Source organism: Thunnus albacares, chromosome 21 (assembly GCF_914725855.1).
Source record: "Thunnus albacares chromosome 21, fThuAlb1.1, whole genome shotgun sequence".
NCBI lineage: Eukaryota > Metazoa > Chordata > Actinopteri > Scombriformes > Scombridae > Thunnus > Thunnus albacares.
The window spans coordinates 18,194,435-18,328,968 of NC_058126.1; the positions used below are offsets into that span (position 1 = coordinate 18,194,435).

Below are 134,534 nucleotides of genomic sequence, written 5' to 3' on the forward strand. Positions count from 1 at the left end.
CAGTTCTGATAGACACTGTCAATGAAGCGCGCTCCCATAATGAAGTGCTGCTTAGTATTAGCCATTCATAGCTTCAAGTGGGAAGCATAATATCCCACGGGTCGCTTTCACTCTTAAACCACAATAATGGCACTTTCATTTAACCCCTTAATATATGTTAATCCAGGGATGTCAATGGGTTCTCTTAACACTCATGCACAGGCCGTCGGGGGCCGAGAGGCCAGTGAGGAGAGAGCTGAACAGACAGACAAAGGCTGGCTTGAAAGACGGCCCTGATGTTTGATTTAATAAGAGAGTCTTCCTTAAAACAAAGGCACATTGTTGGCTCTTGGCTCTGCGTGCTATGTTTGGTGTGGTGTGTGTGATGAGTTGCATGTATGATTGCATGCATGAGCCTGTGTGTGAGTTTTATCCACCCACTTGCTGGTCTACCCAGACCCTCTGTTTGTTTCAGTTCTTCTGGCTGGGGTTGCCAGTTTGGGAGACTCTATGCCTCAAACGGCCAGCAGAAAGGTTTAAAGAAAGGGTGGGGAGAGAGAAAGTGATGAATATTTAGGGCCCATTGAAATGAAAATCCCAGCAGCCCCTGGAGATCAGGGCTTAGAAGTCATTGCCGAAGGGATCTCCATCTGCTTGTACCTTTAGCTTCTTATCTATCTATCTATCTATCTATCTATCTATCTATCTATCTATCTATCTATCTATCTATCTATCTATCTATCGTATCTATCTGCATGAGTCTATGCATAAACACTTTGTATGTATGTGCATGTGTATGCATGTGGGTGAATGTGTGTGTGTGTGTTTACGGTAGTACAGTATATATCGTATTGAGGCCTGAGTGGTGCCTAGCTTTGACACAGACAGCCCACAAATCAGGAGTAAATCAGGACCTGGGGGCATGCCGGCTGCACTGAGGGGGAAGTGAGACATATTCACTGAGACCAAATCAGCCTCAATCTGGCCTCAGAGAGCCCTGTGCACCACTGACCAATAACCAACAACCACCCCACCCATAAACACAGGTTCTGTTGATGTTCGGCCCTCAAAGTTGGGTACAAGGTTTATAGTCCAATTAATCGAGCTATGAGAGAATTAAAAATTCTCTACAAAACTCTCCAAAAGTGTCTGATTGCATAGATGTGAGGTTTGATTACAAACCAGTTCAAATAGGTAATCATAATGAGGCAGGTGCTTAAATCAAATCAAACCTCACAACAACTTCCCTCACTGAACAGACTGTACAGTAGTTTTTGTATTTGCTATTTTTTATGCTTTGTGCTGTAGTTTTGGTTTGGATTTCTTCTTTCTTAGTGATTCCATTTAAAAAGAAATACATAGAATCATCATACAGTGCAGGATTTTGTACAAACTACATATTAAGTAGTCATAAATCAGCTCCAATTCATTCAAACTTTGAGGACTGTTTGTGTCCCCTGTTTAGTTTAAGGTCATAAAACTACAAAAAAGAATGACTAAAACTGGTTCAGACTCTCTGTAATTTAAAAAAAACAGACATCCAGACGTGATGAAATAAGGATGAAACAAACGATATAAGAGGCTTTAGATTTCCCTCAATTCCTAAACACCTGCAATAATACCTGCTTTCTCTTCACAGTGTGGAGGTGTTTGCAAGAGCAGCATGGTTGCTTTGGACTGATATCTTTGTTCCTCCTCTCCTTAAACCATGGCACAGTTTGGAAGTAGACAGACAAGATCCACAGGCCTACGGATTGAGTTGTAAAGGATACATTTTGCTTTCAAAAGGAAATGAAGGGGATGGGTGGTTATGGAGGGACATACTGTGTAGGCTCATTGTACAGCTTAGTACTTGCTCAACTGCCAACTGAACAGGTTCTGCAGTTTCTATCCAGCAGCTTTTGAGTTTCCTTGGCACCAAATTATCAATGTATCATATCAAAACAATAATAGCCCCACATCCTTAGAAGTCCTTCGCTTCTCTTTGATGGCAAAATTCAGTGTTTGCTTTCTAAGATCTCATCACAGCCTTACATGAAATGAAAACACTCATCTTCAGGAGGCTGCATACAGTCAGGAAATGCAGAAAAACCCATCATGACTTAGTTTTATCATTAATACAATATTTTTGTTTTGCAAAGAAAGCCATAGCTTTCTCCTTCCTTTGAAAATGAGCAAAGGTTTTACACTTGGCTTGTCAATTTATGTGATTGACAAGCTGTTTATGTGAACCAGGCCATGAAACTTAGTTTTCATTTGATGTGAAAGAAACGTTTTGAAGGAGAACGTAGAGACATCTTGAATTAAAACAGTCAAACAGTCTCTTTCAAAAACAAAATTTCAATATAGGTTGAATCCTTTTAGGTGAAATATCATGTAGAAAATTAGATATCAGGCCTTTGAATTTGATAATAAAGCGTGTATCTATCTAAGAAGTCTGTGTCTGACCCACATTTGGTTTACTAGAAAAATAAAACACTACAAAATGCTGCTCCAAGTCAATATGATTGCTTTAGTACTTTGATAACCAGAGATCAGTGGGGATTTTGACATGTAGGTATTACCACTCTGATACTAAAGGGCATAGCATAACTCCTGACGTTGCAGTGCCAGTTTGTCGTTTCAGTTGGGTGTCAGTGGTTTTTCAGTGTGCCAGGGGGCATGTGGCAAATCTGAAGGGCCTTGTGTTTGTCTGCTACCTCTCTGCCAGACACAGGCCATCCCAGGTCACCGCCACTCCACAACCAATCTGTGTCATCACCACCACATTCTCCCACTTTCCTGACAATGTGTTACACCCCCCCCCCCACCCCCCCACCCCAATCCGTCCTCCATCTCTTGCTACCCCCCCCCCCCTTTGCTTTCCTTGCTTCCCTTGCCTCTATAAATCCCCCTCACTTTCTCCTTTCATCTATTATCTTACCCTATTCTATCCTCCTCCTCAGCCTGCTTTATTTTTCATAGACATTCTCTCCTCCTAAACCTCCTCGTCTTCTTTTTTCTCTTTCTAGTGTATCTCATCCCTCTTCCTGTTCTCATTACTCTCCCCCTTTCCTCACGCTTTTACTATCCTTCCTCTCTTTCTCTCCCCCCCTACTCTATCCCTCCCATTCTCCAGCACTCCTCACATCAGAAAGTGTTGGATTTTGACATCTGCCTGCAGGAGCAGTGACCCATGAAGTAATTAGAGGAGGAATCTCGCCTTCTCTTCCTCCCACCCTCCCTCCCCTCCATCTTCTCCACTCTCTGTCTGCTCTTAGCCGGGGATCATATAAAAAGCTGGTTATGTTTACTCCCTGATCCATCTAATTTCTGTAACGAGGGCCGAGCCGGCCTCATCTCCTTACCGCGCCACGCTTAAGCCAAGGCGTTGGGCTGGAGAGGCGCCCCAGGCCCCCGCAGGGCACAGTGGAGCTTCAACCACACCGCTCAGCCGCGAAGACGAGACTGGGACCTAACCGGATTAACTCTCAACCAGCACAGGTGGAGGATCCCTGCTTCAAACACACATACACACACACACACACAGACACACACACACACACACACACACACACATGTGCACACAGAGCAAGATGCAACTTTACACCATTTAATGTATCATCAAAAAAAGTGCTGGGATGAGACATCTATGTGATTATGTGTGTGTGTGTGTGTGTGTGTGTGTGTGTGTGTGTGTGTGCGTGTGTTTGTTTGTGCGGGTGTTACATGTGTGCTGCAGAGAAAATAAATAAAAAACTAAAAACTTCAGCTGCTGCAATAAGAGATGAGAGAACACAATTATGAATTGCTCCGGAGCTTACGGCCACTCTGATGATAACTCTCAAGTGCTGTGGTATCAAATTGCCAGAGCATAGAAATCAACCCCCCACCCCCTCCCCCTACCCCCCCACCCACAATTGAAAATATTTGCCCCTGGATTGCAAATGTAATATGTAGGGTAAGGGTTGATGTATAATGCAACAAAGTGAAGTCTGAAGGCCATTCCAAAACATGACAGGCTGGGATGTCAAATGTTTTGCTGGGCATCATTAGAGCTTTTTTCCATGTCCTAATTTACAGATTATTCACTTAGAAAAGTCTTGAGGGATTTTGCTGGTTACTTTATGTCAGTGCTGCTGGTAAACATGTCTCAGTATGCCTGATCTCACAGTGTGTTATAATGTATACAAGTATCGTGTTTGTCTATAAAAAAAGAAAGGATTAGTTATTGTCACTGTTGAATCAAATATTGTCATATAACAGCAAAACCTATTATTGTGTCGCTTGTTTTTTTATTACTTATGACAATTATGGTATACAGAGCTTAAGTAAAACCAGAACATCCAAATTCTGCTTTTCTAATAGTGTTCAGTTCATTTGTCAGGAGACTATGGTATTTTCTTAAAATATGTAATACCATTGTTCATGTAATATTTCTTTTTTAGCGTCTTTTAATGGGTATTTCCCACAAGCCTAAAACCATCACATGTCAGAAGTCAGACTGAGGACAGTGGAGTGAGGAACTATCAGAATGGAATATTTTTGCAGACAAAGGCAGAGATAGCAGCTAAAAAGCTGAACAGATAACATTGGAGGGAAATGTGAGTAGATATCATGAATAAGAGATAAACTAACGAGTACTGTATAATGATGTATTAGGCACACTGTCACCATGAAAAAAAATCCATGGGAGCTGTAGTTTTTTTTGTATCCTAACAAATTAATCTAAGTTTGTTTAAGTCATGGTGGGTTTCAAATGAAACTATGTACCTAACTATGTCCCTCTATCCTTGTCCCTCTTGCAAATGAAAAGTTGAATTCATTAACAATAAAACACACCCCTGTTCAATACAGTACACTAGCAGTTTTTCCAATACACCCTCACTTGGTCTGGTATGACCAGTAGTAATAAATAAACATTTCTGTGCACTGTTTTTGTTGATATGTGCTGTTATTATCAGTCATGTCACTATAATCTCAGTAAGGCTTACCTGGTTTAATTGAGGTAAATTTAAAAGTAAGTTTTGTTAATACCTACACTGCTACAGCTGCCTTCTATTACTACACACCTAACTGCTATTAGTACACAACATCATTACTACTGCCACCTCTTCAACAGCTACACATCTTGCACTAGAAGGCAGGGAACAAAGCTGTTTAAGGAGCATTACCAGTCACAGCATCTGACAGTGTCTCCACAAATTGCCATCATGTGGGTACAAGGTGTTCTGTTTCATCCTGCTGTGATCCAGAAACTATTTATGAAGCACTGGCGCAGCCAAAATGAGTGTGTGTCTTAGTCTGTCCGTTCCTCTGTCTGTCCCCCTGAAAGCTTCAGGCCAAAGACACTGGCCAGACCAAGGCCACTCTAACCCAATTGGACCATCAATTACTACTGATTAGCCTCAAAGAAGCATCTGTCCCAGGAAGCATTTAACCAATATATTCTCCATAATGACATACGGCAACAGAATTAACTGTCATATGTCAATGCGGTTTAATAGGGTTATTGGATTTTTGACATGTTCAAAAGCTCATGATTTGGCTAATGGAATGACAGACAGAATCCAACAGGGCACCTGACTGCTGCACTTCTGCATGTCTGTTTTACATTCAAGCTAAAAAATCTGAAGGAAATTTGAAATAATTTAGAAGGATGCTCCTTAAGAAGCAAACTAACATGTTTAAGTGTTTGTTTTTTTGTTTTTTGCACAGTAAGGATATTGTAACCAAATGACAGTTAAAAAGTAAAGAAGTTTTTAAGGCATGGTAGATGTAAAATTGTATATATATATATATCTGCCTGGATTTAGCAGTTACTGATAGTGTCATCTGAAAAAAAAAAGTCTGGTCTTTATTAAATAAAAAAAACTTGCAGTGCCAAATTGTTCGATTGTATTTACCTGGTAAAGCAGAGAGCTGGGAGGATACCCAGGAGAATATGTGTCAGTCAAGCCTATGGAGTTGGTAAAACAATCTGTCAGTGTGATTTTGTGTGTGTGTTTGCGCTTGTGTGCCGCTGTGTATGTGCATGCGTGCAGCTGTGTGTTTGTGTGTGGATGCGTGCACGTGTTGGTAAAACAATCCGTCAGTGTTTTGACAGCCATGTCACACGCCGGGGATCAGTCTCGGGGGATCCTGCGATGAGAACTCCTGATTACCCCTCTATGCATGATTCCTATATTTAACCCCGGCAACCGTGACTTACATGTATTACGGATGACTTGCTTTGCGGGGGGAAATTGTTTTGCAGCAGGTGTGAAGGGTCGTGTGGGGCATGAAAAAAAAAGTTTTCAAGGTGACACAAGGCACATTGGTGTAGCAATGAATTCCTTTGCCATCTGTCTATCATTAAGATAAGTTGTTTGGAAACAGCATTGCTCTGGCACAGAACAGTGGGTAAGTCACTTAATCAAACAAAGGTTTCAAGCTTTTGTGAGACAATAATGCTTGAATCATTTAGTTTCACACAGAGATGCTTTGATTTTAGATGTATTGCTAAAAGAGCCCAGATCCATATTAATACAAAACAGTCCTGATGTCATGTTGGTTCCTTTACAAAAATAAAATGAATTAAAAATAAAATAATAATAATAAAAAACATCCAGTTGCACATTTCATACCTGGGAGCTGAGCTGCCTTGTGCAACCACAATCTTAGACTACTGGCCAATGAGCAGTTTCACTTCAGCTACTGGAGGTCAAGTGCCTTGCTCAAGGGTACCTCATTGGTAATTGCTGGAGTGTTTCTTAATCTACAGGTTGGGAGCCGAAATGGGTCAGATGCCAGTTTCTTGTAGGTCCCCTGATGATAAGAGTGCTTGTAAGTTTTCTTGAGACTTGGACCCACCATAAAGATACATTTCTTAAATTTCTCTTACGGCCTGAGAATGAGCCCGTTGTAGAGTTTTAATGGTTCAATAGGGGATGCACACAGTAATATAAAGCCTATGTGCTGATGGAAAAAAAACAGTGGTGGTTTTCTCTTCTGTGTGTTAATGGCAGTGGCAGGGTGACATAACATAACTCTTGATTTATAAGGCTATTTGAAATGCCATCGCTCGCGGGGCTGTACCCATAGAGCAGGCAGGGAGGATCGCTGACAGCTCACTGACTACAGGATGGTGAGACAGAAACGCCTGGTGTGTCTGTCTGTCGGGCTCTCTCTCCTTATCTCTCTGTCTACCATCTTTTGTTCTGTCTCATCTGTTTAGTACAATCTTCTGTGCGCCTCTCCTCTTGCTCTCCTACTTGCTTTCCACGCACAGACCCCCATCTTTCTTTCATCTATTGTGGTGGCAAAGGGTCGTAGCACCGTGAGACATTTACAGCTCAAACAGTTACACTCCTCAGCGCCCATTAAGTTCAAAAGACACACTGCGCTGGGAACCTTTACACCAGGTGGAAACTAATACTTTTTGTCACCAAAGATGTTCGGGGGAGAAAAAAAAAATGTGGGCAGCTTAATAGCGATATTAATTTCTCCACCTTCACCTTTCACGTCACCTGCTGGCCGTCAGCTACGGGGCATTTCTGAAAATTTTGTAATATATAAGCCTGACATTAGGATGATTGAATGTGACATGTTCATATACGCAATTTGGGTATTGTTAGCTAAATACGCCCAGTAATGGCTGAGGTGGGGGTGTAGGCTGAGGTCAACAGCTTAAGGTCTGTGCAGGTATGAGAGTAATGCATTTGGAGACACACACCTGCTTAGCCCTCAGGACTTAAAGTATAGTGGAGACAAGAGCGACAGCAGTCCTTTTAGAGTATTTCAAATGCTCTGTAATCATCTGTGTATGTGTATGGGAGTGTACTTGTTTTCCAGCAAACTTCCAGTAGCTGTGTGCCTGTTTGTGGGCGTATTTCCACAGAAAGCTGTGGTAAAAGCATGGATAGGGGAATTTTCAAAGAACGATACATGAGAAGCACTGTGAGACGCCAAATCTCTGTAGCAGCTAAGACAAAAGCCCAGGTGGGGTCACCCATTGTCATGTCCATAAGTGGACATATATGATACCTATTTGTAAGCATGTTCACAATACCAAAAGACATTTTGGAAACCAACTGGTGTAACATGATCATTGAAATATAGTTAAGGCACAAGCAGGTTTGACTGGGTAAGAGCATCAGTGCTCAGTAGGGGAATTCCTGGATGAAAACAAATCCCTGTCTTGGGTGTTTCTGTATTTAGGTATGTTTGAAGAATGTTGCCACTGTATATTGTCATCGTCGAAGGGGAAACTGAACACAGCATTAAACAGCAAGGGAACATTAGCAAAGGAAAACAGATAGGATTGCCATTGCATTAGGAATGTGGCTCCTGAAAGAAAACCACGAGGGCACCCGAAGTGATACTGTTTCACCGCAGCTCTTTAATTTCTGCCACAACATCACTAAGTCAGATTGGGAAGTTGTCAGGTGATCTACATGCTCCTTGAAGCCTCCAAGGGCATTTCTGTGGAACCATTAGAGGTATTCACAGATTCACACAAGATTCTGCTGAGATTTAACCAAAGTATTAGCCAGTCAATCAGTGTCTTGATTGAGATTCTTTCCCACCCATGATTACAAATAGTCTGTAAAGTCTGCTGTAATGAATTATTTTATATGAAATTTGATTTAGTTTGTCTTTTCTGATTTAATTATTTAACCAATTTAATTTAAGGCATTTATTACTGCATAATCAGGCACAAAAGGACAGATCACCAATTGTATTGATATTTTTGGTGTTTGGGTGTCATCTTGCTTAAAGTAAATAAAGTTGTAGTTCTTTTCATTTTGAAAAATAACAAATACAACCGTGGGCGAAACATCAAAATATTATATATGAAAATGGTCAAACAAAACATTTTGTGCATTGAGAAAAAATGGACCCCATCTAAAAATACACTACTATAATTGTAATTTATTCTGTTGTTGACACGAGACAAAAACAAACTTTTTTTTTTTTATTATGATTATGACTGATGTGGTTTTCTTGCATTCTTCAATACAAGCAGCGGTGGGGAAACAATACTAGTGTTGGTTATATTGGTTAGAGATGTTTGTTCTGTACAAACATGAGGAAAATACACCAGTCCAAGACTTCACTGAAGTAGCAACCTGTGGGAACAGAGAGTGTTGCCTGTAACTGTGACTCATGCAGTCTACCATTTCTGTGGTTAGGCTAAATGCTCTGACCCCAGCATCAGTCACCATCAGCCCACAGACAGGCTCACATTTTACTGTCTGAGGAATTTACCACCCTATCCAGTGCTAGAACTGCTGTAAGACTATACATCAATGATCCTAATCAACAGTAATCCTGTTTATTAATAATTATTTGAATAAAGAATTATGTGAGCTGTGCTTTAAGGAATATGTACAGTATAATTCTGTAACATATCGTAGTCTCTGGCCTGTCTGAGTATTTAATTATTGTTTGAACTGGAAGCCACAGCCAAATCACAGTGATGAAAACAAATCCCTACACAGCCAAACATTGTTGGGGGACTTTACTGAAAGCTGTTGGCGGATAAAGAAAAGAAGTGTAAATAACACACATCCTAGATAAATATGGTAAATCCGTGCCAGTTGCTTGCAACATCTTAATGTTAGCCTATGCCATGAGTCATCGCTGTCTGGGAGGTCATATTTCAGTCAGATTAGCATGCAGTCACCTCATGAATGTCTGTTTTCTCAGTGATTAAGCCCTTTAGCTCTTGACTTTTACAGACTTAATGAAACCTACATGATCTCTCCTGATTAACTTGAACTCACACTCTCTCTCTCTCTGTCTGTTTCTGTGCCTTTGAAGAAACACAACAAACTATCGAGCCAAATCCATACGAACCCAAGTAACATCAACTCTGACTTCTCAGCTTGTGGCCCTCCCAAATCTTCTCGTATCCAAACATCTCTTCCCCTTTGCTTTCTCTTTAAACACAAGGCCGTGTTATCACCCTTGCTTCCTCTTCCCTCCTTCCCACTCCCTCCTTTTTTTTTTTCAAAGCATGAGAACAGGGCCGGTGCGATTAAGGAATCCTAGCCCTGGCTAATCACCCCGGACTGGAGCACTTCCGCTGCGCTGATTACCAAGGAAACCATTAAGGAGAAGAAAGTGGCTGGATCTTTCATCCTGGTCGGCCGGGCTCAGGGGAGGTCAGAGAGGGGTGTGTTTGATAGGCCATTTACCCTTCCTGTTCTTATTATTCCAGCATTTCCTCTATCTGGACTCAACACGACTACAACAAGCGGACCCCGGGCCCGTCTTGCCCTCCCTCCCAAAGGGCTGTAATCATTGCCATACTGGTGTCCTGGACTCACTGGTACGTATGCATGACACAGTGTGCATATGGAGAGTTGATTCGCTAACACACGTAAATGCACACGTGCACCCCTAATCACACATTCTCACTTTCACACCCTCACACACACGTTGCACTGGTACCTTGGGTTCACTCACCCCTCCTCCATGAATACAAGGTCTAGTTGAGCAGCAGTGACCCTGGAATAAACAGGGTACACACATAACCAAGTAGTACCCCTTCCTCTCTCATTTTCCACCCCCTTCCCAGAAGAACAAAACCAGTGTATTTGCGCGCACCAGGGCCTCATGGGTACTGTCACAGATGGTGCTAATGACGTGTGCCCCAGCAGAGGCAGCGCCCTCGTTCGTGCTAGACTGGTGACATATGCTCAGTCGCAGGACTATCAGCAGAGCACAGCAGCCCCCAGTGTCCGAGAGACACCCCCGTAACCCCTCTGCCACAGCGACACAATGACAGAGACAGACCCTAAACAAACACAGAGCTTGGCTCTGCCTCTGTCTCTCTCTTCATTGTATTTCAATCTGTTTCTTTCTCAATCCCCCCCCTCCTCCCATTGTCCATTTCTGTCTCTCCCTGTTACTTCTCCCTCCCCTATGTTGTTCATCCCTCCTCTGCCTTTTCCCCTAATGTCCCCACTGAGCCTAACTTGATGGATGACCCTTTGCTTTAGCGATTAGGGTCCCCATGGGGGCCCCTTCTCTCCTCTGTAGGAATCCGGGTACGACGGAGTGACAGAGCAAGTTTAGGCTGCCGCCTGCCTCTGAGTGTAAGCGTGTGTGTTGCAGATATCAGGGGGATTTGTATAGAAGGGTGACAGGACGTATCAGCCAAGTGGAGTCTCATGGTTGGTAATGGGCAGAGCACTAGCTTGTCTCTGTGTCCTGTGGTCTTCCCCTTCACTTGAGCCCCTTGTGCCCATACTGTCGCAGAGGAAATGAGATGAAACCAGATGTGTTGCGCTGTTCTGATTTTATTTCTCCTCCAGGATAAATAAAATATCTATTATAAAGGCATATATACAACAAAAAATAGTCAATAATAGTAAAGAATATGAAAATTGAATGAGGTGATTATTAAATTTGGTACTAAATTACATAATCTCCTATAATTTTCTAGTTAATTTTCATGCATTTCAATACAGTATATTGTTACGGTATCCAAAGGTGACACCAATGCACTGACACTTCAATAAAAAGCCCAGAATGGGGGAATTCCTTGAACATGAGGGCTACCAAACAGACCATTGGCTGTCATTATCCCTGAAACTCAACCTTCTCAGTATTACTGTAACTCCACACTGATGCACCAACCTCCAGAGACTTTTTGTACTGTATAGTGATGCCACACCGGCCTTTTGTACAACTGCATTCCTTCAAAAAGTTGTAAAAATGCTAAAAGGTAACTGTGGACAAATTACTAAATTACACTTGAGCCCCTTGGGGAACACAATCTGGAATCAGTCGAAAGTGTTGGAGTAAAAACACTGTGTCATGTTTCTGTAACCAAGAAGATGTAACCATAGACACCTTTTGTTCAAGATAAAGCAGAAAGGCAGTTGTCTCACCATTTGTTTAGAGGGGATGTTTTGGTGATGAGCTCATGCCGAGATTCACTTTTCCACATTAATGGATTAGCTATAGGACGGGTGCAGTGATTCTAACTCAGCAATAATAGAAAAATATGAATACTATAATATGCATGCACAGCAAGGAATGTGTGTTAAAAGTTTGGAGTAGAAATATTATCATTGATAATTGTTCATTTAGTCTTAATTGCCTAAATTATTTATTGATAGCTCTGCATTTTCAAAGTGCTGTGCTTTGCCTTTGGTCTCAGAGCAGAGTTGCACTGACAAGAAACGAAATGTGACAGACTGCATGAATATTAATCCACAATCAACAACAAAACAAGAAATGAGTGACATTTGGAAATCAATTAATTTATTTGGCAAAATGCAGATTTGATGAATTTATTGATATGATCTTTGAAAGCTGAAATGTATACTGGAAGATTTCTTTTGTAATTAGTTGAATCCCTTTGCAAACAAAGGTATCCATTTTTTTTTACTGTGGCACAATTGCTCCTATCCCGACTTAATAAACATACAATCCAAAGCACATGGAGGACCAGAAATTGTGTACTCTCTGATTCCAGAGGGTTATTCTTTTCATATCCTTGTTGTTTTGTCATTAGTATTTGTGTTTTCTTCAGAGAAAAAGGACAGCATTTACTCACAGCAAAACAAAGTTAGATGGCCGAAGCAAGAGACGAGACATTCTTTACAAATCAAGCTTCATCAGCACATTAAACACATTTAAGTAATATTAGATTGATAATAGATTGATTCATATTTATAATAGAAAATATGCTTTGCACAAAAAAAATCCACATCATACAATCACATAGTATTATAATGGCAAACAGTAATGAAGTGGTTAAAATATGGCTTTTCAGGCAATGCCAAGTAGCCTAATCTCTTATGTAACCTGTAGTATGATAACCACTTCAGTTCAATGGTAATATGAGAGAAAACTGAAAGTAAATAAATAACTTAATAAAAAATAAATAAAAATAAATGTCCACAATAAGGGTAATGTCAAGAAATTCCCCTGATTTAAAAGGATTGGATTCACAAGATCCTCAACAACAAATGACTGTAGGATGGGTGGAATGGGTTGAATTTACACTGCAGATTGAAATGTATTTTTCACCTACTGTCATGTAGACATTTTCTATTTCACTTTATCCAAACAAAGAACAATCAGATTCTGAGTGTTTGCATGCTCATGTTTAAAGCATGGAAATTGAAATTCCAGATCTGCAAAAACTTGATGAAGAAAAAAAAGAAATCCAAATTCTGCTGGCAGTATTAAAAGAAAAAAACTGCTCTGGTGGTCTTAACCGGCCATCATTTTCTTACTTAACAATAATGGACACCATGTGAGGAACCCTTGGTCCCACAGTCAAAACCAGCGGGCTGAATGAAAAAGAGGAAAGAAGAGGTCGAATATTTATGTTTCCCAAAGAGCTCACATCCGGAGATAATCTGCTGTATCTTTAGATAATCATTAGTAGCTTATACGCACCGGCTGAGCTGTAATTAATGGCAGGGAAGCTATGACATGGTGACCCAGGGATGTTTGTCCTATCACTGTATGGCCTGTTCATTAGCAAAAGCTGGAGCCAGTCACATCTTCTGCTTCTGATTTAAAGTTGGTACAGTTTAGCAAGAGATATACTAGCAGACAGTGCTCACTGTGAACACTAGATCATCTTTTTCTAAATGCAGGGTCTTAATAGCTTCTGTCAACCTGAGATAATGTAAACATTAATTTCATTTTGAGTTGTATCTCACTACACAGACCTGTACTGATCTATTCCCTCTATAGATATAAAATGAACTACAAATAATGTAGTACAAATAACGTGAAAAGTCAATGAAAGCATGCGTATAGACACAGCTAGAAATATGCAGTCGTTTAGCACTGAAATGGTGTTTTGGAAAATCTGTGTAACCTGGTTTTGGTGTTGAATGGGTTACATCCAACAGTAAGTAACTCAGCTCCCATTTTATTTTCAGCAAAATATTTTCTTATGATTAAAACCTTACTTTAACAAAAACCGCTTTTGAAGCCAAACTTTAAATGTTTACTGAAATCTTGTAGCTTAAAATAACATGAAAAATAGTTGGCATGTGTGTGTTGTTAACACATATTATCACATAATATATTCTTATTCTTATCCCATGTTTTTATTCTAAATTCCAGATTTAAGCTTATAAACTTTTACTGTTTATTTATTTATTTATTTTTGTTAACAGTATTTTCTTTTTTTCTTATCTATTGTGTGTGTATCTGCATACATTTCCTAACATGGATAAATAAAGTTATATTGAATTTAATTAAACTGAAAAATCATTTTGTAGTGGAGATATGTAACGCTGGTATTACTGTGGTCCACATGAAACCTAAGGTAAGAAAAAATATTGTTATTGTACAAAGAAAAAATGTGCTGCATCACAACCCAAATGTCATGAACATCTCTGACCATTGAGTGAACCATGTGATTTACAGTATGTGATCATCTTTCCTATAAGAAGCTGCTTATAGACATCCCCCGCTTACTGATATCACTCATGCTCTAAAACATCATCAGTAAGAGAGCCAGAAGACTATGGACTCTCAGTCTATGAACAGTATGCACGTATGTTCATCCCTCCACTGTGAGATGTGTGGGAACTCTTCACTTCAGCCGCACAAATTCTCTGTCATGCCGGCTCCAGTGTCTGGTCTTGTCATTTTTCACCCCACCACCGACACCGCTGTGCAAGGGGAGAGGATGTGTGTGTTTGTGTGAAAAGCACACCTGGCAGAGAGGGGGACCTATAACCCCACCCCTCCACCAACCCGACCTCAGATCCCCCCCCTCTTCTTTCTCCGCCCTCCATCCCACCTTCTTCCCTTCCCTCCTTCCCGGCCCCCGAGGGGAGAGATGGATCTGTGTCTGGGGCTGCTGATGTCACTCTTGGCAACCTGAGGTTTAAGAGTTCAGAAGCTTGAACTGGAGGAACTATCTCACTTTGTTTACAATGAATGCAGACTCGGGTATATGCATGAGAAAGCTGTAATACTTTCTGTTTACAGCTTGTGGTCAAGTCCTTTTATCATTTGCTTTGTCTTCAAATGTATGTAATTACATTCTTTAATGGTATACAATTTTTTGTACCTCTTGTAGAAAAAGTTTTTGCTGTTTATGGCATTTCTTTTCTTCATTCACTTGAACAGTGGGGCTGATGAGGAGGGCACTGTGGAAAAAATACAGGCAAACAAAACTTAATAGAGACCAGGAAAGACATGTGTTTCCAGAGGTGGGGATTAAACAATTGAGAATGAAATCTGTCAGCCTAGCCAAATCATCAGAGCCAGAATATAAAAAATATGGCCCATAAAGTCAAATAAAATTGCATGGGAGAGAAGGTCCAATATCACCAGTTTGTAAAGAAAATCATATGTTTTCTTAGAGATCTTGAAAAGCTAGCAAGGATAGCAAAATTAATCGATTCAAGATATCTCAAAGTGAGCACCCTCCCTGAGAGGAATCCTAAAGAGATACCGTATGTGGTTTACATGTATGCTCACTATATGTAAACACAGACATGAAGACAAACAGTCGCAGAATGCCCAAGATGCTTTATGTGGCTGGATTCACTTTTGAGGATTTAGGCCTTGTTCTGTACTGTCAAGTGAAGACACGCAAGAGAAGACAGCAGAGCACATGTCATGGAAGTCAGTCTGGATGAAAAGACTTGTCTCTCTTTCCTCAGTCAAGTCGTCATACTGTGCAGTCATGCTGCAGAAGTTTACGGATTTTTAGAAGTCTTGACATTGTCCCATCAATTACAGGACACTGATGTCACGGGCCTCCATGAATACTTTCAATATACGCAGTCAAAGACAGAGCAGTGAAAACATATCCCAAGCACATCTTTTGGCATCTTCACTTTTTCCATAGAAGTGTCAGTGGCTCTGCTAGACATGGATGTATCAGCGTTCATACGTGTGTGCATGTGTGTGTGTGTCTGTGAGAGAGACGGAGTGTGCATATGCATGTGCATGTGTGTGCACGTTAAGTGATTAACACTCCCTTCTTGATGTCAGATAAAAGCATGAAAAATGGTGCAGAGTAAAAAAAAAAAAAAAAGGGCGTCTCCTTTGCCAGTTGTAGCTTTAGTTATCTGATCGATACCGTGCAATTACGGAGATTTATGTCGTTCAGCATTCCAGGGTGAGTTCGTCTCACAGCCACCTGTGGAAATATGATCTGTTTTTAACTCATCGAACAACAGGAGAGGAGAGGAGACGAGTGTTAGCTCATTCACCTAAGTTTCCACTATAAATACATCTGATTACACTTACACTTCATGGTATGCCATCCAGTATGCACTTCCAAACCAACATATTATTATAGTTTGATTGATATAGTGTAACTGTCCCTTCTGTTTGGGTCAGGTTTGACTGGTATCTCAAAACCCATTATTTTACCTGTGACTTAAGTGTTCAGGTTTAAAGGGGTTTGGAAACCTTTCTCCCCCTCTCCTCTGTTAAACTATTTCAAACGCTGACAGTAAACAAAGCTTAAAGGCCAATTTATAGTTTTGCAATGTGGCCGCGAGGCTCTGCATGACATACATTTCATAAATCGTGCAGCCCAAAATTTGTGACCGCGCACACTGAACACACTACAAGCGCACCCACTGCGCATGCACAAGAAAAACTAATTGGACACTTGTTTCATGTATTGTATCTATGTACTGTATTCCTCATCCTTAGTCCTATTCTCATTGAACTGGCGCACACACAACTTTCTTTTCTCAACCTTTTCTTATTGTTCTGCCAATACAAAAAAAGGAAGTTTTCCTCTTGCTGTCGTGAGATTGCCACCTTCTTTTTAAGTGTGAAATAGTGGAATGTGCCTATGCATGCACATCTCGATGTCGCCGTGCAATTCCACAAATGCCCGTGGATATGTACACGGTAACAATGAACTGGGCTTGAGAGTATTTTGACACTACTATTCAGGTCTCTGGTGTCAACATTTTATCTCAATCCAAATATCTAGGTAGAACAGAATTTGACATTCTTCATCTTTTAAGCCATATCTCAGATAGAGATTTGTAATGGAGTTACGATCATTGTATCCAACGTCCATGTTGGAAAATAATTTGGATCACTTATTAGCCATTTACTCACCACTTAGCTGCCTTGGCTTGATTGGAGTAGCTATACTGAACTGCAATCTTCACATGCTAAATGTTTATCAATTCTCAATATTTCTATTTGTATCTCGGTGCACAGTAATAAAGTATAAAGTAAAGTATACACCAGTAGTAGTAAGCTGCAATAAATTCAGTTCTATTGAATAAGGCCTGTACAATTCTGCAGTTGCAGCACAACCAACACTACAGAAGATTGAGGAAAGACTATTCAAAACTTCAAGGGTGGTTGCCACTATATAGTGTAGAATGCATGCACTCTCCAAAACAGCCCATGATAGTCTGAGGATAAATGTTGTCTCTGGTCAGTCCTGATGTCCCCTGAGGCAGCAGGTCATGCGCTAAGAACGATGGGCTTCTGTTTTAAGGCTCATCCACTGAGGCGCTGCTTGCTCCGTACGTGGTAACAGTGATTCTAGTTCCACTACATGATCTCTGTAGGAAACCACATGGTTGTAAAGCTCCAATTCAAGGATCTGACTGTGAGGCCTCTAACACTCACAGCTGCAATGGAGGACGGATTGTTGTCCATTTAACATCCATCATTTTTTTCTCTCATTCTGTGTTACCCCTCACTGACTTTGGTCCCTTCTCTTATTTTTTCCACCTTCTTTCCGTTTTTTTTTTCTTTCCTTCCTTCTCCATAATGACTCACACAGAAGGAATGAACAAAACTCTTCAGCCCCCACCAGCTCTCATAAACTCCATTTTACAGACAAGTTTTATGGCTGCGCGATCTAGGAACCTTGAAATCGCACTGCATTCTCCTCTTGCAGAGGACCGCATCCTACCGCTCAGACAATAAGTCCAAACTGCATTGTTTTGCTCAGTATTTCAGTCCAGATAAGTTCTGTCAAAGCAGGTTTGCTGTGTAATTACCTGAAGTGCTCAAGTTTGATCAGATTAATTTGCAAAAGGTCAAAGCATCAGGCTTTGCTCTAGTTCCAAAGGGAATAATGGTCAAAGTAGTTTTACCTCCAGTAAACAAAGTGATCTGTCAAGATTTTAAAGAGCCTGTCTCCTCCACAATAAAACATAACCTTCAGTCTCACAGAGAAGTATTTATCCCTACCTCACACTAAACTGGACTGAAAAGGCCACCCAATCTAGAGAAGGCTCCTGCACCAAATTTGATGATTCTTCTTACTTGGGTTTGAAAGTGTCATGTGTTTATACATGCTGTTTCAAAGGGTTTTCTTTCCTGCACGAAGAAAAATGTCTGGGATAAAACACTGTCCTGAAGCCTGTTTCAGATCTCGTAAGTGGAAAATTTCACTGTAATAAATTACCAATGCTGACACACTAAAGGGCTTTGTGGATCTGTCATATTCAAACATTTCATTAGACAATGGCATCAGTACATGATGACACAGCTTAGGTCAAACCATTCCAGACCTGGTAACTGTATCTCTTATTTTCTCTCCCCACAGAGCTTCGTAACTGGATTTACTGCAATGCGATACAGGAGCAAGTACTGACTGTGGAGATGGTGGTTTGTGGTGTGTGTAAGTGTGCGTATGAGCATATGTGTGTCACTGTGTTTTTGCGTTTGCGTGAGTGTGTTTGCGCATATGTTTCTGTGTACGCGTACATTTGCGCATATACCGACACACTACTGTGTTTAGGAAAGAGATCAGATGTTTGCATGGTCCATCTCCTGGATGGTGGAGGAGCAGAGGACGCTAGGATATGCCCGGCCCGAGGGGATCCTCTTGTGTGCTGAATGGAATTGAGGAATGCCACCATAGACAAACACGCTGCAAGCTATGAAACAACCGCCATACAACTGAAATCTACACTGTGCGTCCCTGCTATCCAGCACAAAAGGGAAGTCAATCCAAGAAACTAAAGGAGAGAGAGAGAGAGGGAAAGAGAGAAAGAAAAGAAAAACAAACATTACAAGGGTGCCTCAGTATAGCCCAGAGGGGTTTCAATGTAATGTCACAGTAATGCTTAATATGGAACACAGCATGTAATGAGTTGATGTAATAATAACACATGCATTTCTCTTTTTTTAATTTTATCATCTAACAAGATCTATCCATAGTCTTACAAGACACATGTGTGGTCAAGACTATATCACTACCGCAAGCTAGAAACTCATGCAATGCAGTTTGAAATGATACCGTCAACATCCAAGCTAAGATCCTTTGTTTCCATGTAGTTACATAATGAAGTTTGATAAGACACAAGGTAAAACAGGTCAGGTGTGTTGGTGACTGCAAGTGTAACACACAAATCTACCTTTACCCAATTTATTTTTCTGGATTATTCACTTATTTTTACTTAGTTATAGTTCATAAATTGACTTTGTCCATCCAGAAATCAGGTGATATTCTCCTGTGCGATAGCATATGCAGTTGACATGCAAAAAAATATATTGTTTTCAAGTCTTCACATGGGTCAGCCATTGATCTTTGAGCCTTATATGTTAAATTGCTCTTGAGTGAAACACTGGACTATGAATTGCTCCCAATATATGTGTAAAAACTATTTTAAGTTTATATTGCTCTGGGCAAAAACATCTGCCGAAAATGAGCAAACGTATATGAGTATTTTATGTTATACTTGGAAAAGCCTTAAAACTTTTTAAGAACAGCAGTTTGAGTTTCACAAAGCTGGCAAATTTTCAACCACTTATAAACATTTCTGGTTTTCATGATACACTGTATTTATTCCTTAAGGCCCATCCTTGCATTCAATATTTTTAGACCTCTTTAAAACACTATCCACGCTGAAGGCAACTGTGCTATCTCAATTGATTTAGAGGAACTGTTGATGGATAATTAATATATTGAGTTTCTAGTATTCTGTGCATGATAAAAGGCCCAAGCACTCCAAAAAGTCCATGAATGATTCCATAATGAAGCTGCATGCTCCTAAGAATGGTTTATGGACTTGTTGCACACATAGAGAGCAAAGACCTTGGATAATAGGACTGGAGGAGCTCTCTGGTTTTGGTTCTTCCTCAATGTTGTTTGCCACATTTGCTTTATGTAGAACACCCACAATTTAAAAAAAAAAGCTTCCTGCACTGGCAAGGGGTTTATGAGGTGAGGGAGCTTTTTCTTTTTCAACATTCAGACAGATAGCATTATCATACCCGTGCGTGTGGATCCGCAACATTGGCTGACAATTGTCACTCATGTACTTTCTAATAATTTGTGCATGCTTGGCAGGATATTAAGCAGGCTTACGATCATGTGAGACGAAACGATTTGAACTCGTGTTTGTGATAGAAGGCGTGCGTGTGTGAGGGAATGTAATTGATTTATTTATTTTATGACAAAGATGCAAAGCAAGTGTGAGATTTCCTACTGTAATGCAGCTTCGGAGAGAGACACGGAGCCATTGTGGGATGAAGGTGGGGGGAAGGTAGCTTCTCGTCTGTGGCAGGCCCTCGCAATCCTTCCAAACCTTCCAAGAACGTTGATAAGCAGATCCCTGAAATGAAATCTTCCCCAGCACCCGGCTGGATCTGCCCCTAATCGTTTTATTTACAGTCACTATAAAAGACGCCTCCCTTTTAATGGCGCTGTGAAATAATAGGCAGCCAAGGAACAATCGGTACAGTCCTAAGCGCATTCCCCCCTTCCATTTTCACATTAGGCTAATCGAGGCGAGGGGAAGGATATAAAGACATCAGTTGGATGAAATGAGTGTAATTGGAGAATAATGTAGTTAGTTTGCTCTAATCTTCTGCATAATATTAAAATGTTCTCAATGCACCCCAGCTGCAAGCAATCACCCCGCTCTGAGGGGAAACCTGGGCGACGATGTTTGGAGTGAGGAAGGAGTGTTTGAGTGAGAGATTTGGGAAGAGATATATGAGAGAGCAGGAAAAGGAAAGTGGGAGAAACAACTGAGAGCTTCAGTAGGAAGCCCAAGCAACTGTCTATGAAGGCCTTTGCCTGGATAAACTGAGCCTTCATCTATCTTGTCCCTGTCATGGAAAAGCAATCCTTGCACCCTGCTGACGGCTGGCTAATTTGTACTGAGGGCTTGTTGGTTGCCAAGAATGGTTATGGTGCTGTTGAAATCAGGAACAGTCGGGACCAAAACTGTCAGCATGGGTTTCAGAGGTTCATTTTCTCCATGCTGAGTGCAGCCTGGTACAGCCTGACTGTTTTTATTTATTTATTTATTTATTTGCTGCCAAAAAGCATCCTCCAGTACACCAGCTTACAATGTAACCAAACTGTTCTGAGCACACAGATGCATTTTGGGAATTAACAAGTTTTCTCTGTGACTGGAGTAGAACAACTTGCTTTGTGTACACAGAGAACCATTATTTGAAATGATTAAAGATCTACTCGGGGTGTGAAAACATCTTCGGCTACATCTATTAAATTTTGTGCAACTTTAATGGCCTTGAGATTGGATATTGAGAGGTCATCAGTCATTCTGTTCAATATGGTCTCTTATACCTCTTTAGTTTTAAAAAATGACTGTTGCCTCTAACGCCTCCAACGCTGGGCCAAAGAGGCTAAATGAAGTTTTGATCATCCCGCTCTATACAATTAGGACTGTAGGGAAGTTGTAGTGTGAGCAGGCACAGCAGTAGCCTCACAGTGGAATTAAGGGTGAGGTTTATTAGTCCCCCTTTGGCTTAGCCTTGTCTGTGATTTCAAGGCAAAAAAAAAAAAAAAAAACTCGCTCTGAGGCGGCTCTTTAACTGGTGTTATTGTGCAAGAAAATTGTCATTAGACAGTGGAACAAATAACCTCGAAACGTCATGGGTGTCTTCACTAGGGATCTAAAACAACAACAAAGAATTAATCAAATTAAAAGGAAGCCTTGTTATGCGATTTCAGTTTAATTTCCACAACCAAGCCCTCTATTTAGTGTTTCACAAAACCTAAAAAAAAGGGCAAGTCACAGTTTAGGGGCTCAGTAACAGTTTTATATTAGTGAAGAATTATCAATCCTTTAAGCTAATTTGGATAAGTTGGGGAGCCATAAAGTGGGCTATGAAAATGGAGTAGCCTATTTGTTAAGCTCCCACCCCCTTCCACACTCTTTTTATGCCACTGGAGCACTAATGCACTTTTGTTTTCCCTTGTTGATCATCTGCCATTTAAGGCACATTAAATCCTGCAAATTAATATAAATCTATGAAAGCTATTAGTGATTACCGCCCGGTATCAGGCACCCACACAGGCCTTGAGTAGGTCCTAAATAATTACCATAAAAGGCGTAAAGCCCTGTCGTCTACTCTATGGAAACAAACTATGGTGAACTTTTTTAGTGTTGTTTCACAGATACTGCAACTTCTAAAACTCCTCTAATTCCTCGTTACTCTCTTCTCCCCTCCTATTGTCCCTTCTGCACTTTTTCTTCATTTAAGTAGACCTTCCTCTGCAGTCCCTTCTCCACTTTCTCCCAAATCTTTTCCTCTCCTCTCTCTGTTCCTCATAGCCAAGCAGTTTAGGCAAGTGCCATATGCCCTGATTAAAGCTAGCGGCAGGCCAAGGAGCACAGGGAGGCTGTTTTGTCATTAGCCCCTCACGCGGCTGAGGTGGAAACTCATTTAGCCCCATGCTGGACCTTCATTATGATAGACTTGTATCAGATGGCATCTCTGGCTGGGATCTCTGGCTTCTGGCTAACGGATGGGGAGATGCTGCGGCTTCGGCCCCTCTCCAGCCCCAGCAGGGAAAGAGAAAGGGCTTTAAATGGGGATAGGGCTGGAGGAGAGTAGTTGTGGCTTGGTAATGGGAAGTGAATAGGGATGGGAGGAGTGGCTGAGAGTGGTGCAGGGGGAGAAGAGCAGGAGTTGGGGTCAGACCTGAGGTTAAAGGTTAAGGGTCCTCGAGGTGGGACTGGAAAAGTATGCAGCTATGGATGAGAGAGGAAGAAAATATTAAGGATAAGGAATTTTTTTTGTACTCTTATACTAATCTGAGTTGCACTGAGTTTGAACAGGTGCTTCTGCCTACCTCCAAAGCATGTTTTTCAATCTTAAACTGTAAGTTTTTGCATAGTGCCTTCTTCACCTGCAGATCACCTGTCAGTTATCAGGGTGTCCAGTACTGTGATGTCTTTCTCTAGGCTCAAGTAAAGTTTCTACTCTTGTAAGTGGAGCTCTCTTCTTATTCTCAAATTCTCGTTATTCTAGACACATATTGGATACTAGCTGGTCCTTATATTTAGTATTAAAAATCGTTACATCAGATGTTACCGAATGTTTGTAAATCACCATTGCACTATAGTACTGTGAGTGCTGATATAGGTAGCAAAAAAGATTTAGTTATAGGTAGACTTTACTGTCCCTCTGAATGAATGTATGGTGAAGTGAATTGGCATTTTGATGGGAAAAGGCTGGAGAAGAGATATGAGGTGGGGGTGTCTTGATCGGTAGAGGTTGTTTCTGCAGCAGAGGAATAGGCCTATGAGGGGATGGGGATGGGGCTGGAGGGAGCTGAGGCCGAGGCCGCATAGAATGAATAGATATGGGCCTGAGGGTCCAGATTCAGAGTTACTAACATGGTGACTGTGAAGACAGTGGGGCAGGAAGAGTAGGAGAAGACAGCTGGGCCTGGAGGAGAAGGCAGTTGATGGGGCTCTGGTCTTGAGATGGGGCCGTGGAAGGATCTGGGTCTTGCTCAGCCTGGTGCCTCTCTGGCAGATGCTGTAGCAGACTGGATGAGGGGACCACCACTGACAGACTGCTGGCGGCTAGAGCTGTGTGTTCCTGGTAGACCGAAACCACCTCTCTGTCTGGCTGTCTCTCTCTGCCTTAGTCTCCCTGACTCTACCCCTCCCTCTCTCTATCTTTCTCTCTGTCTCCAATTCCTCTTCTTCCTCCCTCTTTTCATTGTACCCACTACCATCAATGCTTACAGCTGTACCTCCTACACACAAATCCACACACACACACACACACACAGCAAAAACATGCTTGCTGCTGACACACACAAAATACCCTGCATACAGTGCGTACATGGAGTACAAAAATTATCAGCTTCAAATGTTCCAAAGCAAATGGCTGAAACAAATTTCTCCCTATTTGCTGACAGTTGTGCTACCTCCTGTAATAAAAAGTCAATGAACCAAGAGCAGTCAATATATTCCAATAACAAAGAGAGAGATTTGTCATTTTCTCACTCTCTGCTTTTTTTCTTTTTTCTTTTTTTTTTTTGATGAAAATATGATTTTCTTCCTTAGCATGAGAAGAATGGGGGTGGTGGGAGAACCACACATGCACACAAACACAGTCACACTGTCTCTTAAAAAAAGAGAAATCCAGGGAAATATGCCTGCACCCCCCACTAAACACAACCTGAAGAGAAGGCATCTGACTGTGACAAACCAAATACACTCTGTAATAGAATTTTCCATCTCTGCAAAACTGATAAGGAAGAGAAAACATAACAACAGCGAGTGGCACATATCTGAAGTAGATGATTTCAAAGAACAACACCAAGGCACTCCAGATGCCTCCTCCCGCTGAGTTCTTACATAAATATGCCGTTAAGCAATATGATGTATTATTATTACCTGAAAACATGCTATGAGCCGGAGTAGGCAGCATATGAGCCAAGCGCCTTAGCTCCCCAAAGGAGATTGTCTCGACACCACATATCAGCCTGTGCTATTGGATTCCCTGACTTTTAACTGGGTTAACCCACTTCCTGGTGAATACAAATTCAATTTTAACTGCCGCAGTTTTTTATTTGCCATGCGTGCCCCCCCCCCCCCCTCCCTCCTTCCCTTTTCACTTGCCTTGCTCTCAATAGACTGGCATAACCGCGTAGAAACAATTTTCCTCTATTGAGTATACACAAACTATAAAATTAAAATGAAGTGCTATTACAAGTGAGCAAAAAGGAGAGGGGGGAACTGGAAATCTCCTCTAGTTTCTTTTATTTCTGCCATCCATCTATCTTCGCCCATAGCTCTCTTTCTCCCCCTTCTCCTGCCATCCATACTGGTAGATGTTGATAATCTTACATGTCCTGTTTCCTGGTTCAGGATGGAGCAGCCATTTACAGTGGATACAGACTCAACTTTAGCCACACTGTAAAAAAAAAAAAACAATATTTCTGCAAATTTTAAGGCTTTAATGAGATACAGTTTATAAAGTTTACTCGATGAATATCCATTCTAAAAGAATTTCTCAGGAATTATTTGCTGAAAGTCTGTCATTCCAGATTTATATTGCAAAAATTGAAAGCAAATTGACTCTGATGGAAACTGATTAATCTATCAAGTTAACAACCAGTATGTTACATCAGAATTGAAGCATTTTATACTCTATGTTTATGATAATTGTTTTGCATTATTCATAAAGCACTTCATAAGCTAATTTCTTTGTAGTATTGTTTGCCTGAATGTATTAAGAGGCTATACTTTACTGTAATTGCATAATATAATATGAAAGAAAAACAGGGGGCACACAAACGTATGATGGCTACACATCTTATAAAAACATAACTATCAGAAATATAAATGTCCATTTTAGATGATCTCAGAACATTTAAAGCTCCCCAAAGAGGCTTCCAAGACAGTACTTGATGGAAAACAGTGGTCCTTACAAGCACCTCTGAGCACTTTTTAAGGCACACTGAAGGTCTTCAAAACACCACTTTTTTAACAGTGCAGGCCTGTCTTCCAGGGCCTGTGTGACTGTCTTCTCAATGGGCTAATGGCTTTCCTCAAGCAAAGGGAGGGTGAGCGGGGCCTAAACAAAGCCAGATGAGAGAGTCAGGAAGCCTTTCAGGACTTCATTAGGTCTTCTCTCTGAGAGGGGAGGTTAAGAGCCCAGCAAGCTGGTACTGTTTAGCTGCTTAACATCAACAGGAATGCTCACGCAGCTGCCCCATAGACCCACCGACGAGCACACACAGGACACAGCAACGTGAGGCAAACACACACATTTGCAGATATGTGCGCCCCGTCTCACAACATACTACATGCGCACATGGAGACAGATAGACGGCCGCAAACACACACACACGCACATACATGCGCACACACAGACTGTCCCCATGTAGCCCCTGGTTCAGACAACACACACCACTAAACATGGGCTGGTTAGCATGAGAAAAAGGCCACACAAGGACTCAAGCAGTCTCTCTCCTTGGTACAATCATGTTGTTGCTACGGGCACCAACCACCCACACACACACACACACATGTACACACACACACACACACACACACACACACACAGATACTGTAAGGACATTAGATCTTTCTTTCTTTTTGAAGTTCACTGACATGTTTATTTCATTTGTTCACTTCTGCCGATGACATGCTCCACAAACTGTGGGCAAGGTAATACATTATTGGACTCTATCATTTATCATTTACTGTATAAGTTGCATAAGTAAGAATGTACTGCAGCATAAAACAGAACAAGAACAGCATGTGTGCCTACAGTATGCATCTCTATCTTTCCTTTTTCTCTCTTGTTTTTCAGTGATATGGTGTCATATGTATCAGCAATATAAACATTTCTATGTAAGTAAATTAACTATATAGTAAAGTAGTAGGAAGTGTGGTTTTGGAATTATTTGTAAAGTATAGCTAATTTGAATGTTTGGACATTCAGAGTGGAAATGTGTCTAGGATGTTTAAAGTATTTGTGAAATTAGTAGTGTCCTACTTTCTGATAAGCGTGGTAATAATAGAAGATAATCAGTGCTGTTCAAGTTACAGTACTATCAGCTACCAGATCATTTTTACAGATTTTAATTAATTTCCCTGTGATTGACCTGCCTGGCCTTAAATCCTGTCTGTGGAAGGTCACAGGTTCCTGCACACAGAAATTAAATAAAATATTGCTGTTCAAGATGTTTGCTGCACTTGTTTCAGGACATTCACGAGGGCCTATTTTAGCCTAACAAATCCACACCATCAGAACACTCACAAACAAAAATCTCTTTATAGCAATTACTGTATTTATAGCTTACACAGACACATAAATGCGCACACACGTGCACCCAAACACACACATCCTGTACTGTAGGTCATCAGAGCATTTGGCCAAGAGAGTTGAATCACTGTTACAGTACGTGGGGAAACTGTGTGTGTGTGTGTGTGTGATTATATGTGTGTGTATGTGCTTTCACAGGTATTGTGTTGCAACTGGTCGCCTGCCCCTGAAACACTGAGCATGGTACAACACCTTCCTGGTAAAAAAGAAGGAAAACAGAGGAGAAAAGGCCAGATGATTAGCTGGATATCATAGCTTTAGACACGTGTAGCTGAGACTTGATGAGTAAGGTAGGAAGAAGTGTATGTGTGTGTGTTTGTGTGAAAGGCAAGGAGGGAGGGGTGAAAAGGAAGCTGATGAATATCAAATGAACAGAGGTCTGTAAGTTGAGCCTTGCATCTTTTCGCCTGCTTTGTGTGTGTGTGTGTGTATATGTGTGTCTGAGCATGAGTGCGTGTGCATGGTTGTGTGTAAGGGCAGGGGTGGGGGGTGTTTTGTTATTGTCTTAGAGTGAATAGAATGGGAGTTGATGATCGTGCGTGTAAAGAAAGGAAAAGAGGTGTGTGTGTGTGCTTGTGTGTGTGTGTGTGTGTGTGTGTGTGTGTGTGTAGGTGTGCGTGTAAGTGTGTGAGGCCTGTGTTCAAGCACCACCTAGTGCTCGAGTGTGGCACCTCACCTGTAAAGTATAAGCATAACACCTCAACTGTTACAATAAGAAGTTAAACCTTGCAACAGACTTATTGCATAATACATTAAATATGAGCACAAATACTTGATATATTTGGATGTCATTAATTTTATACTGTTTAAATGTCAAAAATTGTATTAGAGTAATAATATTGAGATAAACAAACATGTTTTGTCACACTGACATTATATTAGTTGTGAACCTTTTATATTATATCTCAAAAGTTTGGCTGTTTAGCACCATCATGATGCTACAGAATAGAAATATGCAGTCATATACACATGTTTGAAAAATTAATATGGTAATAACATACAAAATGTATTTATTTTTATAGTATTCAAATGCAATACAAACATTAATGATATGACATGGCCTGTAGAGAGAAAAAAATTACAGAAATTGCTACCACATAACACCTCCTCACTATTGTAAGATTTAGGGGCTATTGTGAGACAGAGATAATGTCACAGTCGATTCTTCACTCATCTGACAATCACCACCAGCCACCAGATAAGAGGCACTAGAAGAACCCGGGATAATTATGGCACACATGGCTTAGCAAACTTTCCCCCATTTCGCCAGCTCATTTCAATGTGCCCTTGAATACAGTATACTGTCAACACACATCCATCGCAGTCGGCTTACTCCAAGTTAGCACCACAGCCCCATCAAGCCCTTCCAAACAGGCTGGTGACAGTGATGTGAGGCTGTCGTGCTGGATCAAGGTAATTCAGTCTGAGCCCCCGCCCCAACCCCCCACCTCCCCACCCTCCACCCCCCGTTGTCAGTCGAGCGCGCTGTGACCCTCGGGCATCCAGATTCAGCTCCCCAGACCTGTTTATTTTTATCACAACAATGAAAATTAGCATGATGCTGAACGCCTATGCACACTGCACGCCTCCGAGGCTGTTTGTGTGCATGTGTATAAATGTGTGTGTATGTATATTTATGTGATCAGGCTGTGTGTTTGTGCGTGTGTGTGTGTGGGCGTGACAGTGTCACCTTCTTATCATGGGGCCAATGTTGTGTAGACAGGGAGATTTAGCTGAGAGATTGAGGGGGCTTGGTGGTTACTACTGTGTGCTGTGACAGGTATCACCAATACAAGGATTATCAAAACAAAGATTCCATAAAACTGTCAGAATGAGTGAAGTGTCCCATGGCGGTTTTAGAGAGGAAATGTCAAAATTACTGATCACGCCGTTTCTCTGCACCTTATCTCATTTGGTTTTAATGTCAAACGGATTTCATTCTCATTCAGATATGCATCATGGGCTGAGTTTGTTTTGGTGCGCACATTTTAAAAAGTTAACTTACATTTTAGTTTGTATCTACATTTTTAAGTTTAATTTTGATGGATGTGTTCACAGCAACACTTTATTGAAAAGTAGGTTTTATAGGACAGAGACAGACACAAGACAACATCAGATGCACACTGCATGTAATGCAACATGTAACTGAAAAACGCATAGAAGCAATAGTGGTGGGATTGGACACAGAAAAGACATTTGACTCTGTTAGACGGGACTTTTTATATAGGGTGTTGGAGCGGTTTAATTTCAATGAGACGCTCATCAAAACCATACAGGCTCTATATAATAAACCAACAGTTAGGATCGAATTAATGGGAGTCTGTTGAATTGTATCATGCTTGAACATAGCTGTCGACAGGGATGCTCAGCGAGTCCTCTTCTCTTCTCCATTTTTCTGGAACCTCTGAACCAGAGGATAAAACAAAATGGAAATATAAAAGGTATAGACATGGAGGGGGGTGCAGAAAATAGCACTATTTGCAGATGATGTCCTGGTATACCTATCAAGACCCATTACATACTGCCTGCACTTATGTCAACTCTTACAGACTATGGTCTACTATCTGACTATAAATTAAATGTACAAAAGACACAGACACAGGCCACACCAAACTACCAGAGTAAGATATGGAATATAGTGGGAACTGAAATAAATGAAGTATCAAAGTATCAAAATTAAACTCCATCATTTACAACCCATTACTCTCTAGAATAAAATCTGATATTGGAAGGTGGAGTCTAATTCCTATTATGAGCATCACCTCAAGAGTTGAGGTGATTAAAATGAATATACTTCCAAGGTTACTATACCTGTTCCAGACTCTGCCAGTGGAGGTAACAGACAAAGATTTCATGGAATGGGTTTAAAATGATTTTGAGATACATTTGGCAAGCAACAAGACTGAGGACAAGGTACAGGACTTTGAGAAATTAAGGGAGAAATTACCTTGATTAAAGAGCTATTATCAAGCCACAGAAATAAAAACACAGTGCAGTCCTTCCTACTCAGCAAGATGGAAAGAAATAAAGAAATTGAAGGTAGTACAACCGATGGTGTTCCTATAGAGACTATAAATGGTGATAATTAACTAAGAAAACTTAGAGAAGAGATGAATCCATGGTTGGGCATATCTTCTAAGATCCAGTTCGAAATAATCACAAAGAATAGCCTGAAAGCACATAGTAGGGTATTACAATGGATTGCATATGACTCAGAATTTATACTAAATAGAACAGATAAGAAGTTTAAAACTTGGGAAAGAGGGCCTACAATATACTGGGAGCTCCTAAAGAAGAAGGAAATCAAAAACTTTCAAGAATTAAAGGATAAATATGGCTTAACCAATCATGACTTTTATAGATACTTGCAACTGACACATTACTTCGAACAAACAATAAGAAGGGAGAATCTAGATGGGCTAGGTAGAAATTAGTTAGAAACTAACTAGTTAGAAATTATTGAAATGTTTACCTCAGCATATAAATCAGATTCAAGTAGGAATTTAATCTCAAAATTATATACAGGAGTGGAAAATTTGTGGAAAAGGAAATGATACACTATATATAAAAGAGAAGTGGGAGAAAGAGGCTAATATTGTGTTATCAGTGGATGAATGGGAAAAAGATTGATGAACAACAGTGGAAAACAACTTGCTCCTTATCTTTAAGTGAATACAGATGGAAAAATATGACAACATTTTTCTATAACACCGGCACAGAAAAATATCAAGATACAAGGTGCTGGAGATTATGCGGAGCAAATAAAGCCGATCACTTCCATGTCTTCTGGGATTGCCCCTCTATTAGCCTTTACTGGCAGGAGCTAAAGAAATGTATGGAGAAAACATTGAGGGTAGAATTTCCACTTACCTTTAAGGTATTATACTTGGGGAAAACAAACGTGTGTATGGATACATGGGTATGTATAGATATATGTGTCAATGTATATACAGTATCTTGAAATCAGTCCTTTTATTTTATTCAATTTTTGGGATATTTTCATGTTTAAAAAAAGAAAAATGTATAAGAGAAGACAATGTTTGGCAGATATATGAATATCTATCTCCATAGAAAGAGAAAATAATAAAATGTAGGTTTTATTATAATTTAGTATTAAGGCATTTCCTTATTTAATGCTGTTAAATCGTTTCAGGATTTTCATCACAGAAATAAAATCTAACCAAAAAATCAAGACTAATTAGAACTTAAAAGAACCTGGAATTGATTTGTTATACATTTCACATTTCACTTTAATACAATTGAATTCCGTTTCTTCAGTGAACTATGACATATGTTTTTTGTTTGTTTGTTTTTTTGGTTTATTACACACTGATGTTTGTACTTAGCCTGTAAGGCTAGCAAGTCCAAACGTTATACATTATAAACTATTTCTGTTATTTAGGGTATAAATTTATTGATCACACACAACAATGGCTACAAGATTGTCAGTTTTTCATTGGGTCTTTACAATGAGCATGGCTGCAGGAAGTTTAAGTGATACAGTTTTAAAGCCTTTGCACAGGGGCGAAGAAATGCATTACTGGTCTGTCCGGCCTAGTGGATGGAACTGAGACAGATGTTCAATGCTTTGCCTGCCTGCACACACACATACCAACTATACTGGTCCCACACATAGATGTACGTGAGCTCATAGATGTATGCTCTATCTCTCATTCCACTTTACACACACACATACATACACTCACCAGTGAAAGCGTTTTCCAGTGTGACTGACAGCAGTGATGGAGGTGAAGATAAGCCTGATTAATTGGGAGGATGGGTGGGAGTGGGAGTCTACACAGAGGCTACGCTGCAGTGCTTCAGCAATGCCTTTGTGGCATCGCATGCCACTACTCAAACGATTTGTCAACACCGCTGAACGACATTTATTTGAGTGCACCCATGGTCTCCATTTTGCAAAGTGGTATTTTGTCATGGCTGAAAAATGGCCTTCCCGAATCAACTTTGACACCCAGCTCTGAAGTTTTTTTTTGTTTTTTTTCTTTTTTTCTCTTTACTATCCCCAGTGTAATGATTGGAGATGAGTATGGCAGTTCAAATCCTCAGACAGCCAAAGGTCTACTCAACAGACTGTCCTTCTAATGAAAAACACATGTGCCTTTTGCTCATAATACATGGAAACAATTTCTCAAACTCTTTCTACAGGAACCCGTGATAGCCCTTGACATTAATGCCACAACCCATTGGGACCTCACACAACCTGGTGAATCTCAATAGGACCAATTACGCTTGAGTTAGACACGGATGATTTTACAATGAATTTCAGACACAAGTTAAAAAATATTTGTACAAAAAAATGTACTGTATCATTTGTTAGATCTTAGTACTTGTGGGCTTTAGTCATGTTTTTCTCAAAAGGCTTTTGTAAAATTCATGACACAGAAAGCAAGATTTTTTGAATGAATGTTTGAATAAAGCTTGTCTTAATTCTATAGACCCAAAGCTCTTATCAAGATGGGATGATGAATAAAGTAAAGTCTAATTCAACAATATAATGGACTCCCTCTGTATTAAAGCCATACTGTACATGTGGCTAAATCTATGCGATATTATTCTGTAACTGGAGTCCTACATTTGGAAATCAGAATCACAATATTTATAATTAATGAAGTCCATTACAAATTAAACAGCTATGTGCTTAACTTATCCCACTCCCTAAAATCCCAAAAACTCAACACTATTTTTTTTTTTTTCAGGCTGACTGCAAAGACATATCTTGGTTGACAAACACAATCAATCACTATCACAATCAAGAAGATGAAATGGCAACCTCAACACATCTCCATATAATCATTAAGAAGCAAGTGATTTTGCAATATAACATGTAACTTAATCTGGTCTGATATGATTACCTCACACTTTAACATGCAGCATAATTGCCCTCTGTGTTTTGAAATTGGGCTTTCTGAAACTGATTTCCTCTGTGATATGATTGCTGTCTCTTCACTGTCAATCCTGTCAATTTAGGATTTTGTTAATGCAATCAGCATTGTAGAAAACTTTCCCCTCTAAACATATGTTCAACAAACACAATCCAGTTGTGTGGTTTCACTGTGATTCAAGAATCCCTGAGTGCACTCATTCAAAACTGCAGGGAGAAAGACTGATATGGCAGAGCAGTGAGGATCCATTCAAATATGATTATAACTGAATTAATAGACATTGACGTTTGTGTTTGTTCCAATGTGGTGAACAGCCCAGCCTTTCCTGCCAATGGGCCCATGGATGACACTAATACCTTGTAATCAAAGGAAATGTGTATAGCTCCACAACCATTACATTCAGATTTTGTCTCTCTCGTTTTCTTACTTCACTCTTGTTTGTTTCGGTGTAATGCAGATCAGTTCTGGGTTTATTTTCTACCCTCAAAGCTGAATCTTTTATTTGATTTGCGGTAGAAAAAAAATCTTCCTGGTGAAATTACATCCACATGGCAGAGCCTCTGAGCTCATACTGTAGCTGGGTTGGCATTGACAACAGCCATGCCATGATGACAAGACAAGGTTAGCAACAACTGAGGAGTTGTTTTCCAAAACACTAAGCTTCTATTTTAGGTAATAAATTATTAAATGAAGGCCATTACTGATTATGTTTAAAATATAGAAACATCAAGAGCAGGAGTGTTTGATTCACTAATTCACAAATTTCTTAACTCCAACTGGTAATTCATGCTTGTTTGGGAAGCAGTTAAGATTGTAATGGCATAACTGACTGTTGCTAAAAGAAAAATCTTAGAAAGTATAAAAATTAATTCACCGTTTGTAAGGCTTTGCAAGCATACCATCAAAATTGCTTTTTGGCTAACTAAATATTTATACATTTTTACAAAGAAGATAGCACTGACATTACAAAGTTGCAAGGCACTCCCACTTAATCATTCATTGTGTCCTCTTCACCTCAGGATGTGGTTGACATGGCATGAAGGGATCTAGATGCGCTCTCATATCTATCACTGAGCGACTTTTCTTCCTTTTTCTTCTCTAATGCCTGTGAAGACAGTTCACCCTCAGGAAAGAGGCGGCTACGTTTTCACCTCTTCCGAAAGCACAGAAGGGAATTAACCAGTTGAAAGGTTATGTGGTAAGTCAATATTAGCTTTTCGGCTTACCTCAATGATTGAGCCCTGTAATTATACGACACAGTTCTGAACCCTTATTGGTGGAATCCTTGTCTCTCCTTATCCTTTAACTTTGACAAAATACACCTCTGAAGCTTCTCATATATACATGGTACTTTTGTTTGAGCTTGTAACTGCAAATTTTTGGGATCCGTTAAGTAATAATATACAGAATTTGCATTTAGGGGTGTGCTGGTAAAGACTGGGGTACATTTTGTCTCCGCTTGCAACACTGCGGTTTTTTGACTTAAGCTTTTGTATTCCCTGTTACTGTCACTGTTTAGCATTTAATCACACATAAATACCCCTAGGGTAATCTTTCAAAAATATATAACTATATAGGGGATGACTGGCAAGCCATAGTAACAGCTTAAAATGTATAATGTTAATGGGGCCATCTCTGAGGTAAAGCCCCTGTAATAGAAATTTTAGTGGATTTACCTTATGACAATGTAGCGTAACTATACAGCCTGTAGAGAGCTCTTAATCCTTGAGAAAACAATCTTTGTACAAACTGAGTCTGTACTATTGCTAATATTCACTATTTACCTTAGAACAGGGACATGATGTCCCCCACTGACACTAATCCACAATAAATTAGGGTCTTTACTGTTAATATTTACAAAGTCACGAAATGAATAGGCTGGTATCCATCTGGATTTCATAGAGACAGAATTTCCTTGCTAAGGACACACTGTAGGATGACACAAACCAGCCCTGCACATACCATTAAAAAAAACCAAAACATTTGTTTGTTACACTATTTCACATGATGAAGGTACGTGGGATATTCTTTCAGCTCAGTGTTTACAGCAAAGTCAAAGATGGTATGCTCTCTGGATTTTTTTTAGTATTTTGACACAAATGCCCGGTCAAGTGGGTATGTACTAGTATGTTTGTGTATATCTGTTTATCCAGAGGACCTTGAGGTGATGTTGCCTTGAAATCCAGTAGTCAAATATAAACTAAATACATTTTTTTCTGTAGTGGAAGACAAGATTCATCCACAATCCAAGTGGGAACCTATCCCAGCATGCAATTAGTGAGAGTCAGGGTACAGCCTGTACAAGTTGCTAATCTATTACTCATTCCAATATAAAAACTTTAAACAGAACACTGTCAAACAAAACACACAGCATGATGAGGTAAAACAGCACATAATTGTCATCTTGTATGTTACCATCATAATGGCAGTAAGTGTCAATAAATATGGTACATGTGTCAATACAAACTTAAGCAAACTGTTTTTTATTTTATTCTTGTGTTAAGGCTCACTCCAGTTCAGATTTGCCACAGCAGACACTAAACAGTCCATCAACTACCATATCATTGTCTGTCAGAGACTTCCGCTTGTACTATATTACCTTCTTGCTGTTGAACATAGCTCATTAAATCTCACTTTTCCATACCACTTGTCCCAGTAAATAAAGTTGTTGTTGTTGGCGCATGCTGCTTTCACAGTCATGCTCTCTCTCTCTTTCTCTCTCCCTCTCTCTCTCACTATGCGCAGTGTTCGAAGGTAATTGAAAATGTGATCCATGAAGTCACAAGTGCAATTTAACTCAAAGCCTACCCATGTTAGCGCTTCCACTCGTAACAGGTCAAAGAATGAAATTAATTTTTAAAAAGGCGACCCATGAAATTGCACTCATGATAGATGGGGGGTAAAAAGCAATATTTTAATACATTTATGGCTATATATTTTCTAGCCACCTTGACATGGAAACACCGCTTCTCTGTGTTAAAAGATAGTGTTATATGAGTTCATTTGGAGAATGAGGGGAAGTGTAGTAAATGGTAAACTTTAAGTAAATGAATATGTTCTTGTGAATGAAGAACTCTTCAGGAGCATTTGAACTCCTACAGTCTTCACTCACGCAAGCCTTTACATTCATTACTATATTACACAAAATGTGCGCTATTAATTGTCAATATAAAGTGCAAATTTATATTGCAGCCTTGGACATAGTTTGAGCTGAAGTAATGAAATAATTTAGCACCCATACAATGCATATAGCAATGATTGAGTTTTGGTACTATTTTCACAGGTTTTCAAGTTGGGTACCTTTCATCATATTCTTCATCTTATTCAAAATGTTTGCTGACTAGCTGGATTTTATTTTACGCTTAGCTTTTTACTAAATTCAAAACATCTGTGCAACCCTCTACATGGGAGAAAGTCAAATGTCAGATGGTACAGAGCAGAGGGAAAAAGTACCGATTGGTCAGTCGCGTCTGTTGGGAATAAAAAGGCTCAAGTACGTCAGTAAGTAAGTATGACATACGTATCTTAGAATAGTTGTCTACGTCTGAGACCATTTAAACCTCTATAGTTCACTTGACCTGCCCACAGAGAGTGCTCCAAAGCAGTGTTCCTATTCTTAGAAACATTTTTACATGCAGGACCTGGCTAGTACAGTAGCATCAGAGCCAATCTGCAAGCCTCTCAAAGGTCCCTCACCAACTGTCACCTCCATACTCCACAGAGGGAACAGGGGCGATGTGGACGATTCTGGAGGAAGACTGAGGTGCTGAAGGGGCAGCTGCCTTCGCTTCGGTCTGAGTCCTCTGACCCACTTTCCCACCTTTTCCACCTCACACGAAATCCCCTTCGCCATCTCCTCTCCCGCGTTCTCGCTCAAGATTAATGGTGTGAACCCAAACCTGCTGGCAAACTGGATGTAAGGATGATGTCTGAGGTGAGGCCTGACAGAAGTTTGGAGTGCAGGATAGGAGTACTGTGTGGTTGTGTATGACCACTCCGTGCTCAAATAAATATGGCAGGTCCGTGGGGACGGTCCTTATGGTGAAGACATCTTGTTGCAGGAGTAAGCGAGGAGCTGTAGCTCATATTTCACTCTCTCTGAGCTGCCCGAGTTCTCCGTCTTTCACTCTTTCTGTCTCTCTACCTTGTTGCCTTGAGGGTGAAAAGGCAAATTCTCAAGGCCTGAAAGTATGTGAGAAGACTTGGTTGGACAGAAGTTCAAGATGTCATAGGAGAGAAGTTGTGTTTCGACACGAAGCCTTGTTTGTGCTCATCAGCAAACCTGTCAGGAGGCCGTTTGATGTTGTATTTGGGTGATGTCCTCGGGCACTGTGTTTGTGTTAGCTTCCATATGGATTAGCTTCATATAACTCGGCCTTGCCTTAGATTATCCATCAATAGGAGACACAGCGATGCTCGAGTCAAACTCATCCACTATCGCTTATATTCACATATACCCCCTTCCACAGGAAAAAAGTGCCCTCACCGGGATTTGAATTAATGACAAGGTCCAAGAGGAATTCTTCAATATAATTACTCCAGGGGGGAAAAGTTTTCTACAGAGCTGAAATTTTCTCAAATCACCACCATACCTCCACCTGCATAATTGATAGAGTCCTCATGATTAAGCTAATGAGGCTCAGAGCTTAAGCCCTATCCAACAGCCCCTAATTACAAATATGTAATATCCCCCCTCTGCTTCAATTAGCATTAGAACAGAAGGTTAAGAATCATTCAATATTCATGCGGACGGTGAACTTCAAGGTTAAGGAGACTGGTCATTTAACCTCAGCTTTAAAATAAAAGTCATTTTCTTTAATTGTCTTTGATGAGAGCCACTAAGTATATAGCTGTGGGAGATGCTTCATCAAGTTTTACCAAGGTACAAGCGAAATGTTATTGCATTACCTTCGTCTACTTTTCGTGTCCGGGGGATGCTTTTGATGAGTCGTTTTGGTGTTTTAGATGTTTAAACAACTTACAGACCTGATGCTGTTCCTCGCATTTCTTTGTTCTCTATCGGTTCACATATTTTCTTTTAGAATACCTGAGCCAAACAGGTGTGTGACGTAAGGTAGCCGAGCTGTCAGACCTGTGGAGAGATGGCTTCTGACTGACACCCCTGGAGGCAATAGGCCTAATCATGGGAAAGCTCTCTGCAGACTTGTAAGGACCGCTCTCTTATGTGATGAAGGCTCAATGAAAAAGGGATCAGATGGCAAGGTGTGCATGTGTAAGGACTCTTGCTTTGTGCAAAATATACTGAACTTCCTTTTACACAGTTGGCACACTTTGTCCTACATCTGCTTTGTCTGTTGCTTTTCAAGAGTCAGGGTACATTAAAATAGGTAAAAAGAGTATAACATATGAGTATAAGGTCATGTATGAATTTCTTCTCATATATTTACAATATATAAATATTATTGCACTATATTGAGGAGAGACATGGGAGTTACATGGAACGGGAGTTTTAACTTTGGTCTTGCTTGAGTCCACCTCCTCCAGAATGTGTCTGACCATTGACTCGGGGTTTGACGGGGGACTGCATTGGCGTTGTGTCAGCAGTAGAGACCACAAAGCAGGGCCTGGGACTCAGAGACTGGGCTTGGAGCCTATAGCCTGGAGGCTGTAGGCCCAGCACTGCACCCGCTAGCCTAGGCCAGCCCAGTCCAGCACAGCCTAGACCAGCCCAGCCCATCGCAGCTCTGCTCAGCCCCCTCCTCCCTGTGGCCTCCCTGCACCTTCACCAGCTGCGCTTTTCTGGCTCCAGCTGCTAGGTGTATATGTGTGTATGCTGTCCGCCCCCTCTAAACCCCCTTTTTTCCCCCTGCATCTTTTGTTTTTCCCTTTTCTGGTTTTCCCTCGTTCTCTCGTTCTCTTATTTTTTCATTTCTGATTTGTCCTCTCACCGTGTGCCTGCCTCATCGTCTCTTTTTTTATCCTCTCTGCCTCTCATCCTACCCTCCCTTGCCAGACACAGGGGTTGTAATAGTGCCCAGCAATTACTGAGTTGGCATGTGCTGCATTGTTTACTCACAGTCCTATTCCTACTGGACTTTATTAAAACACCATCTGCCGTCAGCTCTGGAATGGTAGAAGAGGTGGTGGAGGAGGAGATGGAGGAGGAAGGCAACGGGAGAAAAGCGATAGATTTGGCTGCAGAATGGAAGGAGAATGGCTGGACTCACGTGGAGAGCGCGGGCTGCCACGGTGGTCTCTTGTCAGAGGGACATCGATGGTACATGAGATAGAGGAGGCTAAATGAGATTTTTGGTGCAAGCGAAAGGGTCTGGTAATGGGAACAAACTAAGTGAGTGTGAGCTCCAGGAGACATGGATCCAAGTTTTTGGAGAAATTATCAGTATTTCAAAAGTGTGTATAAATATCTGTAATCTAGTATGAAAAAAAGTAATCTTAATAAAGTGTCGATTACCACTTTTTACAGATTTGACCAAAAGACGTGAAGGCAGAGATGACAGAGATCCTTCATCAGGCCTGTCGGTCACACAGAGCGACTCAGGTGCTAAATAGCATGTGGGATAATAACAGCATGGCCACGGCTGTTTATCAACACTCACATAACCTCTTTCTCTCTTACACACACACACACACACACATACACACACACTATAGAGCCATGCTGGGTAATAATGCTGTGGCCCGCCCATGTAATGACATTCTGATGGTTATTTCATTAGCTGTAATTTGTTACGGGACGTGTCATTTCGGACGAGAGTCTGGATTGATTGGAGAAGTCATTGAGAGGAGGCGGGCTGGACCCACTACAAGCTGGATCAATTAGTCAATTATTGCAGAGGCTTGGCTTCAACAGTTCTGGCATACCATGTGTGTGTGTGTGTGTGTGTGTGTGTGTGTGTGTGTGTGTGTGTTATGGAGTGTTTCTCTACTGCATTATCTATATACTCGAAATGAAAAAAATTCCCAATCTTTAAACCAGAAGACTGACTGTCTTCTGGTTCAGCAACAAGTCCAGTTTTCCAACTGCAATTGAATGTTTTTCTCTAAACTCTTACAAAATCCATTTCAAAGTATGATTTCTTGGGCTTCACATGATCAGTTTAGAACAGAAAGAACCTGAATCACAGTACTATTCATAAGAATGCATAAATATTTTTAGAATAAATAATTGTATATTGTAATTGTATAATAATAAATAAGGTGCGGTCCTTAGGGATGTCTCCATGTTGTAATGCCAGATTTTTTGCACATGTTGACATTTGTGGAGGATCAAAACTGAATTCCTAAAATAATTTCTTTGATAATCTCACTGTGAAATGTTTGTCTTCCACTTCCAGTGTCTACATCTGTAGCTTTTACTAAATGGGGCCCATCATAATACAAAGCAATGTCTCGTTATGTTGTGTAATTTATACCAGGCACTGGAGCAATCATTGTCAGGCTATTAAAATAATAACATGCTGATCGTTTAACAGCCAAGGCTTATCCTTCATGCTGTCCAGACTGAGGCGAGTCTAGTGGTTGTTTATTTGTGCTCCGGAAATGTCTGTAGGGATCAATGAGGTGGAAGACACAAGCACACTCACACAGATACATGTGCAAACACAACACGCAATTATTAGGTCTTTCGAGATGCTCTGTGGTCAGTCTGTTCCACAGAACCCAGTCATCATAATTGGATGCATATTCGGTAGGAAAGTAAAGGCTGGCTGAGGGAAGATAAGGTGAGGTAAAAGAAGGGCACTTGTTTAGGGCAGTTTTACCTCAGCTGGGCTGGACAGTGAGCATGAGGCCTCATTTGTACGTTGTCTACCTAAATCAGCTGTCTGTCTCTGCTGATGTCTGCAACAGATAGAATTATCCGGCAGCATGAGAAACACTGGAGACTAATGAGAGTAAAGAGGTGCATCCCGGCCATTGTAGGACAAATCAAACCAGCACAGATTCTGTATAGTCACGCGGCAATCATAATGTCGCAAGCTACAGTTAGCTAGCTCATATGACATAATGCTTGTCAGACATGTGGCGAAAATATCCCACATGCCTTTCCTTTAGTTCTATTTTGCTTCTATATATCTTAAAAGACAGTCAGTATTTTGAGACAGTATCTGATTCCTGTGAAAACTAAGCTATAAAAACTGATCATGAATGTTAATTTGTCATTTATCATTCAATTTATATCCCTTTTATAAGGTTAAATTAATGACTGCCAATTTTCTCAACTGTATGGAAACGTATACATGAATACAGTTTTAATACATTCACCATATCATGCTGAAACTATCAGTTAACTGCAATGTACAAATATTTTCTTGAGCTAAATATAATATCTATCAGGTTTTAATAGTATTTAACATTTTGTTATGGTTATATTAGAAATATTCAGTACTGTACAGCATGTACACATTTGCCATATTTTACAGTAGAGGGGATTATCATATTCTGTTTTTATTGGTATGGATATATTCAGTTGCAAATGAGGTAAAATAGATACAAAATGGGCATGATATGGAAACAAAAATCTCATTTGAGGCAAAGACAGCAGATATCACACTTGCAGTCATGAGTTATTCATGCATTAGAGATATTGTAGATTGACAGCACAATTATGTCAGATGGTATTACGCATCAGCAACCATGTCGTGCCCCCTGGATGGGCACATACACCACACTACAGATTGAAAAATAGAGGGCATCTGAGGGGAATTCACTCTAACTGCAGTAAACTGAATACTCAGATAAGCTAACAGATGAAACCATGAGAGTTTAAGAATAGGGGAGGGCAACTTGGATGTGTTTGCGTGTGTGTGTGTGTGTGTGCCATACCACACAAGCAGATCCTCTGTGGCAGCCCTCAGCTGCTGATGTTGTCGGGGGTGGGAGGTCAAAGGTCGGACCAAGGTTCATTATGGCCTGCCATCTTTCAGCCTGTCCAGACGCCAACACCCCACTGTCAGCAGCACTGACACAAAAAGATTAAGAAATTAAGGATTATTGTCATTCAAACACAATACATGAAGACTTCAAATATCAAATGAAATGTGAAAACTACAGAAAAAATCTGCCTCTGTAGGTCTTGAAATATGGACATTTTTAATTATAAGATGTGTTTTGTGGAATCTTTGAAGTGTAGAGTAGCTATTCCACATTTGATGTTCCTTGACTTCCATATTGTAACAATGACTCACATTGTTTCATTCTGAACATACTTTGCAATTAAAGCTTAGTTCAAAGCACATTAAAGACAAACAAATAACATAAAATAATCCTGCAAAGTCATAAATAATTTCGGTGAATGAGATCCACCTGCTCCTCAAATAGATGCTTTTTTTTTTTTTTTAAATGAGCACACATGCCAGGAGAGGATACAGTAACTGTGCCATTAAACTCAGAGGTGTCGTGCACTCGTGTACAGTAGAGTGTAGTTATCTTTAACGAGAGTGAAATCACTGTCTCTTAAAACAACGCATACTGTTTTATAGGTCACATCAGAGCTGCGTTCAAAGCAAGCATCCTCCGCCACAACAGGATGGACCGCTCACCACTTCCTCCTCCGCTGCATTTCACTTCCTCTATTAATGCTTTTATTTACTATTAGGTCGCCATTGTGCATGATACTAGAAGATAAACAAACAAAGACATCTGTGCCAACACTGTGACAGTTTAATATGTAGCATTGACACAAACACTGATGATTCTTAAGTGTTGAAAAAGTCAGGAAAAATGGATTCTCAGTTGCATGACACAGTAGACTTCCAGTGGTTAGCCCCAAACTAGCAACAGCAATCAATAATAAATAGAATAATAAATCAGCATCATCATATGCAGCTTATATGAGATCAAATGGATTTCAGTATCCATTTGCTGTTAAACCATGAGATAAGATCCTGTCAGTCGTAGCAATCTGCGCTCTCTTAGCACGTCTTGTAAAAAGTAACTGTTTGCTGTAAAAAAAAAAAGTTTATCTCCATTCAAGTCCATCCGGGGCTTTAAAACACCACGTCAGCGTTTCTCCGACCTTAAGGAAATGGAGAAAGGCCATCTGGGGTGCTTTTTGTTACATTTTTATTTAATATTGTAAAGTGTTAGACGCAATTTTAGGTGAGAAACCTCGCTTTAAGCCCAGGCATTAAAAACAAATACACGAATTCAATTATCACTCAGCACAGTTCATCAACCGGTGCGACAGGGAGTTAAAAGTAACAAGACTGGGGTGTCTAGCGCGGTGTCAGCATGTCTCTATCACCTCAGTGATGGAGGGGCCAGCTGAGGATGGACTCTTATGGCCTGCGACATGTTCCTCCACCCCGTCGCTCCCTCCCCTTCGCCTCCGTTCGTCCCACATGCCCTGCCTCCTACAAGCACCTTTTGTGTGGGCTAAATGGGGCTGGATGCACCCCTTTAACTTTGATTTCCATTTTCCATTGTCCGCCTATTGACGGGGAGGGTGACTCCATCTGTGCCTGCCTTGCGTGGTGCCACCCTTTCAATAGGCATATGCTCCACATGTAAGAGCCCTAAACTTGCAAAAGAATGGGTGGAGGGAATAATGATATACAAGACGGGCCCCTCACTTCATAGAGGGAGAGAGAGAGAGAGATTGAGAGATTGAGGAAGAGAGAGAGAGAGAGAGAGAGAGAGAAAATACTCCATTCATCAATTTATTGTATAGCCCTTAAAACTCCACAGCCTTTTTATGTATATTCAAGAGCGCAGAAGAGATTACACAAAAGCCCCTGCTGAACTGATGGCGTTTTAAATTGCGGTCAAGCTGCTCCACTCGCCTCCTGAACTGTGCTCAAAATGTGCACGTGTGTTTTACACGAAGGGAGACGCAGCTTGCCCGCCACCGGCCCACAATGGAAGCCCCACAGAACAATTGATAACTGTTAACTGAGGTGGCGCGCCGGGTCAGTTTTGACTTGGAAATGTGCAATATGCTGTGAAAACAGCCCCTTGTGTTCGCTCTCCCCCTTCAGATCTTATCTCCGCATGTGATAACACCACTTAAGATCTCATACAGTAACACACATTAAGTCATTTCCCTCTCCAAACAAACTGAAGAGGAAAGTCAGTGAAAAAAATAAAAAAACGTGAAATTTGGTACTAGATCATTATTAGCCAGTGTTTTTTCTTTGAGATTCTTATCTGCAAGCCCAATTTTGATTTAAACTTTTTTCTCATGTTAGGATTATTTTCGTCTTGAAACCCAATTTAGCTGAAGAAAAGAGCCTCATACAGGGTGGGAAGAGGCGAAGCTCATGGCTTAATTTGCCTTCCATTCCACTTCATTCATTTACTTATTCATTCATTGCCTCTTTCTCCCTGTCCATCAACCTTACCCTAATCTCTCTCTTTATCCTTCTCCTCCTACTCCTTCCTTGACACCCATGACGCCCAGTGCCCCCACACTCACCCCAACGCTGTCTAGCCCCACCCCTCTCCGTTCCTCCTGTTCAGTTATAAGGCTCTATCGATTACAAGCCTGTCGTACAAAACGACCTAATGGAGGGTCAGCTTTAATGTGAGTGGCGGGGGGGCCCTGTCTTAGGTAGGAGCTGAGCCTGGCTTTAAACACCCCTTCTCCTTCCTTCTCCTCCTCCTGTGTCCCTTGCTCCCTCCTGCTGGGCTCCACCTTGTCCCTCTTAGCCCCTTTCCATTGGAGAGTGGGGGCCATGAAAAATCAACAGCGGAGCCATCAATCCCCCCCCCCCCCCCCCCCCCCCCCCCTCCTCTCTCTTTACAAGGCCCACCGCCGGCTGCAGCGGCTGCCCATGTGCGAGGGTATTTAGTGGGGGCCTGAAAGCTGAAAGGAGAAGCGCCTGGATCAAATGTGGAGGGCGGGGGGTGGGGGGGGAGTTGAGGGAACAGAAGGAGCCCTCTCAGGAGGGGTGCTGAGGCCCCGGCTCGTTTTATAGACTCCCCTGAAAGAACGTGATTACAGATCATTATCCAATTGAAGCAGATTGATGGGCCGGGGTCAAAGTAATATAGCTCATAGTAGCTCAGCGAAAGGGGAGGGGTGATAGGAAAGGACGGAGGGCAGCGCAGAAGTGTGGGGTGAGGTAGGGGGGTTTGCAGACAGGGTGAAGATGGTATAATGACCGGATTGTCACCACAGAATGGAGTACGGGAAAGGGGGGAGAGGAGCAGAGGAGGAGAGGGAGGAGGAGGAGGAAGACCCAAACTTGTCGAATGAAAGACTGGGGCTTTTCTTTTTCAGGAATGAGTTGAAGTAGCACAACAAGTCCTGATGGAGAGGAGAGATGCTGGATTGGCCTTGTCACTCCAGAGGGCAGATAAAGAGATCTTTATGTGGAGGGGAGGCAGGAGAATTTGTCCAGAGTGACTTGGCTGTGTGTCTCCTTGTAAATAATGTGGTTCATTCTCTTCTTTTTTTTTTTTACTGACAGAATCAAGATTGAATCAAGAGTTGTTATAAAATTAGACAGCTGTTGGATTTAAAAATGGTATTTTAATTCTTTTCAAGAATTTAGGAAAAGGCTATTTACTTATGTTAACTTAATTATATTAACTTATGTTATTATTTTGACTGAACTCAACAAATGGTAATTGCACAGAACCACTATAATTTGTGTATTTTTATGATAGATATTACAATATTTTTATGAGTTCCAGGAGAAAATAAAGTCCTTTTTTTCGGTTTCAGAAAGTTATTTTAAGCATAGGCGTGGACGGTGGCACCATTAGATTTATTTATTTTTTTCATTTTTCATATTTCACATTCAGTACGTCATTTGCTGCCGTCAGCTAATGCCCTGACCTCTTTTTATGATCTTTCGATAGCTTATTAGCCTGTGTACCATTTGCTTCAAACTGTTCTGTTACATAATACAATGCATTACAATGCATAATGTTCCTGACCTTTCCAATGCACTGGAAAGGTAGATCTCTGATGATTATCACTGTTCAAGTACCAAGAGCACAGATCCGGTTCTCCTGTCTCCTGTCCTCACAGAGCATATGCATGTAAACCAACATGAGAACACTACACTACAAAGGACTTGTGAAAAGGCCTATTTGTGAAAGGTCCAAGTGTGTTTTTAGAGGACAAGAAGAAACATCATAAATGAGATTCTTACTGAGTTGCATCATTCATTCACATCATGTCAAATTGCATTGTCTTGAATCAAATCATGTCAAATCACACTGCATCACAATGGTAGTTGCTTCATATGTACCTTAAATGTAATTGGATTGTTGGCAATGAATCGAGATGCGTATCGCATCAGTCACAGTGATGGAGATTCACATTCCTAGAATGTATATGATGATAGTGAGGCTGCATAGCTGTTCATAAAACCTTACGTGACATTGAGTGTAATTTTAAATGGATTAAACAATATCAGTAGCAATAATAGAACATGTTTAGCACTTGTTGGATGCCACAGTGTTAGTCATAGTTCAGATATGTACACTTATATTGCTGAGGGCAGATACATTTTGATAGTCAACATGACTGAGTTTGAGATTTTATCACTTGTTTTGTCAACCCACAACATGGCTTCTGCACGACAACAACTCAAGCGGCTTTCTCTACTCAAACACAACTCATACACACATTCATGCACATGAGAATCACGCCAACATGCCATGAGTTGGTATGTCATGGCGTTTTATGTTACATCTATGAATCTGATGCATTCATTAATGGTTTGTTTGCAGGACGGCGGTTCTGTAGATGGTGCCAGTGGACTGGAGTCTTGTGACAGGGAGCGTCTTCATCTACAATAGAGTGCTTATGGGTAATGGCTAAGGCACTGAATAGCCTTTTGATATTGGCTGAGACAAAGTGTCTCTAAATGTCCCTTGCTTTCCAGATTCACAGATGTAAAAAAAAAAAAGAAGAAAAAGACAGCACGAGCATGTTTTAGATCAAACTTGACATTTTTCATTTCATTCATTTTTTCGCATGGGATATTTTAAACAAAATGTATCCTAAATGATGCAGAACTTTGGGACTTAAATCGGACTTGACAGATGCACATGCTGTCCGTGTGCGCTCGGCATGCAGAAACAGGCACACAGCAATTACGGTGAGTGAGCGAGAGCGTAAAAAAACATCTTAAAGGTTCACAACTTTGCTCTGTGCAGCCTTTGCGTAATTATAGGATTAATGAAGAATACATTCATCATTGGCGGCTGCGGCGCATAAAAAGGGTCACATACTGCTGCACGTTTAGGAGGTGCTTTATTCAACTCTTGCTCATTTTCTGAGGAAGTGAATTTACGAGGTGACGCACGGGCAAATGCCATCACATGTGGTCAGGAACAGCACACACAACAGCTTCATTACACACACATTACTCATATTTGCACATGCCTAGACAACATACAAATAGCACTTACGTTGTACTATTATTCCATGTGTGTTCATGTTTGGCTTAACACGCTATGTGAAATAGTCACAAAATTTAATCTTTAGATTTGTGTACATGGAAATGAATTTTCCATTGTTTTCGTGACACTCAGCACAACTTTCAAACTAATGTATTTCAACGTTGAAGTGTTTTATTGGATAACGTGGCTCAATATTAATTGAGGAAGACTCCAAATATTCTTTGGAAATATAAAATTAAATGTGCAACTTCCCATTTTTACGATCACAGGCTATGAAACGCCTTTTCTTAACAGAGAAACAACAGCAGACAACCCAAAACAGTAGTCGAATGCACCAAGTCTGCCCACAACACAATGCTCTTCCTCAGTCTGCTATCAAAAACTGACAAAAAAACCCTTTATTTCTCAGAATCCAACTAAAAATAATTAAGGCGCATGGCCATAACATTAAGCTATTGTATTGTTGAGTTATCAAGGACAAAGATATCATTAAAAGAAAACCTTAACAGAGTGAGGAAAATACTTCCGGATGGGTCCTCCTGTCCACCCACTGGACTGATCCAGACCATTGACTATAGGCTACTGATTAAATTAAAATAAAGTAAAAACAAGGATAAATCTCATTAAATGTTGAGTAATGTAGCAGTTAAAGTAAAACAAAATAGCTTCTGTGTTCCTGAGTCCTAACTGACAGAGAAAAAACATGGAAAGATACTCCCAATTGAAATACATTAGTTTAAAACTAAAAATGGAAAACTGGTGTCCATTTACATGAATCTATAGAGTAAATTTCATGATTATTTCACAAACTGCTGTGAGACTGGGTCGGTTTCTCCACAGTTGTAAGCTGTGATTTGTGAGAAATCGCAACAAATGAGAACATCAGTCAGTCAAACGGGCAGACGGAGTTGTAGGCTTTTAAAGCGCAGGCTGCTAAAAGCCATGCTTCCTCTGTTTTCCAGCCAGTCTGGGAACTGACACTGAGCAGACTGACCCATGTGATTACATCCTCAGAGAGGGCATAGTGTATGTGTTTGCACGTGCAGGAGTCTGCAATCGGTTTGCCTGCGCTTTGGCTATTTACATCTATAAATATTCCGTCTAGATATTTTTGGTCCATATTCATGTGTGATTCTGTGTGTTTGTGCGTGGTGTGTGTGTGTGTGTGTGTGTGTGTGTGTGTGTGTGTGTGTGCGTGTGTGACTCAACCTAGCTTTGGGAACCAGCCACATGAGGTAGATCTCATTGAAACTTCATTCTGAAACAAACATCACTGACTGACTGGGAAGAAGGAAAGAGAAAATGCTGTCTTGATATTTGAAAACTTGCATAGAAGATTGACTACAGTTTTGAAGGAAAAGAAGTTACCTCATATGGATTACTCAATGCTAATAGCTCCTCATGTCATTCTTCAGTGAGCTAACGTCTCAAGAACAGGAAGAACTTCAGAAATGTCCCATAGTTTCTCTTTCATGTCTGCAACAATTTTCTTGGAAGTATTTGTAATTCTCTTCAGTCGGTGCCTATCTCACTCTGGCATGAAACCACTGATATGTGTTTGTGCTGGACATTCATACAAGCAGGGGGGGAAAAAAAGATCAAGCAGCAGGCATCGCTATAGGTCAGACTGTAATTGCAAATTCTTGTGGATTGAAGCAGTTGATCTTTGATTAAACCATACTGTTACATCTCACAAAAGTCTTTGATAATGACCTCTTTTTACAACATTCAAACAGAATCACCAAACACCAAATACTCCTGTTAATTATGAGCTTTGCAGCCGCTGTTGCTGTTCATTTACCTAAAACAAAGTGAGGAATATGATCTTGGAGGCCAGGGATTTTCAAACACACTTAGGTTTCTAGAGCTGTTTCTGTTCGAGACATAAAGGCCTGAAGCATCATCAAACAGCATACTGCATTCTGAAGTGCCAGAAACTGGATCACAGCAGCAACTACACTCTATATACTGTATCTGTCTCCCATTAACATGCAGGAGGACCATTAAAAATAAGAATTTGATCTTCATTCTTTAATCGCACCTCATTCATGCCAGGTTAAATAAAGTTATGATTTTTAAAAATGTCAGAATACAAAGTAAGTCAGTCTGGTAAGTCAATTAAACCATTGCGTAAACAAGTTGTCTTTGAAGACACCACACACTGTAGCTACAGCTCTGCGACCTGCATGCTAAACCCAGTTACAGGCAAGAGAAGAAGCTCTGACTCCCTCTGCGTTACACTTAGTCAGATAATTGGAAATGCGAGGGCATTAACTCCAACGGGATTAAGAAGGGGAATTAAATATGTTAATCCCCAAAATAGGTAAATAGCCTCAGTGATACAATAACCAATTTCTAGGGTTTTCCTCCCCCGAGGACACGTCTGCCTTTGAACGCAACACGCTCGCACACAACCCCACACACACACACACACGCGCGCACACAGTCACGAGCAGACACACAAGCTTCACTCGCAGCACACATTTCGCACATAAACATGAACACACGTTGCACACGGTGAGCCGCAGAGAGAATCTCGAGTGTTCCAGAAAGTTCTCCAAGGTCATGCCTGTGGTGTCGTGTGGCCCTGTGGCTGACTCCTGAACCTGTTCTCCCAGGTCTGCTTCTTTGTTCCAGAGATCATTACCTCTGCCGCTCTGCTCTGCTCCGCTCCCCTCCCGAGACCGCTTTGTCGCCATGTGTTCATCTGCCTTGTAATTATAGCACGGTCCTGGATGTCACGGTTAAGGGACTCTGCCTGGATGTGAGTGAATGTGTGTGTGTGTCAGGGGACTGAGCGTAAGATGTGCGGCATTATATTGCGCTTTTATGCGTGAGTGTGCGGGAAATGTGCGTACGTCTGTGACGGTGAGCGTGGACATCGGTGTTTTGCGAGAGCATCCTGTGCGTTTGTGTATGCGTGAATAATTTCAATCACCAAAGAAAGGGGCATTGTAACTGAATATAGTGCACTTTCTCTTTAAACTATTCAAGCAGAGGCATCGCCTTTGGAGATGGCAACGGAGCTGGATTTTGATGAGCTACTGTACTTGTGTCGGGGACATGAAACAACTGAATAAAAAGTGTATATTCAAAACACTGACACATAAATCATGAACCCAGAGTGCCAAGGCATCAGTTGTGGGCACAAATCAAGTTAAAGTTCCCCACTGAGTTCAAAGTACATTTTTATACACAATTAGTGGAGTACAATTTCTGTTGGAGCTGAAGCATAGCGAAAAAACCCCAAGGTCAATTGCTGATCGCCTCTGAGAAACATTATTTTTATGTCTCTGTGTGTCCAAAGATGAATGTCTCAGAGGGGAAGAGAAAATAAGAAGGAGAAAAGAAAACATTAAAAGAGAGAAGTCAATCATTCAAGAATGCAAGACTGTAATGCACCACAGTCAAATTCAATAAAGTCATTATTCCTGGCTTAGCCATAGCAATAGTATTTTTCCTGGATATTCCTTTCTCTCTGTCTCCCTTTCTCTTTCTCTCACCATTCCTCTTTTCTCAGTTTTGGCTACAGGGCATGTAGGATGGCATCAATACTCTCATTTTGCAACATGAAACCCTCTATTTACTCCGAAGATTCATCTGCGATGGATGTCATTCTGCAAAGGCCACCTCCACAAAAGGAAGAAAGCAGCTTCATCATGCCAAACCTCTGCGTATTAGCCCTGACATATTCTATTAGGCCGATTACACATAATGATGCCAAATAAACAGCGAATGAAGAGCCGGGGAGTTATCGCTGCCCCACAACGGGAAAGGGAACAAAAAAAAAAAAAAAAAGAAAGGCTCAGCAAAGTTTCTTATCTCATTCCAGCTGAAGGAGGAACCACACACACACAGTCCAAGCTGCACTTATCAGTCATTAGGCATTTAAATGCTTGCCCAGAGAGAAATTAGATTTCTGAAGAGTTAAGAAGATAACCAGTGGCACACTCTTAAAAAAGATGTAGCACTTTCAACACATTTGAGTGGATTCTGTGACAACACAGTTACAGAGTTGCTATAAATCTTTGCATGTTATATTAACTGAAGCATGTGTTGCGGTTAACACAAATTGAATTGATAACTGCACAAGATACACATGAAAATGGCATGTGATCGCCACATGTATAGAGGAAGTAAAGGGATGTTGACAAATCATACTTATTCAAGACCCTTTATTACCCCAAGGAGGTTGGTCCTATGTGTAAGTTTGTGTATCATGTTTATTAACAGGATATCTGAAAAATTACTTCACAGATTTTAATGAAATTTGGTGGATCAACAGGCCATCAGCCAAGAAACAAGTAATTCAATTCTGGTGCAGATCAAAATCCAGGATTTTTATATATTTCAAAACACGGTGAGATCCTATACAGCATTTCTTTGGGACATTATGACTATTTCTCATGTACGACTGCACTTACTGGGATACAAAAAGAACAAATAATTGCCTACCAATATAAGTAATTTGATGTAGATCTGGATCCAGATGCAGAATAAAATGTTCTAAACATTTTCTTCTATTAAAAATAACACATTTAAATGACTGTAGTCTTTACAGAGGTATGCACGTCTATGACAGCGATGTTAGGGGTTTTCAAAGTGGAGTCTAGGGACACCCAGGGGCTATGGGGGAGTTCTGGAGATCACCAGAGAGCACAATTTCACTATAACCTAATTCTCTAGAATTATTCGTGTTAGAAAAGTATAACAATACGAGCTGCTTGCTCTCACCACTAAATACACTTTACCCCACGGAAAGCAGAAACTGCCACAATTCAAAATGACATTACCAAGAACAGAAATGATCCTATACAGTGTTGTCTGAGACAAATATCTCATCAATGGAGATTGTTGTTGTCTGATGTGTCTGATTGAGGGTCTTTTTTCCCTGCTAAAGGGGTTTTTAGGGAGTTTTTCCTTATCTGATGTTGTATTGCTGTACAGACTGTAAAGCTCCCTGAGGCAAATTTGTGATTTGTGATATTGGGCTATACGGATAAATTGTTCATTTTTTAATTTACACTAAGTATTTTCAGAGTCCATGTAGCACACTGCTGAAAAGTTTCTGGTGTGTCAGTGATCATGGAACAAGTGTGTATGTCTTGTACATCCTCCTTGCTGATAACCACAGCGCTTAAAAACAAGGCCTTGCTACAGTAACACCACCTCGCCCAACACTCCAGGCTCAGTTGTTGCCAGTGGAACAAATTGCAGAGCATTTACCAAACTTTTATTAGGTTCACAAAACAAGATCCCGTGCCATAGATGTGGGTGAGGGGTATTAATTTAGGGAAATGAGCACAGGGTAAATAAAGGCTGTCTGGTTGCCGTCCTAACAGGAAATACTATGCAGGGGACCGGTGAAGGAGCTGGGAGGGTGAAGATGGGGGGGTGGAGGGTGGGAGGAAACAATTATGACCTCATTTAATAGTCTCTCTCTCTCTCTCGCTCTCTCTCTCTGCTCTCAGGCAGCGATCAGAAAGGAATGCCCAGTTTCAAAACCGCAAGTCACCTCTGAACATGGGAGCATTTGGCCTAAGTGTTTCCTGTTGCAATAAAAATGTATGTCAAGTATGTGAACCGAGGTTCCTCTGTGCTTAAAGCCCGTAAAGCACACACACACACACACACATTCACACACACACACACACATTCACACATATACACTACAACCACAGTATTTTGATTTGGGATCCTATGCAGCAAAAATTAGTCCATTATGAACTGCACTGTGCAAAACAATGTTTTGCCCGAGCAAAACAGTGTGATTAAACCAAGCATGTAGTGTGTGGGTAAATGTGTGTGTAAGTGTGTTTTGGAGTGGTATTGTGAAATGGGCGGGGGTTACTGTGTGATACAAAGCCCATGCCGTTCTGGTGCCGGGCTCATGATAAGAGTTTGGGAAGTCGTCGCATGGTGATAGCCACAGGCACAAATGTGCAAGGGGGCTCCAAGTGCTAATTTTATTCATTTACCTCCCTCTCTGGATAATTGTTTCTGTCAACCAGCGACGGCTTGATAAAGGATTTCACGCCGCTGAAAACAGTTACACGGCTACTTTGGAAGGTGATCGCCAGAGACGATTATATTTATCACCTGCTTTAATATCCATAGTGTGGTGTAAATTGATTCATTCTCTGAGGATCGCTGTCACGGGGAGCAAGGTGTGAAGAGTTCTGCACCCAAATGAGACATCTGACATTTGACACATACTACTGTGAAATTGGCACTGGCAAAGATTAAACTTACAGAAATGTTCAATTGTCACTGATACTATTATATTCTATTGAAATTACTGTAAAATAAAAAATGCTTATTGAACAATTTTTTTTTCTTACAAGTGTTAGAATCAATTTATTAATGTTTGTGATGACACATTCACACAAACACTCTTATCACATTATGCCATAATACAATAAGTAAAAAAAATAATTATTAGAAAATACAATTTGTCAAAATAAAAGCGCAGCAATATTTAACACTAACTAAAAAAAAAAAAAAAAAAAAAAAAAAAACACTAAAAAAAAGTCTTAAGAATTGACGCTGCCTTTTAAGAATTAATACCTTGAATAAAAGGTCAAGGTGTCATATTTTACTGGATATCTGTTAACACCAGCTGATAAAGAGTCCTAACATTCTCAACAGCTTTGAAAAAAGAAAAAAAAAAGTTTACAGTTGTTAGAGGCAGCCCCCAAAATGTCAATCACAAAGCTTTAAATTCCACAGCACACCTTTACCTCAGTAACTGACAGATTCCCACCCATTCAAAAGAGTGGCCTGGAAGCTTTCTTCCCCTGGAGTTCAAAAACACATCGCTCTGCCTCCACTCGGGGAAGCCTGCTTTTATTGGACTCTTTGTGTAACATCTTTTCTTCCCCCTCATCAAAAGAAGGAAAATAAGTCAAGGCATAGTTGCATTTCCCCCCTTCTTTTATTACTATTCTAATAATACTCCATATTTGTGTTCATGCCTTCATCTTTTCAATGCGCTCATTGAATATGTGTGTGTGTGTATGCAGGACTATAGTGAGGCAGCGCCACTTTACCCACTGCATCTGTACTCTAAGCTTCAGTGGGCAAATGCACAGGATGGATAGAGAGGACTCAGCCTTCTCATTCTTCTCCATACCTTTGCTGATACAGTGTGTCTGAGTGACTTCGACTGTACTATAAATGGAAAAGAATGCAGTGAAACAGTTCATGTAAGAGAGAGAGAATCTGAAAAATCTAAAGAAAAATCTGTCAAAGACTCCTCAAATAGTGGCTTTAAAAGCAGATACGGGAGAGGAAAGGGGCATTAAAGAATGGTGGTACAGTTACTGTGTGTGTACGCATGTGTGCTTGCGGTGTGTGTGCATGCAGAAACGTCCTGTTAAAACCACTCTATAGTAAAGCTCAGCTCAGGCCCCCCTTTGCTCCACAGAGGCCTGTAGAGGAGGTGGTGGTGGTGGCCTGTGGAGGGAAAAGAGGAGGTGAGGTGGAGCGTTGGAGGGCAGTTCCCTTCGCTGACTGGAATGAATGGTATGGAGCAGTAGTGACCATTCATGCATGCTCCTTTACCTCTGTCCCCCCCACACCCACCCCCCATCCTCTCCCTCTCTCTCTCTCTCACTCACTAGCTATTCCCCATTTGAGATTTTTAGGTGCAACAACACCGATAGGGAAAACAAGAGAGAGGGAGAAAGGGAAAGAGATAGGAGGTTAAGAGATAGAGAAGGGAAATAAAATGAAAAAAGAGGGAGTAAGGGAAGTAAAGAAAATAAAAGAGAGAGACAGACCAAGGAGGACAGATAGAGAGAGAGAGGGAGAGAGACTCTAGTCACTGGGCCACTGGAGTTGGAGAGCAGCGCAGCGTGAAATAAGGGAGAGGAGCAGCTGAACCAGAAAGAACCCAGGCTGCTCATTACAAAGGCCTAGGCCTGACTTCTACCCTCCACACACTGTAACACACACACACACACACACACACACACACGTGAGGATACACAGATATGCACAGGACACAAGGAAACAAAAAGAGGAACTCACGCACATCATAACGTACGCACTTTTATGTGGGCGTGCACATAATGTCACTCGATGTACAGTACATTTGCAAAGTGGCACACACACATTCACACACACCGGAGCCAGAGACAAAAAAAAATAAACAGTTTTATCCTTTAGACTTCGTCGTGTGTGTGTGTGCTATTCCATCAATAGTGAAACAAAATATGAAGTTTTACACTTCTGCTGCTAAATACAGAGAATTTATGCAAAGATGTAAAGAATGAATTGCAAGAGCAGTCAATACTAGCTAAACTAGCCAGGAGCTGATTATCTGGATCCTTCTTCTTCTTTTTTTTTTTTTTCTTTTCCCTCAGATATCGACTCTGTGAAAATGTTACACTCGCCAAAACTTTGGCAGGCTTTCCAAAACCACGCGGGGAGACGGAGAGGAGGAAGTCTCTATTCTCATTGTGTGACCCTCCCTTCGCATCGTGACAGCTGATGAAACATTTGGTGCAACTTGTTTATTTAGATTTGATTTCCTTCCCCTAACATTTGAGCAGCTGCCTCTCAATACACGGTTCACAAACATCTCAGTCAAGGGCACAAATAAGTGTGTTGCCAGACTGTACGATATTGACTTATAAGCAGAGACCGTAAATCTTATATCAACTTGCGTCACCGTTAATGGGATGACACTTCACACTTCACATCAGGAAAATACTTTGGTTTTTTTTTATGAACATTCACATTTTAGAATAAAGTAAATTATGGAAAGATAGCATTCTGTATTGTAAAAAATATATTTCAAAATATAGTATAACCTCTTTTTAAATAAACTGCATGTTGTCTTTTGTTCCCAAATAAAATATTTAACCTAAATGGTTGATCACACTCTGGTGAAAGCAAGATTGACATTTATCCTTGCACCAACCTGACAGTAAACTCAGCACACAGGAAATGACTCCATCTGTTTTAACAAATAAACTGACTCAGATACAGTATATTACTTCATCAACATTTACAACTCACTCTTTTATCTTTTAAACACACACACTGGAACTGAGGGCCAGTAGCAGTATTCAATCCAGCAGGGAGATGTAAATATTAAAAAGAGACATATAGAGATGTAACAAGGAATGGGATGACAATATTCTCCTTAGATATTCCTTTACAAGTTCTCATAAGACCTTTTTTTTTCAATTCAAACAGAAGAAGCTGTAAACCAGTGCTGCATTGGCTCCTGATAATCCCCCTCCTCCCCGCTCGCTGTTGCATATTCTGTGAAATACTGCCATCTCTTGGTGCTTCAAGCGAGGACTTTTACAGTCGAGGAGAGTTGGTGGCTCAGACGAATGTGACTTCAATCATATGTCAAAGGGCAGTGGAGGTCAGGTCTGGACATAAATATAAAACTGGATCCAAAAGGCTGATTATAAGAGTCATGCAAGAGGATCAGAGTGTCATAGTGGACATATTATCATATACCTACTTTATGTTGTTGTTGTTATAGACACTTGATGATCTTTCTCAATCCTTGCCCAACTCCACTCAACTCAAAAAATTATGATTTTATGCAGAAATGTGGTGGTAAATAATAAAGAAATTGAAATACTACGACCTATGCTCATATGAGCTGCATTGGTATGTTATGAACCATGAAGCATACATTTTTGTCAGCCACAAAGGGGAATAAACACGACATATTTTCAGATTTTAGGGTCTCAAAAACCATTCTGCACCAATTTATAATCCAAATTTGGAAATTTTTGTCAATGAATTACACAGCTTTTAATGAAGAAATTGAGAAAACAGTGCCATCCTTGCGTTTAGTCAACCCTTTCAAACCACCCCAAACTAAAAATAAAGCTCTCATTCTTAGTTCTTGAAAAGCAGACATGTTTAAATTTTTTCACCCAACAGTGAAATAAATGCTTCCATTTTATGTGGCTCAAAATTTAACATTGCACTTGTTGTCCTCTGAGCGACACCCACAATAACTGCCTGAATGTCAAAACTCAAGAAAAAAGAGAATGTGCATCTCACTTATATAGTGACACAAATCATTTCTTAAGTGCTGGCTGTCGAAAGTGGCGCACAGTTGCTGCACACACAGCAAACTGTGGTAACCATGCACTCATGATGTGGAGGTGCGGTTCAGCAAGTTGCAGAACTGATTCAGCAGGTTTCTGAGCTGTTTCTTTGAGAGAGATAAAAAAAAAGACTCGGTTTGTGTCTGTGTGCCGAGGTTGAGACACATGCAGATAAAAGTGACATCTTCTGAAAAGGGGGAGTGAAAGTGTGTTTCTCTGCTGCTTCAACAGTGTAGTAGAGTTGTAATTCAATACTCCCCAGTCAGTGCTTTGCAGGGTTTCTACAGAGGACTGTTGTGTTTCACAGAATGTATTTCCAGCATGGAACAGGTTGTTCATCACAAGGTCTGTTGATCTTAAACACACACACACTGAGCTGGGAACTTTGAAGTGTGAAAATAAACATTTTCACCTAACCACTAATCTTCTCTCTCTCTCTCTCTCTCTCTCTCTCTCTCTCTCTCTCTCTCCCTTTCCTCTCATGTAGCTCTCTCTCTCTCTCTGCCTCCCTCCCTCCTCTCTCTGATCTCAGGCATTTTAACGTGAGCTTCATTTACAACTTTCATTTCAATTTGTCCCGTTAGTCCATTTGTTATTGTAGCGGAACCAGCGCCAGGGCCTCTGGTTAGTGAAAATGTCAGATTCTTTGATTTGATTTTATAGGATTTCAGCAGGGACTGAGGGCTGTGTGGTTCTGGCCCTCTCCTGTGAGTGGACTGACTACTGTTTGCATTTAAACATCCATTTGAGCCAGATTCCCCCGAGGATTCATTTGTTTCACAGAGGGTCAATTACCTCTCACCCTCCTACCCCACCCCCACGCCCCCACACACCCCCCCAATGCAAAAAAAAAAAAAAGAAAAAAAAAAATCTGCTTTTTTTTTTTCCAGCTGCAATTAAATAGATTTTTCCTGTTTAGGTTAGGTGTAGGAAGAGGGTGCCTGGCCGAGGTCACCGTTTTAATTAGGCACTATTTAAGACCAATAACAAACTGATTATTTGCCAAATGGCTCTTGAGAACTGAGAGGCTTGATGGCTGGCATGTTGAGTGCCCTCAACTGCTTTCCGAATAGCGCCAAAGACTAGAAGGTGAGGTCACAAAATCCACTTTGATTGAGGTTTCTATGGATACAAATACATCCCCGCTGACTTTTCTTTTTTTTTTTTTTCCCTCCTAACCTCTCTCCGTCTCTCTCTCTTCCTCCTTCTCTACCCCCTGTGCAGTGTCATTGCCGAGCGCTAAGTAAATACGTGCTCTTTATGTTCTTCGTTGCCTTTCAATATTTGGCAGCGTGGCAGCGGGAGATCAAAATGTGTGTGTCTGCTAAATGTCAGTGGGTAAAGGGGGTTGAGTTTAGAGCGGCACACACCGTGAAGCACCTGCTGCAGAGGCAAGCAGCGGGGGGAAGTTTCATCTCGGTTTGATCCGAAATGGAAAAGGCTATGAGCACCACGTCGACATCAACATCAGCCCCCACGTCGAAACCCCACTTCCTCAAGTCTATTTTCAATTTAGCCGCATTCAACAGATGGTGGTAGAATACCTCACCTTGGCATTTTAATCAGACTACAATAGCATTTAGAGTTATTACGGCGTATGCCATAATATAATGCTGCAATTGATTATCGGTTTCCTAAATATTGTTGTTTATCCCGACATTAAGGTGGCTATTTGAAGCAAAAGCGATGAGTCACAATTATTATTATTTCTTACCTACCTTAACTTATCTCTAATGAGATTAGATTTTATGGGAGGCAACCCATGGAGACATCTGTGTCTTTTTAAAAGACTATCATGGCTTAATGTATTAAAAATGCAGTAATTGATAAAAAATGCTGAAATCTGAAATTATTAACTTTTCATGACTGCAAAATGGGGGGTTTACTATGCAAATTAGATCACTTCCCGTAAAAAGCATCACTCAGTTGCTTGATAAAAACAGTTGCCAGGGAGGGGAAGTGAGTCTGGCTGCTTTGGGGTTGCGTATGACATCAAATAAGCTTTGGATTCTATGTGAAATGGTCTGGATGAGCGTGACCAGCCATGGGAAGTATCTTTGGCCTCCAGGGACTGAAAAAAAAAGACAGGAAGCCCTGAAGAGCCACTGCAGGCCATCTCCTCCTCCTTCACCTCCTCCTCCTCCTCCTCCACACCACTTGGCCTTTGTCTTTGCTTGGCATGTGTGTGCGCGTGCATGTGTCTGTGTGTCCCTTTGAGTCAGTACTTCTGTGTGTGTGTGTGTGTGTGTGTGTGTGTGTGTGTGTGTGTGTGTGTGTTTGCATCTGCATCCTGTCCTTGTTGCCTGTCCCTGGCTGCACCATTGGAGGCAGCTGATGCTATCTCATGGCAGTATTGTGGCAGCCCCTGCTGCGAATAATCAAAGGCAGCTGTTTGGAAAATACCAGAGATGCCTAATAGGAAGCACTGATGGCCTGGATTCACTCTTTACCCAACAAGCCCCCCATGCATCTAAAAAGAAATGCACCAGATCAATTATTATTAGCAGCGTGCAGACTATATGCCTCCTTCTCAGGATTGTCATATTGTTCTTGTGCAATTTATAATACTGTGACTAAGTTTATAGAGTAAAACCTGAACATTTATTTTATTTAAGATTCTGATTCTTTGTTTATCTTCTCATATGTATTTAATGAGTAATTACAGCAAATAATTCCCGCAGTATGAGCTATATTTTGGGGTCTTTGTGGGGTAAAATGAGGAGGAAAAGACCTATTATTTCTATTATTTGGATTGCACACCAAGGCAGCTTTTGGGGTTTGATTGTGTTTTGTTTGAATAAGTCAGTTAATGAACGCCAATCGCAGGACGCTGGTAGTTCTTGATGCATATCTGCTGATCTGAGAGTCCCAGCAGATCTTGGCCAAACACTGGGCAAGGCAAAAACAAATCTGTCTGTCAGTACGGGGTTAGGAGTCCTAATTAGGGGTCCTGACTCTCTGTCCGCGGCTCCAAGTCAAGCGTCAGCTCTCCCTGATTGGTACAAATCTCGTTTTTCTAAGCCTCAAAGGTTCGCGGAGAGGGTCAGCAGCTCGCCCTGATGGTGATTTGCTTGTACCTTTAAAAGGCCATTGATTACGTAATTAGAAAGGGAAAATGTTGGACCACTTTGGACTAGAGGGAGCGGTTGAGTTCTTTGATAAGTGGTGGGAACTTTTGTGAAGAATATGGAAGCACAATGGGGAGGGTGCTCAGAAGTCAGGAAGTTAGTAAGAAATCAGTAAGCACCTACAGTATATAATTTATAGCAAAATCTCACAAGACACATCCTCCCTTTGATGTCCTGTTAATATTGGTTCACTTTTAATTTATTTTACAGACTTCTACAAGAAAATAGCCTTTTATTGCCTGCAGGACTTGTATAAGTAGAAAATAAAACATAAACTTCGTATGGTAATTTCTTCCCAAATGCAGGTTCACACTCTGTTTTTTGGTGGAGCCAAGCATGTGTTGAGATCAGTTTCTCGAGGTCAACGAAAACAACAAAAACATTCTGGGCAGCCGTTCACACGAGCTTCTCATCTCACAGATCATTTCTCCTTTCCAACTGACTCACAATGGAAAGAGACGATCTTACCAAGGTACTTCTGGGAAAGGCAGTCTGGTCATTTTTACATGATAACATCATCACCTTTACAGTAACAAAGATAACTCGACCGGTGAAAAGCTTTATGGGAAGTCAGACTCTGGTCAAGTGCAGCATCGGAAACAAAAGCACAAGTGTCTTGTTTGGTGAAAGTTTACCTGAGTGCATTGTGTCATTACATAAGAGCAATCTGAAGAGTTTGAACTGTGGCGTGCCCTCTTTCAACCGATGTTTTTGAGGAGAAAGGTAGGTAGAAACAAAACGATTGCATCACTTTTGTTTCCCGTTAAAAATCTACAACGCTTTCAGAAAAAGCCAGCTGCTCTGTGTGTCTCTCCCCCTCTTGCCTGTCTGTCTGTCTGTGCAGGTTATGGATGGTCTGGTCTACGAACACTCGCTGAGAGCAGAGGCCACATGCACAAAAGCAAAATAAACTGCAGGGGAAGGAAGTGGTTAACATTAACAAGGATCCAATAAGAAGATTAAATGTAAAACGCTGGCCCTGGTAATTGATGTGTTCCTAACCGTGTGCGTATGTGTATGCGAAAGCATGTTCGGGTCTATATAGGTGTATGTGAGTGTATGTGTGTGTTATAAATATGTGCTCTGTGTGTGGACATAATTGCTCCCAGATCTGCAGCATAACTCTATGGGTTGATTAGCAAACGTCTCTACTGTAAATAGTTACCACTAATCATGCAACACCATGGCAATTAGCATAAATGGGGAGGGCAGAACTGAGCACAAGAAAGAATGTTTTTTTCTCTGCTGTATACAGTGACAGTGATATAGCTGTAGTTCTCAAAAAATGTAACATGTCTTCTATACTTATCAGGTTTAACCTGTAAATGGAAAGGCTATCAGAAAACTGACTCTGGTCTACATGTTTTTATTGTTATTTTGGACTTAACATGATAGAAAGGAAAGATTAAAACACATCTTGATGGTTCATTTCCTTTTCTACCCGCTGCAACTGAAGACAGGGTGTCTCTCCTGCTGCTATTCTGTATCTTATAATGAATTTAATCATTCGAATAATAGAGGGATCTAGATTTAATATAGATTTAACTCAATTATTATTGAAACAGAATGGTGTGTTTTGATGTTGCCAGTGTTCAAAGTTGGCTACAAGTAGAATACAACAGCTGCACCAGTGCTTACACTTTTGATTGAGTATGTACACTTCCTCTGTATGACACAACAATTTCCCAATAAGAATAATAGAGTTTACAGTATTATCCAAATTTGTAGGTAAATGTTTCTCATTCTTGGTTAAGTAAAGAAGTAGTTACACTTCTACTGCACTTCTACTGCACCCATTAACATTAATTATTTAGACAGGGACTAGAAAACCACTGCAGCATTAGTTTAAGTAACATTTTAGTTGTTTGATCATTATTTAATTTTGTTTTAGTGATTGAAAAATGTATCATATTTAGTTCATAATGCATTATTGATTTTCTTTCTCTTTTTTCTGTCAAGTATTATCCTTTTATGGAAATATTACTGTAAAGAACCCAGATAGTTTTAGTACTGATTTAGGTTCATTTTGAATAAATTCTAACAATACACTTAATGTCATTATGTATTTAATAGCATTTATATCCAAGAAGATTTAATCCTTCATGAGGACACATGAAAAATGTCAAATGAACTGAAACACGTCCTTAACATACAGTAAGTGATGTCACTGAACACTATAATAGAAACATAAATATGTTTTTGGTTGTTTAAAATTGCAGTAAAACATGTTCTATGTAATACAGTCACTGTGTTTGGTTTGTATTGGTTACATTTCATCATAGTTTTTGCCTAAAAAGTTTTTTTGTCTTTTTCATTATTGGCATACAGTTGTCACATTGACAAAAACTATTTGTATTGACTTAATACCAATACCACTGACGTACTTAAGCTGTTATTAACAATATGTCTGGTTAAAACCATAAATCAAAATCTTAAATTTCAGTTTTCCACCTGAATTTCAAATGCCACATCACAAAAGCATCTTAAAAAAAAAAAAAAGCCATTACACCATCATGGAACACATTCTGGGCAAAGTGTCCAATTCTGCTATTTCAAAGGTACTCGATGGTACAACTACAAATTTCATTTTAAACAAGATGAAATGATCAACAATTATATGATAGATCATTTTTTCATATAGATTTAAAAGGTCTTTATGCTATAGCTGAGAGTAAAAAGACATTTGTGATGAGGACACGACTGGCAAATATCAAATGTTAAATAGAGTGTAATATTTCAGCAAAACAATGTATCAGATAACCCTTACATAATCTTTTTGGGAAAGGTGGTGGTAGGTGTGGGTGTGATTGGATAGGAACTGTGTTTGGTTGTACGTCGTGTGATTCCACTGTATCCCTGGAAAATCAATGAAATCCTTAAGTGTTGAGTGAACTGTATACAGACTGCAGCTTTTCATTTCAGTCTGTGATACCAGCTGCTTTTGTTAATGCTCATTGCAGAAATACAATAGTGCCTCACATTCACACTACTGCTGTCAACCGCTTCCATTAGGTTTTATCAGTTTGTCTCGAAATACGCCTACATTCACAAGACTTTAAGCTTTAATGCTTCTATCTCTGCGAATTACAAATAAATTGTCTCTCCTCCAATGTAAACAAAATGCTTTTCAGTTCTCATAAACAACCAGATAGCGTGCTATTCCATTGCTTTTAACATGCTGCCACTTTCAATGCTGTGTTAGGGTGACAGAAGCCCAAGGCAAAGTTAGGAAGCACTAAATATATGCCATTATGGTTAATAGATTGAACGAAATCCAAGACACTCGGAGATTATCTATTGAGACGCTGTCAAAAAGGGACAATGCATGCCATCGCCGTTCCCATACACTCTGCATTACTGTAAACCCATACACCTTGGTGTGGAGAAAAAAGAGACATAGGGAATCAGGGAAAATGTGGATAAAAATAAATATAGGATAAAGATAACCTAAGGGCAAGGCGAGTGGATTTAAGCAAGCATTTACTGCGCTCAGCATATGTTCCCTGTATACTGTATATCCTACAGAAAATCCCATGTCCAAAGTATGATACAGACTGTGTGTAAGGGTATGGATAGTGTCGGAATGTTAATGGTTTTCCGATAATTACCGCTATCTGTATGCTGTAATCCATCATTCAGAGCAGTTATAAACAAAAAATGTACATCTGTTTATTTTCCCGCCGACAGGCGCAGCAGGCCCTGTGCAAAAGTTGATACTGTACAAAGGTTTACCCACTCCTTGTAAAGAAAACCGAGGTAATCTCCGCTTTGAACCGTGACTGGCGTCGCATGATACCGCATCAGTGGGTGGAGAATGGCGGAGACACCGAAGTGGAAGGGAAAGACATGTGAACAAGAACAAATATCGGAAATAGTAGCAAAATTGCGGAAACACGAGTAAACATGGCCACCGCCCAGCCAAAACAGGACTGACCTTTGAGAAACGGTAAAGATACATTATGGTGCTTTAATGGTTCATTTTATATATTCAATTAACTGAAACTTTGACATATCTTCAACTCAAAATGGAAATAACATGTATGAGTGCGGTTAAAACATTTTAATTAATTACAAAAATGCAATTGTTGCCATTCTTTTGTTTGGCTTATGGTTAATTTAATTAATTACTAATAGTTCACAACTGTATATGCAGTTCTTCAGTAGATACAAAATAACTACTTTTATTGATTTTTGTTATCTCTTAAATGTGAGCCCTAGTCTCTTCACCACATTTTTAGTTGTATGTAATAATAAATGTCCTTCCACTGTTACAAAAGGGAAAAACTGGACATGACATATTCATTTATAAACCTCTCCCAAACAATGGCTTGTCTGCTGCTAGTTGCCAAACTTAACATGTTTAACCTTTTGCACAGAATTGGCCATCTTTGCTTTCAACTCAGCGACACAATGTCAGCCTACTAGTAATGAAGACAGGGAAATCAATCCATTGATGAATGAAAGATTAGTTTATAGACAGAAAGCTAATTAGAGCCGTTAGGCCACAGCAAAGAGTGAGACCAGATGGATGGATCCCAGCTCCGTAATCAGGATATACTTCATTTGACACCTCGAGGAGTATAATTGAAATAATGATTTCATTGATGTTTTGGATGTGTGTTGTAAGAAGATGTGTGGCGATGTTGGCGCGTGTGTGATATATTTGTGCATTGTGCATTCACAAACTGGTCTTTATGTTTTTTTGTAATTAACAGAACTTTTCAAAGTGTTGGGATTACTTTATCGACACAACTGTCCTTTGATGCTCATGCCAGCAGAGACATTCAAATTCAAAGCCTCTTATGCTAATGGGAACATTCACCATTGCAGCTCGGTTGGGGGCTACATACTGTAAACAGCGTGTGCTTGGGAGGATGATGTAGACTACATGCATTTGTCTCCTTCATTTATTGTGTGATATCCAAGAGCAGCGACATGTAATGTACATAATGCAATTACATGGACGCGATCAACAAAAAACTGTATGTTCTGCAGAGCACGTTTGTATGTATGCATTGTACCATGCGCATTAACACCTCCCCTCACATGCATGCTGTAAACACTTAATACATTAGTGTTGATTATCACTCCCACACACTGAATGACTGACTTCATGCATCCCATTGAAAGTGTATGATTAACTATATTATGGCTGATCTGCAACACAGGCCTCCCTACCATGAGTAATTGATTTGTGAGAATTATGGTTGTACACTGTCTTTTGCCTATTCATTAATCATACAGGCGTTGTTTGAGTAAAACAATGTAGTGAGTAATGATATTGATGAAGTCTTGACTGCACACAGTTGTCTGGGGAAATGGAAATATGAAGCTAAACATAGCAGATGTCTCATAATACCGGAATTAAGTGATTAAAATAATCGCCTTTGTGCAAATAATCTCAAATGGCAACATCCGCTCCGCCACAGCTGATTGTGTGTTCTTGTGATGCTGAGAAAAAACAGGAGCGTGCCTGTTCTGTTGCTGCTTCAGCTAATTTCCCATAATCCACTCTGATAAGGCCCCATGGTCCTCATCTACCTATGCTGCATAGCGACGTGATGCACATTAGTCAATTAATAGTGTGTTAAATGACAGAGGTTCCAGTCAATTGAGTATCTCTTGGGAACGGGGTTGCCATTGTCCTACAATTCAAGACAGGGAGAGATGAAGACAAAGACACTGATGCTACATATGATGTATGTTATGTCATTGATAATTTGTGTTTCCTTGTTTTAACTAATGACGTATTATTCTGATTTATGATACTATCCCCTCTCTTGTTATAATTATGCTCTATAGTGCAACTTTGACCAACATTATTAATACCAATCTATTCAATTGCAGGTAAGTAATCTTTAAGAAGTTAGCAGTTATGAATAACTATGAATAACACTTCTTATATCCATCTTATATTCCCATCCCCCAGCCTCACCACCCCCACTGCCTCAGTCAAAAGGGTTGTGGCCCACATATCAAATGGAGATCTTTAGAGCCAAGCATTCCCGCTGGAGAAAGAGGGGAAAATGGCCCCCTATTATGCGACCCTCAGTTGAGGCCTTACCTTCTGACAAGGGTATTAAAATGAAATAAATCAGCCATTAAGAAGCGGGCGCTGGCAATTGAAACCCTATTAATGCGGCAGGCAGAGAGAGGTAGCCCCGGCGTGATGTGACAATGGAGCACCACAGTGCCCCTTTAATTGCATTTCGGCCAGGTTTTTATTCCCCTGGCTGGGTGAGGATGACAGGTGTACGCCGGAGATGAGTGTGTGTGTGAACACACAATCGTATACTCACTCTTTGATGCACATGTGGACACACACAAACACACTAATTATTACAGTAAGTTTTTAATGCCATAAAATAACGAAACGTGCCTCTTCTTTCTTTCTTACGTTTCATAACCGCAAACAGCCTTTCATAGCAATGGTCACTCCTTCAGTCAGCCATCAATACTATTGTCCATGTGTTTGTGGCAGCCAGGCCCCATCAATGTTGCATAGGTTCCTTTCTCATTACCTTCGCTGTTAGACTAGACACTGGGTGATGGATCATGGCCCCGACTGGACCTCATTTGGGTGATGTATCGCTAGTGTTCCCTTGTGAAGTGTGTAGGTGATTATACGCAGACACAAAGACAAACACAAACATTCACACAAGGCGAAAGACGACAAATTGGTCCCCAGCAATTTAAGGTTCCCACTTATGGTGTCCTTGATATGAGAAAATGTTGAAGTGAACTATCCTGTCTGAGACACACAAGTTTGGTGTCATCATACTGTATGTTGTGTATAGTATCCAAAAAGAGTTATGAGTGTGTTCAGATATGAAGAGGTAAGACACCGCTAACATTAAGTAGACAAACAGGCCCAAAGAACACAGACGACAGGCAGGTAGAATATAAAATATATGGTCCCCACTTTTTTGTAAATCTGCAATTTAGAAATCAAACTTTCTTATTCTGTTCATAGATGTTGAAAATTAAAAAAACCTCTAGATATTTTTATTGAGATTTTTATAGATTCGAAGCTTTTAATTGTGTTATTTCCTCACTCGCCTTGGCAGAATGTGCTGTAGCAAGAACAAATGAAGGCATCAGGAGAGGTGTTAGTGCTTATTTGAAATTTCGTCAGGAGCACTCCTTCACCTGTCACTGGTTATTGATATATTCATTAGAGGGCCCTATTCTCTTTCTCTGGTATCAGTTTCTCTTGACAGTAGCACTGTTGACAACATCAGTCAATGAATCACTTTACAATTATGATTGTTGATGGCCCATGACACAAACTTGGAAGGGATGTCATTATATGAACATTAAAGTGATACACAGGGATGCTGGGATGGAGGACCAGGATGCTGCAACCCTTCCCCCACTGTTCTGACGCCTTCATTTAAAGCAAGGCCCTCTCTTGTATGGCTTTATCCCTCAAAATAATGTTATTACGTCTTTATACAATGTACACTCTCTAGCACTTTGTCAGATAGAGGTTAATACACAGCGGTTTGCGTAATTGCAGATTTGTGTCATGATAAAGATAATAAACCGTGCACGACCATCTGCATCATCGTCTGCATGTTTGTCACTTATTTAGCATGAATGAATACTGTATTTATGTAGTCTGAAAATATTCACACAGCTGTCCAGCAGTAGTCCTGGTTAGTTGTTACAGTCTTTCTGTTTCAGTCCTCATTGGCTGTGTTTACATGCATTCGGTAATCCAGTTAGGTCCCTTTCAATGTTAGATGAGGTTTTGATTTAAAGACTAAATATATAACTGTAAAAAATTCCAGGTCCAGGACCAGACATTTATCATATAAAAGTAGATCTTAGAAAATGATTTTATTTTCTGTGGTCTCTATTTTTTTCCAACAACACAGCTCATAAAAAGGTTAGACAGAGTCATTGACCACTAACAAAATTTTCAAGCACTTGGCAATTGTCCAGTGTTAATTTACCAGCTGCACACCATATCAAAATGTACCCACAATGCACCAAAAGTTTGCACAGCTCACACCAAAGCTGCTAATGAGCGATATTCGTCAGTTTTGATGTATTTCTCTCAACTCGTGTAATTGACTTTAATTACATTTGCCATAATGCTAAAACTTGTCTTGACTTGTTGCATCAGTATGTGTAGGTAAGACCAGTAAGTGAGACAGAGTAGAGGAATGTTTCCACTGAAGTTGTGCTCCTCATGTAAAACGCAGACTGGCTTGTACATTCTGTTGTATGTTAAAGCTACTATCAGTAAGGAAATTGGTTTCTCTTCCTCTTCTGTGATCTTCCCAACCACAAAAATGATGAGTGAGTCCAGATAGAAGTTTTTTTTTATTTTGAGGGACCAACATTTGCGCCAACATTTGGCCAGTCGTCACCACAAATGGTTTCTGGTTTCCAGTTTCCCATAATAAGGGCATGTGTGTACCAGGGTTACTCCAACCAAGTGTTGATATTTTCAATGTGTTGACCTAAAACCGGAATGAAAAAGAGGAAATCTCCATGTATGTAAACATAATCAGTGTTGTCGAAATGTTCGCAGGATGAAAAGTGGAGTTTTTGTGGTTTACACTTGATCTCTCCATGGGGTCTGTATATCTTGCCCTGCTATTGCTGCTAGTAAAGTGTTCCCCTTTGAGAGATAGACTCTCATCTTCCTTTCACATCGCTCTCCTTCTCCCAATACTGTGCAGCAGCGCACAAACACACAAACAAACACACACACTGAGAAACACATGTGGCTGGCCTTGTTGCCATAGCAGGCTAACGGGTTGTGGTAGCGGCAGATTTGATTGCCTGCCTGGCGCTGAAGTGAAGAAGAGGAGACAGGACTAAATGAAACTCCATCCATCTTAATGAAACACAATTATTTTCCACTTATTAATCATTGAAAAATCAATATGTCTCTTCTCGGCCGAGTGTCGCCTGGATTTGTCATTTGAGGCTGAGCTGTTATGTATCATCCTCTGACGCCAGGACAGTCATGGGTTCAGTCACCTGTGTCCTTTAGGAGGGAAAGGGGGAGAGGAAAGGAGAGTTAGAGAAAAAGAGAGAGAGAGAAGCGTAGCAGGAGATAGTGAGACATGGACAGATACAGTGATGGGTATTGAATGAGATGTGGAGGACGAAAAGAATCTGAGAGAGGAGAGGTAAGCAGGAGAGAAAGGGAGCGGGGGAAGAAAAGTAATGAATGAAAGAGAGAGAAGAGAGAGGGATGAAGGGCTGCTCACTCTGTCTCTTCCCCGCTCTCTGAAACAAATGGGAACTCATTAGTGGCTGTTGGTGATTGCATGTTTCTTCACAGATCAATTTACTAAACACATTGTTTAATGGCTCATTATTAAAGTCTAAGGCCTCGTATTGACTGGGAGAAAGAATGCAAGGGTGAAAAATGGAGGGTTTTTTTTATTAAATATGATTTTTTTTAATTAAAATGCAATTGATTTCAAAGAAAATATATATTTTTTGTATTTATTACCAACCTGTTGTTTAGTGTTTATTTAGCAGGACATTGGATGACTTATTATCCAAACTGAGCGGCGTAATCAAACTGCAACAATATATTTTTTCAATCATATATTAAAATAAATACTATTTATATGTACTTCAACGCTGTCTCCTAGAAATTACATTTGTTTGTATTGGAGGAAACATAATCCTGACTGGATTCTGGTCTTATTAGCATAATGAGGAAATAAAACAGAAATATCTGGTGAGTCAGATATGTTGATGACGAACGTCTCTGCTCAGGAGCAACGCTTTTTTTTTTTCTTTTCTACAATAATCGCTCTTACAATGCAATTTCCACTCATAGCGACTAAAGCATGATTAAACTTTTTTATGGTTATACTAGTAACCAGGACTTTAAAGGATTTTTTTCTTAAATTTTTAAGGGCTTTCAAGGTTAAGTATAGGGAAATATCATAGTCTTGATTGAGTACTGAATAAGTCAACAGTGACTGTAAGCAAAAGGCACTACGCGTTTACGGAAACCACAACTTTCACCAATCATAATTTATTAACTTTATTTTAATCAGATCATTTACAACCAACTGGTTAACAGCAGAGAAGCAGACGTCAGCTGTGATCCAGAAAAAAATTAGGAATCACTGATAACCTGAATAAAGAAGTAAAAGGTGTCCCAAAAATGTATTAATACATTGTAACCAATCAACTTGATGATTTTTAAAATAAAGACATAAAGACCATTCCTCTGACCACACACTGGACATGTGCTCATGATTTTGCTCAGTCGCTATACAGTATGAGAGGAATTATTTACAAATTTCAAAATCACAAAAACTCACCAATTACTTCAGGTATTTTGCATATTGTCATATTCCACCACATGTTTTTAAGGTTTTGATTTGGAATTTAATGTCACTGTTGACAACACTACCCTGCATTTCTGAGATCTCTGTACTTTTCTGCATATTAAGAAGGATGATTTCCAAAATATACAATTTACCTATCCACTTGTCCCTGATATTTGTCCCAATGGCTCAATAAATAAAAAGCACTACTGCTACTATTACTAAAACAACTGCTATGATCACTTGTGCATAGAAATGTGCCAGCGAGCACCGTCATCAGTCATAAGTAACTTTCTCAAACTCTCGAAACATAAAAAAACCTTATGTGCATCTCTGTCGTTTTTCTCCTCTGCGGAGGAATGAAATCCATCAATCTGCCATTCATCAATTTTATCGCCAGTTCTCTCCTCCTTGGCCACCTCAAAACCCCAAAAGGAAAGCTTTTGGTGCTGTTTTGAAAAATCGTCCTGAGAAAAAATGATTCCAAACGGCTCAACCCTTTGTTTTCCCTCTCAATAAAGCAAGCGACAAGGCCGGCGCTTGATGTACGAGCGTCGTGGGCGCCTGGGCGTGCAGCAGAGTGCATAAGCAAAGCCATGTTTCACAGCAAACAGAGTGTTCTTTACAGTCACCACGCCACCCAGATGAGAATATAATGTTCTACAGCACATAACTGCTTCAGGTCAATACTTGATTTGCTCCAGCATGTTGTAGAGCCTCTGCTATGGTCGGGGTCTGGGGATGCATTAGGGGGCCCAGAAACAGGACACAGAGGTGGTGGGTTTGGGGAGGGACGTGGGGTTGGGGCTGGTGGAGGGGTATGGGGGGGGGTAGGAGGGGTGCTTTTCAGTGTCAGAACTGGGGTATCGGCTGGGCCACGTTCCCCTGAGTCCTTGAAATCATTTCCAGGTATGTGAGTCTGCATGTGTGTGAGATGCACTGCTGTTCTCCACGCTGTATATGAGCACATCATTTCAAACCGGTGATGATTAGATTGAAGAAAAGGGCAAAAATGTTCCCCTGTGGTGATCCTCGAGCAGGCAAAAATATTATCTGATCATTATACAAGCCAGGTAGAGGGACAATTAACTCAACTGACTGAGAAACATGCATTTTATATTACTTGGTCCATATGTAGCCTCATACACGTGCATCCCAAACTATGTGCTTACATGTGCAGGTCCCCACCAGGCCAGAGGCTCATCAAACAAGGAATCAGCACTGACTCCTGCGGGAATGGATACACTCTTGTGGGTCACCCATGAGCATCTTTGCTATTACACCATGTGGGGTAAGATTTGGATGCTGCTTGTGTGTCATCCAGGGACAACAATCCTTGAGTGTCAGAAAGCACACAAATAATGGATGAGGTTGAAGCCAGTTGCTGAGGTTCCTTAAATATTAATGTTGTTGAACTGCAGTCCATCTCAACTCTGACACAGCGGTGAAAGAAAATCACTTGCCCTTTCAATGAGATAAAACACTGTAGACATATCTGTGTTCATATGACTCTATATATAGATAGATGAATGACATCATCTCTTGTGATGATACTGGTGCTGACTGACACCTTGCCTCTGAAGATTTACTGTGAAGTAAAAAAAAAAAAAAAAAAAAAAAAGCCTGGGGCAAATAGTGGCTCTGCAGGATAGGGTACATGCCATGGGCTTGCAATGTTTTGAGTCTAACTCATGAGTTCTGTTTCTTGTCATCCCTTTTGTCTTCCATCTTTATCAGTCTTAGACTATCCAATAAAGCAGAGGCCCCATAGAAATAATGAAAAATGTATATGATAAATAATTATAATAACTCCTGGCTTTAGCTTTGTGTTAAAATTTACCCCCAGGATTTTTTTGTTTTTACATGAAAATCTCCTAAATAACCACTAATCAATAGAAAAACATTTTTTTGTCTATCTATATATCTAATATAGCCTAATGTATAACATAGCGTAACATTTCTTACAGTATAGTCACAGAAAAATATATGGAAAAATGAAAAAAGCATTAAAATAACAAGATAATATCAGATGGTTCCTGCCATTTTAATGCTAAATTAATGAGCCTACTCTGGAACAAGTTTGCCTTCTGGAGGAAACTATTAATTTGTGGTGTTGGCCTGTAAAGCTTTTTTTTTTTCCTTTGGCTTTTTTTTTTTTTTTTTAAACACAGCTTGTCACAGTGGCAGACTTGAAGCTTGCTAAACCAAGTGCGGGAGCCTGTTTTTATCGTGGCGCTAATCCAGAGCCCCTGGGTCCCCTTGCCACATTGACCAGATGAAAGGCCTTGCCCAGATGTTTACAGCCTGTGAAAGTGGCAGGGAGCTAGTGTCGGATGCTGGCACAGCGCGCCGACAGACAGAAAACAAGGCAGTAAAGCCCCACGCTGTTTATGTAGAGTTTAGGAAACAGGAGGAAAGAAACCGTGTCAAAGGGAAATGATGGAGTCGTAAGATTTGAAGAGCATGCAGGTATGTGTTCTGTGTAGGTGCACATACGATACTGGAGGCCATATTTGTGTGTTGTCTTGATAAAAAGCAAACAAATCTGAATCCAAACCACTACAACACAACACAACACAATACAACACAACAAAATGCATTCCCTGAACAAAGATTGCATTCTGTCTGAGCTACACAAAAGTGCACAAAGGTTGAGTGAATGAGCTCAGTTGGTGCGGGTCACAGCTCCCAGAAATGTAACCTTGACCCCAGTTTGCCAGATGGCACTCACAGTGGCATTGCCATACTTAGCACATTGACCTCTGTGACACTGATGAGAATGGGTTTGTGAGTGTGTATATGCCTGCTTGAATGAGTGTGTGTATGTGTGCATGTCTATGTGAATGTGACACCGAGAAGTCTATCTAACCATGCCAGTCTGTCTAAAGCCATCTGGTGCCCTCTGTCAGAGTGCTTTTATTTAGCTTTCCTAAATAAAACTTGAGAAATACTGTATACAGTAGGCCAGAGTTTCACTGCCAAGGTCATTTCACAGCAGTGCAGATTCCAGCATGAGGTGAATTTTTATTCAAACGTGCTATGTAGCATTTTAGCATCAATAAATTATTTACCATTGTGGTTTGCACAAAGACTTACAAGAATGGCAGCATCTTCCAGCATCTACACTACATTAAACTTACAACTTCACAGGAAATCTGCTGTTTTGCTTTAAAGCTCAAAGGGATTGTTTTATGGAACAAAACAGGAAGTGGGCTAAAGTTGGGCAAGCACTACAAGTGAAACTAAAGCTTTTACATTCTGGCAGATGGTGACGAATATGGTTAAAGCTATTTAGTGAATTACCAACAAATGCCCTGATTTGTCTTTTTATAAAAACTAAAAACAGTGAGCCCTACATGTAGTGAACAAGAAAACAAGTACACAAAGAAGCGAATACATGGCAAAATAAGGAGGCAGAAGGGTGAATCCATTCTTTTTTGCTACAGAGAGCAGCTGGGTTTATGTATCAGATCATGTGTCCTTAAAATCTTTCTTCACTTCATTCTGACAAGTGTTTTGTAAAGTGGTAGAGTCATTGTAGAAATCAATTTAACTGCTATCCATCGTGTATTCATGTTCTGAACAACAGTCAGAGCAACAGTGCAGCATAATATACTGTACATAAAGCCAAAAATCTCTTGACCTACAGATCAGGGGTTTCAATTATGTTTTAATGTTCTGTTTCTAACCAAATATTCAAAACAAGACGAGGAGTCTAAAACCTTATTAACCTCAAAGCTATTGACCTGATCTTGTGTTTGAATATTTGTGCAAAGTTTGGCCTTGGGGCCCTTTTGTTAAGCAGGGAATTATGTAGATGTTGCCTCATTATTGCAATAACGTCTTGTGTACACCAGGATGCTAATAAACAAATGAATAAATGGTCTTCTATGACTCGAAACAAAGCAACATTTGCACCTCTTGCCCAATTAGAAAGCCTCTTTAAATGAATGTGCTGTGTGTTGCTCGAGCCACGCTGTCTCGTGACTTAATCTGGATTGAGCAGAGCACGCTTTTATTAGGTTACACACGGCCGCAATGTGTCTTGTCACTTTGCGGAGACAGCGGCCGATAAAATCCGTTGAACGGAATTAGATTGTCATTGATGTGTCAGTGAGATCGTGAGAACAACAGATCGATGACCGAATCACTGAGCGATACATGGAGATGCAGACAATGGATAAATGAACAAAAGGAATTCAGCGGGGAAAGTTTGAGGAGTTGCACGCAGCGTATGTATGCGTCTCTCTCACACATATACACATACATGCACACACACACAGGTCTTTTCTCACACTTTAGCTTGAAGCGATCTCACAACGCTGAACAAGAGAGAGTCGGTGAGAAAGGGAGAGAGAAAGAAGCCAAACCAATTCCAATACAGCACTAATGGGCCACATCATGCCAATACAATAAATAATGGCCCTTTCAGCTCAGTCAATAGTGAGTAAATGAAAATTTAACCTTTCATTAAATGTGGTCGTATTATTTCCACCACTTGCTTCCCAGCTCTATTTCCCTCTGACACTTTTTTTCATGGTGTACAAGAACCATGTGCAAATGTTATGATGTAGGGCTGTACACCGGTGTTAAGTGGTCTATTGTAATGTAACGGTCTAGTTTACTGCTGTCAAAAGTTACAGTGTATACAGAGAGGTCTATGGATCGCAGAGATGGGTATCGTTATCTTGCTATCAAATCACAGAAAGTGGAAATGTGCTGGTTATCCACAAAAATCAATCAACAACCCACTGTGCAGAGAATATTATGGCGAACACACAAGGGATTAAAAAGCACTGTCTTATTACAAAGGCTTTAGCTAATTTCCCTTACAGTAGAGTTTTCATATGTAGCATACCTGTTACTAAGTCTCCACTGACTTCTGCAGGCTGTGCTACAGCATTATTGGGAGGGGAGGCGATAAGTCTCTAGGCATCCTGTCTGGTAGTAGATGAAAAGGCTCTGGGCCCGCTCTCCACTGTGGCCAACCTGCCCTCTTAATTAATTAGCGCTAGCAGGAAGTGCTGGCCCATAGGGGAGATGAGGGCCCTCCAGAGGACTGGACAAGGTGATAATGTCCTAAAGGGGAGACCAAGTCCTGTATGCTCGGCTAGCCAGCGGATGCTCTCCAGCTCTAAATGTACAGTTGCAATCATGGTTGATGTTTCCAATCATGCATGTATCCAGCGTCTGCTGGGTAGGCCTCAAATGATTTGGAAACTTTGTATTAGGTTATGTGTGTCCTCCTCAGTGCAAAGTACAGTAATACAGTAATATTACTGTACATTTAAAAGAATAATTCGACATTTTGGGATAAATGCTTGCCGAGAGTAAGGTTAGAAGATTGATACCAAAATATGAAGCTACATCCGGCAGGAGGTTATCTTAGCTTAGCATAAAGACTGGAAACAGAGGGACACAGCTAGCCTGATTCTGTCTAAAGATAGCCAAATCCACCTGCCAGCACCTTTAAAGCTCTGTAATTAATACATTATATCTCGTTTAATAAAAACAAAATCTGAAACAGCAAAAATGTGTGGTTTGATGGTTAGTTGTGTGCTGGAATATTTATGTTGGCCGGGTACAGTGACTTCCTGGAGTTTTGTTGTGTGGTTGCCAGGCAAGAAGTCAATGTGCTAGGCTAGGAAATACTTTCAGCGTATAACTCCCCACAAACTGTCAATTTCACATCTCACTTTTTGTGCAGATTAATGTGTTTATTAGTGAGCTTTAGAGTTGTTGGTAAGGAGATTTTGTTATCTTTGGACAAAGCAAGGCAAGCTGCTTCCCCTTGCTACTAGTCTATGTGCTAAGCTAAGAAAACTGCCTGCTGGCTCTCACTTTATAATTAGCCTACAGATATGAAAGTGGTATTCATCTTCTTATTTAACGCTTGGCAAGACAGCAAATAAGCATATGTCCAAAAATTTCAGACTGTTTGTTTAAGTTAAGTTTCCATGGCACTAGCTAAGAATGACAGGGCACAGATATGAAGTCGGTAGATTAAATTGGCATGGGTCCCTGTTAAATCTTACAACAGATCAGTTAAAAAAAATAGTGTGATGCAAACCAAAAGAAGAACTCTGCTGATTTGCATGTAAGAAAGTCAAACATTCACATAATCAAGTTGAACTTTTTACACTGATCTTCATGACCCATGCGTTCTTAACATAGTATGCGTGATGTTGCGATTTATCCTCGCTTTGTTTTTGTGTGTATGTGTGCGTGTGTGAAAACTTCACTCCCTTTCTCTCTGTGTCTCCAATAATGAGCATGTGCACCTTTTCCGCCCGGGGCCTTCATACACAATTTAGCCAGAAAGCCATAGCTGATCATGATTTAGCTTTTGACACAGCTCGCCCCGAGGCAGGGGGGGACTAATACAGATATCTGACTCCCAGACCGCGATGGAGGGAAGGAGAGAGAGAAAGTGAGAGGCCTTTTATTGACTAAATGATGAAGAGGTTGGTAATGATAAATAACAGTCATTTTATTGTGGAATTCCCAGAAAAGACACATTCTACACAATATATAAAAAGAGAAATAATAGACGAGGAAGTTGCTCGCCGGGGTCTTGACGTGCTAGTTCCCTACAGAGCCGCCCATTGTTAAACTCAAATATTCCTCGGCTGGGGTGGAGGTCACAAATTGTGTTAGAAGGACCTGCTACTATGAATACTACATAAGGCTGATGCAGAGTGGCAGCGTCATCCCTGTCTCTGGCACTAGGAGGAGGGCCCAGGCAAGACAGCGCCAGTCTTGCCCATGGGCATCTCTCTTTCAGTATCTCTATTCTGTGATTCTCTCTCTCTCTCTTCCTTATTGCACAGTCTCTCTTCTCTCTCTCTCTCTCTCTTTCCCTTTCTTCCCTTCTTTTTCCTTCGCTCTCTTTCTGTCTCTCAGCATGGTCCTTGCACTGTTTTCCCAGCACATCAGGGTGGCAGGGGAGCCTGTCTCTGCTGCTTTTGCTCTCCGCCGCCTCCGAGTCTCCAGGCCTCAGCTATCACTAAGACAAGATGGCTGACCCTCTAAGGACAGATAAAGTCCTCTGTGGTGCTCCATGAATGACATTACGTGCAGGATACAAGCTCAATTGGTTGGAGGAGCAATGAAAGAAGATGGCATTGCCTGCGTTAATGCAATTTATGAAGAGCAATGCCTCTGTTTTAGAGTAAAATAGAGAAAAATACGCCTTGTGTAAACATATTAAGTTCTTATTACCTCAGACCTTTGATGGATAATAGTGTGTGTCTGACCATCATCTGGAATTAAAGATCTTTTTCACCTGATCTTTTAATATCACCTGCGTTGAGTGCATAATATCTAAAAAAGAGGGTTCCAGTTGTCCACTGTCTGATCCAGCTGTGCTATCTAGTGGGAAGTTCCCAGCTCTGTTGGTGTGAGAGACTGGTAGCAGTTAGTGTGTGTGTTTGCCTCAGGATACCTCTGCAGCTCTGCAGTTCTTGAATACTGAGTGGAGAGTGGCCCAGAAATGAGCAGTCAAATCCAATTAAATTACTCAAATTAAATTGTACAATGGTTATGGAATACCTGATCGAATTACTCACATTCAGGGGATTTCAACAGCAACCAATTAGTTCAAAGTATAAAGTTCACACGCTCAAATTAACACCAAGAGAGGACAGGGCCTTTATTTGAGGGAAATGATACATCATAATTACATCACGTTGGAAAAAAATCACAAATTATACAGCATGCATTTAATAAGAAAATGGAAATGGTTAATAGGTCTTGATAAGACAAATCTAGCCCTGTCAATAGTGTAACGTGGCTAGGTTGGCTAAATTAAAGAGGAGAAGTTATTATTGTTTCAAAGGAGCTTTAGGGCCCTTTGTTGTTCAGTCAGAACGCTGGTACTCAGAGCACACACCCCCTTGTCAAAAACAACAGTGAAAACCAACATAAAAGACAAAAAAAGGGAGGGGTGGGGGGGGGGGGGGGGCTGTCATAGCAGACTGTATTTAACTCTCCTCCTCTGGTAATTGAGATATGTTGAAGAGGCTGGTCCAACAATTAACAAGATTTCATTTTGAAGTAGGTCTTTCTCGTTAGATTGGCCAAAATAGACACTTTGTCATTTCCTCAATAATGATGGAATTCTTTAGAAACTCCTGGCTTAATTGTACAAGGGACTTCCTGACCTTTTTTACATTTTAAATTTAGCTTCTCAAGGTGCCTTTCCAAGGTGAAACACGTGAGTAATGAGATACAAAATCAGCCCGTTAATTGACTTTCAGCAAATTTAGATCTGCAAGACCAACGTATACATTTCCCTCCTTTAAAAGTGAACCATTTTAGCTAATAAAGTTATTAATCTTGCCCATACAGTAATTATCTCTGTAATTATGCTGTAATTGCACATACATCAAGGCCACCTCATATAGCGGGCAGGCTTGAGCTGGCTCCTGATGATTTTCTTCACATCATGTAAAGACATTACTCTTACTCACACAAACTGAACATATAAAATTGGCACTCCCCACTGAAATCAATGGGATTCAAGTGGAATAGGTAAGATGCAGAATTATTTATGTTTTCACACACTGTTTGTGAAGATTTAACAATGAAACCGCAACTATATTTCTTAAGAGATTCCATGAAAGCCATATAATTTGTGTCAAAATAGAAATAGACGCAGATACACTCAACCTTTCTAACTGATGATAAGCATACACAGGCAAATAATGTCCCACATGTATTTACTTGACCCTCACACTTCAGCCAGTGCCCCCCTCTATCCACTGAGCCTGTTTTTCTTCCTCTACTGTCTTACTTGTTGCTAGTCGCTGCCTGCATTCGTGCATGCATGGACGGCATAAAGCCACAGTAGTACCATAAACGGCGTAACATGATAATGCTGCTTTAATTACCCCTTGGTCAGCCCACTTACAAACCTATTGCCGCAGCAGTCAATATCCCCAAAGATCCATTCATGCCTCGGCTGATGGTTAACTTGGGAGCCTTTGCTGAGTGCTTTAGCCTAATTGATATCCTTATTTAGCAATGAGCCAGTGGGAGTCGGAGGGGAGTTAAATGGAGCAGTTTACCAGGCAGCGAGCACGCTAAACCAGATCCCTGACACCACCACCAGGGCTTACTGCTGCCTGGACGATGATTTATACCAGCTAATTTACTGTTTCAAATTGATTAAGGCCACTTTTGTTTTGTTTTCACTAATGATTGCTTTCACCATTTGTCCTTCTTTTTATTTATTTTTTTCAGTGATCATCACCCAGAGCAAATTTAGCCATGGATATTGTTTTAGAGCAAATTACACCTATTTACGACAGTTGACTGCTCCCGAGCAACTAACACTGGGGCCAGCTCAGAGGAGAGACTTCAGTAGCTTCCTAGGGGAATTTACACCAACCCCACTACACATACGTATGCATATACTCATGCCTCTCTATACATATTTCCACACATTTATTTACACATGATGAAATATTTGAAACATGAGTGCAAACATCTTCCGCAGAGCTGCGGTATTTCACTTTGTTCACTTTCCCGGGGAGCAAAACAACAACAGGTATATAACCGAACCTAGAATCGGTCGTGAGAGAACAATGCATATCCAACAGGTCAAACAAAGCCATCGGGAGCAATGGGAAAATCAGATTCTTCTTTTAAACTGGGTTTGTAGGTCTCTCCCTCCTGCCTGTCTCCCCAGATATGTCTCCCTTAACAGCTCAAAGTAATTAGCAACGACCACATGCCAAAGGTAGGGTAGCTACTGTACACAGAGTAGGCAGACCTTATCTTTAATTTGAGACAATGAGACGCTCTGTGGGGGCTTGTGAGGAGCTGGGAGCTATAAGGTAGGCAGGCAGGCAGGCTCCCCCTCCCAAGGTCGCTTCACTGAGATGAGCTAGTCTGGGGACAAAGGATACCCACCATACAGTATGTGAGCACACATTATGACAGTTTAATTATCAACTTAAGCAGCATCTTGTTTTTTCCTCGAACCAAAGTTTGAGCCCGTTTCCTATAGAAATAAACATTTTGAAATTAAAAAATATTTGTCGCCAAAGTGAGCTCTTTCTTACTGTTTCAAACTTTGTTTTGAGTGATACCTCCGAAAGTCCTCCAGGGCATCCCATTAGTCACATTGGTGAGCACAGAGCTCAGCCACAAAATGGCCTCCAATCTTGGAAGAGCGCCGTCAGCCCATTCTTTATACTGTCAGGATGAAGAAGAGCATAAAAACTCAGAGTCAATAAAGTCATATGAAATGCTTGATATCGAAACATGCTGCGCCCCGGTGACTGATTAAGCGTCTGGGTCCGGTTGTGATGCATCTTGGAGGAGAGAGGAGGGGAAGAGTGAGGGGAGAGAGTGTGAAAGCATAATACAGAAGCTTTCGAAACTAGTTTGTTCTGGTTGCTTATGTATGTTTCTGAGGTATAAATGTTTCTGTATGTTGTGTTTCTCTGTTCTATTCTAAAAAAAATCAGTCAGTAGTGTTGTAAAGATTGTATTTAAGCCTTACATTTCTTGGTATGATCCTACATATTTGACTGGAACATTATTATTTAGCTTTTACTTGATTACAGTAATCGGTGTAGTCAATTATGGATGGTATCCTTATAATGACATCCAGAGAGAAGGATGTTGGAGAGAGAAATGTATTTGGGCAAGTCCATACGTTCTTGCTATGGTTAAAACATACCAATTACTGCAACTTTACTTCCTTTGTCTGAAAAACGTCTGGGAATGGAGGTTGTAGAGCCGTTTTTTTTTTTTTTTTTTTCCCGACAGTGAAGTCAATACCGACTCAGACAAAGACGGTGAGATGAGAAAAGGGAATGACAGAGATTAAAAATGAAAGAGAGTGCCACTTTTTGTCCAGATAGTGGTTTTAGCCCGCAGCACCTGACTGCTCTGTTCTAACTCAAATATTCTCGCAGCGTTTGATCAAACTGAAACTTAAACATACTTTATGCTTCAGACAGATCACCATAAGTTAAAAGGTCTTCCAAATGAACATCTGAACTTAAGTAAAAGTTGGCAATTGCACTTTAAATTTGCCGGAGAATATAGTAGATTGTTAGAAATGGACATGTCTGCTGGGTCTAAACATGACAGGAATGTTACTGTTTTAATAAGCCTGAGTCAAATTCAATTTCCACATCACACAGTTTGAAAACCACAACTTTAATCTATTTCAACACTCCAATCTGATGTTATTAACCCATTACTGAGAACTCGGTATCACCTTTGCTATTCCCCACACAATATTTGGTCGACATTAAACCTCTCAGTGTGTTGTATACAAACACTCTCTGTCAGGCTGCAGCTCCAATTTGACATTAACACACAGAAACATTCCTGTCTTGAATGAACCACCAACTTGACATGAATGTTTTTGCACAGGAGTCGAAGGAGAAAGAGGAATGAGAGAGAGAGAGAGAGAGAGGGAGAGAGAGAGAGGGAGAGAGAGAGCGGTGCGGTTTTGGACAGACCGTGTTAAGATCAGTGCTCGGGGCTAGGCAGGTTGCTATGCGCTGAAATGCTAATAAGCTTCCTGGCTCTCGGTGCAGGTCGGCTAGCCTGTGCCGACTCGTCTTGACACTTCACACACATGCTGTCTTCCACCCTTTTTAATCATTTTTGATAGGCCTCCCTGGGATGCCATCCATTTAATTTGAAAGGGTTGAGCCACCCAAACATTTTCACCATCTTTAAATAGAGGTCTGCCTCAACATGCCTGCTGCATTGTGACCCGACAAGGTGAAAAGCAGTGAGGTATAAAATGCTGTTTGGCTGTTTAAGAGGATAATATTAGGCCGGCACTGGTAGCAACTCGTAGGAAAGATGGGTGAGCGATGCTGAAGTGGGTAAATAAAAAGGACGGAGTAATTTTAACAATACTCAAGTCAGTCAGCACACAGACACAGGTGTGGACGCTTGGCCCCAGTTAGAGAGAAATACGGGATTGCTTTGTTTAGATGCCTATTTATTTTATTAAACACACCATTTGCACAAGGAAAGAGCGGTTTAACCTCCAGAAAAAGAGAGAAAAGGCTAAAATAAAGTTAAAATGAGAATAAATTGTTAAAATGAAGGTGTAAAATACGACCTATGATCAAGGTTTCTTTACCAAATCTCTCCTAAATTGAGGGAATAAATACAATGTAGGTCAATTAGAAAAAAAGACGGCATAATGTACCAGTTCAGATTCCAAATCAGTCTGCAAAATCGTTTTTGTTTTTGAGAAAATGTTTGAGAAAGTGTATTGCCAGACAGAGTTTAACAACCACTGTCCTACTCTATATATCTTCTAATTCTGTCTGAAAAAAAAAAAAAAAACCTCAGAGCCTGCAGCCAACACAGTATGGTCAGAAATGAAGCCTGGCCATGTTTTATGATTCATAGGGAAGAAATAACATATTTTATTGGAGTCTGAGAGATTTATTTACTGGCGTTGTGGTGGATGTGTAAGGGAGACAATCACCAGGGATTTTCACCATCCAATTTGCCAGTGTACTCTTCTATAAACATCAGTCAGTAGAAATGGGACAAATTCTACAGAAAATAATCATAAACAAACCATTACATCGCATTTTGGAAATTGTCAGGAGACGCTCTTGACGATAACTATCCGCTCAGAGTCAAAGGCAGAAAAGCCCAAAAGGCAAGTGGGGATGTCTGTGTGCTATATGATATTACCGTGACTCTCAAGATAAAGATATCATACATTATTGGTTTAGACTGGCAAAGAAAGAGAGAGAGAGAGAGAGAGACCAGTGCAAACAGATAGCGGGGGCGAGACACAGACACATATAGACAGAGCAGGAGAATGTTCAAATATATTGCCTCTTAGCAAAGGCACAGATAGCTCTGAGCCTCTTGATGTCCTTCTATGCGAAACAGCTGGAGCTCTCCATGAAAACCACACTGAACTCCACAACAAGCCTGCTTGTTAGCTTCTAACAGTGACTGATCCAGTTTTATACCCTCTGTGCTCTACTTGCACTCTGCGCAACATGTACCGTAAACCATCATTTACTCCAGTCCAATTTAGTTGTGTGCATTTGCATGCAGAGAGGCACGTTTTTAAGACGCAGTAAACAGAATTGTTGTGCATGCTTTCATCAAAAAAAAAAACACGGCTGCGATCACGGCTGCAAAACCAGCATGTAACCAAAAGCTGGAAAGGAGGAATTGACATAATTATTAATTAGTCGATATTACTGAATGGAAAAAGTCTGTCTTTGGTTTCCTCCCTAGAGCTTAATCGAACTCAGCCAAGATGAAGCTAAGCTAAACAACACCAGGCAGTTAATCTCCACAACCATACAGTTCAGATGCTGATAATGTCCACAGGTCTTAAGTGAGCGAGCGGGGCCCATGTTTTTTAGATTTACTTGTTTGCTGTTGTTTGCCATCTTTAAGTGGTCTTTTATTAAAGCCAGCCATCTTCCATAGAGCCCTAATGCATTTCACTATTCCGATGCTAATGACAGCCTAAGAATGCATTATTCAGCATTAGTTTCATTTCCCTTTGAGCCTCAAATGGCGACAAACTGTCTTGTAACCATTAGAGTTTTAACTTGCGTAAGGCACGCCACCCGCAACCTGTCTGACAACGCGTCTCGAACGACGGTGGAAGCATTTCTGTACTTACTTATCGAGTGCAAACAGCTGAAGAAAAACAAATCGACTTTCTGTGTAAAAATACAAGACATTTGACACTTTATTATTTGCAGACAGTCTCACGAGGACGGAAGATGACTGCCAAAAACAAACAAAAAGTGTGAAAGTTGAGGCAAAAGTTTGAACCTGCGGTCTGTCTTTTTTATACCTGACATGAATGAGTGCTCGCATGTGTGTGTTAATATGTTTTAACAAGCATGTGAGCATTAGTGTGTCGTCGGTGCTGGAACATGATGTGCTTGTATGTGTTTTTTTTGCTTGAGTGTGTTTGAATGCATTTATTGGAAATGTCTTAACATGTTTTTTTAATATACCTGTATGTGTTGCTTCCGTTTTAAGCATGCTTGCCTTTGTGTGCGTGCGTGTGTGTGTGTGTGTGTGTGTGTGTGTGTAGGCTGAGGACTCCCCACTGACCTGTTGTTTGGCTACAGACAGACAGAGTGGAACTGGCCATATTACTGTTCTTACCCTGCCATCTGCTGGTTCACATCATTCTAGGCCCTGCATCCATCCCACCGTCATAACTACCCCCTCCCACACATCTCTCCTGTGCTGTTTTGCTCTACAGTATGTCCCTGTCTCTCTCTCTCTCTCTCTCTCTCTGTTTCCCTTTCTCTGCTTTTACTAAGTTTATCTTTGTCTCTTCCTTTCTCCCCTCCTTTCATTTTCTCTTTACACAAGAGCATCATCTGCCCTCCATGTCCCTTTACATCACCCCTCCTCCTCAGAGAGAGAGAGAGAGGGGAGAGAGCAGGGGTAGAGTGAACTAAAGGGGAGCGGTGGACGATTGTTATCGAAAAATAAGCATGGTGTTTGAAAGGGATTTTAATTGAGGCATTCGTTATATTTGAAAAGGTGAAGTCCTGAGGGGACGGAGAGAGAGGAGCGGCGACCCTATTCATATCCTCAGACATTCATAAAGAATGGCATCTTTTGACTTTCCCTTTTAAAACCGTGCAACCTTAAATGACCTAAATATAGAGGAGGGGAGGCAGACACGGTAATTCCCTGCACCTTGGGGGGTGCCACCAGAGTACAAGACTGTGGGATACAGCCGAGGACTCCAATTAACAATGAGGGAGGGTCCAGCCACCCAAAATAGAGAGAAAATGTCCTCTCGATAAGCCCCTAAAGGGGATGTCAATCTGTCTTTTTTCTTCTTTCTGTTTACCTCATCTTTAGCTTTTTCCACCTTTGTTTCCATTATTCACTCACTTCTTTGTCTTAGCTTCTTTTTCTCTTCCTCTCCCTCACTTTTTTTTTTTTTTCTTTTTTTCTCTCCTCATTCTGTCTTTGTGCAGTAATTATGTCATTAATAATGTGAAGGCCAGATGATTGTGCTGCTAATACCAGTTGTCCGGTCTGTATTTCTACAGCTTAACTTAGGAGGAAGTCGACCGAGTGCTCATTTGTTGTTGTTTGGTAAGGTCAGCTCTTTATGAGCCCCACTTCCAGTAAAGCAGACTGATGTTTTCTTTCACTATATTTTGACTGTCTGACCACTGAGTTAAACTTAGATTGTTAGTTTATTGTAAAGTTGTTGTACATGGACAACGGCTCGAGGCAACATGCAGTAGGTTTGTAAGGTTTTTTTTTTTTTTTTGTCTTTTCACTGTCTCTACAGTTTCATCCTATTTGCAGACCTCTCTGAAGGTAATGTTGCCCACATGTACAGTACTGTAATGGCAACAATGATTATCCTTTAGCATAACACTATTTCATCCTGTCATTTGATGTCTATTGCAGTTTTGCTGTGACTAAGTGATGAAGTATTCCGGTATTATTAGTAAAAAGCTTTATCCTCACCCTATGGGAAATCCCCTCAGGCACTGCTCTGTGTAAGCATCCCTGATGATTTATGCAATGTAACTGTAACCAAGGCGGCGTTTTTGATGATAAAGTTATAAAACTTTGTTGGAAGTGCCGTAGCCAAAGAAGGTATTTATCATCAGCCGTCATTTTTCACTGTCAGAATATCTATCATGCAGCATCTCTGAAAACTCATTAAATAAGACACTGAAATGGTATAAAAGGCAGTGACAGCCACTTGTTGAAGTGAGCTTCTTTGTTGTCTTGTCCGTTCTTGATGGATAAATTAACGCACTATTCCAGCGGAAAAGAGAGTGCGATGCCAGCTGCATGAAAGAACTTGACTGTTCAATAAGAATCCAAGACTTTGCTTTTTTGCTCGCAACCTCCTGATTGGATGGAGAAACCGGTTCAATTAATATATGTGCTGCTGTCAGTAAAATGCTACCTGACATTTCATGTTGGATGGGATAAGGCATGTTTAGCCTCATGACTGAAGTTTGACTGACTAAGTGGTGCGATGTCAAACAGAGGGTGTATGAAATAATGACAGCCAGATAATAAGGCCTGCAGAGCATAAAGACGCTGGAAAAAAATGTGCACATGTATAGATATATGTGACATAGCGCCTTGCGATCCATGCACATATGCATATAGACATGCACACAAGCACATTTATGTGTACATGAGCAAACACACATAAAAATACTTGTTCTGATCTTATAAAATCCCCGATAACAATACTGATAATAATCACAGCTCAGTCATAATAACTCATAAAAACAGCCTCGGTAATTCATTGAGCTCCTCGCCAAACAAAATCCTTTCTTTGTTGCATTTAATTTTGACTTTTACAGTGAGTCATAAAAATATCCCGTCAGAATCAGAGGCAACCCGGCCAAATCTGACATCGCCTGATAATGAGTGGAGTGTTTGTCTTGAGCCTGGTGGGATGTGGTCTAAAACTGCATGCCTAAATAAGGCACAGATTATTGGTTACGATTAAAATGAATGTGATTAAAGTTTTATTTGACCGCTATTTACATTCATGCAGTCCTGACTGACAGCCAAAAGCCTACAGGAGTAGTATCGCGGATGACAAACAGACATACTTCAGACACGCTTCATGCATTCTAGGTCTGTGTCTGTTATCATGTTGCACGCATAAGCACAGATACATGCAACAAAGCACACACACAAACTTATTTACAATACATTCACACACACACACACGGACACACTCACTTACTTGTACGCATGCAGACACATGGAAGCACCCACCCAAACACACAACAGCCTTTCAACAGTTCATTTGTCTCATAATTATGCAAATGGTGCACTCTGAGAAAAACCTCAACCATTTCAAAGCTGCAGCTGGAGTATTTTAAGAGTAATGTAGGGGACTCCCCATGTTCTATGTTTCTTATTTTTATACACTGGAGATATTTTTAACTAATTATTATCATTTATTTGCTGAAATTTAAATCTGCCAAAAGTTTAACTTAATTCCCTGTGTGTAATAGCTTTAATGCTATTGTACACTTGTGTAACAAAAACAAGCTGCTCTACTGGATTGCACAGCGGCACTCATTTGCAATAAAGGCACATTTCTAATATCAGAGAGCACGTTCTGAGCAAGTGACCAAGTTGAGGTGTGATCTGTTATTTAGACAGGTTGGATGCACTTCCTCACAGCCTGAAATTTCCCCCGAGGCTTTCTTCCATTTCTCACTGTCATGGATTTGAATCTTTTTACCACTGAACTCTTACAATTACTGAACATTCATCACCTGCCTACCTTCTTAGCTACCTAGATACTGTATGGAGACCAGAGATATGGGACAGACTGGTGCAGTCGGGAATACCAAGTAACACCGCTGCTAACGCAGTAATGAATTCTCATATCCTGGGATGGCAGGAATCTTTTTTTTTTTTTTCTTGTTTTGTTGCGTGAGTGTGTTTTTGCAGCTGTGTAAAGGTTTTGAGAGGTTCAGTATCTTATATTTATAGATGCATTCAATAATTGAATATCTTCTATCTATCTATCTTCTATCTAGTAACACAATTAATTTGTTTTTTATGAATTAACTCATGTTTTCTCTGAATCTTCTAAACTGTATCACACATGACTTACAACCAAATGCCACTGTATATCTCTGCAGCTTTTCCCTCATGAATAAAAGGCCCTTTTTTTCTGTAAGGTTAGAGGATTTGCCCCCCATGGCACTCTCAGTCGCACCCTCCAGTCCCTTGTGTTACTCACACTCACTTGTAGAAGTCCCTTAACACTAACCCAGAAAGCATAAATATATTATAATCTCATCACCTGTCCATTTATACAGGTGTCACCCTGCCTCGCAACTTGATTTCCAGGAGGGCAGCAGTTTTTCCTGTGGCAGCGATTGGAGTCACAGCATTATTATCAGGCAAAATGTATTCATGATAGCAGAGGTCCGAGTGCCCTCTGGGCTTTGTAATATAATACCAGACCTCTTTATCAAATTTAACAGTTTATTGGAAACAGCTTGTACACATGATTTAGGCACGGGGCGGTAAGGCAAGGCTCCGGGTATCCTCCTAACACACCTCCCATACACACCTCCACACATACACACACACACACACACACGCATTATGAAAACTCACAAACACATGCCGTACACCCACTCACACAGTGACACTCAAACACACACGCATTTAATCACACATCTCCCTCCTCCTCCTCCTCCTCCTCCTCCTCCTCCTCTTCCCATCATCTAATGCCAACCTCTCATTGGATGAGGCAGCGGTTTTCTGTGGAGGTCTTTTGTGCTCTTTGTTGTTTGTTTTCTCTGAAGAGCAGCGCGATAACAAAAGCGTGACGTGACAAATGGACTTTGTGCCCCGCAGCCAGATTTAAGTGATAGGTTACTGAATGGGAGCTACCCTCCTATCTCATTTATACAGTGCCAGTCAAAAGTCTGGACACACTTTCTCATTCAAGTGAACGGGAAGGTGTGTCCAAACTTTTCACTGGTACTTTATATATACACACACATACGCACAAATGGACACGCGTGGATGAACACGCCGACACTTGTATGCAAGCAGGCGTGTGCAGACTTTAAAGACGTAACTTTTATTCATCATTGCATTTCTCATTTTTCCTGAACATGCAATTTGAAAATCAGCCAACCTTATTTATTTTCTTCTGCATTGTCACTCAATGAAAAAATATAGATAAAAGTTATTCATCTAATTGTTTTTATGTGAGTGTGGGACCAAAATACTATCTGGTATTTACTATATTTCTTTATTACAAAATTAATTACAGTACGAGACCACCAAAAAGGTGTTTTTTTAGACTTATATTTGACTCTGAATAAATATTTTCTTATCAAGAATCACTGTTAAATATGTTAAAGATAAAAGCCAAGTATCATCTTTATGTTCAGGTTGATGAAAATGTGAATTAAAGGTCCAGTAATTAACTAAATATGATCAACTCCAGTGTCACAATATCCTCATAATAACAAGTCTTTCTATCCGCTTAAAGATCTCCTATGGGGACGGTAAATAGAAACCATCAGTTGGCCAGCTAATGATTTAAAGGGATGGTCAGAGGTCGTATGCAGGCTATTAATGATCCCTTTTAACAGAAAGCACGCACAGGATCTGCCCAATCAGAGAGAGTCAAGAAGTCACCTGGGGCCTCCAGAAGAAGATCTGTCTGGTTAAGGTTAAACTGAGGAAGAGCAGAGGCTGAGGGATCCGCTCTGATGTCTGTATATGCATATGTGTGTACGTGTGTGTGTGAAAGAATCTGTGTGCAAACAAGGAACAGATCAGTGAATTGCCGATCAAAGTGTGACTCTGCCAGAATTAGTCACTTCAGCATATTCCCCAAAAAACATATGTTTACATTCTAGTGACAAAGTGTCACTTTGGACACGGGAGATTGTTATTCATTTCCCATTTCCTGCCAACAGTCGATGTTGGTTTCTTTTAACCACGACTGCAGTCATTCCATAACCATAACCATGACAACGAAGGTCCTAAACAAGAAGAAGTAGTAATTTTAACCCAAACCACAATGTTTCCCTAAATTTAACAAAGTTATGTTTGCTCTTAACCATAACGTGGTCACACCATAAAACTGATTTATTTTCAACAGTGATTTGTAACAGTTTTGGAAGGCATGGACAAATGTACAAACAACTTATTCTGTCATTTAATTTGGGCGACTTGTTGGTAAAAATAAATGTGTCTTTATGTTCAATGTTAGTTCTGTTGATACATGTACATATACGTATATATATATGAATGGGAAGACTTGTGGTCGCAGACTTTTGGATCCTTCTGTATATATTGTACCTTTATTACATTTTGTACATATTATACTATATTTTTATGAAATTGTGTTTTAAGTCAGTAGAAAATTTATAGCCATTAAAATGACCTACTGTATGTTATGTTTGTTTTGTTGTATCTGTCGCTGCATTAAGTAAAAAATCTGTATCACTGTTGTGTTTTAAAGCTATAAAATAAATCTTTAACATAACAAAAAATACACTATATTATGATGGTATATGGGGCTGTGACTCATCTGACACATTACCAAATTTTGAGGTTTGCTTTTTTTTAAAAATCAGTTTGTAAAAAAAAATCACTGGAGCTCCAGATTTACCAGCCACTATAGCCTCTGGATAAACAGTTAACATTCTACCCTGCTCATATTTGTTGGCAAAATTGCCATATTCAGAATACTGGCTTAAAATGTTGCTCGTGTGCCACGGCTTAATGGTTTTTCACTGTGTCTAGCAACTGCAGAGCTTTAAGTATAAACATTCATTAATCCTTTTAGCCATTTCTGCCCTCAACAGAAGCTTGCTGTATGACGGAGGTTATCTGTGCAACAAAGAATAAGCTTCAAGCATGACTGACCCAAGATCTCTGTCTGTCAAATGTTATCTTTGTCTATATACTGTAAGTCTGTGTTCTAGTTGTTTTTAACGTCTCATCTTCTTCCACTGCTTTTTTTGCACCTTTTCTCCAAATTCAATTGTATTTTATTTTATTCTATTCCTGTTGCCTCTGACTAAAGCTCCCATCAGTCCTGTTGAAGTTAATTATGGGAGCCAAGCTGTTGAGGGGTTGAGGAGAAGCTTTTTTGCCTGAGTACTCGATATACACCAAGTCTGGCAACGCCACCGAGCATTGTCTGCCGTGATAAAATATGGACGGAAATGCTGCTAGGCAAATCGTTTATCAGCCAGGTTTAGCATGCACATGTTAAAATGAAAGACTGTGCTATCTGCATAGGTTGTGTGAGCTTAGTTTAATGTAGCCAACACCGTTTGTTGTGTCTAAATGGCATGCTGGCTGTCGCCCCTGTGGGACGTGATCAATCACACATTGCCTGCTTTGCTCTCTAACAGCTATGGGCAAATCTATTCAAAATATTCAAACTATGATTTCAGTCCCACCTTAACTGCATGCTTTGTTTCTTTGTACTTTCTATGCTTTGTTTGGCGCCTGTGTAAGAATTTTAAAAACCTGATTTTCTTCGCGTTAGTTATTTCAAAATTTAAAAACAATCAACTTTCCTTATCTCCAGACTCCTCGAGTTGAATGAGTGAAACAAAATCTCGAGGCATTTTCTGCAAAGACCTCACCCATTTAGTCCCTTAGCACTAATGGTCTATTATGATAATTAAATCTAACATATTTCTTCAACCCTGGACAAGCCATTATATGGAGCATGAGCTGGCATGTTTGCTCTTTCGCAAAGCGGCCTCTAAAATAACTCTGCATGCTCAGTTTAGTCTCCCGTTCCCAATTTGCCTTAATGAGCCAGTTCAAGCTGTCAGCCACTGAGAGAAAAGAGCTCTGATGACTGTCAGTCTGTGGTGAGTAAAGGGGAAGACGAGGATGAATGGATAGATGGAAGGAGGGAGGGAGGAACGGAGAGAGGTTTAAAGGAGGTGGAGAAAAGTCAGGCACAGATTACACTGGCAGTCATCAGAGCTTCAGGCGGAAAAGGAGAGAAAAGAGGAGAAGGAAGAAGAAGCAAACCTACTGTTGACGGCTGGTGTTCACAAGAAAAAAAAGTACAAACTTTGTAGATATTTGGTATTTTTAATAACATGAAAAAAGATCTACAGACAGAAGAATATTATATATCATAGAGAAGACAAATATTAAACATTTACAGACATAAAGAGACACACAATGCCAAGTAAGGTGTAATAAATCTACATATCACTTTAACATATCTTAATGACTTAATCACTGACCGAAACAATGTCATTCTCATAAAAAGCTAAATTCCCAGTGTTTTTGTCAATTTAGTCGGGGGGACCTTTAGTACATGGCTATTAACAAGTAATCACAAGAGGTGTAATAATGAAAAATGCCCTTCATTTTTGCAGAGGGCAAGGTAGACACCGGTGTCCAGCCCTCGTCTTCAGAGGAAAATATGGAGGGAACTTAGGTGTTTGATGATGCGTTTAATTCACACAGGAATACATTAATATGATAGTCAGTGGAGCGGCAAAGCCCTCAAGTAAGGTTCTCTCATTAGTATGTTTCTCTATTTCTTTTTTTAATTATTCAACAAAAAAATGAGGAGCTGCGTGACAGATGTATTGGCTGTGTCAAGAAGGAATGATTTGAATTTGAATTGTGCATAAAATCGTTCAATTATGAGGGCTCATTTGTGTATGTGAACAAAATATTTGCCTCTAATGAGTATTGGCTCTGAAGCACGAGTCAAATCATGGAGTATATTTTTAATGCAATATTTATTCTCTTTTCAGGGATTCAGCCACATTTTGGTCTTTGAATGTCATGGATATAAAATGTCTGCACAATATAAGAAATGACATTATTCTGAGCATAAACACAGACCCAATTACAAAAGACAGAGAGGTGGACCAGACAAAGTCTGCCACACCCCTCGGTCTCTCTGACTTCAAAAGCATACCATTTGGAGTGTGCAATGCCTCATACAAGCGCGATGCTTGTACAAGTCATTCTCAATTCATCTCGGTGGGCTATTATCTCACTTTGCCATTGTCACAACTGGTTGGTGAGGCTTTCATCATACTTAGGAGGTGAACACCTGATCTGCACACACTGGGGTATTGTCTTCTGGGCTCTGCTTAGACAGAACACAGGAGCCAACTACATGAAGACAGAGAATTATTAATGACACCTCAGCACTTTAATCATTCGAGTGAGGAAGTTTGTATATCTAAAATATCAACACTGCGGCAACAGAGGATTTTTCTTTTTCAGCTTAACGGCCATAAATTTTACAGTTTAGCTGGTTTGGAAAAAGTTTTATAAATCAAGGAGTTGTAGAATTTACTCACACAAAGAGGCTTACAATTTATGAGAACAGTATATATATATTTGAGAAACAAAGCCAAGGTTATATTTAATACATTAAAGCATGCTTGAGCTTTGTAACAAGCACTAGGGTGTTTGCAATGTATTTTTCACTACCGCTGATTAAATGTCTCTTTCATCAGTCCGCACTTTGGGGGGAAAACATGATAATATGCATTTCTTTCATAGTAGTTATCACTAAGAATACATCTGCCAATTCCCTTTTTTTTTCTTTTTTCTTTTTTTTTTAAATAAGGGTCTGTAACTGATTCTCATTATTGTCTCTTCTTAATTTTCCTTGACACAGTTAACCACACTGGGTTCCACTGCTTTCACTTGACACCAACCTCCTGCAAAAGGTTAGGCAGGTAATTCATTGCTTGATTAGGCTCACTCTGCAATTAATCACGCTTAAATGCATACCCTCACAGAGTCATCATTTAGGAATGATGATTAATGAAAGCGTCACATATTTCTCACATTCCAGTCCTTATTGGGCAGTTGCGTTAATGTGGGTCACGACGTATGACTGCAGTAACCCCACAGCCGCTACCGCCATCCTGCTTTACACACCCTACAACGAGGGGTGGACGTCTTGTAAGTTAATTCTCTCTCTCTCTCTTTCTCTCTCTCTCCCTCTCTCTCTCTTTTTCTTTTACATTCTTGTGTCTTCATTCCTCTTTGAAAAGCCAGCTGCAGTGCGGCGGAAGTGATTTCTGGGAAACGGCACACATCAAAATACAGGTGCAAGGTCGAGAGGACGAGCCGCGCACCTTGTGGGCACGCGGGGCGTCGTGCGAGATAGTTGTGTGTCAGTGATTGTTGAGTCAATTAATTATTGAACTTGGCAAGAGATCAATCGTTCCAGTAAGGTGATCCCATTTCCAACTGGCAGCATATTGAGACAGTAACCTATGACAATATTAATCACTAGCACAACAGCAGGCTAATTCCCACATGTAATTAGTCTACATTTTAATTCATCGAAAACTAGCACTTTTCTAAACTCGCTTAATTATGTACTTACACTTAATTATAGTCCCCCCCACCCCCTCCCGGTTTGTTTTCAGTGCCACAGATGGAAAAACATTTATTTTGGGGAGGAAGAGATAAAATAAAAACTCCACCTGGGAAAGGAGCGGCAGGTCTCTGCTGAGTTGTGCTGCGTCTGGTAGGAATTTACTGGATTAGCTCAGTCACAAAATGTGAGATGAACCACATTGTCAATCACCCTCAGGGCAGAGCAAGAGAGGAAGAGCTGTCAATCAAAGCGGGTCTTCAATCGTCCCATTCACATCGCCTCCTGGAATCAGTCTCTCCCGCTGACTGCTCTTTGACATTTAACGCACTGGGGCCACGAGGATGAAGAGGAAAAAAACATCCTCAGATCCTCCCTTTCTCTCTCTCTCTGTCTGTCTGTCCTCAATCTTTGTGCTTTAGCAGAGTTAGATATATGTGTGTGTGTGTGCATGTGTGTGTGTTTAAAGTAATGACACTGTTCATTTAGCGTGAGACAGCGCAATAGCTGTGAGAGATAACTGTAAAGCAGACAAAAAGTTGTGGTAAGTCTTAAAGTGCAGTGACTATAGGCGGGACTGTAGAGCGCACGATAAAAACAAAACAGATTGGACTTGAAGGGCACTTTTCACTCTGTAGAGTTATGTATTGTTTCCATTCTGAGAAATCAGTTATAATATTCTGTTGCAAGGTTGGAAAGATATGACTTCCCCTTCAACAGCATCTCTTTTGGGTTTCTACTTTTCTTGAGATGCATTATGATATTCACACAGAGCTCATCAATAAAATACGGCGCATTTGCTAAAGCTCAAACAATAAATGCACTCCATTTACCAATAGAGTCGATAAAAAAGAAGAGAGAAATAAAAAAAAAAAAAAAAACATCTGAAAAACTGCTAATCTGCTGAACAGATAATACCTTCCTCCTCTGGAAGATGCTGGGGGATGAAAAATCCTACTGCAGTTTGTTGTCGTTTTTATGTGTTTTCTCTCCTCTTGTTTGTATTCCGGGGCAGCCGCCTGGCTCCGAGTGAGGTATACAGAGTCATTGCTCTTTTGGCTCCAGCCCTGACACCTTGTGCCCTCAAGTGCGGACTCCTTAGCCGCGATCTGATCAGCATCTTTATAGTTTATCAGCCTTGGGGTTCAATTTTGGCTTGGATGCTTTTACAAATGAACGCAATCACTGGTGAGCCTTCGCATCCTGATTGCATTGAGAGAAGCGGGTGGAGGAAAGTTTAGTGGATTACCGTGCCACTTGAGGATGGAGCACAAACACACAGAGGCAGCCACAGAGGGGGCTGCCTTCCCCAACTCCCCCACCTCCCCCCCTGCCTGGCCTATTGGCACTCACTGCTTGTACTCTGTCTTATTTCACTAAAATAATATAATTGTCTCCCATCTTATTGCTTGTAAAGCCATCTTCTGTCCACAGGCGATGTGTGTGATCAATGTACTATCTAACACAATCAATTCTTCCAGGAATACCTTGTGTTTGTGAAATGATCCCAGGCAGCTGCAGCAAAAGACGGGGCTAGAAGTAGGATCCTGTGGTACTAGGATTAGTTTAGCGACTTGGACCCTCCAGTTCACACTGAATAGTATGGCACTTAGCCCATTTCTCATGTTGTTCACTGTGTGTGTGTGTGTGTGTGTGTGTGTGCGCAAAATAGGCTTCCCAGGGAATTCACATTCATATTGCCAGTTATGTGCATCATCCCTCGAACATCTTCTAAGCTGTTTATTCCACTTGTAACTGCTACAGTATTGGTCTCCCTTGAGATGTTTTCAACTGTGCTGGAAAATGGAAATAAATGTCATGTCATCTCTTTGGTAATATAAAACAGATTTCTTGAATTTTAGTAAAAAACGTGGAATTTGTTTTTATCCCTTCCAGTATTTATATGCTCTTATCAGTCCGAGTATCTTCATCATTTTTCAACAGCTGCGTTTCTATCAGCGTGGGATATCGTGGTATCAGAAGTGTGTTACACTGTAAAATGAGGTAATGAGTCAGAAATCAGAACTTTAAATGGTAGTAAAATATTCCAGGGAATCAATACAATTTCAAGATATTAAATCATGTCCCGCTATTGCAGCTAAGCAACACCTAACAAGCCCCCGATCCAAAACACCATGCTTCATGCTCGCAATGAAAGGTCTATCACATCAAGCCACGATGAATGAATTAATGTCCCACCGCCAATCCTGATTGCCTGCTCCCAGTGTACACCCCTCCTCTAATTCTACAGCTAAACAATGATATCAAAAGTGAATTATGGGAGACCTCTGGGGTGGATCGCGGAGAGTAATATGCCAAAAAACTATTACGGAGGGGAAACTATGGGAATAGACCCCTCTGGAGAAGCGAAAGAGAGCGAGTGCGGAGAATTGGAGGAGCGGGATCAAGCCAAAGGGAGCCATTTTGGCAGGTCAGGTTGTCAGCCATTGTCACCGGTAATCTCTGTGGCGGTGGCAAGTTTGTCTTTTTAATGTCTCTGGCGTTCCACCAAAGTCTTGTGTTTTTGCACATTTAATGAAATAAGCAAACAGTCGCACAAAAACTGAGCAAGTGAGCAAAAGGCCTGAGAAAAGAGCATGATGGATGTTTTTAACATGTTGTTGTAATATGGTGTAAACTACTGGCTTGGCAAGCCTTTAGCAAAAGCAGTATATTTCCCAGGAAGTACCATATTGAGTTACTTCTACACACTGAAAAAAAAAGGAGACTTTATGCAAATTCAGGTATGCCTTAGCAATTGTCATTCAGTTGTTTAGTCCAGTGGTTTAATTCGATTTAGGGGAAAACAGCAATGCCAAATTGTGTCTTTCGATAGCATCGCTGCAATGATTGAGTTATGCCTTATTGCATTTGTGACTTGAGTTTGGTCTGTTGCTCTGCAGTTTCAGACTTCACCTGAGAACAGCTCAAGCAGCAAGAGAAGTCGGATCCAAAATCCTTTCATTTCCTTTGTGAACCACATGTCATGTTCTATATTAGGTGGATAAAGGACGTATGTGCCTTCATGTCTGTGCACCTTAGATCTGGCTGGAGATTTCTCCCTCCCGTTTTCTCCTTTTTCTTCCCCTTCCTCCGCTCTGTTTACTTTCCTACAGTCTCATCTTCATATGTCTCGTTTTGTCTTTCTCCCCCCCTCCTCTCCTCTCCCCCCCCCCCCCCCTCTCTCTTGCTCTCTCTCCCTCTGTCCTACCAGTCTCTGCAGCGCCGAACTCAGTCCATTCTTTGGGTAGCACAGGAAGTGAAACTGTAACACAGAGTTCACTGGTAATTGGCCACGGTCACGCTAACCAAACAGGAAGGAATCTGCAACTGATTAGAATTCTTCCTCCTGCAATAATAGTCCCCCCTCCACCCCCCCACCCCACCCCCACCAACCCCCCCTCAACCCCCCCAACCCCCCACCCCCACGAAATTAATTACATTCGGGGGTCTATTCCCACTATTGGTTTTCCTGTTTTGAAGCTGCAGTATAAAAGGGACAAATCCCAAGATAACACAGCCTAGCTAGTTTTTCAATTACAGAGAGACGGGCTAAGTCATAAAGGGCTGTAGAGGCACAGGCAGGCATCCATCTATCCATCTCCTCATCCGGACAGGGAGCTACTGGCTGGTCAGATCAGTCAGCAAGTCACAGACTGCTGAATAATCTCTTCGTGACTCACACACACACACACACACACACACACATACACACACATGCACACGTCAACACACACGGACATACACGGTTCTCTCGATCTCTGCAAACCACTGTGCGATATAAGCTTTTTTAAACAAATGTTCCCACCTTTTTAATACTCCCTGTGGTGTTTTATTGACTTTTTGTAAATCTGAATAACATCTGTTTGTGTAATCTTTCTTACTATGCTGTTAAGAAAAAGTTACAGGAAATAGAACACACACAGTACTTCATATTTATATAATAATGATGTCAGTTTTCTTTAAAACTTCAACATTAAGTCTCAGATCTCTTGGATATGTGGAATTTATTCAAACAAATTCCCAAAAGAACATGGAAGTTTTCAAATTCCCAGATGAAAAGGTAAATCTTTGTTACCCCACGTTGGATATATTTTATTATGCATCAATACACTGAACTCCAACAACATATGTGAATTCAAAAATATAGATTTTTAAATACATTATGAATCGCATCTTTAACCATAACAGTGCGGTGTCAGCTGGCAGGGAAACCAGAGGAGCCGTGAGCCGTCCACCCTTACCCCTGTCTATTTCTGAACAAATGTTCAAAAAACAATCAGCTGTGTGTGTGTGTGAACGCTGCCCACCTGAAATCGTTTTGATGATGCATTTTGAACAAGTGCATTGCCTGATGCGACATATTTCATTTCGCAAACGAGGTTAAGCACACAAGAACAGCGGGACGCCTGGTACACATCGAGTGTGTTAAAAAACACTGTGGTGTTCAAGCACCTTTCAAAATACAATGAAAATAAAATTGAAGAGATGCATTTTCATCTCATCTTCACAGAGAGAGACACAGAGAGCCAGGGCTGCTTAGAAAAATAAATGGATGCCTAACAATGTTTTTGATGTCCTATATTTAAATTTGTACGGTTACTTACATTACTCCTACTTCCCTGGTCTTGGAACTAATCCGATTGATATGGAAATGGGGTGCTCTGTTTCATGACAGAGTTGGGGAGAGAGAGCGAGAGAGGGAGAGAGAGGGAGAGAGAGAGAGAGAGAGAGAGAATTCCCAGGTTCGCTCCTACTCAAAATATGGTGAAAACAGACTTTGCGAATCCTTTGGCTTCATGGTATTGGTTATAGGGGATTACACAAACCACTTAAAGCTCTACAATGAGCTGCTCTTTTCAACCAACAAAAAAAACCCCTTCATGCTGGACACATTCTCCACACTCCAGAGGTTAATCAGGAACAAATTAAGTAAATATTGTGATTGTGTGGGGCGCCATCAGCACACATAGGATTGTATATAATAAAGCTCAAATGTTTTATTTTTTTATTTTCGAGATTTTAGGCTGGACTAATTTTGTTTTAAAGTCTTGATAGAGAATAATAATAATAATAAAATATCTAACAACATTATAGAGAAATAGATGACAAATTGTTGATGAAATAAATATTTACAAAAATGGGGCAATGTGAGCCAATCAAAATGAAATATGGACAACCTTAATGTAATAAAGCAAATGTTGCGAGATGAGATGAAAACTTTTGTAATTTCTGCATTTATTTACAACCCGATCTTTAAATCACACACAATTGCTCTCTTTCAAAACTAATTTGTTTTCTTCACATTTTATTTAATATAGAATATAATGTACAAACCCCAGAGACCACATCTGATTATATTGTTGCAAAATTGTAAATAAGGAAAAAGTAAATGTTTTATTTAACAGCGTGGTACAAATATTTTATCATATTTACAATGATAGTTTTTTTTTTTTAAATCGATAAAAAGAACATAATGTATTTGTTTTGTTATTGTGTGAAACACTAACACACAATTAATTATACTCATTGAGGCTAAATAAAGCAATTATTAAAATAACTTTGTATTTTTATAACTAAAATTCCACTGATGTGAAAACAGTTTGTCATTTCTGTTAAACTAGCAGTAGTCTATAGCAGTGTTTTCTCAAGCTCAATAACATAAATCACATATGTGGCATACAGCCACTGAAACAGCACATTCAAACCAGTATCTCATAGCTTCCTGCTCTCTACCCAGGCAAATTCTTATCTGCTCCAAACTCTCCTTTTTATCTTAAACAGCATTTAAAATCATCACTTACCAATTCCCTTCCTTAGCTAAACAGCCATTCCAGCGTGTGTTGTCTGTCATTGGGGTTGAAAATTGGGGAATGGGCTGGAAATTGGAACCATCGAGGATGCCGTCCTGGAAAAAGAGGAAATCAAAGTTAAATGAGATCATGCATGCCAAGAGAATGTTTAACCAAAGGGCAAAAAGGAAGCTGGAGATAACAGAAGAGAAAACCGCTTAATGTTGTGTTACTGCAGTCTGTTTGGAGTCATGTATGCTTGTGTGAGTGTGTATTTGGAGGGGAGAGAGGGGGTGTTACTTGTCAATACACATTACAGGATAATTTTATACATCTGTAAATGTATATGCGAGCAACTGCATCCGTAATTGTACATATTTCTGAGTAAAAACATGATGGTGTATATGCATTTGATGATTGACAAGATCAAAAATATACATGTGTATGTGTGTGTGTGTACGCATCTGAGCATGCTTTTATAGCCACGCAGGAATGTCAACGTTTCCCCTTTTTTTTTTTTTTTTAAAGTGTTTGTGCATGTGCAGGTGTGTATATTGGTGATGACGGGTATTGCAAAAGTTCATCTCATAATGCGGTGTCTGAAAATGTTTGAAGTGGTGCACCGCAAACAATTAATCTTGAGCCTGTGATTGTACTGAGCCCCGGTGATGCAGATTTCCCATGACAAGTTCACTTCAAAAGACTGGAATCCTGCCCCACCCAGAGCCTATATGGTTAGATGATAGACAGGCAGATGCTTCGTTTTAACATGAGAGGACATCAGAGCGTAGGGAGCGACAAGAGGGATGGGCAACAAGATATAATGACTCTTAACTCTGTGTTTATGCAATTTTCAGGCATTCATAAAGCATTTTTTGCAAACTACAACACTGCCAAATAAGCTAGAAGTCAGGTGATATATGTATGTCATGTCATTTACACTGTAGAGATGGATAAACACAGTGCTTCTAAAGTGGATACATATAATATTTCCTCAGAAATATAAGCAAATAACAGGAATGTGTGAAAAATACAGGAAACCCTCGTGTGAATGTATGCGATCTATCTATCATCAAAAGATAACAAAGGAAGTAATGAAACCGGTTTAGTAAAATCACCGATTATCTGATGTTTGATTAAATGTTTATCAAGAGCGCTGCGAATCCTCTTTTATCTAACGCAGGCCTTTCAGCTGACATCTAATCTTTGCACTTTTGTGTCCATGACAGACAGGCTAGAACGGAGCATGTCTGGATTATGTTTATTTAATTTAAGTGAGCATTTATCCTCCCAGGTATTGGTTCGCCAGTGAGCGCGTCGCGTACGTGCGTGTGTTTGTGTGCGTGTGAGCCGAGAGGGGCAGAGTGATCATGAGAGAGCGGGATGACAGGAGCACAAGTTTCCAGTTCATGAGCTGAGGTGAGAGTGCACTGAAAGGGAAACATGCAGCCAGCCTGCACATGTCAAGGTCAGAAGACATGTTCCTTCCAAGGAATGAAGGGTGAGGTAGAGGAAGATAGAGATCTCATTCGTATATGCCTTGATGTGGTTCTGCTTTAGAACAAAAGGCTTAAAATAACCTGTGACTAGGTTAAAAAAAAAAAAAAAAAAGGAATCAATCAATAATAAGTTGTTTTTTTTAATCCCACATGTAAACTACAAACTGATGGAGATTGATGGTTTGTTTCCTGTGATGCTGTTCCCTTGAGAGGTGTTTTTTTTTAAACTGAGAAATCCCACCTAGTTAAAAAAAAAAAAAAAAAAAAAAGTTAAAAAAAAACATGAAGTTGTCAATTTTACACAGGGTGATGTCATGTGAACAGAATACCTGTGGGTGTGTGCCATCCTTTCACTGAATCATTTGGCGCTGCGCTTTATTTCTTAATTCTCATTGCCATGAAACACTTCTGAAAGAATATCAACCCAGAAGCGATCTTTTCTGCAAGCAAAAACTAGTTCAAAGACATTTTTTTCTCACTCCCCCCAATCCTCAACTTACTGTCCTGGCATCTAGTCAATTTCCAATTTGCAATGACTTTTACAAGATTTTTTTTTTTTTTTTTTTTCTCACTGACTTTGTTGCAGCATTGAAGCCCCCGGGCCGTTGGGTCATATAATTATTATGTGCAGAAAATGATAAGCATGTTTTAAAAGTGAAAATTAGGTTTAATTGTGGTGTATGGTTGCAATGTGAGCATGAAATCACAAAAGTCAAACTTATGAGACTTTTGCATTATTTAAACAATTTGGCCTGGCTGATTTATGTTTAGTAGGATTTTCAGAGACTGGTGTTGTTTCAGTATTACCAGATGGCTGAGTTCATATTCTGAACATATTTTAGAATTGTACTTGTTTAACTTCTGAACAATATGTAATTTTTATATTCCTTATGTACAGCCATAATGTCTTTTGGATCTTTGAACATTATTACATGTGTCAGACTGAGTGAAAATGACTGTTATTTGAGTGTTAATTCAGATGTTATTGCTAGTGACACACTCAAATCTTTCTGTAAACACAGGAAGATACCTAACATATCAGGTATATAAACATAGTGTAAATATGTTAGAATGTACAAAATATAGTAAAACATATACATAAAGTCCTGATCCTACACCGAGCTGGCATACAGCAGGTCCATGCGCTTCATGCAAATTCCTGCACAGTTCCCGTGACACGCAGAGATAACCTCAGACTTCCAACAGACCCTATAACGGAGCTCCAGGTTTGACCTCGAACCCTACAGTCCCTGACTTGCACATCAGCGCCAATCAGAAAACCGAGCAAAAGACAGGAAATAGAAACGAATGTGCGAAGTGTCCTTGGAGTAACCAAAACAACCGTGAGTCCAATTTCCTCCTTTGTCACTTTTTGTAGCTTTACACTCAACTGCAGAGCGAGCTGAGAAAAGAACGTGTTGTCGGCCTGACTAAAACATTGGCAGCTCTCCTGCGCGTGTGTAAAGCTGACATCCAGTTTCCTGAGTGAAGTCATTTCCTCTGTAGACGTTTTGCACAAACACAGGGCTAATATCTCCCGGGGGGGGTTGGGGGGGTGGTGGGGGGGGGGGCAGGGGCACTTGTCTTGAAGAAAAGGGCTGACGGCAAACATTCACCTTTAAATTTAATTTTACCCTTTCATCGTCGAGCACAGATAAGAGATTCAGTAGCCACAGTTAACTGTGAAAGTATTATGATAAATTGACTTTTATTATAGTAAAAGTCCATTTATAAGAATCATGAATAATGGGGAAAATACTATAATATTTTCCCCCATTATTCATGACAATAACAATACAATGTTCCCGTATTGTAACGATGCATGTGTCTGGCTGCATCACTGACAAAAGCAAGGGTACTTATTATGGAAACAGTGCTGTGATGAATGTGTTGGAGCAACTCAAACTTAATCTAAACTACATTACATGTTGTTTTGAATATACCTCCCTGATATGCCCATCTTTAATGTACTATCAAGTGCAGGGAGCAGAATTGCTTCGGTCTCAAAATTCCAAGCGGCGGAGAGAGCGAGAGAGGCTTTAAAATACTGTCTGTGAGTAATGCAAAATTTATGAATACCCCCCTCACATCTCAGCTTGATTTATGTGAAATAATAATACACTATTTAATGCTTAAACATAGCTAGGAGCGATCCCTGGCTATCAAGATGTACAATGGAGTAATGGTGCTGGAAGACAAATCACCTTGTGGACTTGTGATGCTTATTTAAAGGTGCTCAGGCAGATATATTAAACTATATGTAATTGTACACTAACTCTGTGCTGTAGGCAGAGGCGGCAAACACAGGAGGAGGCCAGTCATGATGCAGATGGAGTGGTGTAATCAATTTGACTCAAGCATCAGCATCCACAGCAGAGAGGAGGGAGAGAGGAGGAGGAGGAGAGGAGGGAAGAGTCTTCGATCCACTACGTTGTCATCTTATTCACTCAAACATCCTATTCCACTATCTGTACTTTTAAAAGAAAGTGTGAAGAAACTTAAAAATAAGTTAAACATTTACACTATAAAAAAAAAATCTTTCCCGCATGACAGTTACAAGAAGAAAAAAAAAAAAACTTATGCATCTGGAACTGGAAATAATAAACACAAACTGGTTGAAAGGTTAATTCTCAGCTTCAGTAGCTTGTGTGTGTGTGTGTGTGTGTGTGTGTGTGTGTCTGTTGTAGGTTTTAACACGAGGTGTGTCGGCTTTAAAGAAGAGGACCAGGTTTAAACAGAGCCAGTGGTCACACGGATCGTGATTTATGTTTCACTGATTGCCTCATTTAATTAAAGTAAATGGCACAGCCAAAGCCAGTCCAAATTGTCCTGATCTGATGAATTGGCCCCGTTTTACCACCAAAAGCAGGTAGGGTAAATAAACAGGGTAATTACAATGGTAAATGAAGCCTCTGTGAGCGAGCCGTGTGGGCTGTGGGCGGCTCACCCAGGATGCACTGAAGAAGTGAACAACAGGCGTTCCAGTAACTTTCTTTTATCATCTTCCTAGTGTCTCTAAAACCCGGCCATGCCAAGAAAAACATTCTTGCATACACACAGACACGTATAAGGTGTGCACACACTCACACATTCAGTGACACACACACACACACACACACACACACACACACACACAAACCGCAACTCTCCTCCCACCCCCATCCTGGTGCGTTCATGTACAATTATAGCTACGGTGATCCACAGGTGTTGAATTCTTCTGGCAAGCCATAAAACATGATATGCATGATTTGTGCAGTCAGCCAGGTCTGTAATTTCATTCTCCTTTTCTTTCATTTTCCCTTCCTGGGCCACACGATCCATTTTCCTGCTTTATGAGAGTGCAGACACCCAGAGAGACTTTCAGGATGATTACATGCCCCGTGCCATGGGGGGTCTGAGAAGGAAACACGCCAGCCTAAGAGCCGTGTCAAACCTGGGTGAAAACATCTATTTGAATAAGGTTTTAAATATTTGAACTGCTCGAGGTGTGCTTCATTTATCCTCCTAGACATTTGCACACAACCTCAAAAGCAGAAGCGTCAACTTCCAGACAAGCTATATCAGGTGCTAATATATGTTTTGTTTCCTCCATTAAAGAATTCAAAATATATATCACATATTCTGCCCAGGTGTGCAGCGTGCTGTCATATGAGCAGCGCTGATTTAAGATCAGGACACTCCGGCCCTCATGGTCTTGTGAGACTCAGGCAAAATAAATCAAGCGTACCTCACATGCCTCATGTATTTAAGGCTATATTCATATACACAGTCGGGCCTGATGTCACAGCACGTGGGTTGGTCTGTTGGCAGAGAACCGCGATGTCCTCCAGGGTAAACTAAACAAACTCTGTCTGCCACTTTCACAGCGTTGCCTAAACGTGATCAGGGTGAGAGGTAGTTCCTCTGCTGTGGAGTTATCCAAGTACACACACACACACACATACACACACACATACACACAAACACCTCCTGGGTTATATTTTTACACCTACAGTAGAAACGCCAAAGGAGAAAAACTATAAATTGAGTTTGTACATATTAAAACTGAGTCATTATTATAATCTGATCCAAGATTCACACAAGCTTATTTCTAATATTACTCTGAGATTTACCATGGCGTGCAGTTATCATAAACATAATGTTAATATCTATGTAAATAACTGCCTCTCGTGGATTTAAGATGAGGCTATGTTAGTAAATGGGTGTATAAGGATAAAAGAATGTGAAAAGCTAAATAGGCCACAGAGCAGAATTTTGCATATTGCACAATTTTGTGGCTTCTGAAAAACCTGTCGACTAAAAGAACTCCTCCAGCTTCAATCCATAAGTAAATAATATTCAGACCACAGCATTAATCCTGGTGTGTGATTGACATTTCATATCTGTGACAATACTCCAAATAATTAAAAACAGAAATCTTGAAAGGTAATAGCTTCTCAAATCCATTAAGTAGTTAAAGGTTATGAGAAAAAAAAAAAAAACTGGATTATTGCTCACAGCAAAACTCCTAATTAAATGACACTACGTAATTTGTTTCTCAATCCCTTTCTCTTCATAAGCACAGCGCAGGTTAAATGAATGGGCAATGAAACATGTGTGTCATTTACCGTCACTCTGAGGAGACAACAAACAATCTCCAATTCCCCTCCCCCCTCCCCCAATTTTCTGTCTATATATATTAGAGTAAAAGCGAGTATGGAAGATTGGATAAGCAGACACACAATTCCTGGCAAATTGTTTGTTTAATTACTTTTTCTTTCCTTTTCTTGTGAGCACACTTGCAAAGAGGGATGCTTCCCCCTCCTGGCTGCTCCTAAGAAAGCCAAAGACTCTCCGGTCTCCTGTGCCTGCCCTCAGTGCCACATATTCACTCTGTTATCACTGCTTGTGACCTGTGTGGGATACATTTGTTCAGTTACACGTCTGTGTGAGTGTTTGTGTGAACGTAAATCTGCACAACGTGGACAGCTAAGTGGACAGCTAACTTCCTTTTTAGTTCATTAAAGTTTGTGATTCTCTCAGGATTCCTCTTTTGACCATCAAATCATCCACTTCTGGATTAAGAGATGCCCCTGTATGTATTCACACATGTTACTGTACAAAGGGTTCTTAATAGGGATACATCCAAAAGAGCACATGACGGATGACTTCAAACAAATGTGGAAATGCATAAAAAGAATTGCAGTGATTTTCTTGATCAGTAGTACAGCTGCATACTCTCACTAGTGGCATTAAATCTGAATTTCTGTTTTCTTAAACTTTGTCATTTATGTAGGCATGGAGGCTATTACTTACTGACCCAACACATTACCAGGACAAACCCTAATTGGTGAATGATTATTAGCTGTCAAACTATATGCAAAGAGCTGAAACACCTTAACTGGATGAACAAAAAAAAAAAAAAAGCGTAACTATGATACAAACTGGATTCTCACAAACACAAAAACACTAAAATAATCCTTCTTTAAAAAACATAAAAAGTAGGACAACAACTAATGCCAATTTTAATTATCAAGTCATGCGACAATTATTGGTTTCTTGACTGACTGATTTATCATTTGGCCAACGAAATGTCAGAAATGACAAACATAGATACATATTCAACCAACCAACAACCCCAAACTCAAAAGTAATGAGTTTGCTATCATAGAAGATTGAAAAAATCTGCAATTGTTCACATTTGAGGAGCTGGAACCAAATACTTTTTGGTATTTTTCTTTAAAAAATTTTTGGTATTTACCAAAAAATACCAAAAAAGGTTATTATATTTAATTATTACATTTTTTAAAAATTCTTGCCGATTCATTTTCTGCCAATTGACTGATCAGTTAACCGACTTTCGGCTCAATAAAAACATGCAAAGTCAATGAATTCACATTCAGTTCATAGAGAAATATAGGATAAGGTAGAAATCTTTACCCAGAAGGTCCTTATAAAGCTACTAGTGTTGTAACTGCATTATCAGGCCCTGTTTTGAATTAAGTGGACTATTTACTGGATGTAAATTGACCTTCAACCCTGATATGAAGCCCTCCTCTGATGGTAAAGGCATATTAAATGGAGAATCTAAGAGGTCCGACCCACCATGCACCTCTTGCCCTCTGATGACAGAGAACAGATGAGCTGAATTTCAAACATCCACAGCCACCAAACAGTCTGGCCAGTCAGTCTCTGCTCTCTGGTCACTGGCAGAGGATAGAGGATGGAGGGGAAAATGAAGGGGGGGGGGGGGGGGGGGGGGCTGGAGGGAGGAGGGGAGCCAGGGCGTGAGACGGGTGGTGGCGGTGGGGTGGGAGGAAGAAAAATGTAAGAGCAGCAAGCCTAGCAGATCAAAGAAAATAACATGGGAGAGGATATGAGTGCTTTGAGAAGTAATATAGGCGAGATAGCATCTGTTTTCCGTAGCATGCAGGAGGCTTGAGACAAGCCCAGGAAAAAGACAACGGAGAGCGAGTGCACTTTAGCCGAGGATAAGACCAAACACAAATGGGTTATTAGGAAACCCTCAATGTAATATCTGGCTGACATTAAAGTGTCTCTTTTGAAATGATTCACTGCCAAGGATGCGTCTTTCATGATACTGAGGGTGAATAAATAATATGAGAGATCATTATATATATGGTGGAGGGTGTTTATATACATGTGTGGACCTGTATTTTCTTCTAGGAAAAGAAATGAAAGAAGAGAAATGTCATCACTAGTACACTGCAGGACAGTTTACTAAACCCCAAGCAGCAATTTAAAAGCCAGTTAATGATTAAAATGTGTGTTGTTAGTATTTCCTGAGTCTCACCTCTACACTGACCAGAATTTAAATGGGTTTTAATGAAGAGGGAAAGGATTTAGTAGCTAAAACCTTTCCCTGTCCTGCTTTGTCCGGCGTTCAGTGTATATTGCTCAAATGTACTGCCTTGGTTGACCATGAGGAACCCTATCTGATCGCCCGATCTGAAGTAAAACTTAATAATGTAACTAATGTTTCATGTTATTTTTATTTAAAAAATGATTTTGTGGTTCAAGGATGACTATTGTCAATTCAAAAAAAAAAATATCTGAGATACTAGCTCTATATGCAGGACACTGACCCAGTATTTTAATTTCTATGGTCCATATAGTATATCAAAACCATTCATAGGTCGCGCTCCCATATGAGCCTCCTGAAGATTGAATAATGTCCTTCCTGATCCACGCTGCAAGAGGCCATATTGGATCCAGATTTCACTGGTTCAAAAGTCATTTCATTCCCCCTCATTTCTCTCTCTCTCTCTCACTCTCTCTCTCTCCTCCCTCTACTTTATTCCTCTCTGTCTCTCTCAAGCCTTCCCTCTGCCTGCTTTATTTATTGCAGGTCCAGTGGTGTGGTACAAAGCCATTACCCGCGCATATGTACCTTTTTGAATAATCAATAAATAATTATTTTATTATTTAATAGGATCGTATGGGAAAAGGAAATGGGTTTTATTACATAAATCCATCACGCGTGATGAATGGACACACTTGTAAAGTTGGAGAAGGGGAAAGTAGTCGGACGGGCCTGCGCCTGCGCTCAACTGCTGTGCATTGCTGAGCACTTTCTCCGTGCGAGGTTGTAAAAATGACATTTTTGTCTCTTTGGGACTGTCAATTGGAGTGCAAGGAGAATGGGGGAAGGGATAGTAAATTCCGAGAGATTAATTAACCTTTTACATTTGAAATTCAGCCCTGCATCTTTTCTGTAGCCTGTATTGTGACCCCTATGCACAGAGGGGTGAGAGACCTGGCCATAGACGGCCCAGGGAGTGCAGACGTCTCATTCCAAATGAGTTATTAACAGAATTTTTTGAATAGATGGAAAAATTGTAGCCTGGCCATTTAGTGTCATAAAGGCCGGGTTGGCGAGGCGGCAGGGGCCTCCCAGGGACAGGAGGCAATACCATTACAATCAAATCTGAGATGGAAGAGGGATTGAGCTGTCCATTCTGAATTTTTATATTGTCGGAGGGCCGGGGAGGAAATAATGCCATCCTGGAGTGTATTAACCTCTGGCTGGGGAAAGAGGACAGGGAGAGAGAGAGAGAGAGAAAGAAAGCAGGCAGAGGGAGGGATTTAAGATTGGACAGCAGGGAGAGAGGAAGGCTGAAGGAGGGAGGAGGGGGAATGAAGGAGCAAAAGAGAGTTTCATGCCTTATTCTGGGGGAAGCCAAAGAGGGAAACGCAGGGTTATGATGAGATGGCTGAGAGACAGAGCAAGAACAGAAGAAGGGAGAGTGGGGAATAATGCAATAAGGATTTAGAGGGAAAGAAATGTAAGGGGAGGAAATTGGGGGAGAAAAGCATATATGGACATGAAGGCAGTGGGGGAGGAGGAGGAGGAGGAGGGTAGATGGGAAAGACAGAGAGAGATGAAGAGGGAAGTCTGGAAGGAATGTGGGAATGACAGGGAGGGAGGAGATGAAAGAGCCAAGGTAGAGTCTGGGGAAGGAGAAGTTGTCTGGAGTGATGGAATATGGACATTAAACGACTGGACAATGTTATGAGCTATAGAGCTGCCCTGCCTGCCCACAACATACAGATACCTGATAATTAGGATGTTGTTTTATTGTTGAATTTTCACTTTTGCTCACTTTTTTTCATTTCACCATTAAATGGTCATTATTTCTGTAACTGCATTCAAAATTGTACTTGAGTAAAAGTAGACGTATTTTCAGTAAAATGCACTTAAAGTGTAATGTAAGCAGTACTTTAATGTTGTGGCTGTTGGAGAGGAAGATTTGGGTAGTTTAATCTATAATCTTACATTTATATATATATATCATGTTTTGTTTGTGAATCTTCGAGTATCTTTAAACTAACTACTACAGCTCTGAAACAGTGGAGTAGAAGGTAAAATATCTCCCTGTTAAAGTGGAGCATAAGTATAAAGTTGCATGAAACTGAAACACTCAAAAGTACCAACCGACCAACCAGTGGATTTATTGTCCTCAGGCGCCTGTTTTAAGCTCTGGTAGTCTGAGTTCACATTATGAATTTGACTGTTCATTAAATGGTCCATTTAAAATATTAACTGAGCCACTGAAATAGCATATTACTCCATAAATGAACTGATATTTCTCCAATAAGTCTTTTGCATGGGAAAAAAGCACAGAGGGGACACATGTTGCTACACCGGGCAAAACAGGAGAACTAGCATGTGTGCAAGTGTGCAGTGCTAGTGGGCAGCAGACAGTAAACTCACCGTGTAAGTCGAGCTGGACTCTTCAACACAGGTAACGTTACAGCGTTTGTGTCGTTTTTAAAATCTTGCACTAAATTACTGAACGTCCTATTCCTCTGTTCCTGTCTTATAACGACGGCAGACTAACACAGTTTTACCAACTGAAAGACGAATAACCGTATTTCAATGTATTTATCGGGCTGATGGTGAGAAGTTACCTGCTGCAGTTTGTGGGTCAGTCGACCAATAGCATCACAGTTCAGAGGTCGGAGCAGAGCGGAAGTTGTTGGCCGCTTCTGCTGCAGGTAGCTGTTAGCATCCGACGAGCTAACACGCTCCCCCAACGAGTTTTGGCTGTTTGTCAATGAAGAAAAGAAATATGAGAAGGTTAGAAATGCATGAAAGATGAAGCCGGCATGTCCAGGGAAATGGTTTTCAACCGGAATAGCCTTTGAAGAGGAGGATAAGCTAACGTAAAGAAACCAGGAAGTGCTGTCGAAGGTAAGAAGCTTGCTTGTTTGGCTTAGAAAGCAAAGACAGGGATTGAAATACTGTCTGTTACTAGTTGCAATTCTCTCATGTTGGTTGTTAGGATAACGACTAGTCTTAAGACTGTGCTAGATAATCAAATGACAGCTTCTCTTTGAGTTTAAGTTGTTAGCAGCAGGCTATGTAGCATAGATAGCTTTACTGGCTATCATACTTTTTTTCTTAAAAACGCATTTATTATTCTTTCACATTAGTTAATGGTGCTGACAGTCTTCAGTTTGGGCTCTCCAGATTAATACTTATGCTAAAGAGCACAGATCGTTGTTTTCTTCTCACATTTCCTCAAATATTCACAGCTAATAACACGACGTGTCTTGTTCAACACACCTCGGTAATGCTAGATATGTTAAACTAAGAGCTATGATTAGTAATAGAAAATTAACAAAGCATAACTGTCATGTCTTGTAATAAAAAAAATACACTATATCTTAGTAGTTATAAATACTATTACTGTTAATATCAACTGTTATGATGCAATTTTAGCTTATACAACTAAGGATTTGGAGAAATGCAAATTAGGATTATGCAAATGTTGCATGCACGTCTAAAGTTTTCTAATAATGTTTCCAGTATCATAGCAACTGCATTACTATCTGACTAGCTTTATTGCGGAAGTATAGCTCGGTTTGATCTCCCGGGTGCAACAGGTTGAACAGGTAATGAAGTAACCCTTTAAGTGGGGCCTATCTTAGGAAAGCTCTTAGATGAGATGAGGAAAGCTTAGCACTTTGCTGTTTCAGGTTAGTTAGGTAATGCTAGTTACTGCATTGCATTTAGTTTGAAAGCTGTCACAGTCTGCGTTGCTAACACAGATGGATGATGAGAGGAATGACATCTCTAGCACACATTGAGCTCCTACTCTCTTTACTCCTACTAGAGCCCTCGGCTGTGTTCAGCACTTCAGCAGGAGAAAAACAGACCTGTACTGAATGTGATCATTGTCTATCTCTGTCTTTGTGTTCACGCAGCTCCCAGCAGCCACAGACACGATGAGTGCCAAATATGGCCTGGTGGGCTACAACAGTTCACGGAAGCACATTTCAATTTCCATCCCGTCGTCCACGGAGGTGATGTCACCTCACATAAAGTCTGTGGAGGAACTGAGGGTCCTGGGAATCAACCTGAGCAGCTTCAGTGCCCCCACACAGTTCTTCATCTGTGTGGCTGGAGTCTTCCTCTTTTACCTCATATATGGATATCTGCAGGTATATTTGGCAGCCAGGGAAGAAAGACACGATATGATTGATGCACTGGCACACACACACACACACACACACACACACACACACATGTATATAAAATGTCTTAAAAGAAGAGTTGAAGCATGTTACAATGAAGGTGGAGTGCTGGTGTGAAACTATCATTACCTGATTGTGTTTGTGATTCTTTATTTGACCCTCCTCTCAGGAGCTGATATTTTCCGTAGAGGGATTCAAGCCTTTTGGTTGGTACCTCACTTTGGTCCAGTTTGGCTTCTACTCCATGTTTGGACTGGTGGAGCTTCAGCTCACACAGGACAAACGCAGAAGGTACAGCTAATACTATAATCCCATGCTCCAATGAAGACAAACATTACTCTTGTTCTATGTATTCAAAGTCATCGCTGTCACTTTTTATAACACTGACCTGTCTCACATGCTTTGTGAAGCTATGTAAGGATTCTTGTAATGCTGTTAAGCAAAGCAGGAGGTTATACTGTATGATGATATTCTTATGAATGGATACAACTGTGAGCATCCACCTGTAGCTGATTGTTTTTTGAAGAATTAGTAAAACACCAGTGGATTTTATTGGTCAAAACTGCTGAAGCACAAAAATCCATTTCTCATTTTCTTCTTATTTTCCTGTTTTCCAGGATACCAGGGAAGACCTATATGATCATAGCATTCCTAACAGTGGGCACCATGGGCCTGTCTAATACCTCTCTGGGCTACTTGAACTACCCCACACAGGTCATCTTCAAGTGCTGTAAACTCATCCCTGTCATGATTGGAGGAGTGTTTATTCAAGGTCAGCTGATATTATCTATATATGTATTTACAGACCACACAGTAAGTGGAGTGTAAACTGGAGTGTAGGACTTTTCTCTCCCCTGCTGGCTGTGAGAGTAATTACAAAAACACTGTTGACATATGCTTATGTCACAGGCTCCACGTAGCCTACTCTTTCACTACTGTTGCAGCTGTAAAATGTTTGGTAAATTGTTGAGTATCACACAGCCCCTGCGACATGACTCATTTCACTATCAGAATTTGATCCATTCGGTCCAATAACATTTGAAAAGTCTAGAAGAGCTGCATGATTAAATTAATAGAGCATGTGCAGTATGCATTCATCCAGCCAGCACGGAACTGTCAAATCAAAAAAAACAGAGACTTATCTGGTGATGATAGACTTAATCACATTGTGTGAACTCGTTTGGCAAGGGCTTGAATGTAACAGGTTTAACTAAATATTTACTTTGGTTTTGTTTGTGCTGGTGGTTTTTGCTGCTGTCTTTATGAAATTATGGAAGTGGAAAAGCTGAAACCCTAATCAACTGTTTAGGTTAACTAAAGTCAAGATTTTCAAGTTCAGCTTTTCTTAGCCTGTTTTCTGGACTACCACACAGACCTAGATATTTAATTGTGTTCAGCTGGATTTGTAGTTTTCATTATTAAGACAAACTCTATAATTATTTATAAATGGAAATTTAGCTCACATGTATGGTCAGAAAGGATAAGGATTGGGCATTGAACAATTCACAAAATTCAGAAATCAGATTTTTGCTCTGGATTTAAACACTTTGAAGTAAATGGAGTCATTTGCATTTTTATTCAGTAGATAAAAGAGTCACTGTAAATAATCATCATTACTTGCATCATTACTTAAAGAACTGCAGTTTGAATATACATGTTTTTCCAGAGTGAACTTAAAAGTAGCTAATCATCAATCAGGAGAGGTAATCTTTGGAAAAGACACATCTTATACTTGTTGCTGCTTTGCACGTTTCCTTTGAAGCAATGACCACCTTTCAACTCTCGGTACCTCCTTTTTATCCACGTCTGTTGTTTTCGGTTGTCAGAGCCCATTCGGCAGTACTCGCTGTTTATCCCTGCTCTCGGTTCTGTCTGTCCTTTCATCCTCACACCGGCCCTCTCAAGGTTCTGTGTCCTCAACGTCAGACAGGTTTTGTGCATTTTTTTTTTTTTTCCCTTTCCTCCATCTCTCTGTGGATGGTTAGATGTAAGGACCACGGTCCCTGAAGGGGTCGAGTGGAAAACAGAATTTGTTCACTTAGAATGCAAAGAGGAAAGAAAGTGAGAGAGAGAGGGATGGGTGGATGGAGGGAGGGGTGTTAGGGGTTGCATCTGATATGAGACCCTTCAAAGGCAAGTCAGGGAATCAAAGCCGAGCACGGCCAACCTGCTGCTGCGTCCCCTTGTCATCCTCAAGGCATCCATCCGTCAGCCTGTTTTTGGCAGACTCCTTCATCCTGTTGTTTTTTCACACAGCTTTTTTGTGGATTGTTACATGCACAACTTCAGAAACTTTGAATTGTGAAAAGTACCCATTGTAAAAACTTTTAGTTTCATTTTAACCTGAGTCCAATGTCAACTTCTTTTATTTAAAAAGAGGAAGATCATTTTCTGAAGATTTCTTTGCAAGCTATGCTTAAGGGGAAGTACTCTCCCTGTGCAACGTCTGAATTTGGTTTCTCTGCGTTTGTGATGTTGTAAAAGGTTTTGGAAGTTTTACCAGTATCATTCATTTAAGTTCAGATTTCATGCAGGTATAATTTCTTAAATGTTTTGTTGGTTTCCTTTGTGAAGTTTCCCAAATTTGGTTCAAGAAGTTTCTGATTTCAGAATTACAGATAAAAGACTGTTTGAAAGAAATCAGTGCTATGTTCATGTGTTCCAGGTAAACGCTATAATGTGGCTGATGTGTCAGCTGCTCTCTGCATGAGTCTGGGACTCATCTGGTTTACGCTCGCTGACAGTAAAGTGGCCCCCAACTTTAACGTCACAGGTAATTTCTCCTTGATCCAACACCAGAGTGGAATGGCTTCACAGAAACACTCTAATACTACATTATCTCATAATCAAGGTTAGGTCGCTGAAAGTTAGGCGTGACATTACAACAAAGCTAAGACATATAGCGATACTAGTGCGTGATTAGCCCCAAAAATTTAAATAATTAGTGCAACTCACTTATTTCTAAAATTGTTGGTTGTGAATGCACAGAAAGGACATGACTTATTAAAAGACTGATACTGGAATTTAGGTTTAATTTGTTTCTCTGAATCCTAAAAGATTTGTATCAAAATTGAAGTAATCTGATAGGCACTCTGTTATGCTGTAGAGTTAGTTATATACAGCCTGAAAATAATGAACATATATAGGGGTTAATGGAGATTTGATACAAAACTCTTCTTAGAGCATCCTGGTGGCCTGGTGGTCTTAAAACACAACCTGTCAGTCACAACAGTCTCTCCCCCCCGTTAGTTAGTGCATATGCCTGTTAAGTGTCCTAACTGCATCTCCACCAACATCTATCTTTACAGCTTGAGCTAAAATGGTTTCTTTGTTTATGTGCCTTCTTAAAAATGTTGTGTTCATATGTCATACAGGTGTTCTTCTCATCTCCTTGGCACTGTGTGCAGACGCTGCCATTGGAAACGTGCAGGAGAAAGCCATGAAACTCCATAATGGCTCCAACTCCGAAATGGTACTCTGTTTGTCTAACTTATGAGTAGATAATAACGTATACAAGTCTACAGCGTTGACAACTAGACGCTCACACACAAATATCAGAGGTGAATAGAGGATATGTAGCTCTGTTTGACTGTGTCCTCTAAACCAGGCTGCTGTATCATCCGTGTTTTCGCTGTGAGATTTGTGATAATTGTTATAAATCTGTGTGTGATGATGTCACAGACTGGTCATACGGTGTTGTGTTTACAGGTGCTGTACTCGTACTCCATTGGTTTTGTCTACATACTGACAGGTCTGCTCTGTTTGGGTGGGCTGGGACCAGCAGTGGCATTCTGCTCAGAGGTGAATAAACCTTTAGACAACTAGACTAGATAGCACTGCCACCTAATATGGCCCACACACTTTGTTATACGATAATATTTGTTTCAACCTCTTCGGTAACCTTATGAAATTTATTTATGCGTCACATCCTCATACAATGATTTAATCACATACAGTAAGCACTTTACGGTTCACAAATTTGTTTTCCTTCCTTTCTGTGGTGTCCTGATGTTATTTTGTTGATTTTGTTACATTGATGCAGAATCAGGAAGATGCAATGGTCAGTAATGATTCAATTGTCTTCCCTCCTTCCTCCCAGCATCCTGTGAAGACATACGGTTATGCATTCTTCTTCTCTCTTACGGGTTATTTTGGCATCTCCTTTGTGCTGGCCTTGATCAAGCTCTTTGGTGCCCTGGTTGCAGTGACAGGTCAGAAAATGTTGTCATAATTCACAAAATATTTTTTAAAAAAACATAATTATATGTATAAGCAATTAACCGTATATTTCCCAGCCAAAGACAAGAAATATCTCTTTGAATATAGCCCAGATTAGAAGATCATATCTGTTGAGCTTTTGTTTCTTATTTCTTATTCATAATTAAAAAAAAAAAAAAAAAAGAAGTAATGTAACAGGCATTGATGGAACCCATGACTGTGTTTTACTTATTTGCAGTAACCACCGGGCGAAAGGCCATGACTATCGTACTTTCCTTCATGTTCTTCGCAAAACCTTTCACTTTTCAGTAAGTACTGTCACCTTTTGACTTTGATCAGTTTTCTTCTCGTTTAAAGTAAGTTTAAATATGACCACTGACCTCTCCTTTGACTAATAAAACTGGATTTGGCTTTCCTGCCCCTGGTTTTCATGTCCTCAGTCCATTTCCAGACCTTGACTACTCCTCTGCTCTGTCTGCCTGTCTTTGACTCTCTCGCTCACCCTCCAACTCTTCTGTGCTGTCAAAAGGGTCTCGTTTTCCACTGTACCTCTCCCGCTCTGTTTCTCAATCATGACTTTCCACACTCACACATCCACATAATGCAAAAAACTTTAATGTATCTTCTTGGCCAACTTTGTTCACCCTCCAGCTGGTGTGTGCCCTCTACCATGACCAGGCTCATAGTCCCTTGCATGACTGCAGTTTATGCTTTTTAGACCAAGAGATTTTTCTTTATTATTGGAATACTGTATATACTATCAGTAAATCATTGCTTTGACCAAATTCCAACTTTGGTTCATTTACCTTTTTATAGGAAATCATGATGCATGGTGAAAAACAGAGGGGTCACAAATTAAAGTTTTTAAAATTAAAAAAATAGGTCTAAGGTGTTGGCAACCACGAACCACCAGAACAAATTCTATGCTCCTTAAAGCAGGACTGTAATTCTACTCAAAGGGTTAACGCACCATTCTTCTATAATATATATATCATCTTATGTGGGGTTTTGATCATGGTGGTGGTGAGCGCTGTCTACTATCCAAAATATCTCAAAAATGTTACATTTGGTTGAAATCTGGTGACTATCAATGCCATATCAACAATTCTGTGACTCTTATGTGCCTCCTCTCATTTATTCAGGTTTTTAGATTTAATTGACCACCCATATGTAGATTCATATTTGTATTTTCATGTACTGTATCTCAACTTATTTTCCAAGAATTCCTGAGTTGATCCTGATGCCAACCTTAGCAATTAACAGTATTTGGTGTAATGTATGAAAATGGTGTGAAAATATTAAGCCACACCCTAGACTGAGATAAAAAATAACCTCAGTGAAAGTCAAAGGGCCAGTTATGTTGCATATTTGTTTAGTAGGAAATCAGATTATTTTTGAGAAGATTAAGTCTTATCATGTGCATGCTTTTAAACTCTCATTCATATTATATATCCAGTTCTTACATTAGCATTAATTAGCATCCTTCTTTGCATATTGCACTCCATTTCTGTCTGTCCCTTTAAAATATTTTAACACTCAGTCTGTCCCTCTTCAGGTACATCTGGGGCGGCCTTCTGGTGCTCTTTGGCATCTTCTTGAATGTTTACAGTAAAAACAGAGACAAAATGAAGCTTCCCTCAATCAAGGACCTCAGGAGCTGGCTGCTGACAGGAAAGAAAGTCCGATTTCTCTCACAAAACGTATAGGAGGTACCCACGGGCGTAGTTGGAAGACCTGTGCAGGCACACTGTATGTCTCTTCAGATGTAGAGTTCACAGGCCCTCCTGTCTCAGGGGATATGTTGAAGCATATGCCCCAGCTAAAGGCTTCATCACCATCAACTTTGAGCCAAGGATGGGTATACAGGGTTTGACTGCCAATCAGCCTCACAAACAGCTGACACAATGAAACTACAATGGATGATGAAGTCATCTCCCTCAACCAGTACACCAGTGGTGTAGTACTGATGGAAAACTGAAATAATCCAAACTATCTGCAGCAAACTGAAGGAAGTCTGTTTTTTTAAAAGATGATCATGGCTAGTGGGCTATTTTAAAGCTATGTTACAGAGCCCCACAGAAACATTCCCAACATGGAGATGCAACACTGAGGACTTAAAAACTCTCTAAAGGGAAGCCAGCGCCTTAGCTAACCAAATCGCACCGTTTTGCACTGGAAAAGACTTGTACACTTAAACCCTTAAGTGGTTGGAAAAGCTGTAATGTTGGAAGGAAAAAGTACAGAGCGAAATGTTAATCTGTCATGTCTGAGATGAATGTTTGTCCCCCACCCTAAAAGAAAAAATACATATTGATTTAAAAAAAAAAAAAAAAGGCATATTTGCCACCGCATGTGCCAGAAAGACAGAAGATAAAAATTGTTTTACATACTTATCGTCTTGATGAAAGTGACTTTTTTTCATAGTTTATTGGTAATTATTTACTGACTGTGCCCTAAATCATGAAAAATGTGTGATCTGTGTGATCATATGGGGACATTTTGGAGAGGAAGGAGTTATTTTCTCCACTGTACATCAACAATTCAACATCAACTGCCATAATTTGCTAACCATGTGTTTGGGTGAAAGGGTATCGCTCTTTTTACAATAAAACAAACCAAGTTGTTTCTCTTACGCCTCATCCAGTGTTTTGTGTGTGTATGTATGTATGTGTGTGTGTGTGTGTATGTGACTCGTCAGCCAACCCTTATTCTCTCCTCTTGCACCACTTGAGAGAAGAGTTGAAATGTTGCCAAACTGTGTGTGTGTTTATCCATCCAGTGGCCTTAGGCATGTTTGATTAGGAGTCCTGAAAAAAAGATAGCACTGCTAGACAGAAAATAAACAGCAGTCTTCACTGTGCCTGTGTTGTCCTGTTCATTTGGATCTACCCTGTGCATCTGTCATGTGCCAGTCTGCATTCTCTCTAAATGATAATGTTGATGCAGCCCACACCTGGTTTTTCATCAGCAACACTACAGATTCCTCCGCTGGGCTATGCAAGGATTTTATGTGTGATTTGGCTTTTCATTTCAGTTTCCTCACTGACTATTCTACCAACAGAGGGAAAATGATTGTTACAGTAGGTGGGTGTCTTTCACACACACACACACACATTACCGTCACTAAATCTCTGCTTTTAGTATAAATATTACAGTACATCTGTTTTCAATGGGAAAAAATACAATCCAGTGCGTAGATGGTCATTACCCAAGAGATCTGTGCTTGTCCAATCCTATTCGCTGTTTATCGCACACATATGCCTGTTTAACAGCAAAGCCCTTTTGATGTGCAATACCGTTCTGACAGGAACTGGTATCTGGGATTTCATCCATAAAGCTTGATTGTAGTTGTAAATATAGATACGGAATAGTTGAAAAACAAGTTCCAATTATTGGTCTGATAATCAAAGACACACAAATACAGCAAAACATATTTTAACAGTTATTCTGTGTGTAAAGATCCCAGGGCACAAAATATAAATACATTATTGTCCTGAGTTTACTGTGCCAAGTGATTAGAGACGCTGTCATTCAACCTTGGACCCAGAATCCTCCCTGCTGAAGTGCCCTGGAGCAGCACTAATGCTCTGTCAACTAATGCTGGATTTTTACAACTCAGTAGATACCTAGGTAAGCAGAGAATTTCCCTATAGATGTCAATAAAAGTGTTATATTACATTAATTCCCTTGTGCAGTACTGAAAATCTGATACAATATTGTTTTGAATGTTTGCAAACCCAATAGGCCAAACCAAGGAAATATTGATGTGTTTGAAAAGTCTTTTGTCCTTGATGATCATTTTATGTGTGTGTGTCATTGCCATAGCTTGATATGAAATGACAGAGACTTGCCAGCTCAGCAGGAGGCAGCTGAGTGTGTCTCTCTCTGTGATCCTGATAGAGGCCCAGATATTACAGTCTCACTTCCAGGCGGGAAACCTAACGCTGGGCCAATTAGTAATTTGGTATTTCATAAAATTTGGCAGCTTGTGTGTGATGACAAACTGACAAAGATCCTCCCTCCTCCAGGGAACCTTTGGCAGTACAGCAGTACACACACTCACCGAGGAATGCTAAGTTTTTCTTCCAAAGCAAAGTGGCAAGTGTTGCACAGATTGGAAGCACATAACTCAATTGAAAACAAAAAATGACTTTGGATGCTTCCTTGTTTGGCTGTAGATTCAGGTTTCACACAAGCACAAAATAGGGGAAAATATTTTCTTCAACAGGCATTTTTATGACACACTCCGCCATGCTTAACTACTCTTTTTATATGATTGATGAGCAGTGAAACAGTCCATTAGAGGTTGAGAGGTCACGTTGCAGTGTTAAAACATTACTTTGCCATTATATACACCTCTGATGTGCAGCGTACAGCACTGCTTCATCGCTGTGGGAACGGCTGTTCTCTTGCAGCTCCCTGAAAGGTCATTATGGGATGGGAAAGCCCAGTTGACCCAAGGCAAAGTACATCATTTGTCTTTTAGCACCAGGAGAACACACCTAACAAAGCAGGCTGACCCCTGTTAGAACGCTGAGGATTTGGGCAATTTTTCAAAGCCACATAGGAATTTACCATCTACTGAAGTCAGCTGTTTTTTTTTTTTTGTTGTTGTGGTTGTTTTGGACAAACATTTTTCTTTTTTCATAAATTACTTTCAGCAGTGCATGTTTTCCAAGGCTATGAGATGACAAAATGTGAATGTGTGGAAATCTCTCCATGTATGGTTGACTGATGTATTTTAACTTGCTTTACGAAGTTAAGGAACATGAAGGGAATCAATGAAATCATGATTTACATGCATTGAAGTCCTACATCAGTGATATCGCACTCTTATTCCTCCTTCTCATCTTTACTTTCCTTATTTCTGCTTTTACCCTTTTCTCTCTCCTCCTTCCCTTCCTTCTCCCACCTCCTCATTATCATCCAACCCCCACTCCCCATCACACACACACACCACCTGGCAACCTAGGCCATCCAACCTGTGCTCTCACATGGCTGCAGCCCTTCCTAATAAATAATGGGAGGTGTCCGGAGCTCATCATCCCAGCAAATAGGCTGCTATATAATATGCGGTCCACTTCAGATAGGTTGCCATATAATATGTGGTCCGACCTCGGATAGCCACAGCGGGGAGAGCTGGCAGCCCATTCATTATGGGTGCAATCGGTTCAGTGGGAGCAGCAAGGTGGCTAGGTGAGGGATACGCAGTCGCTCTCGCACAGACGTGCACACACACACAGTCTTTGGCTATATAGGAGATGCACGTACATAAGCAAAGAATAGTTTGATACTTTGGGAAATATGCTTATTTGTTATCTTGCTGAGGGTTAAATAAGAAGATTGATACTACTTTCATGTTTGTACGCTAAATATGAAGCCAAGCAAGAAAGTCAATTATTATTATTCAAATGTTAAACTATTCCCTTAAGGTAGAAATTGAATGATTTGTTTTGACATGGAACCTGAAAGACATGCAATCCTAAACCTAAAAATCATGAGTTAAATAGGATAGTTTGATTAAATGTTGTCTTTAAATTAACCAAGATTCACATTGTTTATTTTTCTTTATTGCAACATTTTAAGTTTGTCTTCATGCTTTAAAGGGGACATGTCATGCACATTTCCAAGTCTATATTTATATTCTGGAGCTCTACTGGAATATCACCAACTATCAGGGAATGACACTACTCAGCCTCCCGGGGAAAGCTTATGTCAGGGTGCTGGAGAGGAGGCTCCAGCCGAACCTTGGATTCAGGAGAAACAATACGGATTCTGTCCTGGCCTTGGAACAGTGGATCAGCTCTTCTTCACCAGTTGTGCTGGTGACATACCACACTCAAGCTGTGCTGTGCAGTACACAAGCAGGTTCTGGTAGAAGTCCATACTACTGTTCTTTGCCTTGTGTATTAGCCTCTTCACTGTCTGGACTGACTTTTCCACTAAACCATTTGACTGTGGGTAGTGAGGACTTGACTCCATTCTTTGGCAAAGTGTCGTAAACTTGCATTGGAAAATTGCGATCTATTGTCTGTGAAGGCCTCACTTGGCCCACCATGTCTGGAGAATATGGCTTTCATGGATGTTATCATGGCTGCACTTGTGATCATGTCCACATAAGATTTTATGTCCTCGTTCATCTTGGTGTTTGCCTACTCCTTAAGGTCTACAGCTCTGGACAACATGTTGGCTGTGTTCATCAGCTTACCTGGGGTGTACATCACATTCAGTGCGTAGCGTTGCAGCCAGATCATCATTCTGTGGATTCTCAGTGGACAGTCATTGAGTGGCTTTTCAGTGGCTTATGGTCAGTTTCAACACTGATTGCCTGTCCTGACATGAACTGGTGGAATCTCTCGAGGCATATGTTATCTTAGTTCTTTTTCATTTTGTGCGTATCGCATCTCCCCGTCGGTCACTGAGCGAAATGTGTATGTGATCGGTTGACCAGTCATCATACTTCTCTTAAAGAACAACTCCAAGCCCACTGTCTTGCTTCTGCTCCTCAGCTTGGTCATAATGATCAATTGTCTCTACCATTTTCTGTAAGCATGAAGAATCTGTGCCTCTAAAATGTCACAATTCTTTTTTTAGGTATACAGTAAGCCTCAAACTTGTCAGTTATTTTATCCACCTTCACCTTGAATTTATTATGAACCTCCAGCACTTCATCACCCACCACATGACGCTTTGATGTTTTCACTCGTCTCGTCAGCACCGACAGCTAGGTACAACTCAAAACGTTGCCCAAATCATCTCCACTTTTCAGCCACGTTACTTGTCAACTGAAGTTTTGGTGGTGGGTGTAATCCTTACATTTTCATTTCGTCTGGTTCTCTTTCTCCCACAGTAACTATGCTACCAATGTCCTCTGCTGACTCGCTGATGTATATTGGGTTAATTCGCTGGGTGGCTCACATTGCTAGCATGATCCAACATTGTGGCTAGTTTTCTTTGCTAACTTTGAAATTTGCCTTTTCTCTCCAAGTCCATCTTCTGTCACCATGTTAGCAAGGCATGTTGTTTGTTCTGTGGGTTCTTCAATAACAACACTATAGTCTAACTTGAAAGATATTGTTTTTTATATACATTACTTCAGTTAGTCACATAGTTACAAGAGACACTGTCTGTATACGTGCAGTTCACCTAACTCAAGCCGAAGAACCCCCTCTCCATGCATGCTCCATCTGATAGGCATACAAATGAGAATAGGCAAATCACTGTTTCGTCTTATCATTACAATGTCCCCTTCAAAAGTACTGCAACAGGTTCAATAGGAGTAGTTTCTTTCTTTCTTCTCCATCTAATTTGCATTTTCCATCCTTCCTTTCTTTCTTTATCTCTGTCCTTTCTCCATGCATTTGTTCCTTCCATCCCTATTTGCTTTTAATTTCCTTACTTCCTTCCATATCCTCCTTTCCTTCCTTCCTTCCCTCTCCACAGTGGCCCCCCTCCTCCCCACCTTTTCCTCCTCCTCCTACCTCAGACTCATTACACCCCACCCACCCATACCCCCAGCCTCTGTGAGAAACTCTCCCCATATAATATGATGGCCATCTGCTAGGCTGAGCCACGCTTCCCAAAAAGCCCTGGGGCTAGATGTTTATCTGTCGTCCCCCTCTCAAACTCCTTTAAGGATGCAAAACATATCAGCGATCATCGCCGCTACAATTAGCACAGGTGCTGCTGAGCTGTAAAGTGATCAGGAGAAATGGGAGAAAACATAATTGAAGTGGATTAGAGCGGAGAGGTGGGAGGGGGGAAAAAATGAAATAAAAATTCTGGAGGCTTGGACAGCGGCCCTTCTCCATACTGCTGTTTGAAATTCACTGTGCTGTGATTAAAATTGGTGCAGAGCGGTGGCGGGAGTCCTGGCAAGGAGTTTTGGTTTTTAACAGCTGTTTAGTGTTTTTTTTTTTACCCCGCTGTTTCTGTGAATGTCATCCTGTCAAGATGACATATGAAGTTGGACAGTGGGATTGTGCATTGTATAACTGAGATAAGGGCTTTTTATACATGGACTGCATGCATTTTTCAGTTTCACCCGAGGAGTTTGCACAGCAGTGTGTGTGTTCTCTGTGAGTACTGTGTATGTGTGCTACAATAAAGAGTCTAACATATGACAAACCAAACCTTTTCGTATTTGATTTGACAGCATCTACTGATAACGTGGCAGCAATTGTGTGCACACATGCAAACACATGCAGTGTACATACTGTACAGACATACACACACACCTTTTTTGTGAAGACTTCGGTAGCTCGAGCAGGGCCGAAATATTCTGCAGCAGTCACTCATGAAGAGAAATTCTTAATAATAAATATCCAGCCAATAATGAATGTGCTGCTGGCTGCAGTTGTCTTGGGGGCATAATATCTAATTTCCTCCCAATGTTTCATATCCCTACTCCTGCATGTCGACACAGTCCATCATTACACTCCAATGCAGGTTCCTATCACTTTTATTTATTTTTCAAATCAATATATAAATCAAAGCCTGGACAGATGAGATCCAATAAATTACAGAGTGCCGGACAAATGTAGAATGTTAACTGTGTACCAGGAGAGAAGATTCCCATGGGTGCTGCCTGGTCTGTGCTGTGTGCTGGAAGAAAATCTACTAAATGTCATATTAAATCATGGCTAACTTGAATATTACTCAATGCTGTTTTTAATACAAGTGGAAAAACTCATCTTAATTACATCCAAGACCCTATCTGAATAGGTTTCATAAGAATGTGTGTATCTTCATGGATGGTCTTCTATATCTTACTTTATTTTGTTCATTTTTGAAAAACTAAACAAACACGTGGATTAGACAAGCAAATTGATTATGTTAAGGTGAAATGTAGTTGAAAAAGAAGGCACAAAACAGTTTTTACACTGAAATGTCTTTCTGTGATACATCCTGGTAGGGAGGGATCTCATTTTGCATCCCTTCCCACCAGGCATTCATTTAAATTTGAACTGGGGATGCAAAATAGGGCAACGGAGCGCTGATCCTCACCAGCCACAGTGTGTGAGTCACCCCCGTTCTATTCCAAGCTCAGCCACATGGAAAAAGAGGAGGGTAAGTCGGAGAAGGGGAAGAAACAGGGGCAAGAGGATAGAGAACCAGATGAAATAGAGCATAGAGAACAGGGGAGTCAGCCTCATAAACCTGCAGCTGCCATGTTGAATCCTCACTGCGGACTCACGTAGGTGCAGGGGGCTAACCAGTCAGCTCGGGCACAGACCATAACGTGAAGGGCGGGCTCAGAGGGCACACACACACACACACACACACTCTCAGAGCTATACCTGAGCGTGGCAATCATCGCTATCAGCAGGGAATATGCTACCATCAGGCCCAATAACATCAGAGCGCACCTTAGCGCTGACACCACATGACATGCATATGTGCAGAGGCAGCGTGAGGCGATGCCGGGCCAGGCAGCAGCAGGGGTTTGAAGGAGATTCCCACTGACAGTGGTCCAGTGGGGGGAGAGGAGACCTCCACTGCAAAGTGAAACAACAGGCCTTCTTCACTTCATGGAAGGAACACAAAGAGCACAGTGGAGCCGCATGGGTACTGAGAATGTGAGAAAAGACAAGAAGAGAATAGAAAGAAAGAAATTATGTTAGCTGGTGTGAGTAGCAGGCATGTTGCGTACTTAATTAGCATGATAACTTGAAATCTATTAGGAAATGTGTGTTTGAGTTCAAACATAAAGTATAAAACAGGTATATGTTTATCACCATAATGAGAAGCAATAAAGTATTCCATATTCATATTCATGTATGTGTGTATATATATATATATATATATATATATATATATATATATATATATATATATATATATATATATATATATATATATATATATATATATATATATATTACCCATACATGGTTACACAGTGCTCAATATCAAAATATTAAAGAAGATGCATTCCCATTAGGTCTAAATTGTCACTATAGGAAGCACAGTAGGGTATATCAGGAGGGTCTATGATCATACAGGATGCATTTTAAACAAATAGATGCACCTTTTAGATCAAACTTTTGTCAATGCTTGAAATCTGAAAAAATGTTTCATGTCAACATGACTTTTTCTCTTCTCTGTCTGCAAGTCTTGTCAGTTCATCAAGGTCAAATCTTGTTTTTATCAAGATTTTGGCAATATCATTTTAGATGAGCAAAGGATCACATTGATCATTGATCATGTGGAGCACTAATGTTTGCACATAGAGGGATGTTGAGCACTAAGAAGTGATAGGTAGACTGGTGGGAGAAGAACTATGCCTCACTTTATCTTAAATCCACAAGTTGTTAAGCAGGAGTGCAACTTGCCTGAAAGAAACAAATAAAAAATTTTTAAAAAGCCCCATCTGACTGTGTTGCCTTTGCTTCTTTTTTTTATGTTTTAAATGATATTGTGGCTCCAATTTTATTCAAAGGGGGTATTTATAAGATAAGGCAAAAGAAAATTTTCTATCTTGTGATGTTTTTGATCAAACATCACAATATAGGACACCAAAACTCCAACCATGTGACACACGGAACAATTACATACAGTATCTTTTAACGCTACACTGCGAAACAAGATCTCATTTAAAAACAATAGCAAATCAGAAGGCAGTTGCTCTAACATGGAGAATATAGAGAATAAATAATCCAGTTGTCTGCAGTGCCCAACGCAAAGCAATTTAACGCATCAGTGGTAGCCGCCTATTAATTTCCTGTAGAAGGAGAGAGGGGGGAGCCTAGGAGCACTGATTGGAGGGACAACACAGCCGCATCATGTATCACCTCACAGCCAAACAAGACACACACTCGCAAATAAATGCATAAATGCACGCTCACACACACAAACATGCATCCACACAAGCAAATGCATGCATGTCATAATTGTAATCATGCTGTTTGGTTCCCACAATGTCAGTGGTTGCATGAGAGCGAGGTGGCACTATATGCTTAATGATAGTGAATTAATAAGGTAAGCCTACAGATAGAGAGGCCCATGTGTGACTCTCATCCTTAGGGTGTTGCATCAATAATAGATCCCCCAGGCAGGCCGTCCTCGCTTCTCCTATGCATGTGCTGGAAATCCCAGTCCGCTTTAATTAGGTACCCAGCTTTTTGACCCCTCCCCTGCTTACCAAATAACTAAAGAGGGCGTGGCAGCACCAATATCTTTGGCGCTGATCCACAACAAAAACACCTCTTTCGCCATGGGGGAGGAAGAAGGGGGGAGACCGTAGCACTATAAATCCAGAGGTATTTGGACACGGGCCACCATCGGTCCCAAGCGACCACTGTGATGGCAGCAAGCATGCAGGGGCCACAGCCAAGAAACCCCAAATAGCCTCCTTAAATACATCATAAATGCTGAACTTCTTTCTCACTGTAATGTGTTCCTTTAATTTTGATATAGAACAGGGCATCTTATGTTCCCACAACACAAAACATGACTTTCTGGTCAGAGACAGAGTTCTACAAATAAGAATTTTGTTTGCTAAAAGTTTTAAATGTTTGCCAAAAAATTCCGTTTACTAGCGATGAAGCAATTTCCCATCCATGGTAGAAAACAGAAACACTGGACTGTCTCTCCGCCACTCTGCTAGCTATTCATTTGACCTGTCTCATAGAATCAATGTGTTTTGTTTGATGCATGGTTTTTCATTATCACTATGGACCATCATTACTTTCCTCTTATTATAGTCTGGGGGACATTCGAGACAGTTCAGAAGAGCTGTGGATGAGGGACAACACACACACACACACACACATACACATACACACACAGTCATTTCTTTCTTTTGGGGGAGAAAAAAAAATGTGCCCCACAGACATAATGTCTGTATTTTCCTGCAATTAATTAATGGGTCCCCAGCTAGTTAGCAGTAGGCAGCACTTGTTTCACCGTGGCGACTGAGAGAGGGCGAAAGGGGTTGGAGCCAGGCTCGCCTCGGTAGCTGCAGGCTTTTAGTTGTGAGCCACTGGATTTGGACTATTTTTAACGAAATCCTTTTATGGATAGATAAATCTGATTTTATGCAAGAAGAGTCTCCTGGGTTTCAATTAACTGGGGGTCACGCTGCAGATCTATCACAAAAAGAAAGAGGGAAGGGGAGAGAAAAAGAAAGGGGGAGAGGAAAAGATAGAGGAGAAAGAGAAAGGGAAGAGGAAAGCCTTTAATTAATACGGTCTAATTAAACATTTGTGAAATGCATTATCTGCACTGTTTTTTCTTTGCGCTTTTTTTTTTTGCTTTTTTTTTTTCATGATGAGCCACGGTTGCCTAATTGTTTGCTTGCCCCCCCCCCACACACTCCTAAAAGTTGTTTTGTAGTTACATCATGGTTGTTAATAATGCAAAAGATGCTTTGGAGTTCCTTTTAACTGCAGTTTGTCTTTCCACAATTGAGGATTCAAAGAAAATTTGTAATTGGGAATGCTATGTTTCACGCCTTTCAACAAGAGTCCTCTGGGTGCCTCTTGAAAACATTTGACTAAGTGCAAAGATTTGGTGGCGTGGGGGTCGGAGGGGGGCGGGGGGGGCGGCATGCTTCTACAGGAGACTCTGGAAACTAATTTGATTCCTAAAACATGCAAGATGACAGCTTCCCACTGCACGGCGGAGGTAGATTTGACTTTGAATCATGACACATTGTTTAATCACGGGGCCACGAGGCATGGCAAGTCGCTAGACCTGAGGAAAGTCACATAAAGAGTGTCAAGCATGCGGGGCGAGAGATAGAGAGAGACGTAGAGAGGGCGAGAAAATCCATAACAGATTAAACAGTGTTTGGTCAAAACGCACAGTATGATACAGTATGAGCGTCTATCACCTTAGCGCTCTCTCTATCTCACTGAGATGCATATTTCTTCCCAGCCAGCCTGCTCTCTCATTGTTAAACTACCCACAGGGCACTTCTTAATGTGAAGTTGATCTCAGGTTATAGTCGCTTACACATGCACACACACATACTCACCGGTTCCACCCAGCGCACTCTACCCCCATTGCTGCAATGACATTTCTCTCCCCATTCAATTCCAAGCATGTGAAACAGTAGCAAAGCGTATTATGTCCATCATTTTTCTCTCTCCCTGCATAGTAGGGGGAATGATTCAGTTCATCAGAGCATGGTAATATGCTCGTATACTTTTGGCTGAAATGCACACACATGGTGGACCAGAACAGGTTTATATGATGATACAAACCAAATATGTGAGACAACACAGGCCATAACATAGGTGATTGTGTTCAGAACTAAAGTTGTCTTCTTTTGAGTATCAATACTAGCCTCAAATAAAGGATCCATCTCTCTCTTCTACATTGTTTTCTGGCCTCCAAAGCTTTTTTTTTTGCTTCAGTCTCACAGCTCTCATTGTTTTTGTTTTCAGCAAAAAAGCTCTAAAATTCTGCTGTACGCTACCTGTCTAGCACCATACAGCAGACAAACAAAGTTAGCAACTAGCTGGTGAACAGAGTGGAGCATTTAGCAGCTGCAGATATGACAAATATTTCCCTCAAAAGTTGGTGGAGAGTAAAACAGAAGTAAAAGGAGAGTGAATAAGGGACTTAAATTCATCAGGAGGCCAGAAACACCAAATGAATGCTAATATTGATCTGTTTCTGCTGGATGTTCGCTAACAAGCTCATTATATCAACTTAAATTGTTTCTGCTGCCCCAAAGTGGTCAAAAAATCTCTAACTAACAGAAAATAGTAAAAAGAAATTGTTAATGTTTGGCAAATCCTTGGGCAATGGTGAAAATGAATTCACAATGCTCACAAAATAATAACCTCATAAATCATGACACATTCTTCATTCTTCTTCCCCCCATTTGGTATCAAATTGGTATCACTATCGGTGTTGGTGGTGATTCTGGCCCTGGTTTTATTGGTATCAGGTTGAAACCAAATTTTGTGATATCGCCCACCCGCACAGGCCAAATGGGATCAGGTACAAACAGGGCAGCCAAGTGGTTGGTGTGTACACCATGTTCTGTGTGACACAGAAAAGTAACTTATCTGCTCACTGAGGCAGAGATCTGTTTTACTGGCTGCTCCCTAAACCCCCTTTCTACCGATTTAGCCTCCTCTCTTTTTGCTTTCTTCTTCCCAGTTTTTGCTGTCTCTACTTCACCCACCCTCTATTTCTCTATAGGGTCCTTTCTTCCCCCTCCTCTTCCACCACCCTCTCCTATATCAAGCTTGTTGTTTCTGGTTCCAAGGTGCTCAAAGAGGTGGCGGTGCTAATGTGCTAGCAGGGTGCTAGCAGGGTCTTCACTGAGCATGCCCAGAGAGCCAACCTAACTAATTAGAGATCCAACCTTGATGAGTGCTCTCTCTCTCTCTCTCTCTCACACACACACACACACACACACACACACACACACACACACACACACACACACACACACACACTGTCTCTCTCTCTTCATAAGAATGTGTATCTGGGCCCAGAAATTACTTAATATGATATATTAACATATTTCTGGCAGGAACGGCAGGAGGAGGGTGCTCGTTGGAGACAAATTATCCAAATTAATTTCTAATTTAAAATCCTATGCCTTTTATTATAAGCTGTGAGCACCCTTGGTACCAGAGACGCACGGAGGAAGAGGGATGAAGGCAGATAGGCAGAGGAGTGAAGTCAAGGATGGAAGGATGGAAGGAGGAGTAAGAGGATGCTTTAATAACCTAGGCTGGTTTTTGCCCACAAACCAAATGAATAAATGGGAGGAGGGGGGGGGGATATGAAGACACAGGAAGGATTTAACTGTACATGGCCGGCTGAACTCAACCCAGCTTAATTCAGCCATGAGAGAACATCCCCAGAGAGGAAGAAGAGGAAAATGAAAATGGGTCCAAAAGTTTGAGGCATACTTGGATCTCCCCTTTGCTCTAATTAGTGGCCTCACAAATTCACTAAGCCTGAGAGGGAGGTGAAGCCAACGGCCACAACCATGGGTCAATCTTTGAGAAATTGTTTTGAATCTGCACACAATAGCCCTGGGTGCTCATGGGAAATGCAGGCCCGAAAGCATGTCCACGTGGAATGGCACTGGAGGTCTTCAGATCCTCAAAATGACCAATTAGGCCGTCTTATTTTGGCCAGAGATAATGCTGCTATCGGACAACATTCTCTGTTCATAATTAATGCCTATTTCTGAGGATTAGCTGCAACTCTTTCAAGGGCTTAACAGCTATAAACAGTTAAATGATTTATTGAATCACAAGGCATGAATTGTAATTACTGCACCGATTTGAAAAGGAATTCTCAGGCAGTCGGATTAAAGTGTAAGACTGGTAAATGTGCATGTACCATTGTGTAACATATAGGTCAACAGGCATGTGTTACACTTTAGTTTAAATAAAACAAAGCTCATGTCTGATACTCAAGTTAGAACAAGAAACGAACAGAGCCGTCACGCTTCCACTAAAGGTGTTATTAACTATTGTGGTATGTTGTTCTGAGTTTACCACCTTGACTGTCATATAAGTGCCAGTGTAGATTTGTTTTACAGTGTGTTCATTCTCAAATTAAACATGAAGCAGTAGCTCTGGATGATGATGTTCTGTCTGAAACTATCCCTTTCTGCATCATTTCAAAATCATAAAATTCATGTCACAAATTATTATGGCACCATGTCTTGCACTTTCTGAAGGCCATTTGTGAACAGAATTTCAACTGCAAATGTTTCCCCTTTAAAGAAGAAATTACAGGACAACAAGCGCTTCTACAGCGGTTACAACTGTATGTAAATAAAGAGTGTATCAGTCATTATATTCCTTATTAAGCCATTATCCACTGACACAACGTGCGTCACACATGGACTTGTAACTGCATGTTTAATCACCAATCTACCCAGGAGCCTACAGCTTGTTTCAGCTAATATCAAATAATAGCACAGCTCACCGTGTAATGAACAAACACCCACTTCCCTACACAAAGACACACACACACACAGCCTCGCTGCTACACCCTCTAAACATGGCGCTGCAGCACAGCGGACACGGACATGCGTCTTCTGTTTCTCTGCTCTCGGGGACGAGGAGGTTTGCGGCGCTTGTGTTTCAGCGGGTTCTTTGCTGCAACTCTGGGTGCTGTGTTGGCTTGGGGAGAGGCACAGCGCTGTAATTAAGGACAGAGTGAGGAGGATGTTCGTTAGATGTAGTGTCCTCATTAGTGTAAGTTCCACCCGGAGGTGGTGCTGAGCAACGGACACCTAATGAGACGCATATTGTAATGAAAGCAGGGGAACCAACAACCACCCAAGTGCAGGCATGGGCTCTCAAATTGGGGTGTGTGGAATAGCTTCATTAGGCCTGATGTGAAGTTACTTCACAATGTATAGATTTCCTGTTGTGTAGGGTCTAATTTACAAGAACATATTCTTGGAGCAGGTGTAAAATGGCACAAAAAATATAACTTTTATGACCACCTCTGTTGTTGTGTTAACAATGTGCAAGAGATGGGCCATGTTTTAATGTGCATCAGTGCTTTCTGATTGTGTTATGTGATGAGCACCAAGAATTTGGTGGGCATGAGCGAATATTCTATTACATTTTGTCACTTTTTGTTTTCTCTTTCACTCTAATCTATTCATTTAGACCTCCGATGATAAGCACTGCATTTGTATGCAATGGCAGGCTACAAATCATTGTTACATACTGTAAGCAGCCAGCCAGCCATACAGACACTGTAGGGGCTCACCTGCCCTGTGGCTAAAGACGACTGTAGCTACTGTATCCTGCGCGCGCACACACACACACACACATAGACAAACTATCTCACAGCATGCTTCTCGCCACAAGTACTGTACAGGTAATCTCACTTAATCATCTCAGAGGTCACCGCAAAGCGAGGTGGGGCGATAATTGCTGTGCTGAGCAGCGAAAAGTGAAGGATTGCAGGGAGGGAAAGAGGGAGAGACAGAGGGAAGCAGAGATGAATGGAGGAAAGAAAGAGAGGGAGGACGGGAGAACAAAATAGAGATGGAGAGAAAGGGGTGAAGTGTGTGTGTGCATGTGTGTGTGTGTGTGTGTGTGTGTGTCAGTGCTAGAGGGCAGATTCAGAGACAAAGCATACTGGCGCTGCAAGGACAATTGTCGGCCCTGATGCTTAGACAGCCACATGAAGAAAGTCCTCTCAGAAAAGTCTTTAAATTAATTATATTTAGAGTTATACAGACTATAATTTCTGTTTATTATCTTGATATTTTGTGTTTTGTCCTAATTTGTGATGGCATATTTTGCATAAAATGTTATTTTATATCCAACCTGTGCTCCATTATCTTTTTACAAGCATAAAAAAATTCTAATTACTGAGGCATAATAAGAAGAAAGAAAGAAAGAAAGAAAGAAAGAAAGAAAGAAAGAAAGAAAGAAAGAAAGAAAGAAAGAAAGAAGAGGGGAGA

At 40.5% G+C, this 134,534-nt stretch overlaps 1 protein-coding gene and 1 long non-coding RNA gene across 6 annotated transcripts; one reads left to right on the forward strand and one right to left on the reverse strand.

The window, feature by feature from the left end:
• Positions 1-14,986: 14,986 nt before the first annotated feature.
• On the reverse strand, positions 14,987-111,362 carry LOC122972584. Of its 5 annotated transcripts, none has more exons than XR_006399781.1 (5): positions 111,138-111,362; positions 100,437-100,540; positions 80,825-80,957; positions 41,697-41,832; positions 14,987-15,080 (listed from the first exon to the last, which is right to left on the reverse strand). It is a non-coding gene; the product is annotated as an uncharacterized LOC122972584 (long non-coding RNA). The 5 variants fall into 5 exon arrangements; XR_006399779.1 differs by lacking the exon at positions 14,987-15,080 and adding an exon at positions 29,011-29,392; XR_006399780.1 differs by lacking the exons at positions 14,987-15,080; positions 41,697-41,832 and adding an exon at positions 69,277-69,448 and having other exon boundaries at positions 111,138-111,358.
• A 12-nt stretch (positions 111,363-111,374) lies between these two features.
• On the forward strand, positions 111,375-119,753 carry slc35b3 (solute carrier family 35 member B3). Its single transcript, XM_044339795.1, has 10 exons — positions 111,375-111,617; positions 112,634-112,870; positions 113,073-113,194; positions 113,521-113,675; positions 115,569-115,676; positions 116,278-116,375; positions 116,612-116,704; positions 117,003-117,114; positions 117,360-117,429; positions 118,677-119,753. The coding sequence occupies exons 2-10, from the start codon at positions 112,655-112,657 to the stop codon at positions 118,825-118,827; spliced, it is 1,125 nt and encodes a 374-aa protein (XP_044195730.1). The 5' UTR covers positions 111,375-111,617; positions 112,634-112,654; the 3' UTR covers positions 118,828-119,753.
• Positions 119,754-134,534: the final 14,781 nt, after the last annotated feature.

Bases quoted from the DNA above. Each gene is read 5' to 3' on its own strand.
- slc35b3 (XM_044339795.1), top strand. From the start codon at position 112,655: ATGAGTGCCAAATATGGCCTGGTGGGCTACAACAGTTCACGGAAGCAC. The intron at 112,871-113,072 runs GTATATTTGGCA...CCCTCCTCTCAG, and splicing joins TCATATATGGATATCTGCAG to GAGCTGATATTTTCCGTAGA. The intron at 113,195-113,520 runs GTACAGCTAATA...CCTGTTTTCCAG, and splicing joins ACACAGGACAAACGCAGAAG to GATACCAGGGAAGACCTATA.